The sequence below is a fragment of the Hibiscus syriacus genome, unplaced genomic scaffold (assembly GCF_006381635.1).
Source record: "Hibiscus syriacus cultivar Baekdansim isolate YM2019G1 unplaced genomic scaffold, ASM638163v2 tig00110548_pilon, whole genome shotgun sequence".
Taxonomy (NCBI): Eukaryota; Viridiplantae; Streptophyta; class Magnoliopsida; order Malvales; family Malvaceae; genus Hibiscus; species Hibiscus syriacus.
In genome coordinates this window covers 5,460,178-5,604,356 of record NW_024062775.1, presented here as the reverse complement: position 1 = coordinate 5,604,356, position 144,179 = coordinate 5,460,178, and the positions used below count along the sequence as shown (strand labels likewise).

Here is a 144,179-nt window from a genome sequence, read left to right as displayed (position 1 = left end):
TGTTCATGATTAAAATATTAATTATTAAAATTAAAAGGTTTGAATATGTTATTTTACCTAAAATCTATATATTTATGTCATTGACTAAATTATAAAAAAATAAAATTAAAAGACCAAATTATAAGGATCTAAATTTAATTTCAGTGACTATAATGTAAAGTTACAAATATGGGATGGCATCGGGTATAATTAACCCATAAGTGAAATTACACAAAGGTCCTCACCAAAACTACGTCGTTTTGGTGAGGGTATTTAAGCCCTATTATAGCCGGCCTTAAGGCCATTTTTTCATTCTCTTCTTTCCATTCTCTCTTTAACTGAGAGAGTTTTAAAACTCTCTCGCCTCTCTCTAGGATTCCCTCACCGGAGGGTATCCGATCGCCGGCCGGCAGCCACACGCCGCCACTAACCACCACCACCGACCACCGTATATGGTGGCCGGAAAACACAAAAATTTCACAATCTATAGATCCGAACGATCTAATCCCGATTCTGACTCCCGTTTCCCCTAAAAAGTCTCATATTTGCGTAGATCTACAAAAAATACCTTCGGTATTTTGTTTCTATGAAGAGATTCAGGGGCTCCAACGATTTTGTAGCTCCTCGGTGGTGAGTCATTCAATCTCTTATCTTTCTTTTGGTTTTGTATTGTGGATTTTTTGTTGGTTGTGTGGGTTTGTTGCTCTCTGGCTTACTTCGTGGTTCTCCTTTACAGGTTCGGTTGATGGTTTTATAACCATCACCGGTACTCGTCTCGGACCGGGTAAAAGGCCGAAGTTTGGTGAGTCACCAAACTTTAGTGGTGACTCACAGTAGCCTTTAAAGTGGACGATTGGTTTTGAGACTTCTAGAGGCTCTTGTTGGCGTCGTGGCAGTGTGTGGAGTGGCGTGGAACGGCGGCGACCGCGTGTCCCTAGGGTTATGATACCCTAGGGTCTGTTGTTGGGATCATCTGGACTGTTGGATCAATGCTAGATCCAACGGTGGAGAAGCAAAGCGGCGGTAGCACTAGGATAGAAAACCCTAGTTGGGTTTTAGGGTTTTTGATGGGTTTGGGTCGGTCTGTTTGGTTGTAAGTGGGCCTGAAATGTAATAATATTATTAATAATAATAATAATAATAAAATAATAATAATAAAATAATATAAAATAATATTAATAATAATATAATAATAATATTGAATATAATTAAAACAAATGGATAAAAATTAGTATCTTCAGTTGCCCCTCTTTGCTCATTTTTGTGTTAATAAGAATAGGGCAAAGACGAAAAGGTAATAATTTTTTTTATCTATTTAACTTCACTTGATTATGATGGCAATGTTGAACAAATTCTTCTTTTTTGGGATTAGTTCTTCTCATTATGAACTTTTCCAACTGAGGATGATAATTTATCTCCTTTTGTGATGTAATCTAGCAAAAGGTTGAACAAATTCTTCTCATTATGAACTTATTCTTCTTTTTCAGATGAGTTTTTCTCATTATGAACTCCTTCTAGAAATGTTGATTTTTAAAAAAGGGATTGTTAATTCAACTTCAATATGTGATGAATTAAGGCAAGGTTGATCAAGTTCTTCTCATTATGAACTTTTTCTCCTTCTTCAGATGAGTTCTTCTCATTATGAACACTTCTGGAAATGTTGATGTTGATCTATCTCCTTCTGTGATAGAGTCATGCAAAAGGTTGAACAAGTTATTCTCATTATGAACTTCTTCTTACCCTTCAGATAAGTTCTTCTCATTATGAATTTTCTCTGGAAAAGTTGATGATGGTCTATCTCCTTCTGTGATAGAGTCATGCAAAAAGTTGAACAAGTTCTTCTCATTATGAACTTCTTCTTCCTATTCAGATAAGTTCTTCTCATTATAAACTTTCTATGGAAAAGTTGATCCATCGAGTGATGAATTCGAGTAAAAGGTTAAACAAGTTCTTCTCATTATGAACTTCTTCTTCCTTCTTCAGATGAGTTCTTCTCATTATGAACTCTTCCGAAAATGTTAATGCTGATCTATCTCCTTCTGCGATAGAATCGAGCAAAAGGTTGACCAAGTTCTTCTCATTATGAACTTCTTCTTCCTCTTCAGATGAGTTCTTCTCATTAGGAACTCTTCTGGAAATATTGATGCTGGTCTATCTCCTTCTACGATAGAGTCGAGCAAAAGGTTAAACAAGTTCTTCTCATTATGAACTTCTTCTTCCTCTTCAGATGAGTTCTTCTCATTACGAACTCTTCTGGAAATGTTGATGTTGATCTATCTCCTTCTGCGATAGAGTCGAGCAAAAGGTTGAACAAGTTCTTCTCATTATAAACTTCTTCTTCCTCTTCAGATGAGTTTTTCTCATTATGAACTTCTCTGGAAAAGTTGATTCATTAAATGATGGATTCGAATCTTTGCTAAAATCTTTGAGATTCCTGTCAAATATTCAACATGGATAAAATGAATAAAAATGCCCTTATTTTTGCAAATGTCTAAATATGATGCATGAATGTTAAGTTTATTTTTATTTGATCTCAAAGTGGCAAACTCTGTCTTCTTTCACTTAGTCAAAATTATTTCAAACTTGAACTCTCGTCGTAGTTAGAACTATGATCTTGATGCCCCATTTGGTCTTTGATAAAACTGGCTTTCTTTTTCTGAACTTGCGTAGAAATCCAATAAATCTTTCTTCTTTGAAAAGAGAATATATTATCTTTGAAAAATGAAGATGTAGATATGTCAAACTTAGTAGAGATAAATTAATAGAGCAGTATATGTTCTGATTTGACTCTTGAAACACATCATAAGGAAGATTTATCCTAATTCCTTTCATGTCTCCACATCTAATCATATCTCGAACAAAGTTATTCAGACCATATCATGTTGAGATGCTTAACAACAATCTGTTGTTCAATCTTAGTTAGCTCCACTAGTTTCTTGTTGTTAAAATTTTAGCTCATATTCTATGAAAAAATCTTCATTATATCTCACTTCAAATCTTGGTGTTGAAGAAGACAAATTTCATTTCGGATCAATAAATGGAAACACCATATGATCACAACATTGGTTCAGCACCATAATTATTGGTTCGTAAAACATTTGACAATACATTCATCATTTCCTGTGGCTTCTGCTCAGAATTTCTTTTTTTCTTTTCTGTTTTACTTGCTTCCAAATGACTATATGATGGTAATAACTTGTTTGCTTTTCAACAATGATTGCAAATGTTGATAAGACTTGCTTTGGATTCCATGCACTTAAAAGTATTAACATTAAGTGATATCCAGAAATCTTTTCCTTATTTCAAAATTATGTTAATCCATTTGCCTGATGTTTATATAAGAAAATAAATTGAATTTCGAAAATAAATTGAATTTCGAATAGATAAACTTGGAATCTATTAATAAATAGATAGAAATGTATTCAAAGTCATGGCAAACATAAAAATGATAAAAAATCAAATGACTCAACAATTTATTAGCATAAGTATTTCTAAATTAATCAACTTGATATAATTTAGAGCACTGAGGTAAGCTTATGTCTGGAAGATCTCAAACATTGCCAAAATACTTGTAGATGTAAAGTTCCTCCCAAAATATCAAACTCTTCAGAGGGTTTAATTGCCAAATGCCTAATATCAACATGCATTTGAGCAGCCCTTTCAGGTTTTCAACTTAAATCCTTCCTTTGGTTGCAATACACCCTTTGTGGGTTTTCACTTTTCTATTTATTTATTTGTTTTTATTTTTTCCTTTTTTCTTTTTTTCCTTCTTTTTTTTTCTTATTATATTTTTTCTTCTTCAAGCATAATATTTCTTGACAGAATATAAGTTTATTTGGTTTCTCAGAACTTTTTCATCCATTTCTGCCAATATCAACGCTCTTCTGGAAAAGGCTTTTTTTACAACGTATGACCCTTCCCAATTAGGCATCCATTTCCCACGGAAATCTTTATGTATAGGCAAGATCTTTTTCAGTACTATATCACCCTCTTGGAATTCTCTTGGATGTACTTTCTTGTCATGAGACTTTATCATCCATTTCTGATATATTTGCCCATGGCAAATAGCTTTCAATCTTTTCTCCTCAATAAGGTTCAATTGATCAAATCGAGATTGGATCCATTCAGATTCATCTAATTTTACCTCTCTCAATATTCGAAGTGATGGAATCTCAACTTCAATTGGTAGGACTTCTTTCATTCCATAGACTAAAGAAAAAGGCATTGCCCCAGTAGATGTTCGATAAGTAGTTCAATATGCATATAAGGCAAAAGGTAACTTCTCATGCCAATCTTTGTAAGTTTCAGTAGTCTTTGTAATGATTCTCTTGATGTTCTTATTTGCTGCTTCAACTGCCCTATTCATCTTTGGACGATATGCCACTGAGTTTGCATGCTTGATCTTAAACTGTGCACAAAGTCCAGTCATCATTTTGTTGTTCAGGTTCAGAGCATTATCTGTAATGATTCTCTCTGGTAGCCCATACCGGCAGATTATTTCTTTCTTTATAAATTTGCGAACTGTAGACCTCTTAATATTAGCATATGAAGCAGCTTCAACCCACTTGGTAAAATAGTCAATTGCCACTAGGATGAAACAATGTCCATTTGATGCTTTTGGTGTGACTGCACCAATGACGTCTATTCCCCACATAGAAAATGGCTAAGGTGCTGTCATTACATGTAAAGGTGATGGAGGTGCATGAATCTTATATGCATATACCTGCCATTTATGACATCTCCTTGCATAATCAATGCAATCTGTATGCATGGTAGCCCAATAATATCCATATCTCATTATTTTTCTGGCCATGGAAAGACCATTTGCATGTGTTCCACATATCCCACTTTGTATTTCCTCAATGATGATTCTAGCTTCGCTAGTATTTACACATCTCAATAGCATTTGATCATTGCTTCTTTTATACAAAGTTTCACCATCAAGAAAGTATCCAGCAACCATTCTTCTCAATGTTCTTTTATCAATCTCATATGCAATTTGGGGATAACTTTCATACTTGATATATTGCAAGATATCATAATACCATGACTTGCCAACTGCCTCTTCTTCCACACTGTAGCAATGTGCATGAATTTCATATACTTACATTTTGATCGGCATCATATCAACTTTTTTATTTGCCTGAAACATAGCAGCTAATGTAGCCAAAGCATATTCCATTTGATTTTCCTCTCGAGGGAGATAATTGAAGGTGACACTTTCAAATTATTTCACTAATTCGAGGGTAAAATCTCGGTATTCCAGTAATTTGGGATCTTTCGTTTCCCATTCTCCTCGTAATTGATACACCATTAACGATGAATCTCCATATATCTTGAGAAATTTAATTTTCCTTTCTATAGCTGCCTTCAATCCCATGACACAAGCTTCATATTCCGCTATGTTATTAGTGCAAAAGAACTCTAATCTGCTTATAAAAAGATAATAAATATTTTCTAGAGAAATTAACACTGCCCCAATTCCTCGTCCTAAGGCGTTGGATGGTCCATCAAAATAAAGCTTCCAAGATTCATCATTTGTTCTGACTTTTTCATTCATGGATATGCACAACAAATCTTCATCTTAAAAATTAAAACTCAGAGACTGATAATCATCTGATACACGACTGGCCAGAAAATCAGTATGACACTTCCTTTTATCGCTTTTTGGTTGACATATACGATATCAAACTCGGATAATAACATCTGCCATCTAGCCATTTTACCTGTCAAAGCTGGTGATTCCATTAAGAACTTTAAAGGATCAAGTCTAGATATCAGCCAAGTGGTATGATATAACATGTATTGTCTGAGTCTTCGAGTAGCCCACACCAAGGCACAACATAATTTTTGTATTGGTGGGTATCGAATTTCACAATCAGTAAATTTCTTACTCAGATAATAAATGGCTCTCTTTTCTTCCAGATTCATCATGCTGTCCCAGTACGTATCCCATCGAATTTTCAAAGACTGTCAAATAGGGAATTAACGGTCTATCAAGCACCGGTGATACTAAAATGGGGGCATTGGATAAATATTTCTTAATAATATCCAAAGTTTCTTGACATTCATCATTCCAGACTTCAGGATTGTTCTTTCAAAGTAACTTGAACACTGGATCACATTTGTTAGTTAATTGAGAAATGAATCGAGATATATAATTTAATCTCCCCAAAAAGCCTCAAACTTCTTTTTTTGTATTAGGTGGTAGAAGATCTTGAATTGCTTTTACTTTATCTGGATCAATCTCGATTCATTTTTGACTGAATACAAATCCCAAAAGCTTTCCTGATGTCACCCCAAAAGTGCATTTAGCGGGGTTAAACTTTAATTGATACTTTCTCAATCTCTGAAAAAGCTTTCTTAGATTTTGAATATGTTCTTATTCGGTTCGGGACTTGGAAATCATGTCATCCACATATACTTCAATCTCTTTATGTATTATGTCATGGAACAAAGTTACCATTGCTCTTTGATACTTTGCCCCTGTATTTTTCAATCCAAATGGCATTACTTTATACCAGAATGTGCCCCACATGGTTACAAATGTTGTTTTTTCCATGTCCTCAGGATTCATTTTTATCTGATTATATCCTGAAAAGCCATCCATGAATGAAAATCATGTATGTCCTGCAGTATTGTCCACCAATGTGTCTATGTGAGGTAACAGAAAGCTATCTTTCGGACTAGCTTTGTTGAGATCTCTGTAATCCACACACATTCGAACTTTCCCATTCTTCTTTGGTACTGGAACTATGTTGGCTAGCCATTCTGGGTATTTGGCTGCCTGTAGGAAACATGCATTAATATGCTTCATCACTTCTTCTTTAATCTGTAACAACATTTCTGGCCTCATTCGTCTGAGCTTTTATTGAACAGGTTTATATTTTGGACTGATCGGAAGTTTATAGACCACTATATCCGTACTCAAACCAGGAATATCTTGATAAGACCAGGCGAAGATATCATTGAACTCTTGGAGGAGATTTATCAATTCTTGTTTTATCTGGGCTGACAAAGTAGTGTCAATTTTCACTTCTTTCATTTCTTCATTGGTTCCCAGATTTACAGTCTTAATCTCTTCTTTTTGAGGTAAGATTTGTTTATATTCTTTTTCTATCAGTCTTAACAATTTGGTAGGAACATCACATTCTATTTCATCCTCACACTCATTGATTTCCTCGAAACATACGGGTCGCTCTAAATTTATCTCATGATTAAATTTAGGAATAATCATACTATTAACATTGTGACACCTGTAAATTTAAATCGGACATATTTCCGAAAGGATATAGTAAATTTATGAAATAAATATAAAGAATGAGAAATAATGAATGTAAAAACGTAAGGTATAAAGAATGATTGCCATTTGAAAATTTTAAGAAAACTTCTTATATTTGATATTAAGTGAACTTAATATAATTGCCCTTACAAGATAACGAAAACTTTTTATATTATTGGGCTAAAGAATAAAAGATTAGTTCTGAGTATTACTCTGAGTTAATACTAAAAACTACGGGGAGATTTTCAACAGTCCAATTATTGAGCGTTTCACCATGAAAGCAAGGGCGAATTCCAGCCATGTATTTGCCAGTCTTGTGGTCATTTGTGATCATGTTGATAAATAACCCTTCCATAGCTTATTTAACTATGTTTTGATCTTTTGTCAACTTTTCTTCTTTAAGAGCATCAACAAGCTGCTGTTCTACATTAACCATTCCTCCGGATTTGAATGTAGACTTCAGATGAGGGAAAGACATGTGTTCCCAAGGAATTTCTTCTCCTTTCATTCTTGTCCTTCTATCTTCACCTCTTTTTTTCATCTCTTTGTTCTTTTGTTCGAAGTTGGGCTTAAATCCAAGCCCAAAACAATATTTTTTCATCTTCATACTTACAGGAACTGAACTTCCCTGAAGATTATTTCCCAAACCTTTCCCAGTTTTAGCTCCAATGCCTAAAGTATGTCGTACAGTCATTTTAGTGCAATCAGACAATCTGGGATGTGGAATTTTGCTTCCCTCAGCAATAAAGACAACGGAAAGAACACTCGAGAGAATCATCATTGGTTTCAATATACGGAGCATCACTTGTCACAGAAGCAATGATTTCTTCCTCAGCTCCTACACATATCAGTTGACCGTCAACAACGAACTTCAGTTTCTGATGTAATGAAGAAGGAACAGCTCCTGCAGAATGAATCCATGGCCTCCCTAATAAACAATTATATGTAGGGTGGATGTTCATTACCACAAAGTCGATATTGTACACTACTGGACCTATCAACAATGATATTTCCATTTTTCCAAGCACCTTCTTTTGAGTGCCATCAAAAGCTCGCACTATGTTCTGATAATTCTTCATGTACGATTTATCCACCGGCATCCTTTGAAGTGTGACCAGAGGCATCAAGTTAAGAGCATATCCATTATCAATTAATACTCCTGGCAAAACATGACTATGACAATGTGTGGTAATATTCAAAGCTTTCACTGATCTCATTTCACCTTCAGGTATTTCATCATCAGTGAACGTTATGTAATTGTCAGCGGCTATGTGCCCCACAATCATGTCAAGCTTATTTAGAGGTATATCTTCAGGAATAAATGTCTGATTAAGCATTTTCATCAAGGCATTTTTGTGTATTTCTGAATTCATCAACAAATCAAGAATTGAAATTCGCGCTTGCTGTTTATGTAGTTGTTCAACCACACTATATTCGCTATGTTTCAAAAATTTCAAAAATTCTTGTGCTTGTTTTTATGTTACGGGCTCATTGACTGTTGGCGGGAATTCATCATCAAATATCTTTTGGGGTATCACTGTAACTTTTCCCTTTGCTTTTGCCTGTTCTGATGCATTTGATGTCTCGGGAGAGTAACATCTCCCACTTCTTGTAAAGAATCTGACTTCACTCACTGATTCAGATATCGAATCCACACTCTGTACTTTATCTTCTGCTTTTTTCAGAGAAACAGATTCTCCTACCATTGAAACATTGGTAGTATAATTCTAAGGTACCTTGCGGGTATCCTTATATGGAAATGGTAAAGGAGTTGTGATAACCACTTTCGGCTTTGTTGGTGTATGATTCACTTTAGATGATTTCACAGTGATAATCACGGGGTCACTCGTTCTCTGCTTAGGTTTATAATCTTCTGATGCGCAAACATCATCTTCTCTTTTTCCTGGTTCTTCTTCAAAGAACTTTATCTCTTTGTCATTCATCAATTTTTGCACCAATCCCCTAAATTCAGGGCATAGTTGAATTCCATGTCCCTTTTCTTGATGATATTCACAATAATTCTAGCCTTCATTGTGCTTTGGCTTGAATTGTTGTTGAATTATACAAGATAGGGAGAGTTGTTGAAATATTCAACCAAAGGGAGATTTAATTTCAGAAACATCAGTTTTTGTTTTCCTTCTATTCTCTTCCTGAATTACATTCACGTTTTTATCTCCATGATTTGGCAGCGAATGATTGGATGTAGCTGGTGAATTGAATTTCAATTTTCCAGTATTAATCAAATTTTGGACCACCCTTTTGAATGCCAAATAATTTTCAACAGAGTGACCCGTAATTCCATCATGATAAACACAGTGTGATTTCACATCATACCATGGAGGGAATGGTGGTTGTATGGGGATCAAATGATAGGGTCGTATGACATCTGCCTTTAACAGCTAATCATAGATCTCTGCATAGGGTACTGGTAAAGGTGTAAAGGAAAGCCTTTCATTTTCCTTGTGAGATCCTCTGGATTCTGTTCGATTAGTGTTTGTTTCCTCCTTCTTAACCCTTGGCTGTGTTATTTTAACACTTTTCGAGGTATCTATGTTGTAAGCGTTCGCATTGTTAACTTCATTCTCCTTTTTTTGATACATGGGTCTTTTGGAACTAGACCCCTCACTTGACTAAATTTTACCACTTTTCATGACATTCTCAATCAGTTCTCCAAAAATAACCAAATCTGTGAAATTTCTGGTTGTATTCCCCATTAAATGGCTTAAATATGGAGTTTTTAAAGTATAGACGAACATCACTATGGCTTCTTTTTCTGATAATGGTGGCTGAACTTGGGCCGCTGTGTCACGCCATCTCTGGGCGTACTGTCTGAATGTTTTATTGTTCTTTTTCTCCAGATTTTGGAGAGTTCATCTATCAGGGACCATATCTGTAACATGGTGGTACTACTCTAGGAATGCTTTTGCAATATCCTTCCATGATCTAATGTTGGCTTTGGTCAGTTGAGTATACCACTTCAAGGCTGGTTCTGTCAAGCTATCTTGAAAGCAATGAATTAAAATTTTCTCGTCTTTCACATGCTGTCATTCTGCGGCAAAACATGGTAATATGGGACGAAGGGCATATAGTACCGTCATATCTCTCAAATTCAGGAACTTTGAACTTGATGGGGAGGATTAGGTCCGAGACCAAACTCAACTCGTTGGCGTTAAACCCATAGTACGATTCAGTTACCTCAACGGATTTTATTCTTTCCTCCAAGCTCTAGATATGTCTAGTCAATTCTTTATTGGCTTTTTCTTTCTCATTCAACTCATTCAAATATGGAATTAGATGCTCAGCATTAAATTCTCCTATCTTCACATCTGACATAAGCAAATTTTTGCTTGAAGACGTGGGATCCACTTGTTGATTTTAATTAGGTTTGGTCTCTTGAAGTGCTGAAGTGCGAGAATGGATTTACACATGTGTGATACCATAATAATAAACTGGTTCCGGCAGGAAACCTAAAGAATACATAGGTTCCTGGTCAAAAGATACATGATTTTCATGAATTTTCCCAATAGTAGCTTGCTTTTTGAGCTTATCTTCTATTTTTTGCAACATACTGTCTTGTGAGTTTGCAATGCTAGCTTCAATTTTTTCTAACTTCATTCTCATTTCTGCTTGTTCTTTACTATGTTATTCCTCGAGACGTTGTATTATCTCCTCCATTTTCTTAGTTGCTTTTCTAGTATCGTAGTGGTGTTGAATTTCTTGTTTGGCTAGGATAACTGCAATTGAAAATCCTTTTGATATTATTTTTTTGAATTTTATTTAATGAATCTTTATCTTAATGTAAAATAAAATTTATTTATAAAGAAAATAATGCAATGAAAAATGAATGTATGCAAAATGCATGTATGCAAAAGGTATTGATCCCAAAAAGTTAACTGTCATAGAACAACTTCCATCGGTATACAAAAGGTTCTATGTAATAGTTTATAACTACATATACGACATAGCTTTCCTATTAAGCTCTATGATTTCCTTCATCAGCCATGACATATTCTTTCCAAACTTAGAAACTGGATCAACGTGGTGGTCAATAATATTTGCTTCAGCAGCTAACTCCCCAAAATATATGGCAACTTCGCTCATTTGTACCATGGCCTCGAATACCATATTGCTTCTCTCTTCACTTCTTTATTCATATAAATCATTAGATTTTTTCCATTGTTCATTAGTTCCCTCGAGAGTTTGCTCTAACTCAATGATTCTGACTTGACAACTGTGCAGAGTATTTTCAAGATCTCGGATTCATCTTCGTAGTGAAGCGTTCTCCTCATAACTCTCTTTAAGGTCACTATGTCCTAGATAAAACTTCTCTTGGAATAATGATTCTTCAAGTTGCAAGATGTAAGCATTAAACTCTGTGTTTTTGTTTCTACATTGATCCAAATAGTCTTCAAGTTTTGTTCGTGTTTCTTGTGTCCTTTGATTAAGTTTCTGGATTTGCACATTCTTGTTTCTACATCGTTGCATCCAATTATTGGCCACCTCTTGCTATACTTCGAGTATAGTATTGAAGTTCTTTCTCTCCAAATCCAATTTTTCATTTTCAACATCGAACTCTTCAATCCTTTGGCCCCTAACTTCCAGTTCGACAATCATATTATTCATTTCAGCTTCAAATCCCTTGAACATGATGTTTTTCTCAACCTCAAACCCCTCAAGCATGACATTCTTCATATCTTCTAATTCTTTGGCTCGATCTCTTTCTTTCTTCATTTCATTCATGATCTCGCAACTTTCGGCATTGTGCTTTATAATTCGCTCCCTTTTGTCAACCTTCAGATCTTCTATTTTTTACCTTCCTTTCTCAAGGATTTTGAGTAAACGGCTATTCTTTCCTTTCAAATCTTCAACTCAACATTTCTCAATGTTAAACTCTTTGGTCATCTGTACTGTTGCTCTGCTCGATCCTGATGCTCTCCGAGATTTTTGGAGCTCATGGTAATTCTTCTTTAACATTCTGAACTCACCATCTACTTTTTCTTTGTTTTCCCTCAACATTGCACATTTTGCTGAATGAAAGTCAACGTCGACGCCCAACATAGTTTTATCTTGTATCATTTGTTCTAACTCTTTTGACCAACCCTCTCTTTCTGCTTCAAACTCGGCTCTTAGGATTTTTATCTCTGATGGAACTACCCGAATGTGATCTTCCATAGAGATATCCTCATTTTGATCTGGTAGAGGAATATTTTCATTTTTCCTGACAGATCTTCATTCCTCATAATTAGGAGTTACAATTACTTTTACTGCTTTGGCCCGAATACAGAAAGTTATTTTCCAAGCTTTAACAACATCCATGATGTTTCTTTTGTAATTTTTGCTATGAAATGCGAACTCAGACGAATGTAACCCAGCAGTAACAGGAACAAATTGACGACCCTCGTACTGCCTTATAACCAAAAGTGATGCATATCTGATTCCTCCCCACAAACCGAGCAGCATCACCCAGTTGTAGTCACTATATTTGTAAAAGAATTCCCTTTGAATTTGCCACGGGGTGCGCCAAACAATGTCGTTGCTTTATAGAATTCAAAGGGCATTTATCCACATGTCTTTCGTGACTTCTTTCGGCCATTCTTGCTCCAGAAACTCTTTCAAAGGTGAATAATCCGTACTAAAGTGACGGTATGAAACCTTTTATGTCCTCCAAAAATGGATACGGATCCATATATATAACAATTTTGCACATCCCGAAAATTGTCCACCTCTCAGTCTTCTACAAGAGCTTAAAGATCGAAAAGTCTCTGCTAAAATTGTAGAAGCAGGATTGACCTTTGTTGGTAGCTGCTCAAACAAATCTACTATTGCAGCTTCAATGTATCCCAATGCTTTCGGGAAGATGACCATACCATATATACGCATAGCAAAGAGATCAAATCGTACTTTATCATCTGGATAACTCTGAATAATTTCTTTGATGTTGGTCCAGGAAATGTCTTCGCCTTTGCCCTTTTGTTTCGTACGGGTCACTACTCATTCCTCTCGTACTCCTGCAATCTTTGCTAATTTAACTCGGAAAGGTTGAGTTTTAACTGACCTTGAATAAATTCGATTCTCCAAAGCTCCTTCTATATGTAGCAATGTTGTATAATCTTCAATAGTAGGAACCAAGTCCTCCTTATTGAAAGTAAATCAATTATAACCGAGATTCTAGAATTGAATCAGGGCTCGAAGAAATTCATCATCAACTTCGACATAGAGCAAATATGGGATGTCCCCGTAAGTTTAATAGAACTGCAACTTTCTATTTGAATCCCAACTCTCCCAAATGCCTCGCAAATCTTGCATATCATTTCTTTTTAGAGAAACAGGAGTATAACTTGCTAACTCGGGTACATAATCATCCTACAGACTGTCTCCCCCTTGTCTTTGTAAGTCCTCAGACCACTGTCTTACTTTTGAGTTTGGAACTATTTGATTTGAACACATTTTATCCATAGATGAAGGTTTTCCAATGAGACGATTAACTGGAAGATCAATACCATTAATCATGTATGATGCTATGCAAACAACAAAAATAAAAGAAAACATAAAAAGAAATGAATTAGTTCAAATAATAAAGAAGGAAAAATTTAACTTAATAATAATGTCTACCCAACTATTTCTATTTAAACATGCTTTCTACATAGCATACTTTAAATAATCTAAATTCACATACAATTTATTTAGCAGAGAAATAAATAAATAAATTAAAAGGAAAATGTTAGAATTCATTTCTCCTTCGTGTACGCCTATTTTGGACAAAATTTTGGCATGACTTCAGATCGGAAGAGTTTCTAGGGTTTACTATATGCAGAGTTTCAGTTCTAAGAGTAAAGGTACTCGAATTGTCCTTGTTAGTGCCCCCTTGGGCTGTCAACCCTCAATCCTAGTCCACTACAGACTTAAATGGATCGAGTTCAATTCGAGGGGACACATTTCTCTATGCCTGACACGGAGAATAAATTCTCACGAAGACATAGAGCATATGAACCCTGAAAGCTACTTGCTAGGTCTGACACGGAGAATAAATTATCACGAAGACGTTGCTTTCAGTCCCACTTAAAAGGGACAAATCTCAATTATAGAGATTATGTTTATGCAATGCAAGTGTTGTGTGTGAGGAGAAATTTTCAAACCTTTGACAAACAATTAAAGAATGAAATTTAATACTTGAAAATAAAACAAAATAAAGAAGAATATATATATATATATAGTATAAAAACTATAAGTATAAAAAAATTTGAAAGAAAAGAATTATAAATTAAATAAATATGAATTTTTAATTTCTAATTGATAGAGACAATTTATAATTGATTTTAAAGCTTGACCAGGTCCCCAGCGGAGTCGCCAAGCTGTCGTAACCGGTTTTTACACGGGTACAAATTTTTACTTGGCGGAAAAAGTAAAATGAATAAATAAATGATTTTGATTTTCAAAATATTTTGGGAGTCGCCATTGACTTTTTTTTGATTAAGTAGGTCAAATACCTAAAAACAATCTTTTAAAATAGTTTTTAAGAAAACATACTTTAAAAGATAAATTGATCTGCGTATAACAAAAACATTTTAGTAAAGAAGAGATTCGTAGTCGGTTACGTTTAGGGAATGATTAGCACTCCTATAACGCCCAAAATTGGTACCCATTAATTATAAATTATCTCTATTATTAGAAATTTAAAAATTCAAAGATATATTTAATTTATAATCATGTTATTTCAAATTTATTACTATAACTTTAAGAAAATCTAATAATATATATATATATATATATAAGATGTGTATTTATTTAGAAATATCAGAAAAATACTTATAGGTGCTTTAAGACAGTTCTTTTCTTAATATTAAAAAAAATATTAATAAATTATTTATCTAAAAATAAATTAATATATATAATTTATAAAAGTAAGATATTTATTTATTAAAAATATCATAAAATTGACATTCAGTTATTTTAAGACTGTCCTTTCTTAATATTGAAAAATAAATATTAAAACATAATTAAAATAATTTATATTAAATATATATATATATATATATATATATATATTTTAAAGCATAATATTTATTATTTTTAAATATAAAAAATATGACATCTAGTTGTTTTAAGATTGTCATTTCTTAATATTTAAAAATAAATAAATATTACTAATTTATAAAATTAAATAAATAATATATATTAATATAATTAAAATTAAATAATAATAATAATAATAATTAAAATATTTAATTAAACACATAAAATATAAATATAAATAAACAATGACTAAAATAAATAAAATTAAAACTATAGTATTAAAATATAAAATAAATGAAATTATTAAAATTAATGACTAAAATAAAATTATATCAAATTAGATTATTAAATTAAAACATGTTGTTCATGATTAAAATATTAATTATTAAAATTAAAAGGTTTGAATATGTTATTTTACCTAAAATCTATATATTTATGTCAGTGACTAAATTATAAAGAAATAAAATTAAAAGACCAAATTATAAGGATCTAAATTTAATTTCAGTGACTATAATGTAAAGTTACAAATATGGGATAGCATCGGGTATAATTAACCCATAAGCGAAATTACACAAAGGTCCTCACCAAAAGTACGTCGTTTTGGTGAGGGTATTTAAGACCTATTATAGCCGGCCTTAAGGCCATTTTTTCATTCTCTTCTTTCCATTCTCTCTTTAACTGTGAGAGTTTTAAAACTCTCTCGCCTCTCTCTAGGATTCCCTCACCGGAGGGTATTCGATTGCCGGCCGGTAGCCACACGTCGCCGCTAACCACCGCCACCGGCCACCGTACATGGTGCCCGAAAAACACAAAAACTTCACAATCTATAGATCCGAATGATCTAAGCCCGATTCTGACTCCCGTTTCCCCTAAAAAGTCTCATATTTGCGTAGATCTACAAAAAATACCTTCGGTATTTTGTTTCTATGACGAGATTCAGGGGCTCCGGCGACTGTGTAGCTCCTCGGTGGTAAGTCCTTCAATCTCTTCTCTTTCTTTTGGTTTTGTATTGTGGATTTTTTGTTGGTTGTGTGGGTTTGTTGCTCTCTGGCTTGCTTCGTGGTTCTCCTTTGCAGGTTCGATTGATGGTTTTATAACCATCACCGGCGCTCGTCTCGTATCGGGTAAAAGGCCGAAGTTTGGTGAGTCACCAAACTTTAGTGGTGACTCACAGTAGCCTTTAACGTGGACGGTCGGCTTTGAGACTTCTAGAGGCTCTTGTTGGCGTCGTGGCGGTGTGTGGAGTGGCGTGGAACGACGTAGATCGACGGCGACCACGTGTTCCTAGGGTTATGATACCCTAGGGTATGTTGTTGGGATCATCTGGACCGTTGGATCAATGCTAGATCCAACGGTGGAGAAGCAAGTCGGCGACAGCACTAGGATAGAAAACTCTAGTTGGGTTTTAGGGTTTTTGATGGGTTTAGGCCGGTCTGTTTGGTTGTAAGTGGACCTGAAATGTAATAATAATAATAATAATAATAATATAAATAATAATAAAATAAAATAATATTAAATATAATATAATAATATTATTATTAAATATAATAAAAATAAATGGATAAAAAATTAGTATCTTCAGTTTGAGTTCGGGTGGAAGGCAATCTTGTTGGGGTTTGGAAGTGGGGTCATGAACGGACTGGTTCTCAGGTACCTTTTCAACCCCATGGAACACAAGTTAGTTATGTATGTTAAGTTGTCACCAGTTTTAATGTATTATAAATGAAATAACTAAGGGAGTGTAATTTTTAGAGAAAATAGAAATATTGAGTCAAGCAAAATAATAAACTTTTACATGAATACCAAATACGTCATGTTTTTCTCCCTGCTATTGAAGTTTATTAGCTACATGGTGTTGGACAAAATTTCAGTGTTAAATCTGTTTGAAAACGTGGACTTGCAGACAAAATAATCCCATTGATCTTCAGAAATTTCCTCAACCCACTCTTTCACAGCTAGATTTCGGTCTAAATCAAAGAAATGTCGCTTCTTATTTTCTTGAAGCCCAAACACTGTACATTGTCACATTAGTACCCAACCAACCAAGCATGATGAAGACTACTCACATGATAAATTATTTATTTCCTTATTCACCCAAACACTTTGTTTTTATGCTTAATTTCCCAGCTAACTCATATTCAAGATTTGGTGGGAAAATTTAGCTTGAAAAGGGTGCCCCATGTCAGAGTTTCATCAAACAGTAACCTTTTGTCAGTATGTTAATACCAGTTTGTAATTTGGATTAGAAGTTTCCTTGCAAAAGTAACCCTTAAAACAAGGAAAGTCCAACCAAATCTCTTAAACCCTTGGGAAGAACAAAAACCCAGCAAGAAAATGTACAACCAGAACCAGTTTGCAGCTGAAATCTTTGAAAACAATGAGGACTTTGAGATTCCATGATGGATCACTTGAAGCTAAGGGAGTAGTTAGGGGAAATATGTCATGTTGTATGAGGGCATTTTGAGTTAGAACCCTAGGTGGATGTAATTTCATTATTTGTTTTTCGCAGGTACTCTTCTGTTTACCTTGGATCTCCTTGTTTGTTTTCTTTTACATTGTTTTCCATTGTTTAATTTTTCCTCCATGGATTCAATGCAATGAAATCCATGTTAACAAATACATACTACTTGATATTTATGTCTGTTGACCTTACTTATTGCTTTAAACAATTGCATATTTAATGGCATTAATGCAAATGGGGACCCTTTCCTGCAGAAACTACAGAAAGACTGGTCATATAGATACCTTCAAACAGATAAATTTGTTTTGGGTTTTTATTTTAACTCTGCTTGAAAAACGAAAGTACTGAGTTTTTGCATGGAAATCGTTACCCTAACCCAACCCCAATAAATCATGTCCTAAATCTTGTAAGGTATATTGTCAAAATTGGTCCTAACAATTGTAAATAGGCACAATTACCTAGATACCTCCCACAAGAAGCAAATAAACAAAACCAAGTAATCAGATTAAAAAGTGGAGTGAATGGTCAATTTACTGGTCCATGTTTTGCAATGAAAGTTGTACAATTTTGCAGAAAGCAGATGGATGCATGACTTGAGAAAAAATGGTGAAAACTCCTACGTACAAAAATGTTTGAACATTTAGCCAATGTTCTTTTCCCCTTTTAAGAACTCAGAGTACAAAATGGTAGTAGTAGTCGTTAGGAGAGTGAGTGAAACTCTGAAAAATTCTAAGCACTTCACTGGTTTCCCCTTGTAATCTTGCAATTATCAAATTCCTCCTAGAAGGAATAGGGAACAGTGCCCTCCTCATATCAGTCCTACAATGCAGAACCAAGCTTTTATCGCCATTAAAAAGAAGAGAAAATCGCCTCAGTGACCAAAAAAAAGTTATAATATACGATTTTAACCAACTTTTTTTGGATTTGCCAAAATGACCAACAAAATCGCAACGCGAAATAAAAATCGCAACGCGATCCCCAGAATCGCAAATCAGTTTCCAAAATCGCAACGCGATTATTGAAAATCGCAATGCGATAGTACAAATTCGCATTGCGATTTTCCAAAATCGCAACGCGAATATGAAAATCGCAACGCGAACACATAAATCGCAACGCGTATCCGTAAATCGCAACGTGTATCCGTAAATCGCAACGCGTATGGGTAAATCGCAATGCGTATCCGTATATCGCAACACGTATCCGTAAATCGCAACGAGAATCTGTAAATCGCAACGATAATCCGTAAATCGCAACGCGATATTTAAAGCGCCATTATAATCGCTACGCGTATTTTATTTTCAAATTACAAAAAGAATATTAAGACAAAATCCCGTAATCGCAACTCATAACCTAAAACCTAAAATCACAACTCAGTCCCATCTCCATCTCTCACTCTCTACGGCGAAGAAATCCGTCCCCATCTCCGAAGATTTCCGTCCCCATCTCCGGCGAAATCCCTCACAACCATTCACGGTCAGAAATCCCTCACAATATTCAGAAATGGAAAATCAACCTCCGAGGGTTAGTTTTTTTAATTATTTTTATTTTGAAATGTTTGCATTATTGTAGGTTTTTCATATTGAAACTGATGATAAGTTTACTGGTCATATCAATAATAGATTAACTATTTCACTTAGATTTCATTTCACGTTACGATTCTGTCGTTGCGATTTTCATTTCGCGTTGCTATTCTCTCGTTCCGATTTTCAAGTTAGTATTTGTCTTTGTCTTTGTTCTGTCTTTTGGTTGAAGTAATGCAATCCATTCAAGTTTCAATTTGCAGAAGAGTCGCAACGAGATAAATGAAAATCGCAACGAGAGAATGACTGTCGCAACGAGAGAAATGACAATCGCAACGAGAGAATCGCAACGCGAAATGAAAATCGCAACGAGAGAATCGCAACGCGAAACCAAAATCGCATTGCGATTTTCATTTCGCGTTGCGATTCTCTCGTTGCGATTGTCATTTCGCGTTGCGATTCTCTTGTTGCGATTGTCATCTCGCGTTGCGATTCTCTCGTTGCGATTTTCATTTCAACCAAAAGACAAAACAGTGTTGCAAATTTTAGTTTCAAGAATAAACTACTACTTTTTATGTTTATTGTTTTTAGTATATCTTCACAGTGTAGTTTTTGGTATATCTAACTTGGTATGTTTATTGTTTTTGTAGAAATTTTTTTCGGCTCAATTGACCTTGAGAAATAAAGTCAGCCTGGCCACTACAATTGCAAAGAAGCTTTCACCTGCTCAAAGACAATTGTTTGAGGTTAGCATCCGGGTGGAGATGCTAATTTGACCCATTTGTGGCTTCAGACCATGACATCAAATCTACCCGACAGTATACAACGTGGTGAGGAAGAGATATGGTTTCATTTTCCACCAGCGTATACTTGTTTTGGGCGGAAGGAGTTCTGCTTAATCACTGGTCTACGATTCGGACACGATGATGTAGGCCGGTACACTCGTCATATCGCCCGCCCATCATGGTTATCCCGGGTTTTTCCGGATGAGTCAATGGAGAAGCCGAACCTACATGTCGACGACCTGAAGAAATTGTTTAATAAGAAAGCTGGTTTCACTCGGATGGATGACGTCGATGTTGTCCGAGTATGCCTTCTACTACTTGTGTATGCCGGCTTTTTAGGCAGAGAGGCCAGACAACCTATTCATCGGGAGCTAATAATATTGGTAGAGGACCTGAATGCATGGAATCTGTTTCCGTGGGGTTCGTATATATGGAAAGCTACCTGGACTAAGTTGTCGTCTGCCTTTGATGACCGCAAAAGTTTGCGGGGCGATGGGTCCAAATACACTTTGTCAGGCTTTGTTTGGGCCTTTAAGGTAAGAATTTCTATATAATGTTTCTAAAATTATAATTAATTATTTAACAATTACTAATTTTGTTATTATATTGTTTGTAGATTTGGATATTCGAGGCTTTCCCCAGCATGCGTACATATGCAATAAAAACGTCAAATGATATTCCCAGGGCTATTTCCTGGAAGAGGAAAACTCTGTTGGATTGGGAAGACTTAATACCATATGCCACAATAAATAATGTAAGTTAACACAAATACTTTCATATAATATATAAACAAGTTATTAATAGTAGACGTTTAACTTTGTTTGAGTTTTTATATTTTAGGAGGCTAACATTCCATTACAAAGACTGACACCCACGGAGGAAGAGCTTGCCACTGATTGGTGGCAAGCTAGTCTGAATTTTTTTGATGGCACGGATGATGAGCAGCATCCACTTCCTCCAATTCGAGAGCCATCACCTCACCTAGAGCCATCACCCGATCGACCCGACTATACACCTCTAGAACGAGAGCCATCACCTATCCCGTCACATCATCGAGCCTCTTCTCCACCATCACCTCATGATAGGCGACCGGCAAAGATGCCACGACTCCTATCTCCCTGTTCTCCACCTCCACCTCAACGGGATGAGTCAAGGGAGTTACGTGATGAGGTCAATGCCTTGCGTGAGGAGATCGGTACTCTACGCGATAACGATGGTGCATGGCGTGTGGAGGTGTCAACTTTACGTGGTGAGGTTGCCGCTCTACGTGAGATGATAGTATCGTTGCAGAATGAGGTTCATACTCTACGCAACGAGGTAAGTTTAAGATTTTCCATATTTAACTTAATGATAAATTTACTCGTAATTTCAATTAGATTAGCCATTTCACTTAGATTGCTTAGTAAATTTATTCGGTTGCTGCCAATTCTGCTAAACTGTGTATTCTTTAACACTGTGAAATAGTATTTGTCTTTGTTTTGTCTTTTGGTTGAAAGTAAATTTGTTCGGTTGCTGCCAATTCTGCTAAACTGTGTATTCTTTAACACTGTGAAATAGTATTTGTCTTTGTTTTGTCTTTTGGTTGAAAGTAAATTTGTTCGGTTGCTGCCAATTCTGCTAAACTGTGTATTCTTTAACACTGTGAAATAGTATTTGTCTTTGTTTTGTCTTTTGGTTGAAAGTAAATTTGTTCGGTTGCTGCCAATTCTGCTAAACTGTGTATTCTATAACACTGTGAAATAGTATTTGTCTTTGTTTTGTCTTTGGTTGAAAGTAAATTTGTTCGGTTGCTGCCAATTCTGCTAAACTGTGTATTCTTTAACACTGTGAAATAGTATTTGTCTTTGTTTTGTCTTTTGGTTGAAAGTAAATTTATCCATTCAAGTTTCAATTTGCAGAAGAAGAAATAGTTTACTTTCGCAACACGAAACTTAAAATCGCAACGCGAAACCAAAATCGCAACGCGAAATGAAAATCGCAACGCGAAATGAAAATCGCAACGACAGAATCGCAACGCGAAACCAAAATCGCAACGACAAGATCGCAACGCGAAACCAAAATCGCATTGCGATTTTCATTTCGCGTTGCGATTCTTTCGTTGCGATTTTCATTTCGCATTGCGATTCTGTCGTTGCGATTTTCATTTCGCGTTGCGATTTTGGTTTCGCGTTGCGATTTTAAGTTTCGTGTTGCGAAAGTAAACTATTTCTTCTTCTGCAAATTGAAACTTGAATGGATAAATTTACTTTCAACCAAAAGACAAAACAAAGACAAATACTAACTTCAGGGTATTAGTTTGAAACATATTTTTCTTTGTTATCTGATGCATTTTGTGAACTATGATAGAATAATGACTTGGGTGAATACAATGCAAGTTTGAAACATATTTGTCTTTGTTTTCACTGTTTAAATATCATGTCTGTTTATTTACTGATTTTTGTATTTAATTATTTAGCGGCCCGATAGAGTGGATGCTTTACGTCGGGTTATGCTTGCACGACGGAGTTCACGCATCAGACAGCGTGCACGTGCTATTAAGTCTCCGTACACCCCAATAGTGCGAAGACACCGCAAGAAGAAGCCCGACTCGCCTGTCATCCCTCAAGAGTCCACTCCTATCATTGAAGAGGCCCCCCCTATCATTCCTCGAGAGTCCCCTCCCACCGTTCAAGAGGCCACTGTCATCATTGAAGAGGTCCCTCCCACCATTCAAGAGCCCGATTCACATGGCGTCATATGTAGGCTTCTTGAGAAACCCTCTGACGTGCCGGACATGATGGATTCAAGTTGGCTCTTGTATGAGTTACCGGCCAGTACCATACCGGTATCTGAAGAGGAGAGGGAACAACTACCGGACACAATTCTGGATAACACCCTTTGGGCTAAGACCGCTGTTGATTTTTATCTACATGAGCGGAGCCAGGGGTGTTTCACTGACATATGCAAGCTCACCGATGATATCTATTTGTTGTTTGATCGGTCTTGGTGGGGCGTATTATTAGGGGTCGAAGACAATGGCTATTTCGATGGGGGGGTAAGTCTTATATTTTTCTTATATTTCAATTTGATTAATTTTTTTTTTAAATTTATGTAAGTCACTAATATATGTCTTTTTTTGTAAAACAGCATATCGATGCGTGGGTGACACGTCTTCTAATAATAAGAAAACTTAAGAAAAATAAAAATATACGATATACAATTATGCCGACGTCTTTTCACGCCGTTCACTTGAAGAATGCACGAAATGAATCATTTGATTTGGGCAATGGACAAGCTAAACTTTATCCTGCATGGTGGGAGGTCGATAAGGTTAGTATTTATTTTAGATTGAGTTTAAAGGTTTTATGAAATAAGTGCGCAAATGAATGAATTATTACTTATGATTGCAGGTGTTTATCCCTGTTTTGGAACGTAAACATTGGATTCTCGTCGAGCTTCAGCTCCCATCCCTTAAGACAATAGTGTATGACAGCATGATAAATTACATATCATTGGCTGATTTAAGAGATGTTATTAAGGGATGGAGCTCTCATTTGGCTAAATTCTTGGATGCGATCAATTATTGGACTCGTTCTGGAAACAAGAAGCCAAAGAAGCTCAATATTACAGTTATTAGAGACGAGACCGCGCCACAACAAACGAGCGGAGCCAGAGGAGATTGTGGTCCTCTCGTATGCTTGGAGTTGGAGCGTTTGACGACGGGAAGCATCAAGTATCTACCTCCCACCGATAGAGATAAAGCTGCAGTAGGCTTGTGGTTTCGGCATTATATGGCTAAATCGATATATACGAGACGCTGCCTACCTGCATCCGCGTTATAAAAATGTCCATAAACAATTGGTAAGTTTATATACTTTTGGTTTGAAAATGTTTGGTTAAGTACCTAGAATTCAATAATTTGCTGTTTGTAGGTTTTAGATGTGTAGAAAGTGTTGTTTGAACAAATGTTTGGTTTCTGCAGGTTAATCTCAGAAGTGAACTGCGTGAAAATGATGTCGAGCTGCAAAAGTTGATTCAATAGTTTAATTGATTGTTTTTTGATTGTTTAATTGATTTGTAAAAGTTGATTCAATAGTAGATGATCGGAAATAAGAATTATTGCTTATTTTTTGATTGTTTAATTGATTTGTAAAAGATGATTTGTAAAAGTTGATTTGTGTAATTGATGCGAATATAATTCTTATTTGTGCTTGTTTAATTGATTGAAATGTAATGGTTGATTTTGTTGATTTCAATCTGCATTATGTTGAAGGCAAAATTGACTATCGCAATGCGAAATGAAAATCGCAATGCGAAATGAAAATCGCAACGAGAGAATCGCAATGCGAAATGAAAATCGCAATGCGGAAATGAAAATCGCAACGAGAGAATCGCAATGCGATTTTCATTTCGCATTGCGATTCTCTCGTTGCGATTGTAATTTCCGTGTTGCGATAGTCAAATGCATGCCTAATAGTGATAACAACTGAATAACAAGAGTTGGTTAAGTCAAAATGGTTGGCCTGAGTCATTAATTCAACTGAAAATGTTAAAAGTTCACACATAAAATCCACATAATACAACGTTTGCATTTAAAAATCACCTAAGTTAACAGTCCCAAAAGGTGAAGCCAATTGTGATTGGGATTTTAAAGATGGTTGCCTTTTGCTTGACACCATATGAGCTTTGGATTTTGATGAGGATCCATATTTTGGTAGAGGAAAAGATGATTTTGATGGCACTGGTGATCCACATGTCAACCTTGTATGACCACTTTCCTTGCACCGACTACATGTCGATCTCTTCTTCTCTTCACCCTTAGACGGTATACGATCGTGACTTTTTGGTCGGCCAGGTAGCCTTCTGTCCATGGCTGGTGGCAAAACTGTTTGTAAGTCATCTGGTATGTCCCACTCAGAAGGATGTGGAATAGGGTAGACAATCTCGGCATAAGTCTGTCGATAAACTTCTGTAGTGTAGCAATCCATAGCGTATGCGCTTGAATCATCTTGGTTTAAATGAAGAGCAACTTTTATAACATGGCCACACGGATAACCAGATGTTTGCCATTTCATACAACTACACGTCTTTGCATTTAGATCGACTAGCCCATTTAAGTTATTATCCAGTACTTGAAACAAAGTGTTTGAACATGGTTCAACTCTCCATGACGTTGACTTCACAACACGTTTCGTTATCTTTTTTTCAGTCCATGGTGTAACACGATGTTCCAATGTTCCTGTAAATTTAAATAAACAATACTTAGTAAAATATAAATATGATAAGTTACGAATTCAAAGAAATAATACCTGCATGGTTTCTTTTCTTGTAGTACCACTGTTGAATAGAGGCTCGAAAAAACTCCATTAACATAGTAATGGGTAATTTCCGGGAATGACGACTTAGAGCGTTGATTGATTCTGCACTATTAGACGTCATGAAACCATATCTTGCTCCAAGTTGATGTACTCTTGACCATCTTTCAAACCCGACATCTTCTAGTGTTTGAGCACACTGAGGCAAAACACGTCTTAAACAATTTATATGCTTATTGAAATCCACTTCCCGATAAGCTTTTACAGCCTTCCAGTATGTCCATTTGTGCTTTTTTATACCAGCAGACCTTGATTTTAGATTTCTATACAAATGAACACCACAAAGTCCATGAAAAGCATCTGGGAAACACCTTCTAACAGCGTTGTCAATTGAGTTTGCCCTATCGGATATGATTGTCAGATTGCTAATAGGACCTATGCAATCCCTAAGATGCCCCATAAACCATGTCCATGAATCAGAGGTTTCAGATTTGCCAACCCCGTAAGCTATTGGCAATATCCCATTGTTAGCATCCATGGCTACTGCTAATAAGTTTACTCCAAGGTATCGACCTTTCAAATGTGCTCCGTCAACTATAATAACTGGGCGCATGCAAGTAATAAACGAACGAATCTACAAAATAATATACACAAGAAATATAATCATTTAAATGTGAAATGCATGTAACTAACAAAAATGAGTCAACAAAATTATATTGATTTACTAACCGTAGCACCAATGGCGATAAACAGCAACTCAAAGCGTCCATCTCTATCTGTTTTGATATGAGTTACCGACCCAGGATTTTTCAGCTTTAAATTGTGACAATAAGCCGGCAGTTGGGCAAACGATGCTTCTGGCGACCCCCTCAACAATTCCAAGGCATAACATTTGGCTCTCCAAGCTTGAGAATATGATATACTAATCTTGAACCGAGCATTCATGTCAGTCATAATTTCATGTCCCCGATATACCCTGCCATTCAAAAACATTAACTCAGCCAGAAAACCACCCAACACCTTTTTGTTTGCCTGTCTATGGTGAGGAAAAACTTGGGTTCTTGAACATGTATGTTTATCAATAAAAGTCCTAACTTGAAACATTTTGCAATCTTTTATTCTCTTTGCAATCATACGCCACGTACAGTTTTTGTCAATCATACACCTTGTTTCGAAACGATCTTTGCTTGATTTGTTAACTTTTAGTTGATAGCCATCTTCCACACATTTCGTATACAAAGCTATCTTCAAGTCTTCCTTTGTATCAAAACAATCATCTTTCTTGACACGAATAACTTTTGTGTAACAATCAACTGCTTTCTTTGCCAACTCTTCTTCCGGTAACTGAAGTAATTCTGGCATATTCCAGTTATACTCCCGTGGCATTTTCTTTTCTTCGGGGACTTTTTCTTCTTCTTTTTCTTCTTCAGGATTATATGAATTACAGAATGGATGTTCAACATGTTCATTCACAGTCGTAACTTCCTCCTCATTATCATCAACAACATCTTCCTCGGCAACGGGTGTTTCATCATCAAAATTCGGGTATTGACCAATATGAAAATCATTACACACATGGTCTGTTTCTTCTTCTGAAACATCATCAAAATCCGTGTATTGACCAATATCAAAGTCCGGATATTGACCAAGACCAAATTTCGAATACTGACTAGTACTCACAATTTTTTCTGTTGGCTCATCATCGTCTAACTGGTCAATACGAAAACCGGAATTTGGTGCTGAAAGTTTATTGGGATTTGGATTAGAGAAAGGTTGTGGGTTTTGAGAAAAACTTAGTTGATTACTACCCGCTACTGACCCAACAATACTACTTCTAGGTTCAACAACATACAATGTAACATCATCTTGTGAAACACTAATGTAAGCAATGAATCGTTCAACATCTTCATTGTCGGTTAACAAATAAACTTTACCATTTCTCTGATAAGATAGCCTAAATCCACTTAGGGGCTCTAAATTCAATTTATTTGAAACACGTAGCATTAGAGTTTCATAAGTTAACTTTTGTAAAGACAATTTTAGTTGAAGATTCATGGGTAAAGGCATATATTGTAAAACACCATGAACATTATCCCATGACCCTCCAAAACACAAATCTATCCAAACATGATCAACATTAGATGATTTCATGGTTGTAAATTAATTTACTAAACAGACGAGCTGCGAAACTAAAACCTGTTGCCGGATTGGGAAGGATGTCGCCGGAGAGAGTGATAGATGGAGATGGAATGAGTTGCGATTTAGGGATTTAGTTTATGATTTCAGTGTTATATACCCAAAATTTCAGTGTTGTGATTTACAGATTCTCGTTGCGATTTACGGATTATCGTTGCGATTTACAGATTCTCGTTGTGATTTACGGATTATCGTTGCGATTTACAGATTCTCGTTGCGATTTACGGATACGCGTTGCGATATACGGATACGCATTGCGATTTACCCATATGCGTTGCGATTTACGGATACGCGTTGCGATTTATGTGTTCGCGTTGCGATTTTCATATTCGCGTTGCGATTTTCTAAAATCGCAATGCGAATTTGTACTATCGCATTGCGATTTTCAAGAATCGCGTTGCGATTTTGGAAACTGATTTGCGATTCTGGGGATCGCGTTGCGATTTTTATTTCGCGTTGCGATTTTGTTGGTCATTTTGGCAAATCCAAAAAAAGTTGATTAAAATCGTATATTATAACTTTTTTTTAGTCACTGAGGCGATTTTCTCTAAAAAAGAAAGGGTCATTTGTAAATCCAAGGTCCATTTCAAGGCCTTTTATCTTAATGATACCTTTATTATATGCTGCGTGTGTTAAAGGGGTTTGGGGTTTTCTTTTTGTAGGCAAAATCCAAGCCCCTAAAGACAACCACCAAAACAGTAGCCTCCCTCACCTCAATCAATGTTCTTTTCTTTCTTCTTTTGCTTTGGTTGTTACCCAAAGATTCATCATTATTACTCCAAGATGGAACATTAGATGCTCTGATATGACCTGTTTTGGTCTCCAGCCAAAGAAAAAAGTTTTTTTAATATTATTATTTGGCCCCAGGAGAAATATTATTTGCACGAACTGAGTGGTAACAGTTGTAAAAGAATTATTATTATTTTATAATATTTAGGATTCAAACATTAAGAATGTCATGGTGAACGTTCGATGTAAAATGATTAAGAATTATCTAAATAGATATTATATTTTACTTACCCTTAGAGAAAGAAACAAAATTTTACTCTTAATAGATCTTGAACTCATAGCGTAAAAGAGAGGAGAAGTGTCAACAAAGTGATATTAATCACTTATCAAATTATTTTAGTGGTTAAAAATATAATTGTTATCTCTAGAAGTTTTAAGTTTTAACATCAAAAATTAAAAAGACGATGAATTTTTATCATCAAATTATTAAAAATCTTTAAAAATAAATTTTATTTTATAATTATCTTAAATTAATAAAAAAAATTATACAATGATAATACTAAATATTATCAAACTGATTGTCAAACTTATAATAAACCCAGTTCTACACTGCCTATACTAAATATTGTACTCCTCAGAAAACCAAATAATTCTGACATTGAAGGGACCGGCTATAGCCAAAGTGGCTTTGCCAAAGGGATTAAAGTGAATGACGATTCCAATAGCAAAAAGGAGAAAATAAAATATCATCATAGCAACGAATTAAATATCTCAGGGTTCCATCACACCATGCTTCCAGCGGTGTTGAAATGACACATTTTTCTTCTTCCTGTTTTCCGTTCTTTCGAATCCAAAGGCTTCTATCAAAGTTTTTGGCCTTTGCTTGCACCATAAACAGCTGTGCCTCACATCTCAAACTAGGCTTTTTTACTCTCATTTTTGTATTTTTGCACTCCTTTTCGTAGGCGATATTCATAAAACTAGTACCCTATTGACTTGGTGAGACTAACTCTGGCCGATCACAAGTTTACCAGTGCTTTTCTTTTCGCAACGGCCTTGAACCAATTGAAGCTAAAACAAAAGAAGAAGAAACGTAAAAGCTTTGTCACAAGAAACAACAAAAACAACAAACCAATATACAAATTACTAAAGTAATTGAAGAAAAAGGCACAGCATCGGTTCCAGTTCTTTCTTTGCCTTGGCTCTTTTCTCTTGGCCTCTTCTCCATACCCCCCTCTCTCTCATTAACCCAAAATTTTGACTCCCTCCATTTCATACATGCTGTAAATTAAATCACTTTTTTCAAGGATTTTAATAAGATTTCATGTTTTCCCGTTGAGAATAGCCTAATACAGAGCAGTAAACGATGGTAATATACGTTACAGCAAATTCTACCAACTCTTACCAAATTATAGTTTACAGCAATGATGGGTGTTTTTTTATGTATCTGAATTGTCTTAAAAACCCAGAAAGAAAAATAAAATCTTTATTGTTTGTCTTCAAGTCTGCCTCTGTGTCTCGTTCCCTAATACAAACACAATCTTTCTCTTTTCCCTCTGAAGTCAAATCCCTTATACTTTACGTAACGCATATAGCACTTCTCCTATATATTAACCCACCGTTATTTTTATTCCTTTGCCTCTCAACTTCTCAACGCTATCTTCTTCTCTTTACTGTAACTTTTTTTAAAAACAATGGTGCAAAACCACCACGGGACAGTCGGGGAGAACAAGGGGAAAAGACCCAAGTTCTTTATCAACGACCACGTGGACATCCTCATAGAGATCCTCAAACGCCTCGACTGCCGTTCCCTCTGCGTTGCCGCCAGCGTGTGCCGTCTCTGGTGCACCATTGCTCGCAACGACTCCCTCTGGGAAAACCTATGCTTTCGACACGTGTCTCCTCCGCCTTCCAGCGTGCGGTCCGTTGTTCTTGCCCTGGGCGGCTACAAACGCCTCTACATGGGCTGCGTGAGACCCGTGCGGAGCCGACTCGGACGAGTCAGGAGAGCTTCTTGGGCTCGGGACGAGGTCCAGCTCTCCTTGTCTTTGTTTTGCGTTGATTACTACGAAAGGCTTGGCGGTGGGAGTAATAGTAACGGGAGACTCGTCGGGGAATCCTCACCGTCGTCGCTAATGTTCCTATGCAAGCCCATGAATGTATGATTTTTCGTCGTCTTTTATCTAACCTATATTTTCAAATTATTATACCTTTAAAATGAAAATTATCATAAAATTCTTTATAGCTTTTGTATTATTTTTTCTTAGAAATTTCTATGAATTGTTATTATCACCAGCGAGAAATGAATAAGTTACTGCCATTGTGGTTTTTATCTCTTATTTTCTAAGAAGTTTGTATTTAATTATTTTAGATTAATTTAAGAGTAGCTATAATATAATATAATATAAATATTCATAAATAAATGTTCAAATATTTGTAACATAATATTTATAAACTCTTTATTTTTAAGAATAACAACTATTCTTGTAATTACGAAGATAGTTTAATTTGTGCACAAATTTATATTTATTGTATTACATATTATTGGCGAGTTGTATATATTATAATATATAACATTCTTAACATTTTATTTTTGATTAAAAAGTCAGATTTTATTAAAAAATACGACTGTATTTTAAATAAATGATATTATAAATTTATCCTAAGTGATTCAAATGTTATTTTAAGCGTATGAATCAAGTTACCTCGTTTATTAAAAAATAATTGTTATCCTTATTGGTTAAAAAAATGACTATAGTGTATGAATCAATAATATTTTATTTAAGCGTTAACGGTTAAATGATAGTTAAATTTCTAATGAAAAATGATGAATTTAAAATATATAATTAATCTGATTATTTTAAAATTTTTAATAATCAGTGAAATCACTAAAGTAATAACCTATAATAAGGGGACTATTTGTGTACTTTACCCAAATTAAATAATAAAGTCCCACAGAATTTCATCTTGTTATGGGCTATTGACCTCGAAGGACCAAACATCCTGATGGGTCCAGTTCTGTCCCGAAAATCATATATAAAAGGAGCCCGGGCTCAAAATTAAACCCTTGACTGGACATACTATGATCCACTGCCAGTATTATGAATCCATGTTGGATACTCTGAATATCTTTACTTTTAAAAATTTCAGATATTTAAAAATTTATAGTTTTTATGGATATTCATAAGTTTATTAAATTTAAATATTAATCAAATAATTGCTTTGAACACGTGTTAAAGTAGAGGGGATCTAACAACAATAAGAGGGCATATCCTAAGGGGGTGTTTGGATGTGAGAATATGGGATTCTTATGAGAATTGAATCCACATTCTTCCGTTTGGTTAGGTCGGGAATTTCATTCACGGTAATGAAAGATTATATATTACTGGGAATGTCATTATCTCTTTTTTCTTAGGTATTGTTGGATTACCGGCATTTTGGACTAAAATACCTTTAAATTTTTATTTTTTTTCAAAAATATTTTTCTTCTGTCATTAAATAATAAAAATTCTACGAATGTTAAATTATAAATTTATTCTTAAATTATTTTATATTTACAAAAAAAAATCTATAATTAAAATTTTATATGAAATTCAGGGATTCAAATAAAATTTTACCCTTTCATTAAACTTTTTTTATATTTTTAATTTTGTAAAAAAATTATATAAATATTATAAATTTAAATTTTTTAAAGAAAATATATAAATATTTTCTAACTTGTAATATTATACAAATATATAATAAAGACAATTTGGTTAAATATACATTCCAATAATCTCCAAACACGGTAATCTTACATTTCAGCTAAGCTAACCAAACACAAAATACAACATTCCTAATAATTTTATTCCCTAATAATCTTACATTCACACTAATAATCTTATATTTAATAAACCAAACGCTTCCTAAACGACGAACACATAATCATAAGCGAGTTGCGGATACTTAATTATAGCTAAGGCAAATCACTGTCAAATCCATGTGGTTTGTCAAGTTTATGGCAATAATGGAGGTTGAGGACATACAAATAAGTGTCAATCAAGGTTGATGACTGTGATTAATTGCATTTGGGCCAGCTTTGGTTTGCTCCTAAAAGATAGCGGCGAACATGTGGTTTGATATTTAGGGTGTGTTTGGTTGGAGAAATGCGAGATTTATATGAAAATGGAATTCATATTCTTCCGTTTGGTTAGCACGAGAATCTCATTTCCGATAATTTTATATTACTAATAGTGAATTTTTTGGGATATATTATTGGGAATGTCATTACCTCTATTTCTTTAGGTATTATTAGATTACCGACATTTTGGACTAAAATACTCTTAAATTTTTTTTCAAAAATATCATTCTTTTGTCATTAAATAATAAAAATTCTACAAATGTTGAATTATAAATTTATCCTTAAACTATTTTAGATTTACAAAAGAAAATTATAATTAAAATGTTATATGAAGTTCAGAGGTTAAAATAAAATTTTACTCTTTCATTAAACATTTTTATATTTTTAATTTTGTAAAAAATATATATAAATTTTATGAATTTAAATTTTTTAAAGAAAATATATAAATATTTTCCAACTTTTAATATTATACAAATATGTAATAAAGACAATTTGGTCAAATATACATTAAATAATCTTTTATTCATTTAACCAAACACGGTAATCTTACATTCCTGCTAAACTAACCAAACACAAAATACAACATTCCCAGTAATCATATTCCCTGGTAATCTTACATTCTCACTGGTAATTTTACATTATGTAAACCAAACGCACTCTTAGGGTGTTTGGATGGGGGAATGTGGGATTCCCATCGGAATGGAATCCACATTCCCCCGTTTGGTTAGCTCGGGAATCCTATTCCCTGTAATGTAAGATTACCAATAGTGGATTTTTTGGGATATATTACCGGGAATGTCATTACCTCCATTTCCTTAGGTATTGTTGGATTACCGACATTTTGGACTAAAATGTCCTTAAATTTTTATTTTTTTTCAAAAATATATTTCTTCTGTCATTGAATAATAAAAATTATACGAATGTTAAATTACAAATTTATCTTTAAATTATTTTAGATTTACAAAAAATCTATAATTAAAATTTTATATGAAGTTCAAGGGTTAAAATAAAATTTTACCCTTTCATTAAACTTTTTTTATTTTTATTTTTGTAAAAAATATATAAATATTATAAATTTAATTTTTTTAAAGAAAATATATAAATATTTTCCAACTTGTAATATTATACAAATATATAATAAAGACAATTTGGTCAAATATACATTCCAATAATCTTTTATTCCTTTAACCAAACACAGTAATTTTACATTCCTGCTAAGCCAACCAAACACAAAATACAACATTCACAGTAATCCTATTCTCTGGTAATCTTACATTCCCACTTGTAATCTTACATTCCGTGAACCAAACACACACGATTAAAACCTACTCTTTATCCTATGCTACGGCATACTTAGGCGCATAAATTTACCAAACCAACACTTCTAAATACAATTTTTTAATAATATAAAGTAAATACAAAATAATATATATTTAAATATAATTCTTAATATTTTATGTATTAGACAGCTCACATCTCTAATATTTTCTATGCTCAAATTTGAGATCTTAAGAAATAACAACAATTAATCTTATTTTGTTTACGGTGATGCACTGCTGCACTCAACTTTGTTTATTTATGATAACCCTTTTTTTTAAACATTGTTTTAAGCATGGAGAATGTTCTAACGACTTTTGACACCCTATTTATACACGTCAAAACCCACCTAAAAATACAAATTATTATACTATTTATTTTCTTAATTTAATGATACAAAAACCTTGAACCTCTTACACAAATTTGGATAAATTTTTTTTTACATTGTATTGCCACATACGACACGTGGTGATGTGCAAATTTGCCTTGTCCCATCATTTACAGTCAAAACACCAAACGCTTACAACGTTGAGTTTGTGCGGTTTACTCTTGGTTAGATCATAGTCGTCCATTTTTTAAAATCAAAAGGGATCTGATGGACGCACTTCGTACACGATACACCATACGTGGATCTGATGTGAAAAAATAGAATAGAGTTTTAGCCTGTCACCTATATATCTCAGTTAAAACGAGAAAATGGCCTTACGAAACAAAGTTATTACCCATGTCGGTGTTCTACTATTAGTAGGATAAGATCATATTATTAGTAGGATAAACATGTATTAATTTGTCATATGATACGTGGATCAAAAGTTAAACTCTGTAATAATGCTTTTATTACAGCTGATAATAAAAATGTAGGTAGAACACGACCAAATTGTGATAAAAGTACACAATCAACTGAAAAGAAATAAATAAACCATTTTATTAAAAAAAATGAAAAACTGAAACGCGCGTGGATATACTGAGAAAAGGATCGCGTTAGTGGGGAGAAAATTTTACAAAGCATACAATCAAGTAGTCCAGCTAAAGAAAAGAGCGAAATGAGGAACCCATCGCATTCCGAAGTCCACGCTAAAGCTTAAGCCAACAGCGAGAGTAGCCAATCATAACTTGTTACTCGCTCTCTCATTTTTTTAATAAATTTTTATATACAACAATTATTTTTATTTTTTCGGTCTACGTAGAAAAGGGAAAGAAATAGATATTTACCGATAGAATTTTTTCGATAATCAGTACCTCGGCACATTTACTTATATATAAATGTTAAAATTGTGAAACCTCAATTTAGTGTATCAGCATAATGAAAATCTGCGAATTGACGTAACCACATACAATGAACTTGATTACTCGATTTGTCAGGCATCAAGATCTCTTCTATGAGTTGTAATATGCATTTTAACATGCTACTCGGAGGTGCTGCAACTTAAATGTTAAAAAAGTTGTATAAAATCAATTTAACAGTATACGACCATTGTTGAAATTAAGCAGAACACCTCCAAGATATTATTCGCACAAAGAATGTCAATCACTATCTACAACCCCAAAAATTAATCCCCATCTATTAGAAGCCTCAAATGCATAAAAACATCTTATAGCGTAATTGTGCACTCTTCACACGAAAGATGAAATGTGTGTCTCTGATCTCCACCTCTCATCCAATGTAAAAATAAGGTTAGATTCAAGGTTATAATGTACTTCATATTTTACGACACGAATAGGTATTTCTAACTTAAGTTTACAAATGAATAGATCTAATATACAATATTTATCTTAATTTAATAAATATTATAGAAATTACAATATAATCTAATACTAAAAAATTAAATAAATAAAACTTTAACAATAATTAAAATTACAAAAGAATTTAAAATTATTAATGTATCGATAAAATGCCTCTGAGATATGTTTCTTATTTAAACGTAACAAATCGTCTTCCATTTTATAACTGCAAATATTAATAAAAAATAGTATAATAAAATTTAATAAAATAATAAATTATTGATTCAATATAATACAATAAAAATATTTTACCTTTTTAATAGAAATATTGATATTTGAAATAATGAGAGAATTTAAGATTTGAGTGTGGTTTAAAGATTGTGTTTGGGTATGATATTTATAAGAAGATGGGAGATGAGTATGTATAGGAAGAAGGGAGAGGGTAGACTAATTCTCATAAATGTGGGAAGTTGACGGTTGGGGCGCCTTACATATGTGTAAAAAATGAGCGAAGGCGCGCAGATGGTAATTCGCGCTTTACCTTATATGACGTCAGTTAGGACATAGTCCGTTAAGCCACGAATAATAATCTGTACTTTGTTAAAAACAGTGCTAGATCAATAATATTAAAAAAGAAACTATGATAGATAATTATTAGAGAAAATAACCTCAATGACCGAAAATTTCTTATAATATACGATTTTGACCAATTTTTTTTCGATTTGTCAAAATGACCAACAAGATCGCAACGCGATCTCCAGTATCGCAAATCAGTTTCCAGATTTGCAACGCGATTTTGACTATCGCAACGTAATAATACATAATCGCAACGCGATAATATATAATTGCAACGCGATAATACATAATCGCAACGCGATTCTGACTATCGCAACGCGATTCTAACTGTCGCAACACTGAATTTCAAATTCGCAACAGGTTATAGTTTCACAAAACAAATGTTTTGGGTATATAACTACGCAGCAGAAGCAACTCATAACCTAAATCCCTAAATTGTAACTCATTCCATCTCCATCTATCACTCTCTCCGACGACATCCGTTCCTATATCCAACGACATCCTTCCCCATTCGGCAACAGGTTTTAGTTTCGCAGCTCGTTTGTTTAGTAAATTAATTTACAATAATGAAATCATCTAATGTTGATCATGTTTGGATATATTTGCGTTTTGGAGGGTCATGGGAGAATGTTCATGGTGTTTTACAATATATGCATTTACCCATGAATCTTCAACTAAAACTGTCATTAAAAAAGTTAACTTATGAAACTCTAATGTTACGTGTTGCAAATAAATTGAATTTAGAGCCCTTAAGTGGATTTAGGCTATCTTATCAGAGAAAATGTAAAGTTTATTTGTTAACCGACAATGAAGATGTTGAACGATCATTGCTTACATTAGTGTTTCGCAAGATGATGTTACATTGTATGTTGTTGAACCTATAAGTAGTGAAGTTGGGTCAGTAGCGGGTAGTAATTAACTAAGTTTTTCAACCCCAGTTTATGGTGCTCAAAATTTAATGGTTCCACCACAATTTCATAACCAAACAAATTTTGTTTCACCACATTTCCAATACCAAACACAATCTCAAAACCCACAATCTTTCCCTAATCCAAATGCCAATCAACTTTCAGCACCAAATTTCGGTTTTCGTATTAACCAGTTAGACGATGATGAGCCAACAGAAAAAATTGTGAGTACTAGTCGATATTCGAAATTTGATCTTGGTCAATACTCGGATTTTGATGATGTTTCAGAAGAAGAAACAGATCATGCGTGTAATGATTTTGATATTGGTCAATACCCGAATTTTGATGATGAAACAGCCGCTGCCGAGGAAGATGTTGTTGATGATAATGAGGAGGAAGTTACGACTGTGAATGAACATGTTGAACATCCATTCTGTAATTCATATAACCCTGAAGAAGAAAAAGAAGAATAAATACTAACTTTACAGGGTCAAATACTAAATAGTTTAGCAGTATTGGCAGCAATCGAATGAATTTAATAAGCAATCTAAGTGAAATGATTAATCTATTATTGAAATTACCAGTAAACTTATTATCAATTTCAATATGAAAAACCTAATAATAATGCAAAAATTTCAAAATAAAAATAATTAAAAAAACTAACCCTCGGTGGTTGATTTGGTTGATTTTCCATTTCTGATCGTGAATGATTGTGAGAGTGGCTCTAAGAGATGGAGATAGACGAATTTCGTCGGAGATGGAGACGGATTTCGTTGGAGATGGGGATGGATGTCGCCGTAGAGAGTGAGAATGGAGATGAGACTGATTTGTGATTTAGGTTTTTATGTTAAGAGTTGCGATTACGGGATGTATTAATATTCGTGTTTGGAATTTGAAAATAAAATACGCGTTGCGATACTAATGGCGTTTTGAAAATCGTATTGCGATTTTGTATTATCGCGTTGTGATAGTTAGAATCGCGTTGCGATTTACATATTCGCATTGCGATAGTCAAAATCGCGTTGCGAATCTGGAAACTGATTTGCGATACTGGAGATCGCATTGCGATTTAGATATCGTATTACGATTTAGAGATCGCATTGCGATTTTGTTGGTCATTTTGACAAATAAAAAAAATAATCAAAATCGTATATTATAAAAAAATTTCGGTCACTAAAATTATTTTTCGTAATTATTAAGTGTATGAGTGATATTTAGAAAAAAAATCTCAACCCTCTCACTTATTTTATAAGCTATGCTTTTTATCTTTTTTTTAATTAATTCCTCTCTCCTTTTCTCTTTTGTTATTTGTGCTTGCTTCCCGAGAAAAAAAAAATAAAACAAGAAAAAGGAGTACAAGAGAAGACGGATTTGACTTTCAACAACTGTTACTCTAACCTCAAAATCTGTAGCTTTCCAGTTTCCTTTTTTCCCCCTCTTCGATTTCCAGGGAATCAAAGGGACAATTTTTTTTCTCCAAAAAAATCAATTTGATTTTCGTTTTAAGTGGCGGTAAATGTTGACGGAAAATATGTGGTAAATATAAAAGGTGAACTTTGGTTGGAATAATAGAGATGAGCAAAGAACGCCCGCCTGAGCCTCTCGATTTTTTATTTGGACTGTTGAGGTATATATCTGTACTTTTGTAGTTTTGATTTTATTTGGATCTTTATTTCTGTACAGTTCAGATCTTGTGTTTTTCCTTTTTTGAGATTTTAGTTTCTTAAATATGGAATATTCCTAATTGTATTCTAATCTTTTCCCAGTTTGAAGTTACGACGCTGACATTTCGTCACTCGAATTTTATCTTGTTAAAAAAAGGGACTTCGATTGTTGTTAAATTTGTAACCATTCCAATATTTTGATTTGTCTTTGATTACTGTAAACTTCAGAAATGAATTGATAAAGAGAAGGTGATAAGTTTCTCAGTCATCATTTTGATATATTGTTATTTTAATATCGGATCATATTGTTTCAATCTCTCTTTTCTTCTATCTCCAGTTATAGTATGGATACTATTAGTATTTTGATGAATCCATATACTGTTGGCCCGCCTTCTTGTTAATATATGACATAGTAGCATGTCATCAAAGAATGTTTGTTCAGGGTTGCCATTTTCACCTTTTTTATGGAGTTTGATGTGTTGCTATTGTTCATTAAGGTCATCTCGAGATTGTTTGAGTGGATTAGTCCAATTGTGACTAGAAAGTAAATGAACAGTATTGGTCTAGTTACTTGCAGAAACTGTATAACAACCTGCTTCTTAGCTCATCATATGGTATGCTTACACTTCTGAATCTGATAAAGATATTCTTATACAAACTTATCGAGTTTACAATTAAAAGGAAAGATTCCCTTTTGTAAGGAAAATAATTTCTCGGGTGCATCTTTTTTTTTGTAATGTTGGGATCTTCAATTGTATCTTTATTAGTACCTGTTGCAGAGAACTTTTTGTGGGAAGATGACAGAAAATACTAACAGATGCATCAGGTGGGTCTTCATTGTCGAAGACGAGCTGTTTATTTCAAGTTATGTGACATATTTCTAACCTGCTTGGAGTGTCATAATTAACTTTTTGAAAGTTAGGGTAACTATTTATTTAGGTGTTTTCATCCTCCTTGGAAGACTTGTTTGTGCTTGTTTAATTGCCCCAACAACATTTCTTAGGAGAAAATAATATGCATGTGACCTTTCTCTTCATTATCATAATTTATAACCTCTCCTATCAGATAATAGAAACAGTAGTGATATGTCTGATTACCATTCCGAATAACAACGAATCCCCGAAAGAGAAATGGACACTAATTAACAAGGTAACTTGTGAAGCCATCGGTGAAGATTTTGTTACTTTTCCTTTTGAAAATTAACATAGAGGTTTTTCACATGGATATTTAATTCAATGACAAACTTTTGCTCTGCGTCTTTATTCTTTTTCTGGCAGGATGTTGGTATGTGGTTGGAAGAAATAAATCTTGGTGGCTATCGCCAGATCTTTAAGGAAAATGGTGTCAATGGGGAATACTTGGAAGGAATGTCTATGTTTACAACTGAACAGATTCTTCGGTTTATAAGGCGATGCCATATTAAGTGGGGAGACTTCATCACACTATGCAAGGAACTGAGGAGAATAAAAGGTCTCTCACAATCTCTTCCCCCACCCCCTCTCTCTCTCGGATGGTATATAGTATATAACATGTATATATAATGTATGTGTGTGTATATTTCTGTAAGTAGTATTTCTTCAATTTTGCTGTATAAAACATGGGCACTTTTCTCTATTGTGTGCATTATTCGTCTAGCTGCAAACCATTGCCATGTGCCATATTTACCTTTGCAGCCTATGGTACTCAATTTTGCTTTTCTCTATTGTTTGTATATTTCTGTAAGTAGTATTTATTCAATTTTTACTGTAAGTAGATATTTTACCCACTGTCATCAAAGAACAGCATATGGTACTCAAGTTCTGTAGGGAGCACTGGTTGTTGTTTAGATTTATTGGAACACTGGTTGGTTTAGATTTATCAATGCATGTTTACATGAGAGAAACTGGCTATACTATCTATAGTGCACCATGCCTTCCAAATGATTTTCCGATATTTGGGTTGTTACTCGGAAAAAAGAAACAAAAAAATTTGTCGTGCAATTGTCGTCAGCCTGATGCTGCTACTCTCCATATTGCTTCTTATTGATTGATTTTAATGTATTATTCAGTGGCTTGCCTAAAAGGAGAGCAAAAAGTCCGCAGGCCGTGGTGGGCTCCGCCTTGCCTTTCAGTAGTCTTTGTCAAGGTGGCAAAGAGCAAGCGACAGTCACGCGTCGTTTCCCTGAAGCTGGAACCATGATGAAGTATATGCCTTTTACGTGCACATGTTGTGTTTCTCCTTGCTAAGGGGTAAAGAAAATGATCTTTTTGTCTTAAAATCTGTCAAAGGTATCGCTCTTAGTTCTTCCTTGAATAACTCTTTTATGTATACAAAGCCTTTTCTTGTTAACATATTGTTATCTGTTGATTTTCAAGTTGTATCATGCATCTTGTTCAGTAAATTGTAATAATTTCACTCTTTAGGCATCCCTTCTTGAAATGTTATATTACTCTGTTATCTCTGTCAAAAATTTCCAGAAACGATGCAATATGAAAAGCTCTTTTATCTTATATTTATTGTGTTTTGGAATCTTCATGTTCTGTCTATCTATTTGAAAATCGATTTATTAGTTTTAAAAATGGTTAAGGTCCATAATCCCGCCTTGAAAATTTGTTAATTTTAATAAAACAAAGATTTCGACTACTTCAGATAATAAATGGGTTTAGTTTTGATTTTTTATCCTATACTGTTAAAATTTTGGAAATTTTAATTTATTTACTATAATTTAATTATATGATGCGTGGATTGGAAAATATTCGCTTCAAATAATTTAAGATATGCTCAATTTATTTTATTTTATTTTCACAATTTAATTTAAATAAGTCTAATAATTTTTATCAAAATTTTAGATCTTTTGTAACCTATAAATAGACACCTAACATTTGTAATTTATCAGAGTATAATTCATAAATACTAGTATATTTTTTCCAAAAATTAGATCAGGATCGAATATTAGTATTAACGATCGAACGGTTAAGATCAAATCCATGAATCAGGTACTACTTCCACTTCTCATTTTGAGGTTTTATTCATTGGGCCAAAATCTTATGGGTTCGAGATAGTTGTGGTTGAATTTGAATTTTAGAATCATGAGTTCGTCTTTACATTTCGCTTAGAGAAGGATTCCTGTATAAGTAATATTTTGAAGTTAGGCTTCTGGAATTAAGCTGAATAAATGTGGGAATGTGGCAAGCAAAGATGGTAAGTGAATTGTCGAGTGTTAAGAAATGAAGAATCTGATACTGAGCAGCTTAACGAGGCTAGGATTTGTTTCACAGTTGAGGTTATTGCTTCTTGTGGATGGTGCTGTCATTGATGCAGGCACCGCATGCAAACTGTAATCATGCTTTGTAATGTTAGAAAGTTTGAGCCTTCATGAAAAAAAAAAAAGAAAAGAAACGGGAACAGTGATTAGGGATTGGCCATTTGGCCTTGCTCCCATGTGTTGTTTTGGTTTCTCAAGTAATTTACGTGCAGGACTCGTTAAATAATGTTTCCAACCTGGCTTTTATTTGTTGGTTAAACATACTTTATTTTCTGCAGGATGGATTAAATCACAAAATATACTATAATTTATGCCTTGCTTAGGTCTGATTAGGGCTTATTGTTGAAACTAACGAAAAACCATAGATGAAAAACATATGGCTAGAAAAGTTGGGGACTTGAGAGAAAGAATGCCTAACCCATAAGGGTTAATTTTAGCAACATCCAAACTTAAGAGAACAATTTTGAACTTTAATCTTCATTAACTAAAGCAACCTAAAAAATAAATAGAAAATTATATAGGACCAATGCTTCATTTCAGGGTTACCTAATAAAACCCCAATTAACCTATAAAAATTACTTCTTAGAAAAAGGAAAATTGAAATCTGCGTAATAGTATTTTTTCCATAAATTTCAAGAGTTTATATTTCACTTCCTTACTGTGTCTGTTTGTGGCTATAACCCTTGGTTAGTAACTAGTAATATATTTAACATTTTGAGTCATATTGCAATCAGAATTCCACCAGCAAACAAGAACGATAAAGGGGACGGAATAGATCCAATTAAGCCAGTTTTTTATGGAGAGCTTCCACAAGTTGTTCATGATGAACAGACCAGCTTTTTGCAGAGGCGTGTTCCTGCTCAGTATCGCTGGCTCCTATCATTAACGTGTCCAGATCTGTGCAATTCTTTTAAAATGACTAATTTGTTGTTTCCACGTGATTTGTGCCAGCTGATGTTTGTATATCAGGCGGAATGTGTCAGGGAACATGCTTATCATGGATTATATATGGGAACAAAATTTTTATCTGGAGTTATCTGTCATTTGCAGCTTCTAAGAAATGCATTACTCTTGAACTTCCTTCAGATGTTATAGGAAATGCAGATTGTGGAAGAAATTCCTATCTCCGCAATAATTGGTTGCTTTCTGTTGTCAATTGGGATAGCACCTTGAAAGTAACAAATAGAGTTACAAATCTTCGCTATTCTGTTGGTATTGTCATGTGTAATCAGAAAACACAAGCTGTTTTAAACTGGTCTGACATCTTTGCAGATGTGGTACCTGCCCCTGTTACCACTTTTGCATCTTCAGATGAATCATGGGTGACTTCTTCACGTAATGACAGTAATGCCACCCCAAACAAACATGCAATGAGTTTTTCCGGTTCAAGTTCTTTCAACTCTTTGATTGCTTCTGCAATTCCTGGTACCCAGAATGCATGTGTTGCCCTTGCATGTTGTTCCAGTGGCGAGCTTTGGCAATTTTACTGCACCCCAAGTGATATTCAACTAAATAAAGTACACCAGAACATACAAAGTTTGTCATCCCAAGGCCCTGGAATTGGTCAACTTGTTGGGAGCAAGGGATATCCAAGGTCAATGATATGGCGCCTTCCTAACATTTCCATTTCCGACTCCAACCGCCAATTTTTTCTACTGCAGAAAATGAAATACAATGTTTCAGCATCAAGCTTTTTTCCTGATTTAATGCTGTCAAAGCTTTGGTCTCAGGAAATTGTTGGTAATGATGGTGATTCGGATATTAAGAAGGATCTGGCAGGACAGAAGCGAATCTGGCCTTTGGACCTTCAGGTAGATGACCATGGTAAAGTTATTATTGTTCTTGTTGCCACCTTCTGCAAGGATCGGGTTAGCAGCTTAAGTTACACTCAATATTCTCTTTTGACCATGCGCTATATATCTGAGGTGAACACCTCAGATTTTCATGAAAGGGTTTTAGAGAAAAAGGCTCCAATCCTAGTGATAATTCCTAAAGCAAGGGTAGAAGACGAAGACTTCTTATTCTCCATGAGACTTCGAGTAGGGGGCAGGCCCTCAGGATCAACAATCATACTTTCTGGTGAAGGGACTGCAACGGCCACCCATTATTACAGAAATTCTACTCGGCTCTGTCAATTTGACTTACCTCATGACGCTGGGAAAGTTCTTGATGCTTCGGTTCTTCCGCCTACCGATGATGGGGAAGATGGCGCATGGGTTGTGCTTACTGAGAAAGCAGGGATATGAGCGATACCAGAAAAGGCTCTTTTACTTGGTGGGGTTGAACCCCTTGAACGAAGCTTGTCTCGCAAAGGGAGTTCAAACGAAGGATCTGCACTAGAAGAGAGAAGGAACCTTATGTTTGTGAGCAATATTGCTCCTAGAAGGGCTAGTTCAGATGCATGGGATGCTGGCGGTAGACAATCAACCGGTATGACTGGGATTACACGCCGAACTGCCCAAGATGAAGAATCAGAAGCTTTGCTAGGTCAATTTTTCCATGAGTTTCTGATATCTGGGAATGTTGATGGATCACTAGAAAAACTCAAGAGTTCTGGGGCTTTTGAAAGGGGTGGTGAAACTAATGTCTTTGTACGGAAAAGCAAATCAATTGTTGACACCTTAGCTAAACACTGGACAACTACTCGAGGTGCTGAAATTGTTTCTTTGGGTATCATATCAGCTCAACTCATGGATAAGCAGCAGAAACATAACAAGTTTCTCCGGTTTCTTCGTATATCCAAGTGCCATGAGGAGTTATGTTGTGGACAGAGTATGATCTGGCAGTTTTGCCATAGCTTTTGCGGCTGCATTTCATTATCTTCTTTTTTCCTTTTCTGTTAGAATATATTTGCATAAAACAGTATGTAGTCTCCATCATGGTACATTTAGTATAAACTCTGACTAGTAGTCTACCCTTTTGGTTGGTTTTGAACTGTTATTTAGCACGTATGTTGACTTATAACATTGAGGACTTAGCTGGGCATTTCAGGTTGCAATTTGTAGTCAAGTTGCAGAGGTGACTTTATATTCAGTTGTTATTAGTGTGTGGAGGATTACATTGACTTTTTGGCTGCAGTTTAGATTCTTAGCATTTCCTGGTGTTCATATTTGATTTTTGAGTAGCATCTTAGATCTTTCTATGGCTGCAATCAAATATTTTTTCCATTGCTAGACATTCTCAGGAGTGAACCTTGTAGGCAGGTTCTCATTCTTGATGTTATATATGACTGTAAAGGGGAATAATTTATTTCATGTCTATCTTGTTTTCTAATAAAACAACAGACAAAAGAGAAACATGCCTAATTTTCAACTTATTTGGCAGGACATTCTTTGCAAATCATCTTAGAACATGGTGAAAAGCTCTCTGCAATTATTCAACTCAGGGAACTACAGAACGTGATCAGCCAAAACCGTTCAACTGGAGTTGGCTTAACTCATTCATGTTTTGAAAATCAAATTTCAGGAGCTCTTTCGGATCTGATTCAGTTAGTAGGGGAGAGGGCCAGGCGAAATACTGTCCTTCTGATGGACAGAGATAATGCTGAAGTGTTCTATAGTAAGGTCTCTGATCTTGAACAGGTATTTTCTATTTATTCTTTTTTATTCACTCCTCTTGTTGCCTCGTTGCTTTCTACAATAACTTTAGCTTATGGATTATGCAGCATGAGAGCATGGGACCTAGATGTGGATTCAGTTACTTTGTGTTTAAACAGCTGTATGAAAAAAAGCAATTCTCTAAGCTGCTAAGGCTTGGGGAGGAATTCCAGGAAGAGCTGTCCATTTTCTTAAATCATTACCAAGATCTCCTATGGCTTCATGAATTATTCCTTCATCAGTTTTCAGCAGCTTCAGAAACTCTTCATGTTTTGGCTCTTTCTCAAGATGAGGGCTCTATTTCAATCACTGAAGAGGAGATTGATTATGACCATGCAAATACAGTTCCAATATTGACCGACAGGAGACGACTTTTGAACCTCTCCAAGATAGCTGCCTTTGCAGGTGATCTATTTGAAATTTGTCATTTATTACTCTGGTTTATTTCCCATTGGTTTTATTCTCTATTTCATGGGAACACTAATCCTTTTTCCATCATCAAATACCGCTTAGTACCTAGAAGAGGTAATTCTTTTTTTTAAAAAAAAGAGATGAAAACAGAAAATAAGGAAATTTGATGGAGGTATTATGCGAATTGCTATCATTGGTAAATATTTTCTTTCCTCCCTCTTCGCTTCTTTGATCATATTCCAGTTTTTAAAAGTCTGAAAACATAATTTTAAGAATCTCTTACTATTAGGCCTATAAAACCTCTATTCCGTTTCCCATTTATCCTTTAACCTTCTCTCTCTCTTAACGAGCAGGTAAAGATGCCGACTCACAGGTAAAAGTGAAACGAATAGAAGCTGATTTGAAGATTTTGGGATTGCAGGTTTGTTGCATTCAACGAGGATATATATATATATATTGCTTTTATCTTTAAAGTGCCGCTGTTCTCATTAGTGCATGATTTTATCTTGTCCATGACCCGTAGTGATTCATTTAAGCTGTTATAGACCTTCTGAACGTGGGTGAGCTGAATCAAGCTTTTCTAAAGCTCAAACATTACATTATAAAAATATTATAAACTGTATCTATCTCACAAGCTATTTGAGCTAAGTATTAAAATTCATATTACCGACTGCTTTCCGAAGCATTGTAGGTACTCTATATAATGTAATGGAAATGCCTGAATTGCACCAGTACACGGAAATACATCAAACCGTTTTATTCATTTGTAGTAAAGTCCGTATCCTTTTGTTGTCTTCTGCAGGAAGAAATTACGGAAGTTCTACCAACTGATGATACAAAGCAACGTGTTGAAAAGCAGCTCCTTTGCCCCGAGGAGCTCATAGAGCCGTGTCTCAAAAGTGGAAGCAAAGAGCTAGCTTTGCAGGTCTTTGATGTATTTGCATGGACGAGCTCATCATTTCGAAAGAGCCATAGGAACCTTATTGAAGAATGCTGGAAAAATGCTGCTGATCAAGATCCTTGGAGCCAACTCTATGAAGCATCTGTATCCGAAGGTTGGAGTGACGAGGAGACCTTGAAACAACTTAGCCAAACTATCCATTTCAAGGCTTCAAACAGGTGTTATGGTCCGAAGGCAGAAACCATTGAAGACGGATTCAATGTTGTTCTGCCATTGAGACAAGAAAACGCAGAAGTAGCCGGTTTGAAGGATACGCGATCATCTGTGGAGGCAGTATTGATGCAACATAGGGATTTCCCATATGGGGTAAGCTAATGCTGACTGCTATCATGCTCGGATGTGTACACGGGGACGATGTTAGATTAGGGGGGGGGGGGCTTTCCCCAATGGTATGACAGAATATTAGGGCTAAATACTGATTGCATTTTGGGATTGCCTTTTTCATTAGTGGTATTTGTATCGACATGTTTCCCTTTTTTTGGGGTCTTATTAAATGCATAACCTAATCATGCATTCCAAAATTCAATATATTTTAATTTATGCATAAAAACAGGGTGAGTATTCAATTAACTCGAATAAAAAAACTTGATTTAGTTGAATTGAGTTGGTCGAATTTTTTGTTTAAATTTAATTTTAAATATTTATTATATTATGACATTTTAACTTTAATTTAAATATCTTTTTATAATCATACATGATATGCATATATATTTCTAGTTATATTTCATAAGTGATATATATATATAATGTAAAGTTGAGGGACTTGACTCGAACTTAAAAATTACTCTATTAATTGAAAATTTTAACTTTTTCGGGTCAATTTAATCTTATTCAACCTTACCTACAATAATCTCGTCGATCCCTAAGCCCAATATCAGATTGCTCCAAAAGCAATGGATCATAAGATTAGAGCCCAATATTATTAGTGGATCCATCCCTCCAGTACTCACGCCCAAAAACATCTCTCGACAAGATCTTGTGAATCCCACGTGGTATAACAGCAGCCTCAACATATATCCGAAGGAAATCAAAATGGGAATCCACATCCAATGCTACAGCCAATAGGTTGTTGCTGACATGTACATTTCCTGATCCACATCAATCTTCTCATCTCCAATTCTCCATTATAATCCAACCTCCTTGTCATCTCCAAATCCAGATTACACTTGCCACCACCACTTCGAAAACAAACCAACCCCAAGTCTCTTAATGGCAACCTCTGGTATCCAACAGTCCTCTTTCGCCGGCCAAACAGCTTTGAAGCCGACCAATGAGATCCTCCGGAAGGTTGGCGCCGTCGGTGGCGGCCGCTTTTCCATGCGCAGAACTGTCAAAAGTGCCCCCAGCAGCATCTGGTATGTTATGTTACATCATAATATCTAACTTATGAGCCAAAAAAACATGAGGGTGGATTTATTTATGTTCGTGATTACTTGAAAACAGGTACGGCCCTGACCGCCCAAAGTACTTGGGCCCATTCTCCGACCAAATCCCGTCGTACCTGACCGGTGAATTCCCCGGTGACTACGGGTGGGACACTGCTGGATTATCGGCTGACCCCGAGACATTTGCTAAGAACCGTGAGCTTGAGGTGATCCACTGCAGGTGGGCTATGCTTGGTGCCCTCGGCTGTGTTTTCCCTGAAATTCTTTCGAAGAACGGTGTCAAGTTCGGGGAGGCGGTCTGGTTCAAGGCTGGTTCCCAAATCTTCTCCGAGGGTGGCCTCGACTACCTCGGCAACCCGAACCTCATCCATGCTCAGAGCATCCTTGCAATCTGGGCTTGCCAAGTTGTGCTCATGGGATTTGTTGAAGGATACAGAGTTGGTGGTGGACCACTCGGTGAAGGACTTGACCCAATTTACCCAGGTGGTGCTTTTGACCCACTTGGATTGGCGGATGACCCTGATGCCTTCGCAGAATTGAAGGTCAAGGAGATCAAGAATGGCCGCCTGGCAATGTTCTCCATGTTCGGATTCTTCGTCCAGGCTATCGTCACCGGAAAGGGTCCCATCGAGAACCTTTTGGACCACGTTGCTGATCCGGTGACCAACAATGCATGGGCTTATGCCACGAACTTTGTCCCCGGAAAATGAACAACTTAGATAGGTCCCTACACGTGTCTTTGAAAGCTGTAATATTAATCGCTATTCACTATGTACGTGCTATCTGTTGTACCAAAACTAGATTACTGATGTAATCCCACTACTTATCTTTGCAGCTTTTGCATCATTAATGCCCAATCTTCTGTTCCTGAAACTTTGAAAATTATTCCTTCGGGTGCTCTTGTCTTTTTCGGTCGAAAACAATGAAATAAAATCAGGTTAAAAATAATAATAATGGACAGATGCATGTCCAGTGAACGCACCAACCAAGCACCATCTTCTCCGAAGCTAACTTGTATTTTTAAAGGCAAACTAACACTTGATTTACCTAACCATATATTCCCCATCAATGCTTGCTTCCAAATACTACTCCCCAAATCTCATTTGGACTTGCGTTAAACAAACTGGCTTTTGCCTACCTACACTAGCCCCCACACTCTTCTTCTTGGATTTTGCTGCACACCTGACGATTCTCCTTTACATTACGTCACCCCAATCATTTCGGATCACAACAAAATACTATACATTGTGCTATTGTAAACCACATTTTACTTACAGGCGTAAATGTATAGTATCGTGATCAGCTGTCGCCTATAAATACATCTATAAACTCCTTCAATCACCAACGATTTTCACAAGGGAAAGAGGTTTTTCCTGTGATGAGTAGGCAAGGTGGTGATCCTACTATGGTTAGTTCCTCCATTGCACTTTTGCAAGAAAGGTTTAGGCAGCTGCAGAAGGTTAGAGAAAAGAGAGAAGAGAAAGAGCTTCTGAAACTATTCTCCGAGCCTGACCGCGCCGCCGATTCGATCAAACGATGTGAGCCTAATGGATTGTTGTGGACCTTCCAACCCGAGGTGGCTTTTCCTTCCAGGCAACCACAGCAGGATTCACTACCTCTTGGACTTAACTCAATGAGCAGACAAACCGATTTCAGAGCCATGGGAATCCCAGCATCAACGAGCTTATGGCCTAACGCTGCAGCAACTTCAAGCACCTCAAAATATTATGAGAACTCTGATGTTGATACCTCTCTTCATTTGTAAATGGGATTTTTAGTATGTCTCATGATCTCTATTTTAACCTACCTACCTACTCTCTCTTTCCTCTTGTTTTTTTGTTCTGTAAGACTGGAGGGGTAATATAACTTTATATTTACTGATAATATACGAGTCCAAAACTTATCTTCATCAAGAATTAACCGGTGTTCAATCCAGGAGCAGTAGGAATCTCAAAAATTGCCACTTAAAAGTTATCACGGAATATGTCAAATTCTCAATCCATGGACCCCTGTAATAGGCTGGGAGTTTTCCTTCCGATTCTCAGAAATATGCAAATATTTACAAGCAGAGAGTTTCAGATTCCAGATCAATCTAATTATCCAATAAATGGATTTTCATAATAGAGGTGTTTGTTTGTTTGTAGTGTAATGTGGAGCTTGCTCGTGGCTTGAAACACAGGGTTTGGTGGTCACTTCAAACAGTCGAGTGTTCTTTTCTTGTTTGATGCGGCTTGTTCTGTCTTTAAAAGTGATGCCGCCGATCTTTCGGTGTTGCGTTCCCTTTTCCGGCGTGTCTTTCTTGTTGTTTTTGCTGGCGTTGGAAACTTGTATCACTCCTTCACGGCTTGATTCACACCTACTTTGGTGGTATGAAGTTAAGAAGAGTTGTTTTTTTCGATGAAACTTTTAGATTTGGGAACAAGCATTCACATTCATCTCCATTATTTTTGTATCTTTGCTACCATCACTATTATTAAACCACGCCGATTAGGCTGCGGTCCTACCTATGGTTTTTTAGCTGCTTGCTTCACCATCATTACTATCAAACATCTTTACTTAGGGATGGGCACTCAACCCAAACCCGACATTTCCGACCCGACCCGATCGGGTCGGATTTTTTTATAAAAAATTTGAGTTTGGGTCGGTCGGTTTTTTAAGTATGATATTCGGGTCGGGTCAGGTCGGGTTCGGGTTTATGGTGAAAAATATCTGACCCGAAAAAGTATATAATTTTAACTTATATATTTAGGAATAATTACAATAATACCCCTCTATATATAATTTTTTTCAATTAAGTCACTATTTTTATTGAATAAAAATAATTTTTTTATTATTTCAGGTCGGATCTAAGTCATATATTCGGGTCGGATCGGGTGAAACCTTGTTTTGGTCAGGTCGGGTCTCAAGTGGAGACTCCCTTGTTCTCAGGTCGGGTCGGATGAACCAAAAACCCGACCCAACCCGACCCATGTCCATCCCTATCTTTACTTCACGTCTCTAACTTACACCTTGTGAGTTTTTTTAATTACGCTATGGTGATTATAAAACAATATTTGTTCTAAATAATTTCAATTATGTGATAATAAACGTTCAATTACTCGTATCATAATCATTGATGCTCAAACTTAAAACTTTTAAGAATAACAACCCTTCCTTATGAACCTTATAAATTGCATTTGGGGCAATTAATTACTGGTCTAATTATATTCATTATTCTTTTTAGGAACTAAAAACAAACAATAATTAAAGAGGTTGTATGATATCAGATCGTTCATATGGGTTGTTGGTCACGGTTGATAGATCAGGAAGCAGGTGGTCGCCTTCTCACGCATACCCGACGTATTGCATACATCATATTGCTTCTAATGCTATGAAGAGGTTTAAGAACAAAAAGATTAAAAAAAGAGATTATCAACATGAGTAACTTATTCTTTTTTTAGTTCATGATTTTTGTTTTATTTTTGTTTTTCAATCATTATTATTCTAAAATCCAATTTTTTTTTACATGCTTTATTTACACATGCAACATCAATGTTTATCTATAATTTCGTCAGACTTGATTCTGGTTACTTTGTTCTAGCACTTGTTCTATCACATGAGAGTGGTAATTCTGTCACATACACCAGTAATCTAAACAAAAGATGGTGTGATTGTGGATAATTTCAAGCTTTCAGATACCTATGTGCTCATACTACTGCTGCATGTATGTATGTTAATGTTAATTTATACTCTTATGTTGATGATTGTTATAGCCTACATACTATGCGCAACATATACAACTGTAAGTTTAAGTATCTCTCTGACGATGCTTGTTAGCCACCAACAATTTCTGTAGAATGATTGTCAAATTCACAATTATGAAGAATATTGAAGGGTCGACTTGAATCTAGTCAAATTCGTACTGATATGAAATATTCTCAACGAGAGCAAGGTTTGCCAAAGCTTTTTGGCCACTACAAAGGTGAAGGTCACAACAAGAATCATTATCCATGTCTTCTTAAATATGTAGCAGGCCGATAAAACCTTCGTAATTTTGTTCTCATGTTGTTTTGTTGTATCAATCGTTGGATAGTTTATGAACATCATTAGTTATCTACATTTTTAATTTTTCATGCATGATTACAAACTACTCATAAATAACTTTTAACTAAACATAAATTCATACAAATATTTAAAACATTTTTCAACATAAAAATCAACATACAAAACAACTTTTTGTCTCATTATTCTTGTTAATTTTTACGCAATTATTTTTCTTTTTCTTTTTTCATTCTTCTCTATAAATCGTTTACTACGTCGGATCAATAACTCTTCATACTTCGTCTTTTTTTCATCTCTTCTCGATTTTAATCTCCTTGTTCTCTTCTTCAAGTTTTCTTCTTTCCTTATGTTGATCAAGTATCGACTTCATAGCCTCCTTTACTCACTCCTCATCTGAAGACGAGCTTGAATATGAATCATCGATGTCTGAGTAGTCAGACCCAAATATACCATTTGAATTTTTTTATAATATTTTTTGACAATTGCATGATTTCAATCTCATAAATACTCTGTCAACTCACACATTCCTATTTATAATGAAAATTTTGTGAAAATGATCGTTGAAACTTGTCACCTTAACATGACGAGTTCCATCAATTCAAAAAAATCATATGCCAACTACTATAAATGACTACTAACTTTAAAAGAAATATTATTTTAATAGAACTCGTCACTTCAGCATGACGAGTTCTACTCTTTTTAATAAAAAAAAGCAAAGCACTCGAAGTTAAAAAATATATATTATTTTCATGAAACTCATCACGTCGATGTGACGAGTTTTAAGTAAAATAATTAAATATTGATACGTCAATTAAAAAATAATTTCCATTAAAACTCGTCGTCTCAAATTGATGAGTTTTAAGAACACTATAACAAATATCGTAATTCCCAAAATAAACTTCAAGCTGACAAAAAAAAACTCTCAAGATTCAGTGTTTCGGATTGGGCTTTTTCTTGCCTCTGATGGCTGCGATCCATTTATCGTCTTTTTTTTTAATTCGAGTTAGCGTTGTAAACAGCATCCAGTATAGGCCCTAACGTACCCAATTTCCGCCATCAGTCCCTAACTGTTTTCAGCTATCTCCAGAAGCTTCCGAAAGGGGAAAAACCCTACCAAAACCCTCGCCATATAATATTATTTTTACCTCTCCTCTAAATCCTCATCGCACCAATTCTAAACTTTCCTGAAACTCGCTCTCTCCTATCCTTTAATCCTTAATGATGCATCGCCTCTCCCGGCGCTCTGTCTCTGCCGCCCTCCGCGCCCCCGTTGCTCGTTACCGGGTCGCCGTGGCTGCTCCAATCGCCTCCTCCACTTCCATCCCTGTCTCGGTACTCTCTCCCTCTCATTTCTCACTTGTCTGAACCTTCGTTCCGTTTGATTGATACTAAAGGAAAAGTATTTTAACTTTTTTGTTTTGTTGTGTGAGTGAGGATTAGTGGTAATTAATGCAAAAGTTAAGCTTTTAAAGCATTTTTCTTTTTGATAATGGTTATTTAACTTGTTGTTTTATTTTATTTATTATAGTATAAATTGTGATTCTAATAGTTTTATCTAATTAGTATTTTATTGGATCGTGAGTAGGCAGAGGGGAGTGATAATAACATCAGGTGGTACTCGGCGATAACGGGAGGGAAATGTAACACGGCTAGATATTTAGCTCAATTGAACTTGAAAAATGATTTGGTTTTGGGAAGCCGATACGAATCAACCGCGACAGCATCTGAATCAGGCAATCCACCTCCACCTCCAGCTGAGAAATATGAGTATCAAGCTGAGGTATGTTATGGGTCTCACTTGTATAAAGTTCTTATTTAGAGATTTGATGAGTTTTATTTATGATGCTGCTGTACCATACATGTTGACAGGTTAGTCGGCTCATGGATCTTATTGTTAACAGCTTGTACAGCAACAAAGAGGTGTTTCTTCGGGAGCTTATCAGGCATGTTTTGAGAATTCATACGTTCATCCTTGGATTATTAAAATATGATGATTTTACAGTAACAATAAGCTTGTCAAAATTATTTGACTATTATTATTTGGTTGTTCGAACATGAGGAGCAAACTGGAATTTAACTTACATTTTAGATAGGCCAATCAATTCATACTCTTAGTATATGTTGTTACCTGCTTCTTGCTGGATGAAATTCAAGATAACTATATATGGTGAGTAAAATATATATATATGTATATTATTTTGTAATTTGAAGAGAGATTCCAAAAATGCCTGGATAATACAGCTTTCTAATAATTGATCTTTAAGCTAAATTTTATAAGAGCCTGCCTAATTCCATTATGTGGTGTTTGATATCCGTAAATTTGTTTTTTGTGTTTCTGCAGTAATGCAAGTGATGCCTTGGACAAGTTACGGTATCTAAGTGTTACTGATTCTCAGCTTTTAAAGGAAGCTGTTGATCTTGACATTCGTATCCAAACTGATAAAGACAATGGGATAATAACGATTATGTAAGTATATGAGCTGTAAGGTGCTTTGGTTGTGGAATTGTTTTTAGCAATACACATTTTCTTACTTTGTTTTCTACAGTGACTCAGGCATTGGTATGACACGGCAAGAACTTGTTGATTGTCTTGGAACAATTGCACAGAGTGGAACTGCTAAGTTCTTGAAGGCTGTGAAGGTCTAATAATTATGCCAACATTCATTTTCTGTTTCTAGGGATACATGTTATTTGCTTTAACAAAATGTACAATTTTGCAGGAAAGTAACGATGCTGGGACGGACAACAACTTGATCGGTCAGTTTGGTGTTGGCTTCTATTCAGCATTTTTGGTTTCCGATAAGGTATTGATTACTTTTCATTTTAGTTTTCTTGAATTCAGAAGTTCCTGTAGTGCAGTTGCTCATGTAGTTTATTGTAATTTTAGGTAGTTGTATCAACAAAGAGTCCGAAATCTGATAAACAATATGTATGGGAAGGAGAGGCAAATGCAAGCTCCTATTATATTCGGGAGGAGACAAATCCAGAGAATCTTATTCCTCGCGGAACACGCCTTACTTTGTATCTTAAGGTCTCTTAAATAACAAAGAATACTTTTACTACCTTTATTTGTTATGGAACTTGAACTTATATCTTGTCCTTGTTGTCTGTGTGCTTTCAGCGTGATGACAAAGGTCTTGCCCATCCAGAACGGATTCAAAAGCTTGTGAAGAATTATTCACAGTTTGTTTCTTTCCCAATTTACACATGGCAGGAGAAGGGAATCACTAAAGAGGTCTTTCAACATGATATCGACATTTGCATTTTTTTCTCAACAAAACTAGTTTTTGAGATAACTAACCTGTTATGCTTCACTCATCACAGGTCGAAGATGATGAGGACCCAGTTGAAGCCAAAGAGACTGGTCAAGATGAAAACGTTGAGGTGGTTACCTTTATGTAGTTTTGTCATCATCTGTAAGCTCATTTGCAACATGCATGTGATTGATTGTTTTTCGACTTTAATGTAACAGAAAAAGAAGAAAACAAAAAAGGTTGTGGAGAGGTACTGGGATTGGGAGCTTACAAATGAAACTCAACCAATTTGGGTGAGTTGTTAAGTTTTTTGTTTAGAATTGCTCAAGTTTCAGTTGTGTATTTCTAAAGTTCTATATGTGATACTATTACTAACTTTATCATTACAGCTTCGTAATCCGAAGGAGGTGACAACAGAGGATTACAATGAGTTCTACAAGAAAACTTTTAATGAATACTCGGATCCGTTAGCATCATCACACTTTACAACTGAGGTAATGACATTGTTTAGTGGAACTGGGAAGTTTTTTAAATCAACATCGGAAACTCTCTGCACCATCTTTGGATTCAATTATCATGAGTTAGGATAGGGGCAACTGTTTTGAAGATGGTACTGTTGAAAATGTAAACAATTATAACATGGGTCTAATATCACTCCTCTGGTGATTGTTATTTCATTTTCTTAAAGTTTTAAACATTGGCTTTGCAGGGTGAGGTGGAGTTTCGTTCAGTACTTTATGTCCCAGCCATTTCTCCTATGGGAAAGGATGATATAACCAATCCCAAGACGAAGAATATTAGACTTTATGTTAAAAGAGTCTTCATTTCAGATGATTTTGATGGTGAATTGGTAATAACATGTCATTCCTTTATACATTTGAATAATATATTTGGTTCAAATTTAATCTGACTTGTGCAAACCTTGTATTGTTCTGCTTAAATAGTTCCCTCGATATCTAAGCTTTGTCAAGGGTGTTGTGGACTCAAATGACCTCCCACTCAATGTCTCACGCGAGATTCTTCAAGAAAGTCGCATTGTACGGACTATTTTTCCTAGAATTCTTGTTTGATACTGAAATAGTTATTTTTCTTAGTTAACATTCTTCTGACTGCAACTTTGTGTTTTTATTGAAGGTCCGAATAATGAGGAAACGTTTGGTTCGAAAAACATTTGATATGATTCTGGGAATATCAATGAGTGAAAATAAAGGAGTATGCATCATATTTTCCCTTTTCTCCTCATCTTCTCCTTCCTTTCTCCTTCCATCACTTTTGTGACTTTGGAATTATATTTACCGTAAAAGGACTTAAATAACACCTGGCTAATAGTGAATTTACGTTTTTTATATTTTTGTGAGCTAATAAGAATTTATCAGTGTGTTATGCTATTTTGCTTTAGCGTGCTAAAATCTGATTGCATTGTAGGATTATGAGACATTCTGGGAGAATTTTGGAAAACATTTGAAATTGGGATGCATAGAAGATCGTGAAAATCACAAGCGTCTTGCACCATTGCTCAGATTCTTCTCTTCCCAAAGTGAGGATGAGATGATAAGTTTGGATGAATATGTCGAGAACATGAAGCCTGAGCAGAAGGATATCTATTACATTGCTGCTGACAGCGTTAGCAGTGCTCGAAATGCACCTTTTCTGGAGAGACTTCTTGAGAAGGATCTTGAAGTACGTCTTTCTTCATTGAATATTGAAATCTGTGTACTAAATTGATCAGGAGGCATGATATTTTTTTGGTGACATTTTGTAGGTGCTCTACTTGGTAGACCCCATTGATGAAGTTGCCATTCAAAGTCTGAAATCTTACAAGGAGAAGAATTTTGTAGACATCAGTAAAGAAGATTTGGATATAGGTTAGTCTGTGGGATTTTATTCTCATGAAGTTTTACGTTTAGCATTATTGGTTAACTAAAGCCTTTATTCTTGCTTGTACTGGCTTACTTTGGTCAATTCCTTGACAGATAGAAGGATGATTAGGTTATTAATGCTAGTCATGGCTTACCTATATATTTAATATTTTTGTCTGTCTCAATCTGCAGGCGATAAGAATGAAGAAAAGGAGAAAGTAACCAAAGAGGAATTTAGCAAAACTTGTGATTGGATCAAGAAACGTTTGGGTGAAAAAGTTGCCAATGTTAATATCTCAAACCGTCTGAGTTCATCTCCCTGTGTTTTGGTATCAGGGAAGTTTGGCTGGTCTGCCAACATGGAGAGGTGAATATCCTTTCTTTCCTCTGCTTTTCTTTTATAAGTTAGCATCGGTTAACATGGATATGATTCTTTCACAGACTCATGAAGGCACAGACTGTTGGGGACACCTCTACTTTGGAGTTCATGAAGGGGAGAAGGGTGTTTGAGATCAACCCTGAGCATCCAATCATTAGAGAACTGAATGTATGGTGACGAACATTGAGCTCTACCTCTACCCCATTCATTATCATTTTAATGGATGTGTTATACTTTCTCTGCAGGCTGCATTCAAGAGCAACCCAGATGATGAAGATGCCTTGAGAGCTATAGATCTTTTGTATGATGCAGCTCTTGTTTCTAGCGGTTACACTGTAAGTTTCTCTCATTATTTTCTGACAGTAGTATTATATCATATCAATTTAGTACGCTGATCATCAGAAACATGCCATATTTAAATGTGAATGTGTTGATACTGTGTTGTTACAATCGTCTTGATGTCATTTATGCAGCCTGACAATCCAGCACAGCTAAGTGGTAAGATATACGAGATGATGGGAATGGCTATTTCGGGTAAATGGTCGGCGTTTGACGGCCAGCACTCAGCGTCACAGACCCCCCAAGCAGAGACATTAGAAGCTGAGGTGGTCGAGCCTGTCCAAGCTGGTGGTCAAAAATGAAAACTGCGCGCTGTGTTTTGAACTTGGCTCCGTTTGCACATACCATGTGTTTAGCAAATATTTCGAGGGTTCCCTTAGCAAGTACTGGAGATTGTAATGTTAGGGTTTCTTTTTCAAAGATGCAATGGTAGTGATAAAGTTATGCCGTTGAGAGAGGAAGAGTTGAAGTGGTTAAACAAATTGCGAACCTTTTTGCTCCTTTAGTTTTTATTTATTTATTTTTCGATAATATATACCTTCTGGTATCATAGGGTTTCTGATTTTGACCTACCAATAAAAGTAAAATGGAACACGTCATTTAATTATTTTCTGGAACAAACTTACCGTACTTTTTTCTTTGACAGTAAACTTACCACACTTTTACTCCACATAGCTTCATGCACTTTCATTATGAATAAGGGTCTTGTCAACAATACTGATATATCGATCGACTTAGCCTAGGAAAGGTAGGATTGATGTGACCATTAACGTTAGCATCTTCCGGATCTAAGTAGTATATAATATGTATATGAATTATGTTGTTTTATTTAATTTATTTTTTTATAAAGAGCCATATGATTTTATCCGTTCTTCATATTATGTATTTTGTCTATTATTATAGACGTTTTTCTTCTCTTAAGACTAAATTTAATATCACATTCTCAGTTGATGTTTATGTGGTTATCTTGTTGATCTAATCTTGTTTTGGATTTTTAAATTGATTCTTTTTATTGATAGGTGCTCATAATGAGTATATATAAGGTGTGATTGAGTTGTGTTAAAATCAGTTTATTAGCATAAAACCATTGTTATATGTATTTTTATATTCATATCGATTGTATTATTTTTTATTATAGTGATATTTATTTGTATCAACCATCATTTCCATAGTATTTTATATATTTACACATTTTTATTCATTATCACTGCATTGTATATTTTAAAAAAAAAAGTATATTACTTGACATATTCAAACAAGAATAATTGAATAACTTTTCAAAGAATCTGAGTAAATTTAAGTTATCAAATTGAGAAACACATCAGTTTGCATTAAGGTAGCAACTATGAAACATATGAAACTTATAACATACTATAAAATAATATAGGTTTGTTCATTGTTGTTATGATTTTTTAATAGTACAAAATTAAATAAGAATCTAAGATCAAGACGTACCATCTATTCGAAATTCAATTTATTTTAAAAATTATATAGAATAAATTATTAAAATTATGATTTTATTATTATATATTTTAATTACATTTCTTTTTCTTTTTAAATATTTTAATCTTTATAGTTAGTTATTGGGCAATTGTCAAAATTATGGGCTAGGTCAGAAAGCCCAAGAAGGGCTTCTCTTTGTGTCTTCATCTCTTAAAAGTTTAAACCCTACTTAAAACCCTTATTCCGTGCGCCGCAGATGTTCCCCACCTCCAAACGCACCTCACCACCAAATGAATTACCGATTCCGAAACCTCCTAGGCGCCCCTTACCGCGGCGGCAACGCCGTCTTAGCACAAAACACCAACCTAATCTCCCCCGTGGGTAACCGCATCTCCGTCACCGACCTTGTCAAATCCCAAACCATAACCCTACCCGTCCAAGCCTCCAGTAACATCCGCCACATCGCCGCTTCGCCCGACGGCGTTTTCATCCTCACTGTTGACGACAACAACCGTTGCCTCTTCATCAACCTCCCTCGGAGAGTGGTGTTGCACCGCGTAACGTTTAAGCATACCGTAAACGCCGTTAAGTTTAGCCCCAATGGGAAGTATATAGCTGTGGCGGCAGGTAAATTGTTGCAAATATGGAGATCTCCTGGGTACAGGAGGGAAGTTTTTGGGTTTGAATTGGTTCGAACTTTTGCTGATTGTAACGATAAGATATTGGCAATTGATTGGGATAATGAATCAAAATATTTGATCGTTGGGTCCAAAGATTTGACTGGGAGGTTGTTTTTTGTTGATAAGGTCAAGGGTGGTTATAAAAACCCATTTTTATTTCTCGGTCATAGAGATTCTGTTGTTGGTTGTTTCTTTGGTGTTGATAAAATGAGTAATAAGGTTGATAAAGCATATACTATTGCTCGTGATGGTTTTATTTTCAGTTGGGGTTATAGTGGCAATGTTGGTAATCATGACATTGGAGTTGAAGGTCTGGATGATGAGGAGCCAAAGTCTCCGGGAACGCCGGAGAGGGATAGAGAAATTATGGGAGGCAATGTGAAGAAAAGGAAGGATTTTGATGGTAAAGAAAGTTGTTTTGGTGAAGGTGAGGAGGGGTATTTGAGTGGGGGCAAATGGGAATTATTAAGGAAAGATTGTTTTATGCAGGCTCCTGCTAAATTGACCGCCTGTGATTATCATAGGGGACTTGATCTTGTTGTGGTGGGATTCTCCAATGGCGTTTTTGGATTATATCAAATGCCGGATTTTGTGTGCATGCATTTGCTGTCAATATCAAGAGAGAAGCTTACGACAGCTGTGTTCAATGACCTCGGAAATTGGTTGACATTTGGCTGTGCAAAGTTGGGGCAGCTGTTGGCGTGGGAGTGGCGGTCGGAGAGTTATATATTGAAGCAACAGGGACACTACTTTGATGTGAATACTCTTGCGTATTCGCCAGATTCACAACTCTTGGCTACTGGTGCCGATGATAATAAAGTGAAGGTAAATGAATGTTTGAGAGATGTTTGGAGGGTTTAGATCTTACCTGGTTGATATGCATTTTGGCCTTGTATTTTCGTGGTTATGGTTCTGTTTTTCAACTTTTAAGAATCTTGTGCTAATGGTCTATGTTCTTGTGAACTACATGTTTTCTCAATGCCGCTTTTCCTCTCATTTCGCTTTAGTGACTGAAATTTTGGATTTCTCTTGTCATAGGTATGGACTGTTTTATCAGGCTTTTGCTTTGTAACATTCACTGAACATACTAATGCGGTTACTGCACTCCATTTTATGGCTAATAACAACTGCCTTTTAAGTGCATCTCTGGATGGGACTGTTCGTGCATGGGACCTGTTGCGTTATCGAAATTTCAGAACATTTACTACCCCTTCTTCTAGGCAGTTTGTTTCTTTGGCAGCTGATCAAAGTGGTGAAGTGATTTGCGCCGGAACTCTAGATTCATTTGAGGTAAGTTGGTTAATGCTCTTTGATTTTAACATTCCCGTATTGATCATATTTCTTGATTTTTTCCTTTATCGTCATATGTTACAGATTTTCGTTTGGTCAATGAAGACGGCTCGTTTATTGGATGTTCTTAGTGCTCATGAAGGTCCGGTTCATGGGTTGATGTTTTCTCCGACAAACGTGAGCTAACTTATCTTCACCTGTTTTCTGTGGGTTCAATTTGTATAAGTTTCCATTTATCTTCATTGATTCTATTCTTTATTCCAAAGTTGTCTTCTAACATTGTCTATTAACTATTCTTCATCTACCTTTATCTGGCTTCAAGTATGTTTTACATCTCTGATCTTTGAGTTGAGTCATATATATATTTTTAGGCAATATTAGCTTCATCGTCATGGGACAAAACTGTTCGGTTATGGGATGTATTTGAAGGAAAAGGTGCTGTCGAAACATTTCCTCACACGCATGATGTTCTGACCATTACTTACCGACCAGATGGAAAACAACTGGCTTGCAGCACATTAGACGGACAGATTCACTTTTGGGACCCTATTGATGGGATGTTAATGTGTACCATTGAAGGCGTAGGGATATAGCTGGAGGACGACTAATGACTGATAGACGATCTGCAGCTAACTCAAGTTCAGGAAAGTGCTTCACGACCTTATGTTACTCTGCTGATGGGAGTTACATCTTAGCTGGAGGAAATAGCAGATACATCTGTATGTATGATGTTGCAGATCAGGTAATTATAAGTTCATCTTCGTTCTCTGATAGATAGTAAATGATGTTCTTCAATTTGAAATTTAAACCATAGTTGCACGTAGGTTTTTTGGATTGACCATAAAAAGAGTCAGTTTTGGATTATTTTACGGGCCATTCAGATCATTGATGGCTTTTGCATTGTATATTTGACAGCCATAAGATGCCTTCTGGCCTTTGTTACTTTCCTTCCATCAAACTCCTGAAAAAAGAAAGTGACCATGAGATGCCCCTCTTATTTTTTTCAACCATTGCTTATTCGGGACTAGTAGGATGAATTTGCATGGCAATCTGGTTTTAAATGGAACCATAGATCTGAGTATCCTAATGCTTGACTTGAGTAGGATGAATTTGCATGACATCTGTACTTATTAGTTTATTCGTAAGATTAATAAATACCGGCGATTTACATTAAAAAAAAGTTTTTTCTAGGAAAATGAGCTTAATCAAGTGAGCCCGAGTAAACTTCTTATCTCAAATCAAGCCGTAGGTTTAAAAGTGAAATTCTATCAAGCTTTAGCTTCCTACAACATGAGCTCAGTTTTGCTTGATTACATCCTACTTGTACATGTTCCTGTTTTACGACCTTCTCTCTTGTTGAAGACTTACACTATGCTTTCCCCTCATCTTTTCCCATCTGAAACCAGGTTCTACTTCGACGATTTCAAATAACTCATAACCTCTCTTTGGATGGAGTTCTTGACTTCTTGAACTCGAAAAACATGACAGAAGCTGGTCCATTGAATTTAATCGACGATGATAACAGCGATACAGAAGAAGATATTGACAAACAAACCCGAGGAAATATGGGATATAATCTTCCTGGATCCATGCCTAATAATGGTAGGCCTGTCATCCGAACGACATCTCTTAAAATTGCACCAACGGGACGAAGTTTTTCTGCAGCAACGACAGAGGGTGTTATTGTTTTTTCAATTGATGACTCATTTATCTTTGATCCCACGGATCTTGACATCGATGTTACACCTGAGGTACTTTCCTATTCTAGATCTTTGAGTTGTACAAAATTTACCAATATTAATTAATTTTTGTTGTTATGTAGGCCATAGATGCAGCACTTGATGAAGATCAGCCAAGCCGAGCTTTAATTCTTGCTTGCGCTTAAACGAAGATACACTAATTAAAAGGTGTATTTTCTCTGTCAGTCCTCTAGATGTTCCAGCTGTTGTTTCATCAATCCCTTACCGATATTTGCAAAGATTAATAGAGGCATTAACCGACCTTCTAGAAAGGTGCCCACACCTGGAGTTTGTACTTCGATGGTGTCAGGTAAGCTTCTGTTTATTTTGCTGGATAATTTGATGTTTGTTCTGTGTTTTGCTGTTGACCTGGTTCTGTTTGATTTACTACAGGAACTCTGCAAACTTCATGGTAACTCTATTCAAATGAATTCCAGAAACCTTCAACCTGTGTTGAAATCATTACAGAAGGCAATCACCAGAATTCATCAGGATTTGGCTGATACATGTGCTTCGAATGAATACATGCTTCGATATTTATGCTCTGTTAGCGACAGGAGATGAATCGACTGGACTTCAATCGGCCGTAACTTTGTCTTTGGAGGAAAGGTATTTAGCTGAGGAACATACATGCTATGGTTGGATACATTTACGTATGTTGGAGGACGGATGGCATTACGAAAAAATGAGATGCTGATTTTTTGTTTTTATATGTTTAGGAACATGGGATACAAATTCACTTATTTTTCAAATGAAATCGTCAAGTGTGTACTGCTTTCTAATTTCATTCCTTTTATAACAAAAATGTATTTTGTTGTCTCCGTCGATCAATCTTTCCTTCGTAACGTATTTGCTTACACAAGATTCTGGAAAAATATGTCGATCCAATCTTTTAAGATATCATTTATGTTAGTTTATTAAGTTTAATAAACTAGTGAATAAAATTTGTATGCTTATTTATTTGGATGAATATATGTATTTAGTTTGTTTATGTTCACAAATAAGTATGTTTTTGATTCGTTTATAAATTCATTTATTGATTTATATATATATTTGTTTATTGATTTATTTACAAGTTTGTTTACTTGATGTTTTTTTATATTTTAAATACGATTTAAATATACAAAAGGTGTCTAATTTATGTCTATTTTTTTAGTTTAGTGTCTAATATTTATTTTGTTTCAATTTGGTTCCTTTCGTTTCTTTCTCTCTCTTCCCTTTATCCACCCAAAAACCTTTAAATTGAATTCAAGAACCCATTGTTTTTCCTCTTCTTCTTTTGTTCCACTCCTTTGATCTTAACTCAATAAATGACGACCAACACTCAAAATCATACACGATTTCTCCTGAATTTCTTATTCTTCGCTTTCTGGGTTTTCACTAACGTAGCTATTCTTTAGCTTTTTAATATTGTTGCATAGAAATAAGGAAATGAAATCAAAGAAAAAAGAGTTTATAATCTTCAATCTTGCCATTTACAACTATTTCAAACTCATTCCAGTTCTCACATAATTAATTCATTTCACTTATTATCAACCCTTAGAATCCCACCAATAAAATTAACAAACAAATGAAGAAGAAATGAAAAGAAGAGATAATACCCAAAACAAATGAAGAAATAGGATGCCACACCTTAAATTTTTTATGAGTTTTTGTTCGAGGGAGCAATTTGTGAAATTTTAGAATTTAAGATCAGTTTTGTAAGCTCATTCTTGTCCAATGGCTTGGCTCATGGATTACCCTTTTCTTTTAATTTCCAATTTTATTTCCTTCCCCAATCATAATTCAGTTTGTGTGAAATCTCCCAGAAACCCAAACTGTCCCATTCAAACCCGTTGTTTCATCGCCATTCGTTGACCTCTAGCCGACAGTGGCATTGTTGAACTATGTTTCGATATAACAATTTAAGGCAAAATGGTTTTTGGACTTGAATTGAATTTACAAAATGTATTTGGACTTAATTGAATTTATTCAAAATTTACAAAAATAATTCAAAGTTCTTTTAATTTAAAATTGAGCACAAAAATGTTTTTATGAATAGTAATTTACTATTTGAACAGTATGTAAAAGGGGAACCGATTCCCCCTAATGGGGTACCGATTCCCTCACTGTTCATCAGCCCAACGGTCATAATATTTGAATATTATGAAGGGGTATCGATTCCCTATGAAGGGGTACCAATTCCCCCTATTCTGGGCAGCCTATGTTTGTAGAAAAATCATTCCCAAACAGCTCCAAAACATCCCCAACGGCTAGATATGACTTTAAACACATTCCAAGCTATAAATACAAGCTAAGGACACTTGAAGAAGAAAGAGAACAACTATCCAAGCAATCAAACACAAGAGAAGAGTTTTTCATTCTTATTTCATCTTTCTCTTGTAAATATTTTGTTCTTGTGAGCTCAATCTTGTAAACACCTACCTTAGAGAGGTTTTCTTGTTTACATCTTTTATCCTATTGTAAAGGGGAAAGGTTCTAGCTAATCCCGTGTAAAAGCTAGGGAAAGGTTCTAGTTTAGCCCGAAAAAACTAGGGAGTTTGTAAGGTTACTCTTTATCCTCAAAAGAAAGAACAAATTAGTGAATTTGTTGGAAAATCCTTGGTGAGGAGCTAAGGTAGTGGACGTAGACTTTGATTGAGAAAGTCGAACCACTATAAATCGCTGTGCAATTCTCTATCTTTCAATCTCCTTACTCCCTAAACACAAAAACCGTTCCGACCCCTCTTTTCAAATCGTTCCAGTTGTCGTTTCGAGCTTTCGAAAATCCTAACAGGCATGCACCGCCACCACCACCTTGTTCGGTGTAGAACTCGACGAAGCTCCATCAAAAAACCCTTAAACCCCATTTTAGTCTCGATCTGATTCCATTCGCCGTTGACGTCCGTAGGCCATGTCGTCACCATCAATCGACTCGCCATCCCAACCTAGTCAAAACTCAACCAGATATGTCCTATTTGGGGTTGTCATTCATCATGAATCAACCGACAAAGTCTCGTCAAAAAACCACAACCCCTTCACTATTTTTCATGATTTTTGACCAATTTCGTCGTCAATTTGCCTCACCGCCGCTGTCTTTGAGTTCCATGCCCTGTTCTGACCAAAATCCAGGCAAGCTTTTCTCTCATTGTCGTTATTTTCGTTGTCCGCCGTGAAGGGTGAGTCTCAGTTCGTTTTTCGGTGGTTTATTTATTTTATGGCTATTTTTTGTATTCTTTTGGATTGATTTGGATATTTGATGGCTTATCGAGCGCTCGACTGTCATCCCTGTCCCTGTTACCCGCCACATGTGTCGTCACACGCCGTCGTCGCGTGTGGGAGTAGTCCCGTTGAAGCTTCTGGAAAACTGTGACTGAGTCAACTGAGTCCACTTTGAACGAGTCAAATCGTTGACCTACCCGTTGACTATCGACCTGCCTGTTGACTTTGACCCATTGACCGTTAACTTTGATCAAAAAGTTAAATTTTTTGAAAACTCCTATTTTATTTTTTCGACGTCCGGTGTTCGAATTTGAAGTATGTTTTGTCAAATTCTAGCCCGAAAACCTCCAAATTGACCTCCGAACCCGAATATACATAGTTATCTTAATTAAATTGTCTGAGAAAAAATAAGGAAAGGGCAAAGACTGGTGTATGACTTTGGTTATGATAAGTGCCCGTGATTCTTCTGACCCATCGACTGCTCGACCCATCTCCTCTCGATTCGCCCGACCGCGTGAGCCGTGATTACTCGTGTAATTCCGTAACTCTGTTAAATACTCTATTCAATATATTATTCTGATAGTAACCCTACTCTGATCTGATTTAGGACTATGTACTATTTTTGTTCGTAGTGAGACCAATGTTTGGTAGATCTCTCGGACCGACATGTTTTGCGAGGTGTGCTCTTTGTGTGCTACATACTTGTTTTCAAAATATTTGTCTAAATTACTATGTGTGCATGAATGTTTTATCTGATTTGAAACATGAACGATTTAAATGACTGAAAAGCATGATTCTGGTTTATTGACTTCTCGAATACCTGATATATGTTTTACTGATTTTAAATTTCGGTTTAACTGATACATGTTCTCTGGTTATTGTTTACTAAAAATGTATGACCTCTGATTTTTAGATTTACCAGTACTGTCTGAAACTGTTTTCACTGGGATTCTAGGATGTACTTTACAAGCTCTGCTGGATCAACTCCGATCTTGCTGGTAATTCCTTATGGACCTAAGGCGACCCTTGGTTGGGGTCTTAGGCCCAATGAGCCTAGTGGTAAGACCTTATTGACCCTGTGGCACTCCCATAGGGTGGCACCTTTACTTTGTGCATTGTGGTAAGAACTTATGGACCCTATGACACTCCCATAAGGTGGCTCATTTGCTTTGTGCATTGTGGTAAGTCCTTATAAACCTGCGAGCACTCCCCTCAGGTGGCTTCTACGCTTCGGTTAAGGTAAGTCCTTATGGACCCAACGTGCTCCTAGATCATATGGGCCTAATGTAAGTATTTATAGATGCAGTTATGGGGAACTGCATTTGGTGTTCAGTTGGAGGATAATTCTCTTTTGTTTTTTTTAAATAAGAACCTCATTGATATTCTTATGATACTCTACTAAATTATTTTTAAAATTTTTCTTTACTTTGCACTTCAGGACATACTGAGCTCTCTAACTCACTCCCATCTTTCCTTTTTCAGATATTTTGAATAGGCTTCTAGATCGACACTTGGAGGATCAACACATTCCATATAGTATATTTTGTTGTAATGGTTTTATCTTCCGAACTGCCTTCATGTTGGTAACACGTGCCTATTATTTTGATACATGAATTTTATGGCCTATTTTCCTATCACCTCTGATGTATGTATTAATTTTGACACTAGTTATAGGCACTTTGTTTTACTGATGATATCTCATGTTTTATATTATCCGTTTTGGGATTTTTTTGATTTTAAATATGTTTTAAAAGAGATTGGTTTTTTAAGTGTTGAAAATGTTTTGTAAATATTTTTATTTGTAATCCGTTAGATCTTATCGTATCGCATATGACGAGTCTAAGGGATTACATAGAAAGAAAAAAGAAGGGATAATACTCAATCACAAAAAAAATGAAAAGAATGGAAGGAAAGAATAAATGAAAGAAGAAAGAAGGGATAATACCCAAAAACAAACAAATGAAGAAGAAATGGAAAGAAGGGATAATAATAACAAATATGTTAGGTGACATTTTCAATTGGTTAACGGCCAAACTTAATGGTATGTCATTGCTGGACTCATTTTGAGTCACGAAATGAAATATTAGGCACCAAATTAAAACAAAATAAACGTTAGACACTAAACTGAAAAAATAGATATAGATTAAACACATTTTATATATTTAAACCATTAAATATTGGTGAATATATAGATTAATTTGAATATAACTCGAGTTTTAAGTATAAAGAATTTGAGGTTAATGATATAATTTTATAATATTTTTTACTAAAATAAAAAGATAAAAGAGAATATAAGCCACCGAATACAAAATAAAATGTTGTGAATATTAATTGAATAACCAAAAATCTTTAAAAGTAAATAATTAAATAATTAAATATTTTAAATAAATATTAATATTATATTAAAATTTAAACAAACATAAATCTAATTTGATTTGTTTATGTTATTTATTTCTAACCTTAACATATTCACGTGTATTTGGATAAAAAATAGTATAAATTTAAAGTAACAAAAGAAATCCCCATTCGTCGAACGGCTCTCTGACTCTGGTCATTGCTCAATTTTTCTTTCTCCGGTCTTTGCCGGTCCAGTTTTCGTTAAAGGTATATACTTTCCCGTTACTTACAGTCTATTTATTTTAGGGTCTTATTTCATAATTTAGGTTTGGACCTTGTTCGATTAGCGAGATGTGTAAGTTTCTAGTCTTAGGTTTCTCAGTCGGATGGATTTCGAATTGGGTTTTTTTTTGCTGGGTTTTGACTCAGATTAGAGTTCTGCTTTCTGACCTATCTATGCCATATAGGCGACTTTACGAGATTGGAATAATTATTGTTTGAAAGGAACGAAATTAAGGTGGTTTTGAAAAGTTTCGAGTTCTTAGCTGCTGACATTCATTTGGATTTTGATTAAACAGTTTGAACAACTGTATTGAGATGTCGAAGTAAAGAAGGATTAAAAACCATCCCGGATTTTGCCTTTTTTTTGGATTTTAAGGATTAGGACTAAAGATATGGTTATCTATAGTATGGACTCTTTTAAATATCATTTTGTTATGAAATGCATGGTTTTTAGTTTTATATGGAAAAATTAAATGGGTAGGGCAGGTCTTTCACTCTCAACAATGATGATTTGTTTCTTACTTTTTGCATCTTTAAGGCAAATCGAAAAAGGTAGAAATCAGACGGTTTTTTTCAGTAGATAAAGCTTAAATTTATTTTATTAAGTAATTCTAAGTTTCGTTGGATCATGCCAATTGCTTTTATTTTCAGAGTAATCACGATTTATTGATGGGAACATCATCTGGTTCTGATATTAACCGGCAGCGTTCATAAAAAATGTTACCCCCACGGCAACAACCACGACCAGGGAGCTTACAAACTTCATTGTCCTTAGCCCCCTCTGATCCTCACTTGTTGCCTGATACCCAAGAACCCAGATCAAACTCAGATAAAGTTCATGAGTCCCCTACCGAGAGTGCTAGCTCTGAAGAGACTTGGCCTACTGCTGATGCTGTCGCAGCGAAGAAGATGGAAATGGAGAAAACGGAAAATGACTGCCCTGAGCAATCTGTCATCCGTCGTGTTTCTTGTGCTGATAAAATAACTCTTCGAGACATTGCTAGAGAAAGAGTTGATGTTATCTCTGAACAGATGCATCACCTACCTGATGAGTTTTTAGATGAGCTAAAGAATCAACTGAAGTCTATTCTGGAAGGCAATGGAGGTTCACAAAACAGGGAAGAGTTTTTTAATCTGCAGAAGCTTGTTCAAAGTAGATCTGATTTAACAGCGAAGACATTGATTAGAGCACACCAAGCTCAGCTTGAAATCCTTGTTGCAATAAATACAGGAATTCAGGCATTTCTGCATCCAAACATCAGTCTATCCCAAACTTCTCTCATTGAGGTTTTTGTGTACAAAAGATGTAGAAACATTGCATGTCAAAACCGGCTACCTGCGGATGACTGCACCTGTGAATTATGTGCCAAGAGGAATGGTTTTTGCAATCTATGTATGTGTGTTATCTGCAACAAGTTTGATTTTGAAGTAAATACCTGCCGCTGGATTGGTTGTGATTTATGTTCCCATTGGACTCATACTGATTGTGCTATTCGTGATGGGCAAATCTGCATGGGCCCTTCTGTTAAAAGTGGAGCAGGTCCTACCGAAATGCTTTTTCGCTGCCGAGCTTGTAATCGAACATCTGAGCTGTTAGGTTGGGTTAAAGACGTCTTCCAGCATTGTGCTCCAACCTGGGATAGGGAGGCTCTTATAAGAGAACTTGATTTTGTTGGTAGAATTTTTCGTGGAAGTGATGACCCCAGAGGGAAGAAACTCTTTCGGAAGTGTGAGGATCTTTTGGAAAAAATGAGGAGTGGACAAGCCGAATCTGCAGCTTGCAGATCGATATTAATATTTTTCCAACGTATAGTGTGCGCTAATTATTTAATTGTCCTTTCAAATGATCATGTGATTATTTTTGGTTATCCAGTGAAAAATATTGCTCAGTTATGCATGCATTCTTCTTTCAATTTATTCATCAACTTTCTGATGATCCTACATCCCAACAGGTGACCATGTCATGCATTATAATTTCCTTCCTGCTTTGATTACAACCCCAATTTTGGCTTGTGCATTTTGTTTGAGACCTTAATTTTTTTTAGGAATTAACTAGGGTCCTTGATAGGTTTTATATTAAAGAAAGATCACGAATCAAGCTATTCCAGACATTCATCTCTAAAACATTTTTGTTCTCTGAATAAATAACCTTTTATCGCTTGAGTTTAAATCATTGTTATTCCTTTTGTATAGAGCTTGATATGGATTCTCCGACAAGTCTGGAAAACGGGGAAGGTGAACGGTTGATAGCACCCGGAGAGGCAATCAATCGAATCGCTGATGTAGTGCAGGAGGCCATAAGGAAGATGGAAATGGTGGGGGACGAGAAGATGAGGATGTTCAAGAAAGCTCGCTTGGCTCTTGATGCTTGTGACCGGGAGCTCGAGGACAAGGCCAAGGAAGCGGCAGAAATGAAACTGGAGAGACAAAAAAAGAAGGCGCAAGTGGAAGAGCTGGAGAGGATTGTAAGGCTTAAACAGGCAGAGGCTGATATGTTCCAGCTAAAGGCCAATGAGGCAAAGCGAGAGGCCGAGAGGCTTCGAAGAATCGCTCTGGCGAAGTCAGATAAATTGGAGGAAGAGTATGCCAGCAGTTACCTGAAACTTCGCTTGAGTGAGGCAGAGGCCGAGAAACAATATTTGTTTGAAAAGATAAAGCTGCAGGAGTCTTCACGAGCATCACAGAGCAGTGAAGGCGACCCTTCACTTGTGTATTCCAAAATCCGCGATCTACTCCATGGCTATGGCTACAATATCAACCTCTCCAAAACGGAGCCTCAGCCAAACGAGCGCCACTGTTTTAGAACGAATGCCAGTTAGAATATGTTATGTTGCATTATCCCTAAGCTAGTGTAAGGTTTGCATTTGCAACTATATTTTACATGGACTATACCTTATGTGAGGTAGGTACTTAAAAGATGTTATTTTTCTTCATTTAAGTATCTAAAGTATTTTTTTAATTAATGTTATATGTCAGGAACCTAAAAAGGATGATCTATTTCAGACGTCTATTTTGAGAAAAAATATTTTAGATATTTAAATGACAAAATTGATTATTTTAGATATTTATTTTGATAAAAAATTATTTTAGATGAAAAGTGATATATTTTAGATATCTAATATTTAATTAATCCTTTATGTAACTTGTGACTTTAGTCCACATTTTCAGATAATTGTGATAACTTTTCACACATGGATTCATGATTTTTTTAATATTAGTACTTGAATTTCATATATATATATATATATATATGAATTTAGTCCTCTTAAATATATAGTACAATGATGTATAATATAATCTTCGAGTAAAATATCATTTAAAATATAAAAAATTGAGATCATTGTAAACAAAATATTTTAGGGATGAAGTTATGGAAAGTTATAAATTTTAAGGATTAAAAATTGTTTTACGCCTAAAATATAACATATTAGATACTAATTCAGTCCTTCGCTGTTACCGATAAATGCAAATAAGGTATTAATTATGTCATGGCAAAATAAAATAAAATTTTGGGGATTGAAATGTGGTGGGAGAAAGCGAGCAAAAAAGTTTGAAATCACAATTCAAAGCACCCCCTTTTATAGAAGCTCTCATAACTTGATCCGTACTTCATCTCCCCCACCTTCTTTTTTACTGGGATTATGGATTGAGAGGCTTATATGACAAGGCAAGGAACTAGAAAAACTGCACCTTTTTCTATTGGCGGAAGTATACGGATTCAATCTTCTCACAACTCGAGGAACCTTTTTGATGCCTTAAAATTAGGATTTTTGAGCTGCACTCGTGTGCATCATCTCACTTTCACTGTTTCATTATTGTCGTAACACAAAAACATACTTTCAAACCTGGGTTTAGTTCAATCGGTTTATAAAAGTTGATATTAAAATATACAACTTGATAAAACCGACTCTTGTTTTGCTCACATGCTTTCCCTTTTCCAGTGTTTTTATGGATTCTAAAAGCTTGGATATAGTAGTAGTCCCTTTTTACTTTGATTATCGAGTCGGGTGTCAGCAATTTATTAGTGCCGCTGTGCCGGTTGAAGGAGATAAATGGCAATGAGAAGTGCAGTGCATGTTTGTTGTATTTGCAGAGCTTTTATCTCAGTTTCTTTTGTTTCATGATGAACAATTGCCAATGGAGGTTTCGAGTTCGAAAGATAGTTCAGTAGCTTCGAGTCCTTTCTCCTCACCCAATGTCAGTGCCCTTCTGAAGATTAAGATCGTCTCATCGTGAAAACATAAATGACTTTCTAATTCTATGTTATTCATCATACATTTGCATTTCAGTTGAAGAAGTCTTCTGATTTTTAGTTTTTGATTATTTCAGGTGCCAAGAAACTGGACTTCCTGTTTCTATTCGTGTTCGAGTCAGTGAAAGAACCTTCAGCCTTCATAAGGTATGGCCAAAAACAGATAGATACAATCAAATTCAATTAGTTTCTGTGAAATTTGTGTTGCTGTTTTCTGTGTCTTGTGCCAGCATCCGTTGTTTTCAAAGAGTGGATACTTTCAGAAGAGGTTAACCGAATCAAATGAGCTTGAGTTGCCACAAGATTTGCCTGGAGGGCCCGAAACATTCGAGATGATAACATTGTTCATCTATGGATCCACCACTTTGGTTGACCCTTTCAATGTGACCGCCTTGGGGTGTGCAGCCGAGTTTCTCGAAATGACGGAAGAGTACTGCATCGGCAACCTCTGCCAGCGATTCGATCTCTATTTAAACCAAGTGGTATTGCAGAGTTTGGATGACACACTGATTGTTCTCCAGAAATGCCAAATGTTGCTCCCATGGTCCTCGGAGCTGCTGATCGTGAGCCAATGCAACGAGTCCCTGGCCTTTATGGCCTGCATGGAGATTCTCGAACCGGAGAGGAAAAGGGACATACCGGTTGTTACGTTGCAAGTGTTGGCCAGTGAGGCTTGGAGCAGCGAAACGGTGAAAGCAATAGAAAGCAAGGACTTATGGATCAAGGATCTGATAGCTCACCATTTGGATTCTTCAAAAGGATAATTGGTTCCTTAAGAAGGCAAGGAATGAAAGACAAATACGTGACACCCATCATTGTTTTCTACGCAAATAAATGGCTACTCTCCAAGAAAACACACCAATTCTGGGAAAATTCAGGTGAGCAAGGTTTCTGTCATTTTACAAGGGATTCTTGATTTACTTCCCATTGGGGAAAAGGCCAGTAGGGCCATTCCTGTTGGAATTTACTTCGCAGCGCTCTCTAGATCCTTAGAATTTGGATTAACAAGCGACAGACAAGTGAAATTGCAAGATCAGATTGCAACTATGTTACACTTTGCCCAAGTGGAAGATCTTCTCTTTCCACAGATTGGAACAGAGTCCATTTCATCAAGGAATTTGCCATTATTAAGAACATTTTCTCAGCTTTTGTATCTTTTAACATGGAGACCAACCCTTCCCCTTCAGAAAGAAACTTCATTGTTGCAGAATTAGGGGACACGTACCTTTCCCATGTAGCTTCTGATCCACAAATGGAGCCTAACAAGTTCACAGAACTCATCGAGTTATTACCGATATCTTACCGTCAAACGCATGACCACAGGTAAGTTTTCGATAACTTATCGGCATCCTCAAACATTTTGTGTATTCATGTCATGTTTAAACCGGTATTCCACCTATTGGTCAGGCACATGGAGATATAACACAAGAAGAGAAGGAATCAGTCTGCAAATATCTAAACTGCCAAAAACTATCACAAGAGGCATGCATTGAAGCGGTTCAGAATGAGCTGATGCCACTGCGTTTGATCGTCCGAGCTCTTTTCGTTCAACAACTAAACACCCACCAAGCGTTTAAAGAATGCTCGGACTCGTTCAGGTTCACCGGTCAGTTCTCCGGGAGCCCATCGAGCTCAAGATGTCCAAACTCAAGAAACCCGGAAGAATGTCCATACAAGGACGCAGTAGAGCCGGCGAACAGCAAACCGTTGAGCTCGGTCCTACCAGATGACCTTCCAACAATAGATAGAAACTACGAAACTACGAATCAACGAGCTTTAGACTTCAGAGCCTTGAACAAGGGCTCATGGTGTTGAAGAAGACTCTTCAATGGCATGAAATGTCAAAGAAAACAGATTCAAATCCGACCAAATCAGAGTGCATGAAACTGTATGGCTTAGAAAGAAGATCAGGAAGCAAGAGAAAGAAGCCTTGGGGAGATTTAACGGGTTGCATAGGTTCTGTAAATTTTGCCTCGCAAAGAAAGTATGTAACTAGGCTTATTAAGATCTTTCGTAGATTGTCATTGTTTGGGATTAGAAAATCAAAGAGAAAGACAGGAACTAGTGGTCTGTGGGGTAAGTCAATCTAGCATGTCAAAATGTTCTGATGCACAAATCTTATCAAACTTGGGATTTAAATAAAACTCTCATCTTTTAAACCGAATTGAATAAGGATGCGATGTTTTTTAATATGTTCAAATAAAGATTTGATGTTTTTAAGTATGTTTAAATAAAGATTTACTCTTTTTAAATATATTTGATTGAATTTGATGATGTAGCATGTTCTTTTTATATAAAATATGATATTAAAAAATTAAATTAATATTTAATAATTTGAATGGTTAAATTTTTATTTTAAATATTATTTAATGTCTTTATTTATTTTTTAAGATAGGAATTGGTCATACTTCAACTTAGCTAGCGGCCCAACGTGTATATACCAATATTCTACCTTAGTATATGAAATTAAATAAAAAAATAGAGTGGATACATATGGTATAAGAGTTCATCATCTATATAGTCTGTACATACAGAAACTCCAGTGTATACAAATCATAATAACCCATAACTAAAACACAACAAAAAAACAATAAGATGCAATAATAAATGTGGGTCATCTAAGACATCCTAAGCACATGGTGTAATAGACTAGGACTGACCGAAAAAAAATTTGACTACACGCGCTGTCCCATGGCAGTGGCACCATATCCATGTCCGTTGGCTCCATTCATGGTGTGAGGCTGCTTATTCGTCTTCTTCCTCATGATAACAACGTACCAAGTGAAAGCTTCCAAGAATGTGGCCAAAACTCCCAAGAATATGAGAATCCCAATGTAAATTCTCTCCCATTTGTCATCGGGGTTAAGGATGTCGAAACCCTCGAAGATGTTGACGATGCTAAGGATGATGACACTGTACCCAATCAAATGGTGGTAAATGTTCCAATACAATCTGTACTTGTGGTCCTTGTTTGGCCTCAGAAGCAAAGCGAATACCTGTCAATATTATTACAATTAATGATTCTCAAATTGGAGTAGCGTTGAAGCCAAATATTTAGAACGCCACCAAGTATATAACCCCTGGCGGCAAACTGAAGAAAAAGTCGCTTTTGGTATACGTAATAACGATAGCGAGGAGGTAGATTTACCTGAAGAGTTCCGAAGCAGAAGAGGATGATGCCGATGGTCCTATGGGGATTGTAAGTGACTCCAGGAGAGTCGCTGCCGAGCTTAATACCCGTCGCCCATCCAGCCACGCCAACAACGTAGGCTGAAGATTGGCAAGCAACGTGGAGATAAAACCATGCAGGATCTGCAGATTTAAACACCTTCATGTACCTAGCTGTTATGGCTCCCAACGGCATCAAGATTCCCCAGCTGACAGTGTTCAGTACTCCATGAACCTGGAAAATTCAAGCAACCAAACTTTAAAAACCTGGAAATTAATGAATAATTTTTGTGTTGGCAATTCTAGTAATCCGAGATTGGATTAACTTACGTTTCTTCTTCTTGTTCTGGAACCTGCTGATGAACTCCCTCTCGATGCTCCCGTGAGGAAATTGATACTTCCAGCGGATTGAACGTTGGCCCCGGTGGTGGAATGAGGCTGTATTTGGCCGTTACTCACCCGACCTTCCTGCCAAACCTGACTGGTGGCTAACAAGTTTTGGGAGATTCTCAAAACGGCGATTATCGTCATTTCGTTTCTCTCAAACGTGGCAGAAAGACTTGGAACCGGGAAGCTCAAATCCATCTGTTGCATGGAAGGGGCCAAGCTATCAATCGAGGTTGTGAATGCCTGAGCCACACCACTGGAGTTGACGAAGGCAACCAAAGCCTGTGTACCCACCATTCTCGGTCCACTGGGATTGATGCCCCACGCCGACCACTGTGACGAGGAGGTGCCGGTGTGTCGGAAAGCGATTTCAACTGTACCAGCCGATTCATTATACGTCCAGTGGAGATAACTGTTCAAAGCTGGAAGATCGGTGCAGTTGGCATATTGCCTGTCGTTGGAAAATGTTTGGGAAACACAGGTTTGAGCAGAAGACGATGAAGCCAAGAAAGAAACCACCAGGCATGAAAACAGGACAAAGTTCCAGGCTTTGATCTCCATGTCCAAACTGAATTGCCTTACCCACCTTGGAGACAAAATCAAGTTTCCAGGAAAAAGAAAATTGTTTCTCAAGGCAGATTGTGTGTCAAGTTTTCCTCTGGAACTTAACAACAAATATATATATATATATATATATATATATACATATAATTTGTAATCAAGTAGAGCAGAGAAATAGGAAGAAGTCGGTCTTTCAAAGACCGTGTAAGAGAGCTTGTATATTTTGACTATTTCATTTCTACCTACTATATATACACATTTGGGTTTAATATATTTTAATATAACCATAACATGAATCAATTAATTTAAGTTGTTAAATATATTGTTATTGTTTTTAGATATTACGGGTTCGAACACTAACAATTACAACATGATAATTGAATGTTCATTATCAAATGATTGAATAATTTAAAACATACAATTACTTTATAATCACACTAACTTAATAAAAAAATAATGTTATCATATTATAATTTATAATTAGTCTTGATTTTCTTTTTTAAGATCGAGGAAGGAGGCAAGAAAATGCGGTCATCATGGCAGTATTTGGTTCCTATTTCAACCACTTTTTTAAACTTTGTTTGATTAGAGAAGATACAACGAATATAGTATATCAAAACATAAAAAGAAAATTAATTAAAAGCAAGATATAAAGAAAATACTATTAACATATTATACAAATTATTCATCTATTTTGTAAATATAAAATAGGGTAAATTCCGTATTTAGTCCTAAACTATTAATTTATAGTTATGTGGCACTTTTTTATGGGTAAATTGTAGCTTTCATCACTCAACTATCTTCTCACTTCTATTTTAGTCATTAAAGTTTAAATTTTTTTAATTTAATTACTTAACTTTCAAATTACTCCTAATTTAATTACTCTAACTTTCAATTTTTTTATTTACATATTAATAAAATAATAATAAAAACATCATGTCACAAAAGTTATTAATAAAATAAATAGAATGATTAAAATAGAAGCAATTTGAGAGTTGAGTTAAATTGAATATTTTTAAACTTTAATACTAAATAGAAGTAAGAAGATAGTTAAGTGATGAATGATGTAATTTACTCTTAAAAAATGCAGTGTCGTTAAGTTTTTAACGGCGAAGTAATAAAATGAGATAAAAACTAAACGTTAAATATGATTTTAAAAAAATTTAAAAGTTTACATACTAAAACAGAACAAAACTGATAATCTAGGCACTAAATGCATGATTTATCCTATAAAATATTAGGTCTCTATACAATATGGTCCGTAGAAATTTAGCCCTATACTATTATAGAGCAAAGAAGGTGATATTGAAAAGGTACAATTCAAGTAGATACCACAAATACAATACGAAAATACACACAAAATGAAGGTAGACCAACAATCAGTCGATTCAGTGGGATGGGGTATTAGATCCTTTAAGTAAGATCATAAATTCAAATTATGACGTTTGTGAATGAAACAAGTTGGATTAATTGAATTGTCATTACTTTTATAATATCTGATCCGAATTACTCGATTAATATATCGAGATACATATGATTATACCCAAGAATACATACAAAAGTTAGTTGTTTGCGGTTCATTTAGAATATTATAAAAAAAAAAAAGATGATGCCGTGCAGTTGTTTCCTATTGAGTAGCTGCGTTTGGCAACCAATCCCGAGGGAATAAATCCACGTTCACATTTGGTTATATGAAAGTTTCCATCAATATTATTAGTTTATGTCGATGCTAAATAAATAAATCAATCAATAAAATATTTTTTAAACTTTACGTTTGAAAATAAAACATAAATTAATTTAAATTATAAATAATTTGTAAACAACTAATATAAATTATATTTTATATATATTAAAACCACATGCAAATATAATTTTATATTTATAATATTATATGATTGATATAAATTTTTAAAAAAATAGACAAATCCAATGCAAATAACGCAAAAGCATGTAGGGGTGTTCAAAATTCTATTTAACCGAATTAACCGATCGAACTGAACTAATTCGGTTAATTCGGTCGGTCACTGAATTAGTTCGGTCGGGAAACGGTTAATGTTTTTTTTATATTCAGTTAACGGTTAATTCGGTTCGAAATCGATTAATTAACCAAATTAACCGAAATAAAATTTTAAATATTAAATATATTATATATAACATATGAGTTCAGCCCATACCATTTAAAATTCAATTAATAATTTAAGATCCAATAACTTTTAAACCTAAATCAATATTAATTAATTAAAAAATTTATATAAATTTTTATTTTATAATTATATATTATTTAAATTAATTGTAAAATATTTTTCTGAATTAAAAAATATTAAATATATTATATATAACATACGGGCTCAGCCCAAACCATTTAAAACTCAATTAATAATTTAAGATCTAATAACTTTTAAACCTAAATCAATATTAATTAATTAAAAATTTTATATAAAATTTATATTTTATAATTATATATTATTTAAATTAATTATAAACTGTTTTTTTTAATTATAAAATATTTAATTTTTATATAAATTAGAAAATTTTAAAAAATTTTGGTTAATTCGAAAATTAACTGAAATTTATTCGGTTCGGTTAACGGTTAAAGAAAAAAAAAAGTTCGGTTAATTCGAAAATGGTAGTTCGGTCGGTTCGGCAACCGAATTAACCGAATGAACACCCTAAAAGCATGTATATTTAATGTTTTTGTTTTGAAACGAAATGTATTCCGATATGAATAAAGAAATAAATTATTGTATTTTATTTTAAAGATTTTTATTTTTGTTTTGCGTTTGCTTGCTACACAATATTGTATTATATAGTACATTATCATTAGACGTATTCAAGAATCCACCTACATTTTTGTACTCGATGACTTTTTCTATATTTAATAGACTATACAAAATAAGTTTGACGTCGAAATTCATTTTTATTAATTTTTTATTTGATATCAATTAATTTAAAAATGAATGTTCAACATATTAATATTCAAATTAATATCAATTTAAATACATTTTTATTCAGGGCTCAAATTCATTATAGAACTCAAAAAGCGGCTTTAAATTTCCAAACAAATGATAGAAAACAAGGAACATAGTTGTCTTGTTTGTTTGTTGGGAAAACATAAGAATAATAAATAAAAAACCTCTTTTTGACTTGGGAAAAGGTCTATGTCGCCGGCTAGATATGTCATTTGCTTATCGACACTTTGTTATTAGATATGTGTCGTTTTCTTCACCGGCCGACGGCGCCGTCCATTGTTCCGTTGGCTGTCTAGCTTCTCACACAGCTTGTATCGTCCAACGGTATAAACTGATAATAACTCAGCCTAGAAGGAGATGAGTTTCTCATTAGAAAAACAAAAACTTTCTTTCTTAACTTATAGTAAGGTTCGTTGAAGTTAAAGAGACAATAAGAATATACCATTAATTAAATCATTAATATTATTTTAGATTAGTTAAACACTCAAGTCTTTGCGTTCTAAACAGAATGAAGAGGACAAAGTAAACATAGGTAACAACCAACATATATTTCTTTAATCATTACTCATTATATGAATCAAAATCAATTCAAGTATATATTTCTTTATATTTACATGAAAGTTTTTTCATAAAAAAACATATGGCATATATATTATGTGTTAGGTATGACTCATAAATATATCGGTAAAGAGGACATGGTTAATTTTGTAATTATGTACTAGGGTTTATTTATTATAAATAGAGATGCAACCTAAATCTATGGGACATTGAACAAAACTTCTAGCGCCGCCTAGGCACCAAGGACGTAAGCACATTGCTGAACCTCGTTAAAATTCTTGTGTTCTTTCGTTTTTTTCTTTACCTGATTCTTCAACATTACGTAAGTAATTCGCTAGCATATACAAACGACTACTCATGGATATATTACTTTCACCCGAATATACAAATCATATTAAAAAAATGCACGTACATAATGTGTGAGAATAAACTCACAGACCTTTATATAAGAACAAAAACAATAAAATCGGCACGAACCAAACGACCTCAATGGTAAAAGAATTATTGTTATTTCTTGAATTCTCGGGTTCGAGCACCAAAAATACTAGGATGTGAGCGTTCAATATCTAATAGCTAAGAGTTATCATCGAACAAATATTATTTTGTATTTACTCTATATCTATGTTAGAATGTTACAAGGGCAAGAGCCTGATTTTGTGGTCTATGCCTTAACTTGATAAGCTCTTTAACACCATCCTTACTAAATTACTACTTTGACTTTATTAACACGTGTATTTTGTTTAATTTGATAAGATCTTGGCATAAAACTTGCACCACGTAGATCATCTTGGAAGAACTTGTGAATCTCTTGGACTTCATGATTGATTAATACAGTAACTTCGGCCGATTTGTTTATAATAAGTGATTTTCCCTTTCAAAAATTTAAATTTTTATATATTTTAAATATTTTTATTGACAATATATTTTTATCTTTTAATATTTTATAAGTTTCATGTATATGAAAATATAATAAATCCGTACTCTGTAACACTAACACAAAATTATATGTTCATCCTTGTCTACCACCCTATTACTTTCTCTAAACGTACGAGTGAAGGTTTATTTAAATTTGAGTATTAGGCATTTATAATAGGGTAAAGTACACAAATGGTCCTTCAATTATAGGGTATTATTTTATTAAATCCTTCGGTTATTAAAGGTTACAAAATAGTCCCTCACATAGAATGTTGCTTTATTAAGTTCCTCGACTATTGTTACAAAATGATCACCCAACTATTCATTATGTTCCAAACTCGTCATTTTTCGTTAAAAAATTGGTGTTTGTCTAAGCTGAACATGAACATGCTGACTGAAATATGATAGTCGTTTAAGATTCTGGGAACAAATTTTATCATATCACAATCAGTAGATTAACGTTCAATTGAGAATACTAATATCTCTGTAAAAAGTCTATATTTAGGGCCTTTTCACTTAAGTTATTGGTTGTCTTAGGGCACATTTAGGTTTATATAGATGCATTTAGGATCATGTAGTTGCATTTGGTGGTTTCAAAATTGTTGTGGCATTTTATTGTACAAATGGTGCTGCTTTACGGGGAAGATATTGTTGGTTGATGTGTGCATGTTCATGAAGCAAAAGGTGAGCAAGGAGAATTGCCACAGCAATTTGGGATGATGAAGCAAGAGGAAAATGCCTCGGTCGCTAGGACGACATTTCTGGGTGCAAAAAAAGACAAAAAAGACATGAAGATATTTTTATAAAAGAGCCAGTTGTCCATCCCACACGTGATTCCTGATGCCTGCCACCTAAGAGGGCACCACTGCTACCTTTATACTCCCTTTCACGTGAGGGGAATGCTACTTAGGGTACTAATGGAATTTTGGTACAAAACCCTAGGACATTCCCTTAGTATAAATAGAACATGATGCCACAAAAATGAGGGAATTCTTTTTAGAAAAAAAAGAGGTGAGCAAAACAAGAGTGAGGGATGGCTACAAACTTCCATTTTTCTTTCCTTTTTCATCTTTTTAGTGGTGTCCTCCATTTTCAAGCTCAAGGGAGTGGCAAACTAGGCATTCGAGAGAAGCTAGCATCACTAAGGTGGTTCGTGGTGGCTGAGGGAGCTCACGACAATGCACTTTGGGAGTTTTTCCGCCACCTTTGTGCTTTCTTTTCCTTTATATTTTGTTGGTTATTATGAAACGAATAATATATTTGGATTATTTAAACCCCACCATGAACTAAACCTTATTTGATGTGGGTTATTTATGGATGATTAAGTTTTTTTTTAAATGAATGATTTAAGTTTTTATGGTTATTATTTGCTTTGCTCATTGTATTTAATCACTTAGGATTATAAGAACTGTGACAGTAGCCATTTATTAGGTTCACTACTTAGTGTTCGAGAGAAACTAAGTGAATATCAACGTGAGCAATGGATTTTAGTTGCTAACTAAGACCTAATCCACCTCAGAGATAATGATAGGATTTCAACGACTAAAAGGAGTATAACTTAATCGATAGGTTTTATGCTAGTGTTCGCACCGAGAGGTATTACCGTGGCATTTTCATCTGTCAGGTTCCTTGACTAGAGATAACATGAGACACTCTTAGTAAACTCTGTCGACCAAGTAAGTCATATAAGTTTGGATCATTCTAGAAAACAAAGCTTAGGATTTCTTAGTGACCCCACCAATCATTCCCATTGCATCTTGTTTGTGTGAGGATTGTCAAGTTATCTCATTTTATCCCGGATTCTCAATTGTTTTTGTCTTAGCATTTTCAATTGATTACACTTCATGCATCTCAGTTTGTCATAGCATTTCCACACCACAATTGAAAATCTGCACACATTTCATTTTGCCACGACATTTTCATTTGTTCATACCATCACACTAACTATACTTAAATGATTTAGATTGGTGCTTTAAATTAACTCGTAATTTCCTCCATTGCATGTGGAGACGATACTCACTCACTCTTTATTACTTGTTCGATTGTGTATACTTGCACTCATTTCCGCATAATTTATAGGTACACAAATCACGCAACAAATACATTCAATCTTTTAACAGAAAATGACGAGTTTAGAATATAATGAATAGTCGTAAGACCATTTTGTAACTTCTGATAGTCGAATGACTCAAATAAAGCAACACTTTATGGTCGAAGAATCATTCTGTAACTTTTAATAGTCGATGGACTTAATAAAACAACATCCTATAGTTGAAGAACCATTTGTGTACTTAATCTTTTATAATATTGTATTATTAACTAAGAAGATAAAAAATGGTAGAAAATGAAGAATAGAATATGAAATATTTGATAGAAAAATGTCTACCTTTTATTCATAAGCTTTAATATCTCTAATAGACGAGCAACATTTGTACAATATAGAGATTGGAAAAGCATATAGTGTACTGCCATCACTGCCTCATCGCCTTAGTACGACTTGCGCCTTTTTTAACACTGATATATCCTGATGAAAAAATATTTTCCAATATAGCATCCATCAGAGATTAATTCTCAATCATGCACCCATTATGTATTTTTTTATACAATATATTGATAAGCTATCTTTTGTTTTTTTTAATAACCAGCTTCATAAGTTATTAAATGTATATATTTAGATATTTGCCTCTTTTGATAAAGCTGCAAGCCAAATGGTCTTCCTTTATGTTGTCACTATCATAATATAAAAGCATTATTCATAGTTGAGAATACATGAGGGGATCAACTTGGATCATGCGCAATTTGCAGATGTTTCTATTCAAATATCTGCAATCCCTTTCTTTCACAAATTGGCATTCAAGTGGAAATGGAAATGACAAAAAGTGAATAAAACAAGGACTGCAAGCATAATTTTGAATAATATCACAAACAAATAGCTGACAAATAGAATATACATAACTAATTACCAACAAAGCTTCCATATTTAGTGTGAAAAATCAATTGAAACCATTCATTTCAATATTTCAGAAAGAAAGTTACAGCCCTGTTAGCAAAAAAGTTTCAACCACGAACGAATGATTGCATGTCTGCAACTTATTCGGACGAACATTTATCGGAAAGACAAACCCAAGTAATGGAAGGAAAGGGAAAAAGAAAAAGAGACAAAGCAAAGCATGCCTGACAAGAACTCGCAACTTTGCCAGAGCCATTACAGAACTTGATATCTAAGGACGAAAAAATAGTCTATAATCTATATCGTTACGCATCACCGCCTTACATGAGATGCATGATACATTCTCTGACTATATTCCGGAATCTGATTTTACATCTCACTCGAATAATCAAAAATGAACCCTAAAAACGCAACTCAAGACTTAAACACAAAATACCTTATGATCCCTAACTCTAAAAAATGTATTTCTCCAAAAACAGGCACTTCATTTAGCTCTAGGTTACCAACATTCTTAAAACTGAAACATGTTGAAAGCGACGGAAATTAGCAGAACTCACAGATCACTTGCGTCACAAGTTATCCCCACCTACAGTACAGTGATAATCAAATTAAGCTTCTAGGTAGCAATTCCTGAAGCACGAGAAAATCAAAATCTGTCAGTACAAAGCAACTAAGTATTTATAACAATATTTTTGGGAGCGCACTAAAAAGCATGTTTTCTGTTACAGGTATCATGGTATAAGAGTATGTTCTACAATGGTTGGATACAGCCTTTTGACAATGAAATATAGTGCACTTAGCTCGTTTAGTAGCAAGTATCGTGTTTTCATAAACATTCAAGAGAAAGGAATGAGTGATAGAAGAGACTTATAAGAAAATTATGGGGTCTCAAATCTACAGAAAGAGAAGTCTAGAAGATGGTGACAATGTGCAAGGCCCAAATTCTACCCGTTTGTATTTGCCATTATGTTTCCGGCATCTTTCTTCTCAGATCATTATCTATTTTATGATTTGAAACATGATACATCACAATCAAGAAGAAAATTGCAGAGTAGGCATTAGACCCACCCACTAGTTATGTTTTAAGGGGAAAACCAAAGAAGAAAGACCAGACACAATTGCTTTACTGGCGTAGCTCAAAAGAAGGAACAAAAATAAAAAAATTGAATGACTAGAAACTGAACTACAGAAGGTAAAGAACAGAAGAAATGTGTCCTTATAAGATACTTGTATTCTTTCCATTAAATATGACCTTAAGACTTCAACAACTGAATACGTTGGCAATCCATCAACAAGAATACTTATTTATAGCTTAATAAAACGGAAAGGTAAAGGTGCTAACAATTCTAAAATACAGTTACTTAAAACCATCCAATAAGACACAAGGTTTTAAGTAATTGTATTTTAGAATTGGTAGCACTTTACCTTTCCATTACACGTAACATATGATCATTATGTTCGAACGATGTCTATCACTCTTAACTGACATTCTGGTTAAAACTAGCAACCAGTCATGCAGATATTACCAAAAGAAGATTTATATTATTACTAAGGTGAATATAGAAAAATTTAAGCATTGCCAAAAGAAGTAAAAGCTAGCGGAGCCTCATATGAAAGGTTTTATATTTTGATTACTAATGCTTGTATAACACCTCAACAAGATTATGCTACTAAACTCCCATGAAAATAAATAACACTAAGGCAATGCCAAGTACGAAGCCTTACCTCTATTTGATTGTCCCTTATTAACACTATAACCACCAACATAACCAGGAGAACTACCCGGAACATCAGAAGTGATACTACCAGGTCCATAACCGAAGGAACCAGAACCATCTAGCTCAGATGTTGATGATGGCCAATTGGTATCCCCATAAAATGAAGCACAACCATAAACGTCTGCAAAGGCTCCATCATAACCACCATTTGATGCTTCATATGATGATGTTGGCACCACATTGGTCCCAATGTTTCTCTCATACCCTGCAGTCCCCAAACCGAAGCTGTTATAGACATTATTCCTTCCACCTTGACTGGAAATTGGAGAACTCCAATTAACTCCACTATTTCCAAAGGCACTTGCTCCTATACTCCCACTTCCAGATCCTGCATAGGCACTGGAACTAGCAGCATTTGCATTATAATTGAGCCCTCCATTTCCCCAAAGATTCCGGGTCACTGAACTGAAAAAGGATGTATTACCTCCACCTCCATTACTTCCATCATACACAATAGGACTACCAAACCTATTCATATTACCAATATAATAAGGGTTCATTCCTCGCCCATAGTTATTAAAATTTGCACTGTTTCCAAAACTTGGGTTCAACCCTGGCTCAAAGTTCATGCCCATTCCAAAACCATAACCAAAAGGAGGAAACTCACTTCGACCACCGACAACTGGACTATATCTGCCATCCATCCTAAGTCCATAGGCTCCAAGACTATTAGGATTATATCCCTGAGTGTAGCCATTGAGAAAGTTGTTGGCCCTATTCAAACCATAGTTATATACACCAAGGGGGCTACGAGCAGGGCCAGGCGATAACTCTTTGGGAATTGCTCGTTTAACCTCGACCATTTTACCATTCAGTTCATGAAAAATTTTTAGCAACACTTTATCCACTGCCTCTTCTGAATCATAAGTGATGAATCCGAAACCCCTAGGCCTTTGAGTGTTGTGATCATACATCACTACAACATCTGTGATATTCCCAAACTGATCAAAATATTTCTTAAAGTCATTCTCTGTGACTGTAAACGCTAAACCTCCTACAAAAATCTTTCTTGTGTGGCCTGGACCAGGTGACCCTTGGATGCTATTGGTGCTTCTACTCATAATGTTCTGGTCATCCCTAGGAACTGCCTTTTTTGCCTCAACCTGTGCACGAGTAACTCAATGATAAAAATTAATCCTTTAGAGCAAAAACTGTTTCATCTCAACATATATGATTATACTAAATTACAAATATAACCACTATATTTGTGAAGGAAAAAGATAAATAAGTGGAAGCATGAAACTGTTACACTCGGCTTACTTTTGAAATTTAGTTGGACACAGAACCAGAAATATATGAAATCCTGCAACTATAATATCAGTTTCATACACTCGAAAGGGAATTGAATTTTCCCCCTCTTCAGTATGCTAGTAGCGCCAATGAATAGTACATCAGAAAACATTCATATAAAGAGGTTGCTTAAACTTAATGATCAACAACTTACCATCCTGCCATCAATATTGTGTTTCTCCTTGATGACTTTCTCAGCAATGGCTGGGTCGGAGAAAACTATGAAACCGAAACCTCGAGCACGCCCCGTGGTCCGATCCTTCATGATCACTGTCTCTACCACTTCACCAAAACTTCTGAAATACTCCTTGAGGCGCTCTTCATTGGTGTCCCAAGATATTCCACCAATAAATAGCTTACCATTCTCAGACATCTTTTTCTGCATTACATAAAAACTAGTTTGATCAATACAAAGTCCAAACCATCCGCAAACCTAAACCAAATACAAACTTTAACGGTCAAATTCATTACTGGATCAAATGCAATATATGAACATTCCATTGCAACAACAACAATAAACCAGTCAAAAACCAATACCAAAATGTCCCTTCTTCATGAATCAAATTAACAATATCAAATCAAAATCATGTCTGTTATTGACTATAGCAATCTAATCACGATAAATGCAGATAGAATTCAATACATTTTATCTAACAAAACATGTAATCAAATACACAATGAAAATTTCTCTCCGATTCAAAGCTAAAAACAAACAGATCCTTCCACAGTCAATAGCTTCACCTGGAATTCAGAAATGAAAGAGGCAAAACACCAAAACCCAGATAGTTGATCAATCAGGTAGCTGTAAAAGTTTATTGCAAATTTAAGCAAAAGGTTTAAAACACAAATCCAGATTCATCGCCAAAAAACCCACCGATCAAAACAAATCCAAGTGCCAAATCTTGCCAAAAAAAAAACTAAGATCTGAAAGGAGGCACAATAAGAATAAGAATAGAGGTTAATCTCATCCTCTTTGTTCTCTTCTATTTGCCTTGTTCCCCTCAAATAATATTTCCTTGTTTCAATTTTGTTCTGTCCTTTCTTATAGTAAAAAAACTCAATTTTGTAACACCCAAAATGCAAATTCAATTAAAAATATTCATATAAATTTGTCTTATAGAAATGCAACAAGGAAAAAAGGTTTTGTTTGGAGAGAGAGAAAATGCCTGTAAAGAAAACAAGTTTTAGATTTTTTTCTTTAATGATTTAGGTAAATATAAAATAATATCTATTTAAAAAATCTTATAACTCTTTGACATTGAAGACTCATATCTTTGGTATCTACAGTACTTGAATTTGAGTCCTCAAATAATAACAATAATTTCTTTATCACAGAGACCATTTAATTCATGCTGTCAATTTTTTTAAAATAATTATAATTTAAAATTTAATGAATATTAGATTCAAAGAAAGGGTAAATTACACATTTAGTACCTAAATTATTAGTTTTGATTTGTTTTAGTACCTAAACATTTAATTTTTTAAAATCATACATAAAGTTTAGTTTTTGTTTCTTTTTACTTTTTAGTACCCTCCCACTAAAAACTTTAGTTTTTGTTTTATTTTAGTACCCGTTCAAAACTTAACATTATGTTTTGAAAAAAATTAAAAGTTTAGGTATTAAAACGGATCAAAACTGATAGTTTAGGTACTAAATGTGTTAAGTTTTTAATGGTAGGGTACTAAAATGAAATGAAAACTAAATGTTAGGTATAATTTTTAAAAAATTAAAAATTAGGTACTAAAACGGATCAAAACTAATAGTTTAGGTACTAAATAAGTAGTTTACCCAAAAAATTATATTTATACTGTTATTTTTATATATCAAAATTAAAACAAATAAAATTAAAATTTCTATATTAACTAATTTAAATTTTGCAAATTATGTGAAATCATTATATAATTTATTGCTTTAACTACTAATGCAGAATTATAAATATAAATTAATATTTTTTATTTACACCATATAAATTTTAATAAAATGGTTTGGTTGCTAATGATAAAAAATGTTAAACAACTTCTTATAAATTTGAACTTTTTTATTTATGGTAAAATTAATTCATTTAACCAAAATACTTTAACTAAATAAATATTTTTATTAATCTAGGATAATTACATCTGATAATATATGTTTTAAAGAGTCTCAATCGTTTAATGAATAATATTTAAGTACTCTACAATCGCTTGTGCTCAAACTCAAAATCTCTAAAGATAATAGCATTCTCTTTAAATCTTTCTAACCACTAACGTAACTTGGTTTGTGTTTAACTAAATAAAACTTATTACTCATAAATTAGATAAATTTTAATAATAATAAAATATTTATAAAGTATTATTATTTATGTATATTATATTTTAGGGATTTGATTTGGAAAAATTATGTCAAGAGAATCATATTATTTTTTTAATTTAAAAGAATACAATTATGGTACATACCAAGCGATCTTAGTGGTTAAGAGACTTGTTGTTATCTTTTGAAGTCTTGGATTCGAGCATCACGATAGTAAGAGTATAAGATTTTATTACCAAATGATTAAAAGTCTTTAAATTGATACTACGTTATATTCATCTCAGTTTTATCAAATGTATGTGTGTGTGGGTTAGGATCTATTTACAAAATGTACAACTATTTGATTTTAAACAGATTTAGGACTGCTGGATGAGTGAAAATAGATGGCTGAGATTGACTCATTATTTTTTTCCCAGTAAATATCTTCATATTTCTTACTTTTAATATCAGCCATATGATTTCATTCATCCAATGGTCTTAAATCTAGGTAAAACTAAAAGAGTTTTACATTGTGTAACAGGATTCCTATATATATATACTAGTTAGGATCCACTTGCATCAAGCGTAAAACTTTTATTTTCACACCCTTTTAGGATTATTGGATGAGGGAAAATCAAAGGATGAGATTAACTCCTTGTTTTTTCTAGTGAATGTATTCTCATTTTCCACTCTTAATTTCAACCATTGATTTCCCCTCATCCAACTATCCTAAAAAAGTATAAAACTTTTTAGTTTTATACTATGTGATTGGATCCTAACATTATATATATATATATAAGATAAAATCCAATTATACCATGTAAAACTCTTAGTTTTACACCTTTTTAGGATCATTAGACGAAAAAAATAAAAGGCCGAAATTATTAATAGAAATGAGAAAATATTCACTTGAAAAATACAATAAACTAATTTTAGCATTTAATTTCTCTCATTCAACGATTTTAGACTGAACAATTCAATCGTACCCAATATATATCTATCTATATATATATATATATATATATATATATATATATATATATAAACATTAATTCCCGTTCGGAGTCAAATTTAAAATTAAATAACTAGACCTGAAATCTTAAACCCATTAGCCCACTTTTTGTCCTAAACCCATGTGGAATCTGGACCCATTTCCAGACCTGGGTCAGCTCCCAAACCCGTCAAACTTTCATCCCATAACATCAGCCGACCCACCACCTCGACTATTGTGTAAAATTTAGATTGACTGGAATAATTTAAAATTTCAAAATGAGATGAAATTAGATCAAGTTTTTTTTTTCCTTAATTTAAAATCGTTCAACTTGTCCATACGTGTACAAATATTCAATCAGCTTCTTCTCATCTGCTTGATGAATTCAACTTCAAATAGAAATATTTAATTTAATGGATACTACACAAATAATCTTGTTGTTGATGAGTGCCTTGTGGTCTACATGTATGAACCACTGATTCATGTGGTGTATCGTCAAACTCAACAAAATATGATTCTCCCTCCAAGAGTCCAACCTACCAACATTTGAGGTGACATGGAAATTAACATGGTCCATATTTAAAACAGGGTTAGCAAAATAATATGCAAAACCAATGAAACATTGATTGATTTGCCGACAAAACTGGACGATAATTCATCAATCTGAAACCAGCCAATGCTCCCAATAGAATTAGTTCTTGTAGCTAATCAAGGATAGCACTCAACACCACTAGTGCACGTTATAATCATTCATATAATATATATATATATATATATATATATATATATATATATATATATATATATATATATATGAAGAATTATTTTGAGTGGGAAAATTAAATATTTAATTTTAGGTTTGTAAACGAACCGAATAAACATGAATGAGGATATGTTCATGTTATTTTGTTTAACTTTAATCAAACAAATGAACGAACATGAACTACTAAATGAACAAAAAATTGTGTTCGTTCATTAAAAAAATGTAGTTTGTTCGTGTTCGTTTGTTAAAATAATAAACGAACACAATGAACGTTAACGAACACACAAATGAACGTAAATGAACATAAATAAACGAACATAAAATTAATTGATTTTATATTTGACAAAAAAATTCTTTTCAAATAGTTTTAGGGTTTATATTTTCTTTAATTGATTTGAGTTTTTTTTATTTGGCTATATAATTAATTGAATTTTAAATATTAATGAGTTTAAGGTTAAAATTTATTAGGTATTAATATTTCAAAAGGGTATGGAGATTGCACTAAATATAAACGAACAAACAAAAATGAATGAACATAAATGAATAGATTATTGAACGTTCACGACGCAAATGAACGAACAAGCCCTTTTGTTCGTGTTCGTTCATTTAATTAAACGAACATAAAACCTCGTTCATGTTCTTTCGTTTAATAAATAAATGAACATAAACAAACTTCCCGCCGAACAGTTCGCTAAACGTTCGATTCGTTTACTAGCTTATTAAAATTTCTATTGTTGAATTTTTTTTAAAATGTGAGATCATTTTTTAAAGGGTGTCAAAATTTTTTAAAAGTGGTGTCATTTCTTTAATTTATACATATATAATTTATATTGGCTTCGTCGGTGTATATGCAAGGATGAATTTAGAAGGGCAGATGAGTTTAAAATTATCATATATTTTAAAAAATTTTATGTATTTTTTATTGAAAATCCTTTTTCACCCCCTTAGAGTTTTATAACATTAAGTTCACCCCTTGAAATTTTATAAGTTCGGGTCCGTCTTCCTAACATAAAATTATGTGTCCATATTATGTATACGTATACATGTATGTTTATGTGTGGAACATGGAGGTGGAGCCGTTGACCCATTTTCTTCTTTCATGTCCCACTGAAGATGTGTACATGTATAAGATCTCAACCACGTGTTTTGTTGTTTGGGTAATCTTGCCTCATTTGCACACTTATACAAATCCATTACACCCTTCTCATCAGTACTCCAACATTGATGAATGGGTTTAAGCTTTATATTTGCGCATGTAAGTTGTTATTTTCGTGCCTTTTATCAATCATGTAAATACAATATATAGTATTAAATTAATATCAAAATCTAAACACCAATAATGTATTCATTTAAGTTTAGATTGTGTATACTTTTTTTTGACATAAAGGAGTAAATTGATATCTGAAATGTACTGAATTTAGATAAGGTTATGCTTTGTTTATATAGCTGTTTCTTTTTTCAAATAGAGGGCAGAATGAACTTTTTGATCCTCTAATTCTATCATTTAATCATTTTAATCCCTGATTTTTTTATCACATCTTCTTCAACCATTGAACTTTGAACCAGTGCCATCAACATCCATTTTGAATATTTGAATGCAGATGTTGCACGTCTATTGTATTAAAATACCATTTAATTAGCTTACCCGATCATCACTAATTGAAAACATAGTATTTATAAAATAAAATCAACTTTTAAGTCTATTTTTCTTCAAATATGCCTTCAGGAATCAATGACGTGGTCAGAGTTAATTGGTGTCTGGGAAAGTAGAGGTTTTAGAATTGATTCGACATAACTTGTTTTTATTTGTACTGTATAATCAAAGCTAATCTCCTTCTAATTAAGCTTATTCTCTCCTACTAATTAATTCAAAATTAACCTGTAATCAGTATATTTCTTTATTAGTTGTATGAACTTTATTAATTAATTTAAAGATAAAAAAATGATTCCAACTTATCTCTTTTTCCAATTTATTAATGATTTACTTGTAGCATTGATGCCCGGCAGTGGCAAATCTCTGTAATGAAAACCACAAACTCTCTCCTCTTTTTATTTTATATTTTAGTGCCATTATTCCATTGTTTCAAGCATAAAGATTAGGGTTTATTGAGATTTTTCTATCTTGGGGGGACTTGGTTTGTAATTTCATGAAACAAATTAAGAAAAGATGAGAAACCGGATTAAGTATAAACACCCAATACAAAGACAAAGTATAAGATCAAACCCTGAAATTATTTCACAGCTAAGTTGTTTTGCATTCGTACAAATACATATACATATAAATATGCACGTATAGTATCGACATCAAACTAAGACTGTTGTTTAAGAAGAAGAAGAAAATGAATATCCGAAGAGAAAACAATTCTATAATAGAGTAGCTAAAATCCATCCCCACTTTTTTAATCTTTTACATCAAGATTGCATAACGCATGCTATCACTTACCATCAAATGGTTCATCTCTGAGATTTGAGCGAATTCGTGGCCGGAAACCCAGACTCCATCGGCGCCATTAACATGGGGTTGAGAGAAGCAAGAAATCAGTGTAAAAGGAGCTCTAACGACGCTGCAAATCACAGAAAGACCATTCCACCTTCTATCCACGAAACCCGGCATCTCGCCTCCATCATTGTTCCCTCCACTTCCGACCACCATGTTCTCATCCGCTACACGGTGGCTTTTCTTGATGTTTTGAAGGTTCCGTCGCAAAGCCACCAGCATCCGCCACATTCTCTCTCTCTCTCTCTCTCTCTCGGTTTTTCCGGCTATGTGTAGGAACCCGAAATGAAGAGATTTGAGAGTTGCAAATGGAATTAAGGGGCCACCCTTTTGTAGATAGGTTTATGAAAATGACAAGTTGGTGGAAGTGCTGGTGTTTATCTCGAAGGGTTCCTTTCTTAAGGCCATGTTTTCACCCAAGTTTTTTACCCTTTCTTTTTTCCCCTGTAACTGTGTGGTAGGCCAGCATACCGACAAAATTGCACGCCTGAATACAAAGCTTTTTAATGGAGGAATCTCTCTTTCTCTTCTTCATTTTCGTTTTGTTTTTTTGAATAACCTAATTGTAGCAAATACAATGTTCATTCTAGTACGTACGAAGAGTAGTCGAATTAAAAACCTTAGAGACAAAAGGTTGAGCCGGACAATATCTTTCCTCAATATTCGAGCAATTGAACCCTTCCAAGACTTCATGCATTCACTACTGTACATCTTTCAAACATGTACCTCGTAACCAACTATAATATATAGACAAAACCTTTACTCGATCCACGTGTCTTATCGAAGCATAATTTAAGATTTAGCAATTAGATATGTCTAACTTGTTAGTTTATGAATAATTATAATTATCCTATTACTAATACATGCGCTAAATAACAAATAAATAGCTCAACCGATATTAGAAAAACAATTGAAACTTTCATAATCCCTATGTCTCCTTTTTCATCCTACGCGACCGATCCTCTTTTCTGAAAAATAATGTTTTATGGTCGTTTCCTCATCAAGCGTGACTTTTTTACTCAAACTTAGAGGGGTGGATCGTCAATAACCATTCAAACAAATTTATTCTTATCCAAAAATATAAATGTATTAAGTTTAATAAACATGAGGGATGCATTTAGGACTGTAAATGAGATGAGATAGATTGTGAATTACTTGAGATCGAATCGGTTAAAGCTCGATAAATACTTGATTTGAATAGACTCAACTCAAGCTCGAGCTCGACTTGAGTTCTTAATAGATCGAAATGAGCTACTTGATATTCGACTCGGAAAGCTCGTGAGTAACTCGAAAATATAATATATTAAGATTTTATTTTTTTAAAATATAAATTATTAATAAAATTAACAGTTATATGTTGATTTTTTTAATGCAAAATAAGGTTTTCATGTATTTAAGGTTTAGGCTCGAGTTTGAGATTGAGACTTCAATCGAGTTAAGTTTAAGATTTTTTTTCTATTTAAATCTTTTATAAGCTTCAATTTATGATTTCGAGTTCAAATTGAACTTTAAAATTCTAATCTCGCGAATTTTCGAGTCGAGTCGAGCTGGACTCGGATCGTTTACAGCCTTGGATGCATTTAAATTTAATTAATGTGATTTATGCACTTCAAATACATATTTAATATTTGAAAATTTAACATATTATAATGATCATATGGGTTTTACGTCATCTTGTCATCATATAGTTGTTATCATTTTCATGGCGCACCTGGTATTGTTAGCCCGGCGATTTGACCAAACTGGCATTATTTAACTGAATATTTATCTTTTTAGCACCGTTTGATATATATTTCTCGAAGTGGTACCCTTTCGGTTGAGCTGACGAAAGACGCATCTCCGGGGACGCGCTTTACCCGAGTTTTCGCTGAGTTGGATGCCACGTGTGGAAGGCGCATCCCCGGGGACGTGCCTTCACGGGATTATGATGACTCGACTTCCCCGCTGGTATTTTGTTTAATAATAAATATTTTATTTTTATTATTATTATAAATTAGTAATATATTATGTAAAGTGTTTCGATTATAATTTAAGAATTATCAAATGTATTTTGTTAATGTGTGTTAAAGGTGGAGTGAATTATATACATTAATATAATAGAACGATATATGAAAACCAGTTTTGATTTTATTGTAGTTATAGGAAAAATGTATGAAATTATAATATTACACATATGGTTATATTATTATTTTTTATTTTGATTATCGATCTATTAATTTTATCAGTTAATTATTTAAATGTTATCAATCTAGTCATCTCTTATCAATATTTAACGAAAATATTGATGCATAAGTTAATAAATTAGTATAATTACATTTTTAATCTTCAAGACTTACATATTTTATGAAATTAGTCTTATTGAAAATATAATTTAATAAATTTAATCCTCCAATCAGAACATGAAATGTGTCATCGTATACATAATTTTTTTAATAACTTTTAATTTGTTTAATTTAATATTTTTCTCTACTTAGAAGGTGGAATTATTATTATATTTTTAAAAAATTTATAACTAATAATATTAATTATTATATTAAATAAATATATTGAAAATATTTATGTATTTAAAAGTTAAAAAATTATTTAGGTGTACATACATTGACAAATTATATAAAATATAATAACATTAAATTATTAGAAACAAAAACATTCATTTAAATACAATATTAATTACATAAGAGTTAACGGTTATATGATGATAACAGAGCTGTACATTTTTTTCTATTGTGCCCGATGTTTCTACAATGCCACATCGTTTTTGTTCTGTTGACTTCTCCCGAATATCCATATCACAATGTATTCTAGTAGATTTTGGACGACCTGAGTCCCTCAATAGCAATGGATCTGGTACAATTGTAAGCCAAGTTTGAATCTCATTTGGGTCTCTTTCGTTTCCTATGGGCGGAAACTCAAATTCATATACCTTGAATACTTGTGAAAGTTGATATACGGGATCAACATAATTTTTGTAGTCCAAATACGAATGTGAGCAAGCTGCAATGACATGAGAGCATGGATATCTGAGTGCTTGAAAGAAACCACAATCGCACCATTTGATCATTCACGTAATGATGTTGAGTTTCGAACTCAACAATTGTCCCGGGATTAAGTCTTTGCACAACATGAAACCAACTGGGCAGCTCGTTGTAAGAGGAATCCCATTCGCCATGAAGTTTGCAAATGGCATTCTGTTTTCCCAACCACGCTTTTTTATATGAGACAGTGTACCCATATTGTGACTGTATAGCAGAAATCAACACTGCAACAACTATATGAGAGCTTTGCTTCACAATGGGCATGATTGTTTGGCAAATAATGTTGGAGTCCAAGTTGGGATGATCCTGGTTTATACCTCTTGCACAACATGTATGAGGACCGTTTTATCTGGTTAGTTCCCATAAGTTGTTCTTCCTTTTCCTCTTTGATACACGGACCATCCATTGACATCCGTTGTCACGTTGGACGCAGTAGCAGACATATTTCTCCGTGTTAGATCGATCAACTCGGGACTGAACTGAGTTACGAATATTGTAACTCTTTATTGCCATCATTGCTTCCTCCTTCAATGCGAACTCCATTCCAATATGTAAATTACCGTTATTGACTGATGATTGAAGTCCATAGTTGCCAACATCAGGAAGATCTGGAAATTCATGCTCATACATTACATCATAATCAGCCTCATACATATGTGCAGGAAGTTCGGCTGGTGTTGTATTTATCGGAACGTCATCCTCGTCATCATCAGAATGTACGTTAAACTGTGATGAGTCAGGTTCAACAAATAATCCCGTTTCAGCACCATCTGCACCTGGCTCCCGAAGAGGTTCTTCTGGTGGAGATGAGGGTTCCTCTGATAATCTAATGTTGAGGTCAAATAAGTTCCCGCTTGTGTGTCCTCCCCTTGAACTTGAGGCCATTTTATCATGTGGGATGTGAATAGACTGCCGTCTCGTTGGCATTTCTATATATAAGTCGAAAACATTGGCAGATGAATGTCTGCCCCTTGAAGTAGAAGAGATGTTGCCATATGGATTATTGGTGAAGCCACGTGGGTTAAGATCATAAGTAGTTGCAGATGAATGCCTTCCTATTGAACTTGATGGCATGGCATCTGGCGTTGGATCCGCCATTAATGATGTGAAATCATTACAGATCAGTTGTGTCGGGCTATCAACTTGATCAGCTTGATATGCAATGCCAAAGTGAGAGGAATATAAGAGACCACGAGTTACACAAACCTCAATAAAAGTGGCATACATTTCAATAAGAGATTTTGAACTCCCCATATGAGCATCAACCATCATAGAAACATCATCATCGTTTGAAAGCTGAAATGATGTATACGTGAGCGAAAAAAGTTCAGTAGGAAATCTATACTGAAGTTAAGATAGTCTTCTCTGGCCTGCTACACGAATTTTTAACGAAATTTTTGTGATTAACTCCTCAATTGTGATGTTTCTCTTCAAGGTTAAGGGGATATAATGATCTGACTCAAAAATAACCCCTTCTTCAGCTTCCTTAATTTCTCCATCATACAAAACAACAACAGAAAGACGACTCATTTTCAGAGAATTTGAGAATTTAGAGTTTGTGAATTTGAGAATTTGAAAGCTTGTGAACTGAAGTTTGTTTTGAAAGTTTATAATACGTTGCATATAATAGTGTCTATAATCGGAGTACTATTCACATGAAGGAGCGTTCCAGGGGGCGCGCCTTCCATTATTTTGTCAGATAATATGTTATCATTGCCCTATTATGTCACTCATGTCCCTCGGGGACACTATTTATATCAGTACCTATTATTTCTCAGGGGACTTGAAGGCGTGTTCCCGAGGGTGCGCCTTCCATTATTTTGTCAGAGAATATGTTATCATTGCCCTATTATGTCACTCATATCCCTCGGGGAAACTATTCATATCAGTACCTATTATTTCTCAGGGGACTTGAAGGCGCGTTCCCGGGGGCGCGCCTTCCATTATGTTCAGAATATGTTATCATTGCCCAATTATGTCACTCATGTCCCTCGGGGATACTATTCATATCAGTAACTATTATTTCTCAGGGGACTTGAAGGCACGTTCCTGGGGGCGCGCCTTCTATTATTTTGTCAGAGAATATATTATCATTGCCCTATTATGTCACTCATATCCCTCGGGGACACTATTCATATCAGTACATATTATTTCTCAGGGTACTTGAAGGCGCGTTCCCGGGGGCGCGAATTCCATTATTTTTTCAGAGAATATGTTATCATTGCCCTATTATGTCACTCATATCCCTCGGGGAAACTATTCATATCAGTACCTATTATTTCTCAGGGGACTTGAAGGTGCATTCCTGGGGGCGCGCCTTCCATTATTTTGTCAGAGAATATGTTATCATTGCCCTATTATGTCACTCATGTCCCTCGGGGACACTATTCATATCAGTACCTATTATTTCTCAGGGGACTTGAATGCGCGTTCCCGGGGGCGCTCCTTTCATTATTTTGTCCGAGAATATGTTATCATTGCCCTATTATGTCACTCATGTCCTTTGGGGACACTATTTATATCAGTACCTATTATTTCTCAGGGGACTTGAAGGCGCGTTCCCGGGGGAGCGCCTTCCATTATTTTGTCAGAGAATATGTTATCATTGCCCTATTATGTCACTCATGTCCCTCGAGAACACTATTCATATCAGTACCTATTATTTCTCAGGGGACTTGAAGGCGCGTTCCCGGGGGGGCGCCTTCCATTATTTTGTGAGAGAATATGTTATCATTGCCCTATTATGTCACTCATGTCCCTCGGGGACACTAGATGGATTGTGAAATCAGGTAATTTATAACCAAAATTTAACTTCTTTTAAAAGTTCAACAAGTTAAGAATAAATTATACATATAGATTAATTTAAGTTCATAACTTAAATTAAAACGTTATGTGAAGTTTGAAATAAATTAGATAAAATATTATGGATAAATTGAATAAATGTGAAGTGATAAGTTGATTGTGACATTGAAATTGTATGGAATGAGCATCGAGATGTTTTTACGAATAAATGTGAAGTGATAAGTTGATTTTAATGTATACGTTTTAATATATATGTTAATGATAAAATCATATGTATGGATAAATTTAATTTCAATTTAAGTATTGTGAACTATAATTGGAATATAACTTTTAATTTCGAATACAATTGGAATATTAAGTTGAAATTTAATGTTAAATTTCGAATACTATAATTTATATTTTAAATTTAAATTTTGAATAATACTATTTTTATTTTTATTTTAAATTTCGAATAATATAATTTGTATTTTAAAAACATTTATCAAACATTTAATGTTAAATGTGAATAAAAAATAACATTAAAAATATGTATGTAACAACCATGAAACATTTAAATAACATAACCAAATTACATAAAATTCTGAAATATAACTATTTAAATAACATTAAAATACAACTGGATCACCGATGTTGTCTTCTCGAATGAGTTCCACATGGCGGTGGTTGTTTATTTCGTGGAGGATTTCTTCGTGGAACTTGTTATTCAGTCTCCTCATCTTCACTATCATCATCAGCAACATTTTCTTCATTTGGTGTAGATGACACTGAAGGGGCTGAAGGGCCTGTATAAAATAACGACCCTGGAGGAGTACTAGTAACAATCCCACCGCTCCCCGAGAACTGTGAAAACTGTGGAAACATTGGCATCGATGTCTGTGATCCAGATGGAGATTGAGGTGTCTACAGAGAAGCACCACCAGCCAAATAAGATGCATATGAACCATATGCTGGATCATTAAACATAGTCGTATATGCACCTCCATATGGTATAAAACCCTGCGGGCTAGGCATGTAACCTGGCGGGCTAGGAATGTAACCCTGCGGAGATGGCATATGAACTGGTGGGCTTGGCATATGAAGTGGAGGGTTGGGCATGTACCCCTGCAGCATCGATGGATAAGGATGTTGTGGTGGGACTGATGCAGAACCGGTAGCGCATTCTCTACGTCCCCGCGTCGGGGGACGATGATATTGAGACGGTTGTCGTCATTCTCGGCGCCTAAGAATGTTAACCCCTCGTGCTTCCGCTGAAAGTAGAAACGGCTTCCCATTTTCATTAAACCAGTCCATATAGTTATCCGTAACCATATGACCAGTTTCAGCGTAATATTGTCGAGGGGCCAACAGTGTATATCGGTTCTCCCAAAGCGCAATCCAATCTCTGTGTCTTACCACCCAGTTAATCTCTTTCTTTCCTCGTCTATCTATGTTATGTATGTCGTCTAAATTCCTAGGTGCTCCAGGAATATATTGCGTACAACCATACTGACGGAGCACACGATCAACTGGATGCCACTCAATAATAGCATAACATATAAGAGGTATAACCGATATCCATACCTCTAATGACCCACTAAGGTGGGGTGGGATGCAAGCCTTCACTTCATCGCTCGCATAAGGTATCCACTGAAACTGAAATATAAATATACAATTCAAATAAATAAAATATTCTAATTATATCTAGCATTTTAAATTAAAATATTAATATTTAAACAGATTTAAAAACATACCTCAGACCCAGCTTCCGTATCAATAAGTAAACGAATTTCCTCTAACCCAGTAGGTATACTTTTATGGTTCTTTCTTTTCATCGATCACCTATGAAATATAATATAAACTAAATATCACCATATTTAATTAAAAATATTTAAATCAAAATTTAGTTCGAAAATTACCTCAACAATAAGGGTAATACGCATGGTTCATTCACGATCGGGCATAAGAAAGGCATGCGGAACCACGCCCATGATTGTAGAAGCATGAGACATCCACCGATAGCAGTTTTCTTATAATTCGTCGCCCGACACATTTCTCTAAAGAGAAATGCCAAAACTGCAGAGCCCCAACTATATCTTCCAGCTTCATCAAAATCGATCAGATGCCGCAACCACATACAATGCACCTGGTTGCGAGATTTGTCGGGCATCAATATTCCTCCAATTATTCGTAGAATATATGCCCGATCACATGCCTTTGCTTGATCCTCTGAAGCATTTTCATTTAAAACCTCAAAATTAGCTTTCAACCAAGATAAAGCTATTCTACCTCCATTAAACTCTGGCGGAGCAGCTCCATGATAATCAATGCACATTGACTGCCAATCACCATCCACCATACCACTCATATTTCCGTCGATGGGAAGCCCCAGATGCATAGAGACATCCTTCAATGTAATTGTGGCCTCTCCACATGGAAGGTGAAAAGTGTGTGTCTCGGGCCTTCACCTCTCAATCAGTGCAGAAATTAAGACAGGTTCGAGTTTACAACCGCCAATAATTGTTACAATATACCCGAACCCTGCAGAAGCCAAATATGGCAAAATACGTTCCGATGTCGGTATACGTGGATTTTTAATAAAAGTCTCTAAAATACAATCAGTGTCCTAAATAATATACATTATAAAAAATTAAAATTAATATAAATTCATAATAACTTTAAAATAAAAATAAATTTAAATATTAACATTAATTATAAAAAATATTACCATATCGCTAAAATGTCTGTAGATATAATCAATATCCAATCGCAGCAGCATTTCGTTTTCCATTATAACTGTAGACGAAACAATATAATTAGCACACAAAAAATTAATAATTCTAAATAAAATAATAATTATATAAATATTATTTTAATAAAAAATATATTTATATAAATATATTAATATAAAATATAATAACTATTTAAAAAAATACTAATATAAAAATAAATTTCTTATTACTAATAATAAATTTAAAATTCAAATAGTTGGAGAATTTGAGTTATATAAGCGAGGAGAATATGATTTTGGTGTGAAAAATGAGGGAAGGTTGAGGGGGGTTTATATAGGAGAGGAGGAGTGGTAATTAGGAAAAACATATGGGGGCATTTATGGTATTTAATGGAAGGCGCGTCCCCATGATACGCCTTCCACACGTGGCAGTCGAGTCATCAGAATCCCGTGAAGGCGTGTCCCCAGGGATGCGTCTTCCACACGTGGCATCTAACTCAGCGAAAACCCGGGTAAAGCGCGCCTCCGGGGATGTGCCTTTCGCTAGCTCAGCCGAAAGGGTGTCACTTCGAGAAATATATATCAAACGGTACTAAAGAAGTAAATATTCGATTAAATAATGTAAGTTTAATAAAATAGCCTGTTACCCACTGTTTATACCATGTAGTTAACATGCAGAATATAGTTACGAGATAGTCATCGACCAAACAGCGATTTTTTTTTTCTTTTATCATATTCTTTAATTAATAATTCAATACCCATATTCATTGCAGTTCGTGAATCACGAACTTTACTTTACTTTTGAAAATTTTAATTAAAAAATAAAAATAAACTCAGAATGATTTAACAGTAAATTCATTTAATAAGTTTTGATCATGTAATTTAAATTTTATATTATTAGTATATTAAATATTAATATTTGATAAAAGTATATAATATACATGATATAAGAAAAAATATTGACCGGTTATTACGTTTATTGAAAACTAGAATTAAAAAGTAATATCATTAAAAATTAGAAAACGAGAGCTTGCATTCTAGAAACTTTTATTTTAACCACAATATTTTAGAAATTAATTTAACCAAAGAATTCTTATTAAAAATATGGAGGATATTGGTGAGTGGTTGGTAAAGAGCACTATTTTGGATTTCTTCATAATGGATAAAATATCTTTCTCCAGCTAATGAGCCTATGGGGACTTATTGGATGGGACGCATTAAATATAGAAAAACGTAATTGTTTAGAGTAATTAATTTCTTTAATCAGTACTAAATTAAAATATTACATTTAAAATGTTATTATTTCTTATATCCCTGATAATTTTTTTAAAAAAAAATGAAAATTCATTAATAATGTTGAGAGCAACCAAGGTGAACTATTGCTCCAAGTTAGGGGGGTAAACGAGTCGAGTCGAGTTCGAGTATTGCTGAGCTCGACTCGACTAAAAAAATCTGAAATGAAACTCGACCCGACTAAAAAACTCTGAAATGGAGCTCGACTCGACCCGAAACCTCGTGAGCTTAAAATTTTCAAGCTCGACTCGAACTCGAAATCCTGAACTGAAGCTCGTGAGCAGCTCGAAAAGACTCGAAATGAAAAAAAATTCTTAAATTTAACTCGACTAAAGCCTTAAACTCAAACTCGAACATGAACCTTAAATACATGAAATCTTAATGTATTTTTAAAAAAAAATCAATACATAAATATTAATATTATTAATAATTTATTTTAAAAAAATAAAATCTTAATATATTATATTTTCGAGCTACTCATGAGCTTTTCGAGTCAAATATCGAGTAGCTCGTTTTGGCTCATTAAGAACTCAAGTCGAGCTCGAATCCATTCGATCCGAGTATTTATTGAGCATTGATCGAGTCGATCTCGTCTCATTTACAGCCCTAATCCAAGTAACACTTATCAAACAATATCTACCTGAATCCAAATATATATTTCCAAAAAAATCAAAATATATTTTTTCATTAGCCCCTGGGCCCAAATATAGCAGCCTGTGGAGCTTTCATTAGCCCCTGGGCCCATTTTCTCAGAACCAACATCTAGAGTGGCTCTATCCAAAGAAGAGGCAAAACTATTTTTTTTCATAATTTTTCATAATTGCATTTATTAAAAAACTTAAAATTTTTATATAATTTTATAATTTTATTTCATATTTTTTTAAATATTATAATTTTATATTTCTTAAATTTTTAATACAACTTTTTAAGATTTATACCCCCTATATAAAGTATTTTTTTATTAAGTTAAGGTGATTATAAATTAGTATATGTTTTAAATATTTTTAATCATTTGACAATGAACACTCAATCACTCTGCTGCGGTCGCTGATACTGGAATCCGTGACCTTTAAGAATTACAACGGTTCCTTTAACCATTAAAGTAAATTAGTTAGTACCCTAACATAAAGTCACACATTCATGTTCATCTCTATCTCTATGTATATTTGACAGAAAAAGAGGAAGATCAAAATATTATTAGACATAAAGAATATATATGTGATAAATATTTAAATAAATGTTGGGCACGCCTTGGTATTGAATGGCAAAATCATATGGAGGATGTTGATTTCCCATAATGGTACGAGTAGCTCACGACTCGTGCTCCCTCGGCCAAAACAACCCAGATTTGTGTGTCAATTTGAGCGTTATGGTACCGTCGCAATATTCAGATTCATGAAGGTAAACGACTTAAGATTGAGGAAATTATTACCTTAATCAATTCCCAATGCTTTGATTTTTCCACGGCAAACACCTGGCTCCAAGGGCCTTTGCATTCTGATGTGATACACTGGTCACCACCGCCGGAAAATACTGTAAAATTCAACTTTGATGCCCGAAACTCCCAAGCACATCAATCAGCTTGGCTAGGAGTGATCATTAGGAACAATGAAGGGAAAATCATGGGAGCATGCAGAAGGTTTTCACCTAGAATTACCTTGCCTTTCGCGGCTGAAGCACAGGCAGCAGTACATGCAATGGTTTTTGTTCTTGATCTGGGATTTAAGGAAGTAATAATTGAAGGAGACTCACGATCTGTCGTTTCCAGGCTATCTTCCACCGATCCGGATTTTTCTGAAATAGGCGCCTTTATCTGGGATGCACGGCGACGATCGGAAGCTTTCAGTACACGTGCCTTCAGATTTACACCACGAAACAGCAACCGAGCGGCTCACCAGCTAGCTGCTGGAGATGGAATGGGATCGAACGACAGTTTTTGGATAGAGGAAGCCCCCTCCCTCCGTCAAATCACAGAACAAGTTGATGAAGATAGAAGATGGATCGGCCCCCCTAGGGGTGATTTCCTAAGGTTTTTTGAAGTTTGAACATGCTTGATTTTACTCCGTGACAATGGATGATCTCAGAATTTAAACAAAACGTGATATCAGATATTAATTTGGGAATATTGGATCAATAGTAAGAAATTGGACGGTCAACAAATGTTGAACAAAGGGACTCGGATTATTATAATTAAAGACATCCAAGACAACATGCAGGCTTATAGCCTATACAAACTGCCTTTTGCAATAAAAACAGAACTAAAACATTAAACTTGGACCCAAGCTGATTCGGGACTCAAGAAACCCAACTCTTTACAGAAAAAGAGAACACGACATGACACGCATGGTTGGTTTTGCTTCTTCTTCTTCCTTCTCGGCTTACTATTTGGGTGCTTCGGTAGCAGATTCTGTTTCTGGTTCGGGTTCAGCTGGTGTCTCACTAGAGACTACAGTTTCTTTGGTTTCAATGGCGGGCTCAGTGGCTTCCTTGTTCTCCTCCCCGGCAACTAGTTCCGGCACTGCTTCCTTAGGAGTCTCCTCCACTGGCTCCTCAATGACAACTTTGGATTTTTCTACCACCTCCTCGGTTTCAACTTCAACTGAGGCTTCAGGTTCCACAGTTGCCGCCGCTTCCTCTACAGCGGCTGCAGGCTCGGCTTCCTTCGTCTCTTCGGCAACAGGCTCCACCACTTCCTCTACAGCTCCTGCAGGCTCGACTTCCTTCGTCTCTTCGACAACTGGCAGCTCCGCCGCCGCCGGAGCTTCGGAAACTATCTCTTCTACCGTTGTTTCTTGGTCCTTGACTGTTTCTTCAGTTTTCTCCTCATGAAGTGCAGTTTGAGCCGATACAACCTATAACACATAGCATCAAATAAGAATATGCATATAAGGAATCATGAAAACAATAGTCAAAACGTAAAACCAAGTTCCTCAAGGATGAAATCTAAAAGAAAACGTGGATGGAAAAGGGTTTTCGATAACAAACGCCAAGACCACAATCAGCTGATGAATTAGCCAATACCTCAGCAGTAGCCATAGGGATCACAAAGAGAAATAATTAGGAACTGGGAAGGAAATTATGGAAGGGGAAATAATTGGATATATTATACATGGATGCATGAAAAGAGAGTGGCTTTTATAGAGGCGTAAAGGTTGATGAGAGCTGGTGGGTGCCATTCAAGAATCTTTGATTTGACAACTCATCCCACGGAGTACAAGGTAACTTACCCATTAGCTTATCTGGCAAAAGTTTTTACGGTTTCAACGTTTCTCTTACAAATTAGGTTAACGCAGGAAATGGAAAATGTAATTGACGTGTTATTTTTTAGGAAATATTTTAATTTTTGTTTGATGGTTTTGGTTGTCACATGTGATCAATAATTATTATTATTTTCTTAAGCTCAAAGAAATGAATATATATATGTATAGAAAGTCAGTGTAATTTGTTCTAATATATAGGAGTGGTATGTTTAAATAATTATTATATAATTTGTGAGATTAAATTTATTGTATTCTATTAAGAGTTTGATAATTAAGGGGGACTAGATGTATACCTAATCATTATGATTTTTTTCATCGAATTTTGCATCATTTACTGTTTTTATTCATTATTTTACAAAAGATAAATAGCAATAATAATTAAGTTGAAAGGTAAACGGAGGTGACGTGGGAAAAGATTGAGCCGACCATACCAGGAAAAAAGAGCAACCAATGGATGTAATTTACTTGAAAGAAACGAACCAAATTCTGATGTGGCTGGTTTCTTGGACTATGACTTTCCACCTCCGATAGGACGCCCATGGGACCCCTTCCGGACATCCCCTCACGTTACCACTGCTATCCATTTTCTGTGCATTGTTGTTTTCTCCATGCCCTTCACTTGGCATAGGCTTTTTGAGATAACATAATAAAAAGAGAAAATAACCTCAGTAACTAAAATTATTTTATAATATATGATTTTAATTAATATTTTTTTGATTTTAATTAATATTTTTTTGATTTGCCAAAATGACCAACTAAATCGTAATGCGATCGATAATTCGCAACGCGATCTCCGGTATCGAAAATAAGTTTCCAGATTCGCAACGCGATTCTGATTATCGCATTGCGATTTTCCGACTATCGTAATGCGAATATGTAAATCGCAATGTGAGTATGACTATCGCAACGCGATTCTGACTGTCACAAAGAGATTCTGACTGTCGCAACGCGATGCTGACTATCGCAATGCGATTTTCAAAGCGCCATTATTATCGCAACGCGTATTTTTTTTCAAATTCCAAACACGAATATTAATATATCAGAACACTGAACCGTCTACAGTATATCCCATAATCGCAACTCATAACCTAAAACCCTAAATCACAACTCAGTCTCATCTCCATCTCTCACTCTCTAAGGCGACATCCGTCCCCATCTCCGACGAAATCAGTCCCTATCTCCGGCGAAATCCGTCTATCTCCATCTATCAGAGCCACCCTCACAATCATTCACGGTCAGAAATGGAAAATCAATCAAATCAACCACCGAGGGTTAGTTTTTTTAATTATTTTTATTTTGAAATTTTTGCATTATTATTAGGTTTTTCAGATTGAAATTGATGATAAGTTTACTGGTAATTTCAATAATAGATTAACTATTTCATTTAGATTGCTTATTAAATTCATTCGATTGATGCCAATACTGCTAAACTGTTTAGTATTTAAACCCTGTGAATTTAGTATTTGTCTTTGTTTTGTCTTTTGGTTGAAGTAATGCAATCCATTCAAGTTTCAATTTTAGTATTTGAGACCGAGAATCGCAACGCGAAATGAAAATCGCAACGACAGAATCGGAATGCGATTTTAGTTTCGCGTTGCGATAGTCATTTTCGTGTTGCGATTTTATTTTCGTGTTGCGATTTTAAGTTTCAGAAACTATTCTTCTTCTGCAAATTGAAACTTGAATGAATTGCATTACTTCAACAAAAAAACAAAGACAAATACTAAATTCACAGTGTTCCAAATTTAAGTTTGAAGAATAAACTACTACTCTTTATGTTTATTGTTCTTGGTATATCTTCACAATATAGTTTTTGGTATATCTAACTTGGTATGTTTATTGTTTTTGTAGAACTTTTATTCGGCTCAATTGACCTTAAGAAATAAATTAAGCCTGGCCAAAACAATTGCGTCGAAGCTTTCACCTGCACAAAGAAAAATATTTGAGGATACTTGCTTCGGGCCATGGCTGAAAGTACAACATCCGGGTGGAGATGCTATGTTGACCCATTTGTTTCTTCAAACCATGACTAGCGATCTACCAGAGACTATACAACGTCGTGATGAAGAGATATGGTTTGATTTTCCACCGGCGTATACGTGTTTTGGGCGGGAGGAGTTTTGTTTAATCATCGATCTACGCTTCGGACACGATGATGTAGATCGGTATACTAGACATATTACCCGCCTATCATGGTTATCCCGGGTTTTTCCTGAGCTGTCAATGGAGAAGCCAAATTTACACGTGGAAGACTTGACGAGATTATTGAATAAGAAATATGGTTTTACTCGGATGGATGACGTCGATGTTGTCCGAGTATGCCTTCTAATACTTTTGTATACCGACTTTTTAGGCAGAGAGGCCAGACAACCTATTCTTAATGATCTAATTAAATTGGTAGAGGACCTAAATGCATGGAACATGTTTCTATGGGGTTCGTATCTATGAAAAGCTACATGGAATAAGTTGTCGTATGCCTTTGATGATCGAAAAAGTTTGCGTGGCGATGGTTCCAAATACACTTTGTCATGCTTTATTTGGGCTTTTAAGGTAAGAATTTTTATATAATGTTTCTAAAATTATAATTAATTATTATTTAACAATTACTAATATTTTTTATTATATTGTTTGTAGATTTTGATATTTGAGGCCTTTCCCGCCATGCAGACATATGCATTAAAAACTTCTAATGATATTCCTAGGACTATTTCCTGGAAGAGAAAACAGACCTTGCAGCAATGGGAAGATTTACTACCGTATACAACAATAAATAATGTAAGTTAACACAAATACTACCATGTGTTTATAAACAAGTTATTACTAGTACTCGTTTAACTTTGTTTGAGCTTTTATATTGTTAGGAGTCCAACACTCCATTACAGAGGCTGACACCCACGGAAGCTGAGCTTGCCACTGATTGGTGGCAAGCTAGTAAGCGTTTTTTTTTATGGCACGAATGATAAGCAGCTTTCACTTCGAGAGCCATCACCTCACCCAGAGCCATCACCTGATCGACTCGACTATACACCTCCAAAACGAGAGCCATCACCTATTCTGTCACATCATCGAGCCTCTTCTCCACCATCACCTCATGATAGGCGACCGGCAAAGATGCCACAACATTTATCTCCCTATTCTCCACCTCCACCTCCACGGGATGAGTTAAGGGAGTTACGTGATGAGGTCAATGCCTTGCGTGAGGAGGTCGGTACTTTACGCGATGACAATAGTGCATGGCGTGTTGAGGTGTCTACTTTATCTGGTGAGGTAGCCGCTCTACGTGAGATAGTAGCATCGTTGCAGAATGAGGTTCATACTCTACACAACAAGATAAGTTTAATATTTTTCATATTTAACTTGATGATAAATTTACTTGTAATTTCACTTAGATTAACCATTTCACTTAGATTGCTTAATAAATTCATTCTGTTGCTGCCAATACTGTTAAACTGTTTATTCTTTAACCCTGTGAAGTTAGTATTTGTTTTTGGTTGTCTTTTGGTTGAAGTAATGCAATCCATTAAGGTTTTAATTTGCAGAAGAAGAATAGTTTACTTTCGCAACGCGAAAATGACTATCGTAACTCGAATTTGACTATCGCAACGAAAGAATCGCAATGCGAAATGAAAATCGCATTGCGATTCTCTAGTTGCGATAGTCATTTTCCCGTTGCGATAATCATTTTCGCGTTGTGATTTTAAGTTTCAGATTCTATTCTTCTTCTGCAAATTGAAACTTGAATGAATTGCATTACTTCAACCAAAAGACAAAGCCAAATACTAACTTCACAGTGTTGAAAATTTAAGTTTCAGGAATAAACTACTACTCTTTATGTTGTCATTGAACCTACACTAAACCTATATGTTGTCCTTTTAAATGTTTATATAAGTGATTACTTCTGGAATGTTATCTGATGCATTTTGTGAACACTGATAGAATAATGACTTGGGCGAATACCGTGCAAGTTTGAAATATATTTGTCTTTGTTTTCACTGTTTAATATCATGTCTGTTTATTTACTGATTTATGTATTAATTTATTTTTAGCGGCCCGCTAAGGTGGATGCTCTACGTTTGGTTTTCCTTACAAGACAGAGTTCACGCATCAGACGACGTGCACGTGCCATTAAGTCTCCGTTCACCCCAATAGTGCGAATAATATGTAAGAAAAAGCCCGACTCACCTGTCATCGTTCAAGAGGCCTCCCCTGTCGTTCAAGAGGCCCCTATCATCCCTCAAGAGTCCCCTCCCAACATTCTAGAGCCCGATTCACACGGCATAATATATCGAATTATTGAGAAACCCCCTCACGTGCCGGATATGATGGATGATTGTTGGCTTTCGTATAAGTTACCGGCCAGTACCATTCCGGCAGATGAAGTGGAGAGGAAGCAATTACCGGAAACAATTCTGGATAATACCATTTGGGCTAAGACCACAGTTGATTTTTATCTATATTAGCGGAGCCAAGGGTGTTACGCTGACATATACAAACTCAACGATGATATGCATTTGTCGATTGAACGGTCTTGGTGGGGTGTGTTATTAGGGGTTGAAGACAATGGCTATTTCGATGAGGGTAAGTCTTATATTTCTTCTTATATTTCATTTTGATTAATTTTTTTAAATTTATGTAATTCACTAATATGTCTTTTTTTGTAGAACAACATATTGATGCATGGGTGTCACGTCTTCTAATAGTAAGGGCTTTGAAGAAAAATAAAAAAAATACGCGATATACAATTATGTCGACGTCTTTTCACGTAGTTCACTTGAAGAATCAACGACAGGAATCATATGTGTTGGATAATGGACAAGCTAAACTTTATCCTGCATGGTGGGAGGTCGATAAGGTTAGTATTTATTTTTTAAAAATATTTTAAATGTGTTCATAAATAAGTGCGCAATTTGAATTATTAATTATGATTGCAGGTGTTTATCCCTGTTTTGGAACGTACTCATTGGCTTTTCGTCGAGCTTCAGCTCTCATCCCTGAAGATAATAGTATATGACAGCATGATAAATTACATATCATTGTCTGATTTGAGAGATATTATTAAGGGATGGAGCTCTCATTTGGCTAAATTCTTGGATGCGATTAATTATTGGACTTATTCTGGAAACAAGAAGCCAAAGAAGTTCAATGTTACAGTTATCATAGATGAGACCGCGCCACAACAAACGCCGGAAGCCAGAAGGGATTGTGGTCCTCTCGTATGCATGGGCTTGGAGCGTTTGACGACATGAAGTACACAATTTCTACCTCCCACCGATAGAGATAGAGGTACAGTAGGCTTGTGGTTTCGGTATTTTATGGCTAGAGCGATATATTTGAGACGCTGCCTACCTGCATCCGCGTTATGAAAGTGTCCCTAAACAATTTGTAAGTCAAATGCAAGTGTTGTTAAGTACCTAGAATTCAATAATAATTTGCTGTTTGTTGGTTTTAGATGTGTAGAAAGTGTTATTTGAGCAAATGTTTGGTTTCTAGAGGTTAATCCTGAAGTGAGCTGCGTGAAATTGATGTATGGGTGTATAAACAACTGTATGGGGTATACTTTTTTTATTATTTAATTGATTCTTAAAAGTCTGATTTGTTTAATTGATGAGGAAAATAAGAATTATTATCATTTTTTGCTTGTTTAATTGACTTATAAATACTGATTTGTAAAAGTTGATTTGTTTAATATTGATGTGTAAATAATTCTTATTTGTGCTTGTTTAATTGATTGAAATGTAAAAGTTGATTTGTTGATCTCAATCTGTATCATATTGAAGGCAAAAGACATGTTGGAGGTACACTTTCGCAACGCTAAACTCAAAATCGCAATGCGAAAGACAAAATCGCAACGCGAAAGTCAATTCGCATTGCGATAGTCTAATACGCTTTGCGATTTTCTCGTTGCGATAGTCAAGTACCCGTTGCGATAATCAAATTTGCGTTGTGATACTCAAATTCGCATTGTGATAGTCAAATTCACGTTGCGATTTTCTCGTTGCGATAGTCAAATTCGCGTTGCGATTTTTGCGTTGTGATAGTCATATTCGTGTTGCGATAGTCAAATTCGCGTTGCGATTTTTGAGTTGCGATAATCAAATTCGCGTTGCGATATTCAAATGAATGTGTAATAAGTGATAACAACTGAACATATCATAACAATGTTCAAACTCAAGTTACTAATACATGCCTAACTGAAAATGTTAAAAGTTTACCCATAAAATACACATAATAGTCAAATTCGCGTTACGATATTCAAATGAATGTGTAATAAGTGATAACAACTGAACAGATCATAGCAATGTTCAAGCTCAAGTTACTAATACATGCCTAACTGAAAATTTTAAAAGTTTACACATAATACAACGTTTGCATTTAAAAATCACCTAAGTTAATAGTCCCAAAATGTGAAGCCGATTGTGATTGGGATTTTGATTGCGATTTTGATTGTCTTTTTCTTGACACCATATGAGCTTTGGATTTTGATGAGGATTCATATTTTGGTAGAGGAAAAGATGATTGTGATGGCACTGGTGATCCACATATCAACCTTGTATGACCACTTTCCTTGCACCGACTACATGTCGATCTCTTCTTCTCTTCACCCTTAGACGGTATACGATCGTGACTTTTTAGTCGGCCAGGTAGTCTTCTGTCCATGGCTGGTGGTAAAACTGTTTGTAAGTCATCTGGTATGTCCCACTCAGAAGGATGTGGAATAGGGTAGATAATCTCGGCATAAGTCTGTCGATATACTTCTGTAGTGTAGCAATCCATAGCGTATGCGCTTGAATCATCTTGGTTTAGATGAAGAGCAACTTTTATAACATGCCCACACGGATAACCAGATGTTTGCCATTTCATACAACTACACGTCTTTGCATTTAGATCGACAAGCCCATTTAAGTTATTATCCAGTACTTCAAACAAAGTGTTTGAACATGGTTCAATTCTCTATGATGTTGACTTCACAACACGTTTCGTTATCTTTTTTTCAGTTCATGGTGTAACACGATGTTCCAATGTTCCTGTAAATTTAAATAAATAATACTTAGTAAAATATATGATAAGTTACGAATTTAAAGAAATAATACATGCATGGTTTCTTTTCTTGTAGTACCACTGTTGAATAAAGGCTCGAAAAAACTCCATTAACATAGTAATGGGTAATTTCCGGGAATGACGACTTAGAGCGTTGATTGATTCTGCACTATTAGACGTCATGAAACCATATCTTGCTCCAAGTTGATGTACTCTTGACCATCTTTCAAACCCGACATCTTCTAGTGTTTAAGCACACCAAGGCAAAAAACGTCTTAAACAATTTATATGCTTATTAAAATCCACTTCCCGATAAGCTTTTACAGCCTTCCAGTATGTCCATTTGTGATTTTTTATACCAGCAGACATTGATTTTAGATTTCTATATAAATGAACACCACAAAGTCCATGAAAAGCATCTGGGAAACACCTTCTAACAGCGTTGTCAATTGAGTTTGCCCTATTGGATATGATTGTCAGATTGCTAATAGGACCTATACAATCCCTAAGATGCCCCATAAACCATGTCCATGAATCAGAGGTTTCAGATTTTCCAACCCCGTAAGCTATTAACAGTATCCCATTGTTAGCATCCATGGATACTGCTAATAAGTTTACTCCAAGGTATCGACCTTTTAAATGTGCTCCGTCAACTATAATAACTGGGCGCATGGAAGTAATAAACGAACGAATATACAAAATCATATACACAAGAAATATAATCATTTAAATGTGAAATGCATGTAACTAACAAAAATGAGTCAACAAAATTATATTGATTTACTAACCGCAACACCAATGGCGATAAACAGCAACTCAAAGGGTCCATCTCTATCTTTTTGATATGAGTTACCGACCCATGATTTTTTAGCTTTAAATTGTAACAATAAGCCGGCAGTTGGGCAAACGATGCTTCTGGCGACCCCCTCAACAATTCCAAGGCATAACATTTGGCTCTCCAAGCTTGAGAATATGAGATACTAATCTTGAACCGAGCATTCATGTCAGTCATAATTTCATGTCCCCGATATACCCTGCCATTCAAAAACATTAACTCAGCCAGAAAACCACCCAACACCTTTTTGTTTGCCTGTCTATGGTGAGGAAAAACTTGGGTTCTTGAACATGTATGTTTATCAATAAAAGTCCTAACTTGAAACATTTCGCAATCTTTTATCCTCTTTGCAATCATACGCCACGTACAGTTTTTGTCATTCATACACCTTGTTTCGAAACGATCTTTGCTTGATTTGTTAACTTTTAGTTGATAGCCATCTTCCACACATTTCGTATACAAAGCTATCTTCAAGTCTTCCTTTGTATCAAAACAATCATCTTTCTTGATACGAATAATTTTTGTGTAATAATCAACTGTTATTTTTACCAACTCTTCTTCCGGTATCTGAAGTAATTCTGGCATATTCCAGTTATACTCCCGTGGCATTTTCTTCGGGGACTTTTCTTCAGGGATTTCTTCTTCTTCTTCTTCTTCTTCAGGGTTATATGAATTACAGAATGGATGTTCAACATGTTCATTCACAGTCGTAACTTCCTCCTCATTATCATCAACAACATCTTCCTCGGCAGCGACTGTTTCATCATCAAAATTCGGGTATTGATCAATATCAAAATCATTACACACAGGGTATGTTTCTTCTTCTGAAACATCATCAAAATTCGAGTATTGACCAAGATCAAAGTCCGGGTATTGACCAAGATCAAATTTCAAATATCGACTAGTACTCACAATTTTTTCTGTTTGCTCATCATCGTCTAACTGGTTAATACGAAAACCGGAATTTGGTGCTGAAAGTTGATTGGGATTTGGATTAGGGAAAGGTTGTGGGTTTTGAGATTGTGTTTGGTATTGGAAATGTGGTGAAACAAAATTTGCTTGGTGATGAAATTGTGGTGAAACCATTAAATTTTGAGCACCATAAACTGGGGTTGAAAAACTTAGTTGATTACTACCCGCTACTGACCCAACTTCACTACTTCTAGGTTCAACAACATACAATGTAACGTCATCTTGCGAAACACTAATGTAAGCACTGAATCGTTCAACGTCTTCATTGTCGATTAAAAAATAAACTTTACCTTTTCTCTGATAAGATAGCCAAAATCCACTTAAGGGCTCTAAATTCAATTTATTTGCAACACGTAAAATTAGAGTTTCATAAGTTAACTTTTTTAATGACAATTTTAGTTGAAGATTCATGGGTAAAGGCATATATTGTAAAACACCATGAACATTCTCCCATGACCCTCCAAAACACAAATCTACCCAAACATGATCAACATTAGATGATTTCATTATTGTAAATTAATTTACTAAACAAACGAGCTGCGAAACTAAAACCTGTTGCCGGATGGGGAAGGATGTAGTTGGATATAAGAACGGATGTCGCCGGAGAGAGTGATAGATGGAGATGAAATGAGTTACGATTTAGGGATTTAGGTTATGAGTTGCTTCTGCTGCGTAGTTATATACCCAAAACATTTGTGTTGCGAAACTAAAACCTGTTGCGAATTTGAAATTCAGTGTTGCGACAGTCAGAACCGCGTTGCGATAGTCAGAGTGGCATTGCGATAGTCATAATCGCATTGCGATAGTCAGAGTGGCATTGCGATAGTCATAATCGCATTGCGATTTACATATTCGCATTGCGATTTACATATTCGCATTGCGATAGTCAGAAAATCGCAATGCGAATTTGGAAAATCGCAATGCGATAGTCAGAATCGCGTTGCGAATCTGGAAACTGATTTGCGATACCGGAGATCGCGTTGTGAATTATCGATCGCATTGCGATTTAGTTGGTCATTTTGGCAAATCCAAAAAAATTGGTTAAAATCGTATATTATAAGGGATTTTTGGTCACTGAGGTTATTTTCTCTAATAAAAACTAACGAGGTTCATTCGTTTAATTTTAGTTGAATAAACAAATGAATACGAATAACTAAATAAAATAAGATTTATTGTTTGTGTTCGACCATTAAAGAATGTAACTTGTTTGTATTCGACCATTAAAGAATGTAACTTGTTTGTATTCGTTTATATTCGTGAATTAAAATGATAAGCGAATACAAATTAACGAACGTAAATGAACACAAATGAACAAACATAAAATTAACTGGCTTTATATTTTAGAATATTTTTTCTTTCCAAATAATTTTAGTTTTTATATTTTCTTTAATTGATTTGAGTATTTTTTTATTGTTTAAAATTTATTAGGTCTTAATATTTTAAAAAAGTTTGGAGATTAATATGTAAATGAATAAGCATAAACGAACGGATTACGAAGGTTTACAAACGTAAATGAATGAATGAGTCTTTTTGTTTGTATTCGTTCATTTAATTAAACAAATATAAAATTTTATTCACGTTCGTTCGTTTAATAACTAAACGAACATAAATGAACTTCCCGTTAAACATTTCACGAACGACTCGTTGAAGGTTCAGTTCACCTACTTAGCAGGTGTCTATCCTCACCAAATATGTGATCCAAACGTTCGAGATTAGTTAGGGTTATGTTTGTGTGTGTTTTCCCCTTGTATCCCACAAAATAATAATGATGGTTATTTCCGTTTGAATTCGAAACCCAACAAGATGAATGTGCGCAAAAGATAACTGTCGTTTTGCTGGTTGGAGGCAGCCGCGGTAATAATGGAGAACGTAGAGTTAGGCCAAGCGGGGATCTGCGAGTTTCTGCTTGGGCGGTGGCGTGGAGCCCACGTGGGGACATGCTGGCGTCGAAGCACATACCACGTGAGATGATGATGTCCTCTCTTCGCTATTTTGATTTTGATCGGGTGATTCCCGTGAGGGGGTTATTTGGGCACCACCCACATTAATGCATGAGTTTGATGAATTCTCTGCCCCGCCAATGGAACCACTGTTCTTTTGATCGGCCCGAGTTGATTGTGTTTACTGTTTACCATCATTTTATAACCGTCGTAAAAAAAGTAATTTTATAATACAATTTACCGGTAGTGATTAGAGAGTATGGAATTCATGGCCTGTCAATTCTATCTACAATTACAAAAGAGATTTCGGCGGTTTGGATTGATTTACCTAATCAGTTCAAGGGTTTAAGAATGTGACAGTCATTGTGAGGAAATTCAATCAGACTCTTTTCGAAAGCTGCAATCAATAAGATACCTTCACTGGTATGTTAATCCTTCCTCCCTGTTTTACTTCAACTGGAGTTATATTTCACAATATATAGAAAGCAAAGTGTTATTGATTAGTAACATTTTTTAGATTCACAGCCGAGTAAAGTGGGCAAATACGGCGAAAATTAATGCACGTCGATGTAAATATTATTGGAAAATATAATTTTAATATACGATGTAATTTATATCATCTTAATATATAGTTTACATATTTATTTTTTAAATTAAGTCCTTTAAATTATATAAATATTGGTCTATTTCGATCATTTTTTTTCAATAGATAACATTTTCTAGAATCATGCATGCACCTCTCGAATGGTTTCAAGAAAAAGTGATTTTGGTACGATTTTTTTCTTCATATTTTTGTGATCGTTTTGGTTTTCGTATAAAAATCTTTTTGAGATTTGTTCTTTTATTCATTTATCGGTTGTCACATATAATCATATCCTTTCTTTAAAAATCATTTGAGGATATTATTGTAATTGTGTAACGAATCAGTCTGTCAGATTGTTTGGTTCGCTCACCACTCCTTTATCACTGCTTAAAGCGTCTCATTCGAAAGAAATAAGGATTTTTTTTAAAGGTTATTGATTTTTTTATGATGGTCGTCATTCTCAATTAAATGTTTTATTTTTCTTTAGATCTTTAGGTTTAATATTTTACTTTTGTATGAGTATTTCGATGACTATTATCTCTAAATTTCTTTTTATATTTTGATGCGTTTAATTTTATATCTATCATGTGCGAAACTAGATAAATTGTTTAAAGTTTGGATAACCGTATGACCATATAGAGATGGATGCAAAATTTTATATTATAGATACAAACTTGATTTCATAAATTTTTGGGGAATGAAAATAATTTTTTAATAAAAAATATATAAAATTTATGATAATTTTAGATCTTTTAAAATACGACCACCCCAATCCTCCCCGCTTAAATCCATTCCCTTGACCATATATCTTTGAAGTTTTATCCTTTTAAGATTCAACAGATCAGAGAGAACCAAACAAGGGGGAATATAGAAAAAAAAAGTACCTAAGGTCCTTATACTTTTAAAAAAATTAATATAATTTTTATATTATTTTTTCTCTCGATATAATCTTTCAACTCAATAAAGAATTTAATATGACTTTTAAACTTAAAAAACAAATATATTAAAATTTTTTGATTAACGTTTTTCATCATTGATTGTTATGATGATGATGTAGCAATTCACAATATTACTGACATGACAATTTATTTATCATATTTGTCATATTTAAATTAACAATTTAACACATTTACTATATTATCTATTACGTTATCAATTATCGTGAATTGTCACGTAAAAATTATAGACTACTACGTCAATACTTTAAAGATCTACGATCAAAAAATGTTGGTCAATTTATTTTATGAAACATTAACTATTTTTTAAATTACATCGATATGTGGTACATTTTGCCAAAAACATAAATCAACCCGCCCCCTGCCCTACCCTTTGCGGCTTTCCCTCGCTTCCATTTTGAGTTTTTCAACGTCCCCACCCATCAGGCAAAGGACCATTATCCCCATCCTTTTTTTGTCTTTGCCCCTCTAGATTCTCACTCTTTCTGTCTTTTTGCTTTGGTCCAACACAATTCCTACCTTTGTTCCCTCTACTCTCTAGCTACCACTGCCAGTCTGCCACTTTCAATTCCCCAGTCTTGTCTGTTTGTTCCCAGGAAATAAATAAAGGGTCTAAACTGAATTCCGGTTCTTCTCCTGCTGCTGCTGATGAGTTGATGTTCACCAAGTTCCTGTGAGTATGGGGTTAGTCGACGATAACAAGAACAAGGAGAAGGATGCCCCTCAAGAAAGCGACGGTGAAGGAGGAGGAGCCGGGGTATCTAGCAAGACCACGAGCGATGATTCCTCTTTCTACACCACTGATCAGGACGATGTTAACGATGGTGAGAGCACACTCCATTTGGGTCCTCAACGCACTCTCAAAGAACAGCTTGAAAAAGACAAGGTTTACATTTATTTTATCAGGCTTAATTTGTTTCTATTGGATGTTTAGAATATGTCATTTATTGTTTCTGTTGTTTGTCATTTGTCGGTCATCGTTGGTTGAGTTGTAGGATGATGAGAGCTTAAGGAAATGGAAAGAACAACTTCTTGGAAGTGTGGATATTAGCAGTATTGGAGGTACCGTTTTCGTTTTTCTTTTCGCTTTTGATTATATAATTCAATTTTATGTAATGCGTGTCGATAGAATTTGAATACAAAAGCTAATACCTGCAGAATTTGGTTTGAACAAAAATGGATAGAATTGGATATGGTTTTCACCCTTGTTATCTGCAGAAACACTTGATCCTGAAGTGAAGTTCCTTAGCGTGGCGATCGAGTCGCCGGAGAGGCCATACATGCCTCTTTCAATCCCTGAAGATGGAAAGCCCGAGGGCTTATGGTTTACACTGAAAGAAGGCAGCCATTATCGATTGAAATTCTCCTTCCAAGTCGGCAACAACATTGTATCTGGTCTCAGGTACACCAATACCGTATGGAAATCGGGTCTCAGGGGTAAGTTAAGCCCGCTAATTCTTGCAAAACAAATTGAAGTTCAAAAAAAGCCTAAAATGAATCTGTTCTTCAGTTTTCAGTACAAAAGATATGATTGGAACATATAGTCCTCAGCAAGAGCCTTACACACATGAAATGCCAGAAGAGACTGCCCCATCTGGTTTTATGGCTAGAGGATCATACACTGCAAAATCAAAGGTTTGCTCATCTAAGTTATACACATACATATGAAGTGTTTTTTTGTTGCATAGTTTTATGAAATTGTTCTTGCCAGTTCGTTGACGACGATAACAAATGCCACTTGGAGATCAACTATACATTCGACATCCGTAAAGACTGGGCTTCAAAGGATTAAAGACACAACCAGATGATGAGGTCAATCGATCAATGTTCTCATGCTGTTATATTTTTCAGCTATCAATCTTAAACATGTCTCAATTGCAAACAGTTTGTGTTTTTAACTGCTAGTTCTACTGGTTATCTTAACCGTCTCCTTTATTGTTGTTTGACAAGTCCAGACATTCTTCTTCTTCTTCTTCTTCGATATCATCAAAGCGTTCTAAATTTAGAGATTGCTTGTTCTAAACTATCCCTGTAAAGATGCAATGCATCTTTTTCGTACATGTTTTCACTTCAGAAAGATGAGTAATAGCATAAACAAATGGACCGAGAAGGCCCAATCCAAGTAATGTAATAAACTAAAGGCCTAATAACTCTAGCCCAAATAGGTAATGCCTAAAGCAGCAGAAGCAGGGAGGAGGAAAACAAGAACAACCTGGCCGGGTGCACATAAAAATAAATGATTTATAATTAGTAAAATTTAATTATAAAATATATTAGGGTAAAGTACACAAATGGTCGTCTGACTATAGGATAATTCTTTATTGAGTCCATTGAATATTAAAGTTACAAAATAGTCCCTCAACTATAGAGAGTTACTTTATTGAGTCCTTCAATTATTAAAAGTTATAAAATGGTCACTTGACCATTCATTATATTCCAAACTTATCCTTTTTCGTTATAAAATTAACGATCGTCTGAGCTTGACATTAACATATTAACTGGTATATGATAGTCATTTGAGATTATGAGATCAAATCTTATCACATCTCAGTCAATAGGTTAACATATACACCAGACGGTCGTCAAAATTTTAATGGCAAATGATGAGTTTAGAACATAATGAATAGTCGAGTGACTATTTTATAACTTTAAATAGTCGGGGACTCAACAAAACAATTCTTTATAGTTGTGGGATCATTTTGTAACTTTAATAGTAGGATTGAGTTAAGATTTTTATCTGTTTTTATTTATTTATTTATAAGAAATATGGTCTTATGAGCTGATGGAATCAGTCTTGAATTTCACTTTCAAAAATAGGCATAAGATTAAGCAAGGTTCTTAATCTTGGGGTCATGGGATCGAGTCTCTCGGAAGGCATTTAATAATTCGGAAGTCTCTTACAGAAGTTACTCTCAACCTGACGTTGGGGACAGCCTACTATCCTGCCTCTCCTTTATCCTATTACATATGGGAATAAATGTCAACTAAAATTAAGCAAGGGCCGAAGAGTCGAAGGGCCGAAATATTAAAGCAAAAGATGAGGTTGAAAGGGAAATGGCAACAAAATTCGATGCTTACCTCTCAACTTCTCTTCTCCGCCGACATTGCTTTACACCAACTAAATATTCATAGAAGCTTCCATAAATCCATGCATCATTGCACTTTGCCCCATTACTATTATTTTATTCTCTTCAAATTTTATAATTTACACAAATAGCATGAATTCAAATTTAAGAAATTTATATGTTATAATTAATAAATGTTATACGTAACAAGGACAGACACAATATTTTATGTAAGGGGGTAAACTTGAACTTGTAAATTTCATGGGCGAACATGAACTTATAAAATTTTAGAAGGCGAAAACATATTTTCAATAAAAAATATATAGAAAAAATATAAAATATATGATAATTTTATATTTTTAGGAGACGACCGCCCCAAGCCGCTCTCATCTAGGTTAATCTCTGCTCGATAAATGTAGTTAAGCACAAAATTTTTATATATTATTTAATTTATTAATACCATTTTTTGCTTATAAATCAAAGAAAAAATATTTTTTATTAGTATGAGATAATTATAAGATAATATATATTATAAAGATTTTTAATCATTTGATAATAAATGTTACAAACATAACAATCGTTCCTTAATCATTGAATTTGTTTAATTCATGCATAAAATAATATACTTAAATACATTTAAATTCATAATTTTTATATATAATAGTAATAATAATATCAACCGAATTAAAATTCAATCGACTAGTTAGTCATAAGATTTAAATTGACTTAAAGAAGCATAATCCTTGATTAAACCTTGGCATCTACACATTTTATAACTAATTGACGCAAATCTTGTTGTTGATTGAGATTTATGATAATATAAAAGCAAGTGGGTGTCAATAATCAAATAGATTTGTTTGATAATTAATCCATTATCCATGATGTTGATTTAAGTAAACCCAAGGACTGAATTATCAAAAAAATAATGTTCATGTGTCAAAATTCACCAACTCTTAAAAAAAACATTATTTGTTGGACTGAATTTGATATTGCCATTGTACCTAATTTTCAATAAAAAAATATATTAATAAATGTTGATATTAAAATTGTAAATTATTATCGCTTGGTACCCAAAATTATTTTTTAGTTTTTTATAACTATCAATATCTGATTTAATGATTGACTAATTTGGATCGGGTATTGCATAGGCATGGGCAGTCCTCCCAACTAAGTTTACTCCATTCGTAATCGTCAGGATTCATAACCCTAATATTACTTAAATGAATTAGTGTCTCGTCTCACTAAATCAACTTATTATTAATAAAAATTATCTTTTAGTTAAGTTTAGTCTTGAACTTTTCAATGATGATGTACGTTATTTCAGTCCATTTTACTATTGTAAAAAATTAATCTGTTATTCTAAGAATATGTCATACAATACATAATATATTAAATTAGGAAAATTTCAAGAACAAATATACAGATTTTAAAATTCATAACAAAAATAAATTAAAAATTTCAATTCGTAAAATATAAATATTTTCATGAACGTTTAAAAAATATTTTTTTATTAATTCTTTTTTTAAATTTCTTTAGATTTACAATATATTATATGTCACGTGACACATTGTTAAGATGTAGATTAATTTTTTCAATATAAATATAAGTGAGGATAATATACATGATATGACTATCCAGCTCAGTTGGTAGAGCACAAGGTTCTTAACTTTGAGGTCGTGGGATCGAGTCTCACGGAGGGCATTTCATAATTCGGAGGTCTTCTACGAAAGCTGCTCTCAACTTGGTATTGGGAATAAGGGACAACCATTGATTGATAATATACATCATGATTAAAAAAATTAAAATTAAATTAAATAAGAAAATCGAGTATCAAAATAATAATGCAAAGAGTAAAATGATTCAGTCTTCTAATTTAATTAATATTAAATATTAGAACAAACAATTAGGTCTAGTGAGATTAAACACTAGGCCCCTTAAGCAAGGTCAGGGGTTCGAATCCTAGCGTTTACGAATGGATCAAACTGGGTTGAGACTGGGAGGGTCGTCCTCACCTCTGTAGTCCCCGATTTGAATTAATCGGTCAATAGATCAAATATCAGTGATTAATTCAAAAAATATTAAATATTAGAAAGATCGTACGGAAAATCCTTTTTATGAGAGATATAAAATGATGAAAGAAAATATATGGTGGGGAGCATAGTGGTTGGTGTCTCAAAAGATTAGGAAAAAATTAATTAGTTTAAAAGTGATTAAGAAAGCCTACCTTACCTGTCCTCTTCCCTTGAAGTAGTTCCAAATTAGAAACAAGAAACAAAACAAAGAAAATGGATTGGTTTCCATTAAGGGAATACCATCCCTTTCTCATTCAGTTCGACATAGGATAGCATGACTTGATTTGGGTCGGATTTTTTTGTTTGTTAATCTAACGTGATTTTTTTCGTCTGATTTCAATTTAATATGAAAATTATATATATATTTTACCTGACTCGAATTAGATTTATCGTTTCGAGATAAAATTTAAATCAAACCCGAATAGAAATAATATATTTATAAAATATATTATTTTTATTTAATAACAAATAGGACTTTAATTAGAAAATAATATATATATGGAGTTTATTGTAATTATCTCTAAATATATTATTTTTATTACAAAGGATGAGTTTGTCACATTTCACAAGTATTATTAGTCATGAGTACCATTAATTTAATTTTTAAAAATTTAAAATTTTAAAGTACCCAACTTATAATTAGTTAAAAATTTAAAAGTAAATTATTTAAAGTAAAGGGTAAATTATATCAGTGACCACCTAACTATTGTCTCTTTTCATTTTGACCACAATTTTTGAAATTCTGTTAATCTGGTCATTCAACTATTTAAATGCATTCAATTAAGCCACTTGCGTTAATAATTAACGAAGATGATGATGTGACAGTTAAAATATTTGGTATAACTATACATTTGGTCGTTGTGACTTATATATTCTTTCAGTTTAGTCTAATTTTAATAAATTAAAATAAACTTAACCTTCAAATCAAATGGTGCCATGTGTCACTAGTGCCAAGTGTAATGATATGTGTCACCATCCAATGGGGCAATAGTTAGGTGATCACTGATAGAATTTACCATTTATTTTAAATATTTTACCTTTAAATTTTTAACTAATTTATAATTATACGTTTATCCCTTTAGAATTTTAAACTTTTATAAATTAAATTAATAGTGCTCATCGTTAATGATACTCGTCAGTTGGTAGAATTTTCCTATCATAAATATATTTAAAATAAAAGCAAAAATATATTAGAACTTAGTTGACTTAATGAATATAGTTACAAAAATTCATAACCGATAACTTACCACTTAAATCTATTTTAACTGCTAATTAAATGGGTTTAACCATAGTAACCTGCTTGATCCAACTGAGTCTGACTGAAAACTGCCAATTAAACGAATTTGAACATACTTTTATGCATTATTAACTGTATTAGGAGTAAAGAAATAAAAATAACAAAAGTTGTTGCAAAAAACGTATGGCAATTATAAATTTATTTTCTTTATTTTTATTAGATGATCAAAACATTAATTTAATTATAAAATTAAATCTTTGTATAACATTTAATATTATTTTTACAAATAAAACATAAGTTTTAACCACAAAATTCATACAAAAGCGATATTGAATGGACCGACACCCTTTTTAAAAAGGGTAAACTATCAAAATAGTATTTTATTTTACAAGTGTTTAGTTTTGGTCATTGATTTAACCATCCCCTTCACAAGCTATAAATAGGGATAAGTTAATATTTTTTATAGTATGACAATGAGTACTGATGAACATCATTAAAGATGAGTAATAATTTGTAAAAATTTAAAATTTTAAAAGACTCAAAATATAATTATAAATTAGTTAAAATTTGAAAGGTAAATTATTTAAAATAAATATTAATTATATTATTTTCCATATTTTTTATTGGTAAACTATAACATTTACCACCTAATTATTTAACCCTTTTACTTTTACCACTAATCTTACAATTTTATCAATCATACCACCTAACTATTTAATTATATTCAATCAAGCCACTTGCCATTAATATTTAACGAAAGTGTTGACATGGTAGATAATCAAATTAGTATAATTATACATTTAGTCTTCAATATTTATATAATTTGTTAATTCAGTCCTAATTTTAAATTAATTTAATAAATTTAATCTTCCAATCAGATGGTGACACTTGTCACCAATTAATTAGATTATAGTTTAATTTTAATTTGATATATTTGAACTCCAATTATAAGCTAACATGTGTCCCCTTTGATTGATTTTAAAATGATTCTTAATATTATACATATGCAACTAATTGGGATCAAACTCGCGTCTAATGGAAATAAAATGCATGTCCTTGCCATCAAACCAAACCCTACAATTGGCAATATTTTTCAAAATATTTTACATATTATGGTAACGGCAGAAAAAAGGTAAATTAATATATATATTTAATAATAAACTATAATATATATATATGTTCTATATTATAATTAATGATAAATAATATAGATAAATTTAATATTTTTGTATTTTAATTTATTTAATTTGATATATATATATATATATATTATATTATAATTAAATATAAGATTTTGGACAAATTTATTGTTGATCCGAAAATTTTTACTGTCGCATCTTGGTGTTGAATTCTCGTGATAGATGAAAAGTGACGTCATGTTTATTAATATGGCATTTGAGGTTCTTTGAGAAAGATATAAATACGGAATGTTATAAATACACCATTTATAACCAATATATGTATATATTAAAAATTAAAAATATAAAAAATATATATTCAATTATAAAAATAAATTATCCATAATTCTATAATTAATTATAATATAAAATATATATTAAATTAAATAAATTAATATTTGAGAATATAAAAAATCTTAATTTCATTTATAGTTTCTATCATTAATTATAATATTGAATATATATTTTAAATATTATAATTATTATTGAATATATATATTCTTCCATGAACGTTACTAGAATATATAAAATATTTTGAAAAAAAATTGTCAATCGTCTGGTCTGGCTTGATGGCAAGGATGTGAATATCATTTATAAATATTAAAGTGACCATTTTGAGAGTTCACCCATTTTGTATTGTTTTAAACTATTTGGTGTGTGTTTCTGTTTCTTTAGTTCTTTATATATTATAGCCTCTCTCAGCTTGTTCCAATCTGCAGCATTGGCATCCAAATTCCAAAGCTCTGAGCTTTCTCTCTGAAGTCCCCTTTAGTCAGGTTATTTTCCTTCACTTGTCTGCTCTTCTTCAAATATGCTCATGTTAAAGCTGCATTTTTTTCAAGCTGGTTCCACATTTAAGTTAAATCTATATCTTTCCTGGGAACTTCCCTCGGGTCAAATGCAATGTGAATATCAGATTTGATCTGGGTTTTTGTTATGAAATTTGATTAATTGGGGAAGTTGGTTAGCTGTACTTCATCTGAAGAGCTCTAGAACTGAAAATTGATTCATATTTTTGTTTTTAATCTTCGCATCTCAATGCCAACTGTAATAGATCCTGTTCTAAGCTCTTTTATTTTCCTCATTATTTGCTCTGCTGGGTGAGTTTAGTCAATATCTGATTTTTCATTAGTTTCCATCTGGAAAGAAAGCTATATATTTTGGTTTAATTTGGTCTGAACTAGAATATGAGATTGGCTTTTGATCTTAGGGAATTTTATAGTTCCTTTTTGTTCATACTGTAGATTTATTGTATGTGTTCTCGTCATTTAGCTGCAATAACTGTGAAGAGTTTAATTCTTGTAGGAATTTCTGGGGAAAATGCAGTTTCCCAGGACTTTCTTTGTATTCTGTTCTGCATTGCTCCTTTGTTCCTCCTTGACATATGGGCAAAAAGCTAGTCCTCCGGCTCCGGCTGCAATGACCCCGACTCCGACACCGGCACCGGCACCAGCACCGGAATATGTAAACCTCACTTACTTACTCTCTGTGGCAGGTCCATTTCACACATTCCTTAATTACTTAGAATCAACTAAAGTCATTGACACCTTCCAAAACCAAGCCAACAACACTGAACAAGGCATTACGATTTTCGTACCCATGGACAATTCATTCAGTGGTCTTAAGAAGCCATCGTTGTCCAATCTCAGTGATGATCAGCTCAAATCTCTCATCCTTTTCCATGCCTTGCCCAAATACTACGCCCTTGCGGACTTCGGTGAACTCAGTACAAAGGGTCCTGTCAGTACACTTGCTGGTGGTCAATACACTTTGGATTTCACCGATAATTCCGGCACCGTCCACCTCGATTCGGGATGGAGTAAAACGAAAGTCACCAGCGCTGTACATTCTACCGATCCTGTTGCTATATATCAGGTCGATAAGGTCCTTCTTCCAGAGGCTATCTTCGGTACCGATGTACCTCCAATGCCTGCCCCAGCTCCAGCTCCAGCTCCTGATGTTAGCCCTGCTGCGGATTCTCCATCAGCGGATTCGAAAGGAGGCGGTTCATCGTCCAAGTCTTTGCCTTCGAGTTCAACTTCTGATGGGATTGTGGGGTTGAGGTTGAGCGTTTGGAGTCTGATGGTTTTGACAGGCTTTGGTGTGTTGGTTCTGCTTTCCTAAGATGCAAGACTTCATTGCGTGTAATTAATGTTCACGTGGGGTGATCACTGAGTTTCTCAATTTACATTGATTTTTAAATTCATTGTTTTTGTACGTTACTAAGATTATGTGTTAAGAAGAAGGGGAATTGTTATGTTATAACTTCTATTTGAATTTAAATGGCGTTATGCACGAATCTGTTAGTTGCTTAAATATTATCTCGGAACCTTACCTTCCTATCGTTGAGATTAACCGACAATTGTCTTATTCATTAAAAATCTAACCTTTGTGATAACTATCGATTTAAAACCTTGAAATATTTTTGAGAAAGAAAACTTTAATAGTTTTTTCTTGATGACAACTAAATGTCACAGTCACAATAAAAATAAATCAAACTTCTAGTGATTGCAATACAAGTTTTTAAAATTAGATGACTGAAATAAAAATATTCTAAAACTTAAATTACCATCAATATAATTTATCTTTCAATTTATTAAATTTCCATCCTTGGCACTTAAAATCTAACGAGTTCAGTTTAATTCATATTTATTAAAGAACATATATTTTTAAAAAGGATTGTTTGTATATTATCCGAACAAAGCAACTTCATTAATCAAGAGATTATTATCTTTTGAAGTTTCCTGGTGAATTGGAGATTTTGGGACTGTTTGTTTATTTCAGAATGATTAAGCGCTGAATGATTCAAATGCTGAATGATTCAGAGGCTCTGTATGAATTAGCTGTGTATGTGACATGCTGGTTGGTAATGACTCTGAATCATTCAGAATGTACTTCTGTGTTGATTCATTCAGCACTATTTTGCTAAATCAGTCAACAAAGAGTCATTTAGAGGTGCGAAACAAACGCGTTGAATGCTAAACGATTCAACATTCAGCGCTGAATGATTTCATTAAGAGACAAATAAACAACCCTTTGTCTGAGTAAAGAAACACGTGCGCAAAAGTAGTAAAGGATTATAAAGCTGATGATAACCAGACCTAGTTGACTCAAGCCCAATCTGCAATTCAGTGAATGTTGAATCATTTAGAACAAGGACAAGCAGCTGACATCATTTTTTCTTTAGAATTGTACCCTTGTAAACAAATAAAACAGTGTACCTGAGTCATTCAATCTTCATGAAAAGTTTATGAATGAATTTCCTTATTTTAAATTCCCTTTATCCTTCGTTTTCTCTCTTCTAAAATCCCAAATCAATTTTAGTTCCTGACAAATTGTCATCAGAGCCTAAAAATCCTGGCAAAATTTTTGTAATCTGGTATATCGAAGAAAAAAAAGCTGACAGATTCAATGGACCTTTCTACTATCCAAAAGCAACTCAAAGACTTGACCAAACTTGTGAAGCAAGTAACTGAAGAAACCAATCCTCCAAAATGGTGGGAAGAACAATATAATCATATAACCAGTTTAGAGAAACGCATGACGACCAACCAAGGGTATGTGGAAGAAATACTAAGGATCTTAACCGTAACGAAGAATGACCAGGAACCATCAAACTCAAAAAACAGACAGGTAAATACCTCGATTCCTCCCCATAATGACGAAAAAAGACCAGTGCTTGTGACAATAATTGATGATAAGTCACATTATTCCTACAAGCCTCATGAACCTGGTATTCTTAAATCGAAACCAGATGATCAACACAATAATCCATGAGTTTTGAAAGTCGGTAGGACGAAAGGTGATTCTAGTAACACTAAAATGAATCTGAAAGACTGTGAAGAGGGTAGGAAAAGCACTTGAGGGTCCTTTAATGGCTGTGGGTTGACGATGTATAGACCTAAGATAGAACTACCTATGTTTGATGGCATAAATCCGAGGGGATGGCTTCAGAAGTGCCACAAATATTATCATCTTATGGGAGTTCCTGACGAGCAACGAATGAAAGTCGTTGCGATGTATTTAGTGGGGAGAGCATAAACATGGTTTGACGGTTATATTCTACAAAAATTTCCTGTTCAGTGGTATGAGTTCGAGGCAGACCTTTGCCATAGATTTAATGATAAGGTTTTTATGGATATTGTCGAAGAATTCAGTAAATTGTTGTAGAAAGTAACCATAGAGGAATACCAAGACAAGTTTGATGAATTAAAACCTTATGTGCTGCTACAGAACCCTACACTGGGAAAAGAGTTCTTTGTTTCAGTCTTCATCACTGGATTGAAAGAAGAGCTGAAACATAAGGTAAAGGCTCTAAATGCAAAAACTCTATCTCAAGCATATAGACAGGGCAAACTATATGAATTATCTGCAGAGTTCAAAAATCAAAGACAGAGGTTAAGTTTTCGATACCCACCCGCCAAAAACCCAATAGCTATTCGAGACCTGCTCCAAACTTATTCCAGTAGAAATCCAACCCTATTACAACACCCAAATCCAATCTTATGGAATATAGGAGGCAAAATAGCTTATGTTTTAAGTGTGGCGAGAAGTTTACCCCATGCCACCAGTGCAAGTTGAGACAATTAAATATGTTGGAGGAAGAAGACACAGAGGAGCAGCAGGATTAGCAGGTCAAAACAAGAAGAAAATGAGGAAACACTGAAAATTTCAATGAATGCAATCGCATGTTGCAGTGATCATAATACCTTGTATGTACATGGTACTATAAAAGTCAAACAATTGAGCATTCTCATTGATAGTGGGAGTACTCGTAATTTCTTAACTCCTAAGTGGACAAGTGCAGGAGTGGAGGTGGTTACAACCTATCCACTAGAGATCACAGTAGCAAATGGTGAAAAATTATTCAGCTTAACAAAATGTAAATGAGTTACTTAGTTAATGCAAGGGCAATCCTTTACTCATGATTTCCACATCCTACATTTGGGTGGTAGCAACATGGTATTGGATGTCTATTGGATGAAACTTTTCAGCTCCATTTTGATGGACTTCAACCATATGACCTTAAGTTTTACAAATGATAACAAGCAGATTGTAATCCAAGGCCAACACAATTATGCTCAACTCAAACAAATATCTGGTCCTGTTTTCTACAAGATGATAATTTCAGATCCAGATTTAATGGGTTATTTTTTTATGTTGAGTATAAAGGCTGTTGTAACAGAGATTTCACTACCTATTCAAACCCTCATAGAAGAATTTAAAGGCATTTATTTAGGAACCTAGTGACTTGCCATCTGCTAGATCTCATGACCATGCTATTACACTTAAACCAAATTCAACCCCTATGAATTTAAGTCCCTACAAATTTGCTCATTATTAAAGACAGAAGTGGAAAAGCATATCAGTTCTATGTTGTCTGCATCAATAATCCAACCAAGTAAAAGTCTCTTTGCCTCCCCTTGCATGCTTATTAAGAAGAAGGATGTGACTTGACGTTTTTGCGTAGACTATAGACAACTCAACCAATTAGCTATCAAAAACAAATTCTCAATTCCGGTGGTTGAAGATCTATTGGATGAACTTACTGGGGCAGTCTATTACTCAAAGTTGGATCTTCGTTCAGTTTATTGGTAAATTCGAATTAAAGATGAGGATATTTACAAGAAGAAATTCAGGACACACCAAGGACATTCGAGTTTAAGGTATTGCCCTTTGGCCTTACCAATACCCCTGCTACTTTTCAAGTCCTTATGAATGACTTATTTGATCCTTACCTCCGAAAGTTTGTTTTAGTCTTTTTTGATGATATTTTAGTGTATAATAACACTATGGAAGAACATTTACAACATTTGCGAAAAGTCCTACAAACTTTAAAGGACAATCAGTTGTTTGCTGAAAAGACTAAATGTTTTTTTGGCCAAAAGCAAAGCGGAGTACTTGGGGCATGTGATTTCTGAACAGGGAGTTTTTACGAATCCAACTAAAGTGCAGGTAGTGAAGGATTGACCTCTACCAAAAACTCTTAAATATCTTCAATGATTTATTAAAGATTATAATGCTATTAAGGTATTCATCTGATACTTGGATTGATTCTCAAATTATTAAGGTATTCATCTGAAACTTCCTTTAAACTGTTTATTTTTTTGTATTTGCAATTCTCGAAACACAGAAGCCATACTAATTGTATCCGTTTCCTTCAACCATCGATGTTTCAAGGGATACATTTTTTGTTATATTGCTAGTAATGTTTGCATGGTTGTGAGATCAGATTCAACTACTAGCTGACCTCAATCTGAAGAAAACTCCTCAGCTTGTGGAACTGGTGAATGACAGCAAGGTTGGGGAATGTTAATTGGTTATGCCTTCTTTGTGTTGATATCGATTCTGGATGATATCCATTTTGCAGGTTGGAAACAGATTATGTTAACCTCGTGTATAAATTTTGTAGGAGGTGGAGGAGCTGATGAGTTTAGGACCTGAAAAGGTTTTACTGAAATGGATGAATTTTCATTTGAAGAAAGCTGGATATCAGAAGCAGGTTACAAACTTCACTACAGATTTGAAGGTGGGAAAACTCATTGGTTTCGATTAATTCTACTTGTGGAATGTCAATTTTATAAGTTTATTATCATGGTTTTCACTGTTGTATTAATCTTTAGATTTGTGCCTTAAGTTCCAAGAACGGGTGAAACAAATGCAAGATGTTTAAACGTCTCATTGTCTTAAACTTTAGACCTTCTCCTGTGGAAAAGGATTCGACTCCGGTTACATATAGTCAAATGATCAATAGTTCCTATTGTGTGAAGTGTATATATTGCCTCCTGCCTACCATTTTCAGTTTTCTAGTGTGAATGATGTATCATAAACCTATTTATTTGGAGGATGGAGAGGCATATGCACATCTTCTTAATGCACTTGCTCCCAAACATAGGACACGTGAAACTATAGAGACAGAGGGTCCAACAGAAAGAGCAAGCAAAGTTCTTGATCTAGCAGAAAAATTGGGGTGCCAAAGATACATCACTCCTAAGGTCATTGTTGAGGGCTCAGCAAATCTCAATCTTGCATTTGTTGCACAAATATTCCAGCACTGGTGAGAAACAATGTTTTTTTTTTGCCTGAAGTCTGAACCGAGTTCCATAGTCTGGTTTATTTCTTATATGATGTCGGAAAATCTTGGTTTAAAACAAAAATCAGGTAGCCCTCTCACAGCCCATGAATCTCAGCCATCCTATCTCAATATTCAATCCAAAGACCTCTTAGTTCCAATCTCAAGCTCTAAGCACTGGCGTGTTCCCTTGGGGACATATGATGAGTATGAAGAATTTAACTAGCATATGATTTCTCCTGCAGGAATGGCTTATCAGACAGCAAAACGTCGACTTTTGCTGAGATGGTGACTGATGTCCGGAAATATCACGTGAAGAGAGATGCTTTCGGTTTTGGATGAACAGTCTTGGTACTGAATCGTATGTCAACAATGTTTACGATGATGTTAAAAACGGGTAACAAGCTATTTTCTCTTCTAGAATTTGGGATCTCCCAGCAGTATCAAGTGGTCATTGAATCTTCTCTGGTATTCATCCTTTTGTGGCTGCAGATGGGCTCTGTTGGAGGTTGTGGAGAAAATTGTCCCTGGATCGATTAACTGGAAGCTTGCGAATAAGCCTCCTATAAAGATGCCATTTAAACAGGTTGAGAATTGTAATCAAATAGTACAGATTGGCAAGGACTTGAACTTATCGCTCGTCAATGTAGCTAGCAAAGATATCATGGCCGGAAACAAGAAACTTATACTAGGTAATAATATCTTCTCTTTCTTTGTTGAAGTTGAGGCTGTTATTTTCTTCTGTAAGACAACTTTAATATTCTCATTTCCGTGTTCTGTTTACCTCACTTTCAGCATTTTGATTGTAACACGGACTGACTGACACTGGTTTTTACTGGACTATTCCTCTTAGGACAAAATCCTTTCGAATGGAAAATTCTTCCTCGAGCTGCTTAGTGCAGTGGAACCGAGGGTTGTTAACTGGGGTCTTGTTACCAAGGGAGAAACTGGTATGGTGTTATTTCATTATGATATTAATCTGCCCCTTTCCTTTGAAACGCAGTCGACCCTTATGTTATACAACACTTCTGCAATATAAGTAACCTGCCGTGGCTTCACCTTTTGTTGGGGGAAGTTGAGGAACTTTATGTGGGAAACTATGTTCATGTCTGCGAATAAATAGACCATACTACAAATTAAATCAATAAAGGTAGTGTTTTATTGTCATCGACCTTGCAGACGAAGAAAAGAGGATGAATGCGACTTATATAATCAGTGTTGCACGGAAGCTTGGATGCTCTATTTTCTTGTTACCTGAGGATGTCATACAGGTATATATTTCCAAAATTCAATATCCATAATCCCCCTCACTATATCTTCTCTGATTTTGTCTTTTTTTTGCTTGTGGTTGATGTTTCTCTACCAGCTCTGATGTATGTATGTATTTATGATTTTCCACTGTTTTGATATGTCATGATGTTAGAATCGTCATGTTTCATAGGAGGAACAGAATATTTGGAACAATGTCAGTGACCTAGACAAAGCTCATGTCAGTTGTTCTTGTTAAATGTTTAAATTTCTTTTTTTGGTTAGCAACCTCTTGAGATGAATGCTACTGAGTTAAACTGACTACTTCCTTCCTGAACCAGGTTAAATCCGGCATTACCTTGTTTAATGTAACTTCTAACCTTAATGTTTGTCGATAGCAGGTGAACCAGAAATTGATGCTTACTTTGATTGCCAGCATCATGTACTGGAGCCTGCAGAAGCAGGTAGCAGAGGGAAATGGCGATGGCCTGGATAAGTCATCCAAGACGCCAACAGAAGGCGAGGAGACGACACCCTCTGGTGAAATGTCCAATTTGGCTTTCGATGATTCGGTTTCAGAATCTTCAAAGGCTGAAGAATAGGATGGTAATGAAAAAATAACCATAGGGAGCTTTCTAGTTCATTTCCCCTTTTTCTTTTGCTCGAAAGAACCAGAGCTGGAGGGCCTAGTTCCAGTTCCGGCTCATTCCTTTTTGTAGACCACAGGTGAGGAGAAGACGAAATGGGATATAAATTTAATGTTCTTTGGATTATGCTTGAATAATGCATTATACAACATTAGCCTTATTTCAATTCTTTGTGTTAGTCATTATTTTCCTATTGTCGATTTTCATTATCATTTTCGAATTTCGATATGGTTGAAAAAGTACATTCTTCTTCAACCTTTCAAATATACGGGAAAACAAATCGATTTCGATCACAAAAAACACAACGCTGAATTCCTTAGCAAAGTAACTTCAACTGTTTAAAACTGCCTATGGGTTACAAAATTTACATTCTACCTGGTCTTTGGCAGTGAGGACACGAGTATTAATTCCACATCCTTTGACATACGACTAGATTCTTCACATTCAAGAAACTGTTATTTGTCATCAGTTCTGAGAGAGTTCAGTCTTCTTAGTCTCTGATCAAGCTCTTTCATTACTTCTGGTTCTTGCTTTTTCCTTTGCTTTGATATGGTGTTTGTCGTCATGAAACCGATCTTATCAAATGCAACCTAAAGTGATCAACAAGGTCCATGTCAAGTGAAAGCAAAACATATTATAGATTTCCAAATTATGTTTTGACTCCATGGGTCAATTCATTGAAATGTCATGGTAAAACAAACAGAAATGATCTCCTTTCCTGTCTACGACCGGAACTAGGTCTGATTTTCCTATGGATAACTAGAAAGAAGCATGGAATGTTATAAGATGAGAAGAAAACAGGAAATACAAATGACGAATTGTCTTACTGTCAGTAGCTCATCAGGATCAAAAAGGTGATGGGTTGTTCTCTGTAAAATATTAATAATATCACCGACCTGATGTGTTAGAAGCAATTCGTCTTCCTTCATCTGCAAAAGAAGATCAAAACTTAAATTAACTTTGCGATCTTTAGGAAAACATGTCAAAGAAAGTTCCCGACTTGATTGGAATGTGGAGAGTGGAACTTCGATGAGATTTGTACCTTAAATATAGCCAAAGCTACATGAAAAAGAACCTTTGCCCCCTCGTAGAAAAGGACATCCCACACCCGCAGAGTTGTCTGGACAAATAGCCCAACAAAGAGGGAAAGAAATAAGATAATCAGAAAACAACCTCGAATAGAATCGGCAATTGGTGTGAGACGCCAGCAGGACGTAAATGGTAATGAAATATTGTTCAAACCTCAGAAGGCAAGCTTTTAGAAAAGAGGCAAAGGAACCACTCGGTAGCGACGAGGGAGACATCAAACTCCAATGCTTCCAAATGAGCAGCAATCCTGTGTTTTTGTGATCCAATTTTTAATAAGATAAACTTAACGTATTACTTTACATAAATAAAAAGGACAAACAAATAAATAAAAATAAAATAGTTTAATCCTCAACTACCTCGGGCACTTCTTGGAAAGCAAATCTTTAAAAACCCTTTGCTCGACATGGCATCCAGATAAGGTATTTGTATAACAATCATTAACTAAAACATTCTCGAGGAGGACGGCAAGCATCCAAAATGCATCTTCCTCCGTTTTCATAACAAGCAATAGCAGTGCAGCAACATAATTTAAGCCCTACACCAAGAACATATAAATTTTGGTGACTCGGTAAAAAGAAAAGGTACGCAAGAAACATGACATCGATCTAGTTTCATTGCCACAATCAAATAACAGAATTGAATAAAATGGACATCTTCAAATTGTTGAAACCATGAGAGAGTACTGTCATGTTAACTTCAAGAGAAAATGGTGTATTATTTAGTCGAAAAATGAAGTGTTCTATGCTTTTGTACCACGTCCTTTCTATGCCAATGGTACTAGAAGCAGAGAAAATGCTGAAAGACAAGTGATATCATTTGATAAACTCACCTGACAGTAGCCTACATCAGAATCACGAAACGAATACCCCACAAGCACCCGCCGGAGAGCAGCATGGCCCTCTGGAGTGTCCAACCATGGATGACCAGGGAAAGTTCGTGGAAGGTCCTGCAAGTATATAAAAGAAAGGCTAAAACTAAATTTCTCAAAAGTCACAATTCCAGGTTATATCAATCAACAATTTCATGCCAGATCATCACATTCATTGTAATTTTCCCAAGAACTTCTCAAAGATAAACCGGTCAATTCTTCTATTTCAGATTCGATGATTCAAATGACACAACAAAACCTTGTCAAACACCCATCTAAGGAGGAAAGCTCACAGGATCCTGCCTAAAAGAAAAGAGCACTGTGAACTTCACCAATAAAGAGATGATCAAGTGAATTATATTCCAAAAGCCATCCTGTATTTAGGTCAATCATCATCAAATATGTAGTTTCAATTCCCAATTCATTATGCAAACTAAACCAAATCTCTTGAAAACTACAAGATAAACATCAAATGAAAAAAAATCTCAATCTAAACAAGTATTCAATCAAAATTAGGAGGAAAAAAAAACAAACAACAAGAAAAACAACAAAAATTCATCGAGCAAATGCAAAATAAACCTTAATGTAAGAACATTTACATGATCGATCTGTCTCGTAGCAGGTGTGACCTTACCATCTACCGCCTTTGTCAGATCATTATAATAACTTTCAGGCACAGTAGACTTCTTCTTGGCAGCACCAGAAAGCGAAAACCAAACCTTAGGCCTAAGTACAGGGGGTATACCTTTCCTAATAAGCTTCTTCAATGTAACAGAATTAGCCAAAGCCGACAATTTTAGTGACGATTTCAACACAATAGCTTGAGATATTGAAGAAACTTGTGGCTGCAAATACCAATTGGCTCCTTTGCTTGCTTCAAGTGCCCACCAAACTCGCCCTTGTTCCCTTACTTTTTCTCTTACCTCATTCAACACATTAACATCGTCCACATTGCCTTCAACTGTGAACCCATAAAGGTCTTGGAATTTCACCGTCAGATTAGCCCTTCTAGAATGGATGCTTGGCCTTGAGATTGGGAACTGTGCTTGCAATTCCAAAGCAAGGTCGGTTTTGCTTTGGGTACCGAACATTTTTTTTCCGATTTTGATAGATCAAGGGAATAAGAAGGAATTAGTGGTTTTGTCAAGAAATGAGAAAAAGCTACAGGCTCTGAACCATGAAAGGGTCAATCTTTTGAAGCTCGCAGCTTTGGAAATTTGAAGAAAGTCTGAGTCTTGAAAGTGGGCTTTATTTAAAGAAAATAAAAGAGGATAAGTTTACAAGCAAGACAGACAAAAACTCCCTTTGGATCATATGACTGTGGAAGATCCTTCTCTATAAACAAATTGAAATTATTTAAAAAAAATCCCAGAAGCCGAAATTGGACAGCTTTAACAGAAATAATAAATGAAAACAAAATCCAGAAAAAAACATTTTGTTTAAATAATTTCACACTTAAAGCTTGGGGGAAAATGTACACAGAAAATTTAGGATAACAATGAGGTGGGAGTAACCTTCATCTCTCCTTCTCAACTGAAGAGATATAAGCTATTTGATTTTACACTTTAAAATAAAGTATAAATTATAAATAATCTTTTTTTATACATGATATATATAAAATATGAATATTAATATGAATAGAATGATTTTAATGATTAAAGGATGATTGTTATTTTTAAAGATCATATTCAATCACGATGATTATAGGAATGTTTTAGCGTTCATTATCAAATGATTGTAAGTCTTTCGAATATATATTATCTTATAATCACTCAAACTGAAAAAAGTAAATATTATTATATGTAAATGTATGGATCGATAAATATTTTAAATTTTAAAACTTTAATTTATACATTGACTGTATTAATATACAAAATCTGAATCTATTAAAAATTTAATCATCAATGCTTAATTTTTTGTTAAAAGTAATATATATTTTATTTTATAATATAAAGTCAGATTCAGAAAATGAATATACGAGGATGTTTATATGCTAGGAGCGGATACATTAAGTCTTCATATGAGTCAATTGTATTCTTATTATTTTGAAAGAATGGTTAAATTTAATTTAATATTTAATTTTTTTTACGTAGTCATTATATTTAACAAAAGAAAATTAAAATTTTAAACTTCGTTCTTAAATTTCTTGATTCACCACTATTATATATCTACTTTAATAAAATGTAAATATTAATTTTAATGTCTTAATTTATAAAAATAAAATCAAATATCAAATAAATATTTAAATTTAAAATTCTAATTATCATCCATAATCAAACCTAGTTAAAACCTAGACCGTACATCTATCAATTTTCACTCCTTATTCAATTTTTTCCCTAAACTATGAAGGGGCAATGTTGACATACAGAAAGGATATGGACGCGTTTCGGTAGGGACGGAGTAAAGGACATGAATGTAAATTGACTTCAAAAAGATCATTTACGTATCTTTATTTTCATATATTATATAAAATTATTTAAAATTTTAAATAAAAAATAATATATTTGACTAATTTCAAATTCACAACTTTTAAATTATCATATAACTGTTTACACATAAAAACTGTAGAAATGATTGTTGGACGTTGTGTGGAGCTGAGCTGGCAAATATGTGGGCCCTGTTAAAATGAAAGCTCTCACGTTCCGCTCCACTTCATATCACATAGTATCGAAAAATGAAAGCTCTTAGTATAAGATTAAGATAAAACGTTATTGATTTTGTTATTATTTTTTAATAAAATTAATAAAAATTATTTAAAATATTATTATTATTATTTAAAACATAATTGGTTTTTAATATTTCTGGTAAAGTGTTAAATAATAACAAAATCGATAGATAAAATAATAAAACTGATAGTGCTTTACTAGATATGTTAACAAAATAGGTAAAACATCTAATAATAATAAAATCAGTAGAAATAATAATATTTTCGGTAATTTTTTACCAGTTTTATTAAAAAAATAATAACAAAATCGGTAGCGTCTTACCTTAACCTTATATTAAGGGTACCGCAAGTGAGACTTTTCATAGTATCGGTTAACCACTAACTCAAAAAACATAAGGGTAAATTACGGGTTTAGTACTTAAATTATTAATTTTTATTTTTAGTATTTAATTTTTTTAAAAATTATATTTAACGTTTAGTTTTTGTTTTGTTTTGTTTTAGTGCCTAAACTATTAATTTTGGTCTGTTTTAGTACCTAAAATTTTAATTTTTTTCAAAACTTAAGCTAAACTTTTAATAGAAGTACTAACATTATGAATGGTTATGAAAAAAATTAAAAATTTACGTACTAAAACAAATTAAAACTGATAGTTTAGATACTAAAATTATAATTTGCCCAAACGATCAAGTGTTTTCTCTAAAAGAATATAAATTTTCATTGTATTGTATGCATGTTGTAAAAATAATTTCAGATGCTGGTTCAAGAGAAAATAATGGCTTACGAAGGAAAATTTGGATATTATCTTTAAAAAAAGATAAATAAATAAAGTGTGTGATGATTTTAGCTTGAAAGTATTGAATTTATCGAAAAATAATCACAGAATGCTCTAAAATTCATCCATCTTTATCTAAAAACATTTAAATAAATAATTTAGGATGAATATATATATATATATTATATATATATATATTATAAAATGCAGGCTTTTATGATAAATGAACAATTGTAATGTTGTATGGATTGGCAATGGCTTCCACCAAGATAAAGGGAAAATTGAGCCGGTCATGTGGGTCCCCACTTAAACAAGAAAGTCCAATGCTTATTGGCAATGGCTTCATCCTTAAATCCACTTAATACACTACATCAAAACATGTTTTAGCTACGTTTTTTTTAGTCATGTAGCGGCGTTTGTATGCGTCGTTCAAAATCCTTCTGACGCAAAACAAACGTCGCAAAAAGTGCCGTTAAATAAAACGCCGCAAAAAGCGTCGTTAAATCAAACGCCGCAAAAGTTTGCGACGTTTGTGAACGTCAAAATCCGCTAAAGGTTATGTTTTTTAGCGGTGTTTATTTTACAAATGACGCGATATGTTAGGTCATTTAGCGGCGTTTGTAAAAACGAACGTCGTTAATAGTAATGATATATAGTGGCGTTTTTCACCCAAACGCCGTCATGACTTGTCGTGGCGTTTTTATTCACAAAACGCCGCCAAGACATGCTCTAACCAAATGTTAAGTAATCATGTTATCTATACATTATCCAAAGATGTGTGCATTAAAAATTTTTACGAAAACATTTAAGAAGAAAAGAGAAAGAGATGTAACCCGAGTTAAATAAAGTAGAAATAAACATATATCAATTTGAAATTTACGAATTTATAAATTTCAACAAATCATGTACTCTTTTGAAGCAATAAATTCAACTGTTCCTTTACAAAGCTCAGGCCTCTCATCAGTATCTCTATGCCGGCCATCAGGACCAAGGTTGCAATGGTAGTCACGAGGATATACTGGGATAAAATCCAGCATAATAAGAATATGAGAACATATCACCATATAATCTATGGAACCTATAGCTGACAACTAAAATACTGGGAGAGTATTATTACATTTCAAAAATAAATTTTAGTTCAAGAGCTTCCTAACTAAAGCTCTCCAGTAATAATCACACTGTTTGATTCCCTAAGTGTAAGAATAATTAATCATTTAAGTTTTATAGAAATTAAACACATGCAACAGAAATAATTAAATACAAGAATAATTAAAAGCCATAAGATATTGCCAAATATGTAATATGAAAGAACAAGAAAAATAATACTGACCGCATAAATTGCAGATAAACTTCATGGAAGGATTTATGTAACCTTTGGAACGAGAACATCGAACAGGACTACTTTCCCCTAAATCCACAACCTATAGAAGAAATGTTAAAAAGATGATGAGCACACAAAATTTTAAAATTTCATGGAAGGCCTGACAGATTGGATAGTGAATTAGAAGTACACAACATTATCTAAACGCTATAAAATACTTTTCAGAATTCATTTTTCAAAAAATCAACTACAATGAAACGTACATACCCTAAGTAACATTGTAAACTACTGGAAGCTCTGATTAGGGTCTCCATTTTATTCCTAAAATACTTTCCCCTCATCCAGTGGGGAGGAAGATACTAGAAAATGCTTCATGTCATGCATCGGCTTCTATCCTTTCAGACATCCTATTGTTACAGAATATCAAGTTAGGTTTTAACTGCCTTTCACCCACCCCTAGATTTTAGTTCAAAAAAGGGTAAAAGTTTAACAGTAGAAGTGTTTCATATGATAGTATGGACAATTAATTTCTGACTAATTTTTAATCAAACTAATAGTAAGATGTAAAAAATGCACTCGGTCAAAAAATGAGTGGGCAATTGGTCCGCCCAAGGAGTAAACTTGAACTATATTTCAAACGAAAGAGGCATCCAAATCCTTTCAGTGAGTAAATATAGCAAAGGATAAAATGATGAAACTGCGTACCAACTCATTGTCATCTGGGTTATCTCCTATTTCATGATTCTCACGCACGAAGGATTCTATTTTCATTCTCCAGCTGAGAGCATCTCTCCTTTGCAAAAGCCAAATCAGCTTTGACATTTTTTAGCTCTCGGAGAAGTAGCTTTGCCTTTGCAGCCATTGCCATTGCAACCGGTTAAAAAATTAGAAAGCCAAATCATACATCCAATTTCACATGAAAGCTATTACATAAAAAATTAAAATATTAAAAAAAAAGATATATACGACTTATTTCAAATCTATAAAACAACCTGTCTTTCTCATGATGAGTACTATTTAATTTTATATTGTTCTTGCTCTTACATGTATGCCACTGAGCTAATGAACAGCTATAAAAAGTTTCAAGACATCAATAACAGAGGGTTACATAAAATATAAGAAAGAAAAACAATCTTATATTTATCATGTTCAAACCATTGTTACGTTT

General features: G+C 34.4%; 12 protein-coding genes and 5 pseudogenes across 13 annotated transcripts; 12 read left to right on the top strand and 5 right to left on the bottom strand.

Moving 5' to 3' along the window:
- Positions 1–29,723: 29,723 nt before the first annotated feature.
- On the top strand, positions 29,724–30,542 carry LOC120130728 (F-box protein SNE-like). The gene has a single exon (XM_039147895.1). The coding sequence runs from the start codon at positions 29,954–29,956 to the stop codon at positions 30,422–30,424; it is 471 nt and encodes a 156-aa protein (XP_039003826.1). The 5' UTR covers positions 29,724–29,953; the 3' UTR covers positions 30,425–30,542.
- Positions 30,543–38,166: 7,624 nt separating this feature from the next.
- LOC120131084 lies at positions 38,167–40,946 on the top strand (annotated as a pseudogene).
- A 2,074-nt stretch (positions 40,947–43,020) lies between these two features.
- On the top strand, positions 43,021–47,280 carry LOC120130669 (annotated as a pseudogene).
- A 661-nt stretch (positions 47,281–47,941) lies between these two features.
- On the top strand, positions 47,942–49,006 carry LOC120131083 (chlorophyll a-b binding protein 151, chloroplastic-like). Its single transcript, XM_039148188.1, has 2 exons — positions 47,942–48,133; positions 48,222–49,006. Exons 1-2 carry the CDS (start codon positions 47,988–47,990, stop codon positions 48,871–48,873), a joined length of 798 nt encoding a protein of 265 aa, XP_039004119.1. The 5' UTR covers positions 47,942–47,987; the 3' UTR covers positions 48,874–49,006.
- A 4,351-nt stretch (positions 49,007–53,357) lies between these two features.
- LOC120131082 (heat shock protein 90-6, mitochondrial-like) lies at positions 53,358–58,534 on the top strand. Its single transcript, XM_039148187.1, has 20 exons — positions 53,358–53,536; positions 53,790–53,984; positions 54,074–54,147; positions 54,546–54,671; positions 54,751–54,844; positions 54,925–55,008; positions 55,092–55,235; positions 55,326–55,439; positions 55,529–55,588; positions 55,677–55,751; positions 55,848–55,952; positions 56,168–56,308; positions 56,403–56,495; positions 56,593–56,670; positions 56,884–57,138; positions 57,221–57,323; positions 57,510–57,684; positions 57,759–57,864; positions 57,942–58,031; positions 58,170–58,534. The coding sequence occupies exons 1-20, from the start codon at positions 53,423–53,425 to the stop codon at positions 58,335–58,337; spliced, it is 2,394 nt and encodes a 797-aa protein (XP_039004118.1). The 5' UTR covers positions 53,358–53,422; the 3' UTR covers positions 58,338–58,534.
- Positions 58,535–59,690: 1,156 nt separating this feature from the next.
- Positions 59,691–63,921, top strand: LOC120130762 (annotated as a pseudogene).
- A 4,987-nt stretch (positions 63,922–68,908) lies between these two features.
- Positions 68,909–71,970, top strand: LOC120130764 (OBERON-like protein). Its single transcript, XM_039147919.1, has 3 exons — positions 68,909–68,992; positions 69,659–70,814; positions 71,201–71,970. Exons 2-3 carry the CDS (start codon positions 69,725–69,727, stop codon positions 71,824–71,826), a joined length of 1,716 nt encoding a protein of 571 aa, XP_039003850.1. The 5' UTR covers positions 68,909–68,992; positions 69,659–69,724; the 3' UTR covers positions 71,827–71,970.
- A 1,138-nt stretch (positions 71,971–73,108) lies between these two features.
- Positions 73,109–75,352, top strand: LOC120130763 (annotated as a pseudogene).
- Positions 75,353–75,830: 478 nt separating this feature from the next.
- Positions 75,831–77,454, bottom strand: LOC120130766 (cytochrome b561 and DOMON domain-containing protein At5g35735-like). The gene is made up of 3 exons (XM_039147922.1): positions 76,758–77,454; positions 76,408–76,662; positions 75,831–76,255 (listed from the first exon to the last, which is right to left on the bottom strand). Exons 1-3 carry the CDS (start codon positions 77,373–77,375, stop codon positions 75,935–75,937), a joined length of 1,194 nt encoding a protein of 397 aa, XP_039003853.1. The 5' UTR covers positions 77,376–77,454; the 3' UTR covers positions 75,831–75,934.
- A 7,393-nt stretch (positions 77,455–84,847) lies between these two features.
- On the bottom strand, positions 84,848–88,251 carry LOC120130765 (heterogeneous nuclear ribonucleoprotein 1-like). Of its 2 annotated transcripts, none has more exons than XM_039147921.1 (3): positions 87,990–88,130; positions 86,493–87,662; positions 84,848–85,397 (listed from the first exon to the last, which is right to left on the bottom strand). In XM_039147921.1, exons 2-3 carry the CDS (start codon positions 87,604–87,606, stop codon positions 85,384–85,386), a joined length of 1,128 nt encoding a protein of 375 aa, XP_039003852.1. In that variant the 5' UTR covers positions 87,607–87,662; positions 87,990–88,130; the 3' UTR covers positions 84,848–85,383. The 2 variants fall into 2 exon arrangements, with proteins under 2 accessions (XP_039003852.1, XP_039003851.1); XM_039147920.1 differs by having other exon boundaries at positions 84,854–85,397; positions 86,493–87,648; positions 87,990–88,251.
- Positions 88,252–89,685: 1,434 nt separating this feature from the next.
- On the bottom strand, positions 89,686–94,685 carry LOC120130768. Its single transcript, XM_039147923.1, has 2 exons — positions 94,254–94,685; positions 89,686–89,698 (listed from the first exon to the last, which is right to left on the bottom strand). Exon 1 carries the CDS (start codon positions 94,584–94,586, stop codon positions 94,266–94,268), a length of 321 nt encoding a protein of 106 aa, XP_039003854.1. The 5' UTR covers positions 94,587–94,685; the 3' UTR covers positions 89,686–89,698; positions 94,254–94,265.
- An 8,621-nt stretch (positions 94,686–103,306) lies between these two features.
- On the top strand, positions 103,307–106,237 carry LOC120130668. The gene is made up of 2 exons (XM_039147861.1): positions 103,307–103,459; positions 105,584–106,237. The coding sequence occupies exons 1-2, from the start codon at positions 103,307–103,309 to the stop codon at positions 106,235–106,237; spliced, it is 807 nt and encodes a 268-aa protein (XP_039003792.1).
- A 328-nt stretch (positions 106,238–106,565) lies between these two features.
- LOC120130496 (fruit protein pKIWI501-like) lies at positions 106,566–107,289 on the bottom strand. The gene is made up of 2 exons (XM_039147732.1): positions 107,214–107,289; positions 106,566–107,044 (listed from the first exon to the last, which is right to left on the bottom strand). The coding sequence occupies exons 1-2, from the start codon at positions 107,226–107,228 to the stop codon at positions 106,574–106,576; spliced, it is 486 nt and encodes a 161-aa protein (XP_039003663.1). The 5' UTR covers positions 107,229–107,289; the 3' UTR covers positions 106,566–106,573.
- A 13,058-nt stretch (positions 107,290–120,347) lies between these two features.
- On the top strand, positions 120,348–121,698 carry LOC120130514 (rho GDP-dissociation inhibitor 1-like). Its single transcript, XM_039147743.1, has 5 exons — positions 120,348–120,662; positions 120,772–120,838; positions 120,995–121,213; positions 121,287–121,411; positions 121,488–121,698. Exons 1-5 carry the CDS (start codon positions 120,456–120,458, stop codon positions 121,566–121,568), a joined length of 699 nt encoding a protein of 232 aa, XP_039003674.1. The 5' UTR covers positions 120,348–120,455; the 3' UTR covers positions 121,569–121,698.
- A 6,355-nt stretch (positions 121,699–128,053) lies between these two features.
- LOC120130596 (fasciclin-like arabinogalactan protein 7) lies at positions 128,054–129,623 on the top strand. Its single transcript, XM_039147807.1, has 2 exons — positions 128,054–128,104; positions 128,634–129,623. The coding sequence occupies exon 2, from the start codon at positions 128,649–128,651 to the stop codon at positions 129,450–129,452; it is 804 nt and encodes a 267-aa protein (XP_039003738.1). The 5' UTR covers positions 128,054–128,104; positions 128,634–128,648; the 3' UTR covers positions 129,453–129,623.
- A 1,116-nt stretch (positions 129,624–130,739) lies between these two features.
- LOC120130667 lies at positions 130,740–136,358 on the top strand (annotated as a pseudogene).
- A 253-nt stretch (positions 136,359–136,611) lies between these two features.
- Positions 136,612–139,559, bottom strand: LOC120130516 (TBC1 domain family member 2A-like). Its single transcript, XM_039147744.1, has 7 exons — positions 138,852–139,559; positions 138,214–138,330; positions 137,741–137,919; positions 137,538–137,631; positions 137,338–137,415; positions 137,123–137,224; positions 136,612–136,885 (listed from the first exon to the last, which is right to left on the bottom strand). Exons 1-7 carry the CDS (start codon positions 139,341–139,343, stop codon positions 136,751–136,753), a joined length of 1,197 nt encoding a protein of 398 aa, XP_039003675.1. The 5' UTR covers positions 139,344–139,559; the 3' UTR covers positions 136,612–136,750.
- Positions 139,560–144,179: the final 4,620 nt, after the last annotated feature.

Bases quoted from the DNA above. Each gene is read 5' to 3' on its own strand.
- LOC120130728 (XM_039147895.1), top strand. From the start codon at position 29,954: ATGGTGCAAAACCACCACGGGACAGTCGGGGAGAACAAGGGGAAAAGA.
- LOC120131083 (XM_039148188.1), top strand. From the start codon at position 47,988: ATGGCAACCTCTGGTATCCAACAGTCCTCTTTCGCCGGCCAAACAGCT. The intron at 48,134-48,221 runs GTATGTTATGTT...ACTTGAAAACAG, and splicing joins AGTGCCCCCAGCAGCATCTG to GTACGGCCCTGACCGCCCAA.
- LOC120131082 (XM_039148187.1), top strand. From the start codon at position 53,423: ATGATGCATCGCCTCTCCCGGCGCTCTGTCTCTGCCGCCCTCCGCGCC. The intron at 53,537-53,789 runs GTACTCTCTCCC...GATCGTGAGTAG, and splicing joins CCACTTCCATCCCTGTCTCG to GCAGAGGGGAGTGATAATAA. The intron at 55,440-55,528 runs GTCTTTCAACAT...CACTCATCACAG, and splicing joins AGAAGGGAATCACTAAAGAG to GTCGAAGATGATGAGGACCC.
- LOC120130764 (XM_039147919.1), top strand. From the start codon at position 69,725: ATGTTACCCCCACGGCAACAACCACGACCAGGGAGCTTACAAACTTCA. The intron at 70,815-71,200 runs GTATAGTGTGCG...CCTTTTGTATAG, and splicing joins GATATTAATATTTTTCCAAC to AGCTTGATATGGATTCTCCG.
- LOC120130766 (XM_039147922.1), bottom strand. From the start codon at position 77,375: ATGGAGATCAAAGCCTGGAACTTTGTCCTGTTTTCATGCCTGGTGGTT. The intron at 76,663-76,757 runs GTAAGTTAATCC...TGAATTTTCCAG, and splicing joins CCAGAACAAGAAGAAGAAAC to GTTCATGGAGTACTGAACAC. The intron at 76,256-76,407 runs GTAAATCTACCT...TAATATTGACAG, and splicing joins TCTGCTTCGGAACTCTTCAG to GTATTCGCTTTGCTTCTGAG.
- LOC120130765 (XM_039147920.1), bottom strand. From the start codon at position 88,220: ATGCAGAAAAAGATGTCTGAGAATGGTAAGCTATTTATTGGTGGAATA. The intron at 87,649-87,989 runs GTAAGTTGTTGA...ACTCGTGCACAG, and splicing joins ACAATATTGATGGCAGGATG to GTTGAGGCAAAAAAGGCAGT.
- LOC120130768 (XM_039147923.1), bottom strand. From the start codon at position 94,586: ATGTGGCGGATGCTGGTGGCTTTGCGACGGAACCTTCAAAACATCAAG.
- LOC120130668 (XM_039147861.1), top strand. From the start codon at position 103,307: ATGATACGCCTTCCACACGTGGCAGTCGAGTCATCAGAATCCCGTGAA. The intron at 103,460-105,583 runs GTGTCACTTCGA...CGCAATATTCAG, and splicing joins TCGCTAGCTCAGCCGAAAGG to ATTCATGAAGGTAAACGACT.
- LOC120130514 (XM_039147743.1), top strand. From the start codon at position 120,456: ATGGGGTTAGTCGACGATAACAAGAACAAGGAGAAGGATGCCCCTCAA. The intron at 120,839-120,994 runs GTACCGTTTTCG...TGTTATCTGCAG, and splicing joins GGATATTAGCAGTATTGGAG to AAACACTTGATCCTGAAGTG. The intron at 121,214-121,286 runs GTAAGTTAAGCC...TCTGTTCTTCAG, and splicing joins ATGGAAATCGGGTCTCAGGG to TTTTCAGTACAAAAGATATG.
- LOC120130596 (XM_039147807.1), top strand. From the start codon at position 128,649: ATGCAGTTTCCCAGGACTTTCTTTGTATTCTGTTCTGCATTGCTCCTT.
- LOC120130516 (XM_039147744.1), bottom strand. From the start codon at position 139,343: ATGTTCGGTACCCAAAGCAAAACCGACCTTGCTTTGGAATTGCAAGCA. The intron at 137,632-137,740 runs GTAGTTGAGGAT...ACAAAAACACAG, and splicing joins CTTTCCAAGAAGTGCCCGAG to GATTGCTGCTCATTTGGAAG. The intron at 137,225-137,337 runs GTACAAATCTCA...CTTCTTTTGCAG, and splicing joins TAGCTTTGGCTATATTTAAG to ATGAAGGAAGACGAATTGCT.